This window comes from Rana temporaria, chromosome 3 (genome assembly GCF_905171775.1).
Source record: "Rana temporaria chromosome 3, aRanTem1.1, whole genome shotgun sequence".
Classification (NCBI taxonomy): Eukaryota; Metazoa; Chordata; class Amphibia; order Anura; family Ranidae; genus Rana; species Rana temporaria.
In genome coordinates, this window is record NC_053491.1 from 466,041,534 (window position 1) to 466,179,181 (window position 137,648).

Below are 137,648 nucleotides of genomic sequence, written 5' to 3' on the forward strand. Positions count from 1 at the left end.
GGGGCAGTAGATGTCACCATGCACACAGGGTAGGGGGGGCAGTAGATGTCACCATGCACACAGGGTGGGGGGGGGCAGTAGATGTCACCATGCACACAGGGTGGGGTGGGGGGCAGTAGATGTCACCATGCACACAGGGTGGGGTGGGGGGCAGTAGATGTCACCATGCACACAGGGTGGGGGGGGGGGGGGCAGTAGATGTCACCATGCACACAGGGTGGGGTGGGGGGGCAGTAGATGTCACCATGCACACAGGGTGGGGTGGGGGGCAGTAGATGTCACCATGCACACAGGGTGGGGGGGGGGGGCAGTAGATGTCACCATGCACACAGGGTAGGGGGGGCAGTAGATGTCACCATGCACACAGGGTGGGGTGGGGGGCAGTAGATGTCACCATGCACACAGGGTGGGGTGGGGGGCAGTAGATGTCACCATGCACACAGGGTGGGGGGGGGGGCAGTAGATGTCACCATGCACACAGGGTGGGGTGGGGGGGCAGTAGATGTCACCATGCACACAGGGTGGGGGGGCAGTAGATGTCATCATGCACACAGGGTGGGGTGGGGGGCAGTAGATGTCACCATGCACACAGGGTGGGGGGGGGGGGGCAGTAGATGTCACCATGCACACAGGGTAGGGGGGGCAGTAGATGTCACCATGCACACAGGGTGGGGTGGGGGGCAGTAGATGTCACCATGCACACAGGGTGGGGTGGGGGGCAGTAGATGTCACCATGCACACAGGGTGGGGGGGGGGGGGCAGTAGATGTCACCATGCACACAGGGTGGGGTGGGGGGGCAGTAGATGTCACCATGCACACAGGGTGGGGGGGGGCAGGTCTGGTCATATGTCAGGCAGGAAATGTAGGCACAGGATGTCAGGGAAGAGATGAGGACAGGCTGGGGAAGGGGGGGCTGTCAGGGAGGGGAGGAGGGGGGAGGGATGTGAAAGCGAGGCTGGTGTTCCGGAGGGGGGGGGGGGGTGGAGGAGGAGGGCAGAGACAGATCTGGGGGAGGGGAGCTGAGCTTTCTTTGTTTGAATACAGACTGGAAAAAAAAGAGAGAAAGGCAGACTGAGTGTGAAAGAGAGAGAAAGGAAAAGGGAGATACTGTGCGCCTGACACCCGGACTGTGATCAGGAGAAGGGAGGCACGGGGCACAGGGATTATTCCGGAGAGGAGGATGAGGACGGTTCCCGGGATCAGAGAGGACTGATCATTTCCCCCCCTGCAAGGTACTCGGCGCTGGACTCTTCTCCTCTCTCTTCTTCTCTCCGCACGCTGCCGGCACGCGCCGGTTTAAAGGGACGGAGGGGATTTAAATGGCCATTTAAAGGGACCGGCGCCGGGAGACTCGGGGAGGTGGATCGAGGACAGGCTGGGCGGATTACAATGGGTTGGCTGGCAAGGGGTTAATGCCCGGTGACATGGAGTCAGTGTATGGGGGTGCAATGTGCAGAGAGGGCAGGAGGAGGCATGCAGCGAACAGCTGATAGGCAGTGACCGGGGTGCAGTGTGCGGAGACAGCGGCTGATTGGCTGAGACTTGGATTGCAGTGCTCAGGAGGAAGCATGGGGGGGGGGGGGGGTGCAGTGAGCAGTAATAGGGTGCAGTGCACATGGAAATCAGCTGCTGAGAAATAGGGGTGCAGAGCACAGGGGAATCGGATGAGTGGTAATGGGGGTGCAGTGGGCAATAATGGGGTGCAGTGCACAGGAAAAGCAGCTGAGTAGTAATGGGGGTGCAGTGCAGAGAGAAAGCATCTTGGTAATGGGGGTGCAGTAGGCAGTAATGGGGTGCAGCACACAGAAATCAGCTGCTCAGTAGTAATGGGGGGGTGCAGTGCACAGGGAAAGCAGCTGAGTGGTAATGGGGGGTGCAGTGCACAAAGCATCTTAGTAATGGGGGGTGCAGTGCAGAGAGAAAGCATCTTAGTAATGGGGGTGCAGCACACAGAAATCAGCTGCTGAGTAGTAATGGGGGGAGGGGGTGCAGTGCACAGGGAAAGCAGCCGAGTAGTGATGGGGTGCAGTGCACAGGAAAAAACAGCTGAATGGTAATGGGGATGCAGTGGGCAGTAATGGGGTGCAGCACACAGAAATCAGCTGCTGAGTAGTAATGAGGGGAGGGGGTGCAGTGCACAGGGACAGCTAGTGGGGTGCAGCGCACAGGGAAAGCAGCTGAGTGGTAATGGGGTGCAGCGCACAGATCAGCTGCTGAGTAGTAATGGGGTGCAGCATACATAAATCAGCTGCTGAGTAGTAATGGGGGGGGGGGGATGCAGTGCACAGGGAAAGCAGGCGAAGGAGTAATGGGGTGCAGTGCACAGGAAAATCGGCAGTAATGGGGGGGGGTGTAGTGGGCAGTAATGGGGTGCTGCAGTGCAGAGGGAAAGCAGCAGAGTAGTAATGGGGGTGCAGTGCACAGGGATATCATCTGAGTAATGAGGGTGCAGTGGGCAGTAATGGGGTGCAGTGCACAGATCAGCTGCTGAGTAGTAATGGGGGTGCCGTGCACAGGGAAAGCAGGTGGAGTAATGGGGGGGGTGCACTGCACAGGGAAAGCAGCTGAATAGTAATGGGGTACATGGACAGCTGGTAGGGTGCAGTGCACAGGAAATAAGCTGAGTAGGAATGGGGGTGCAGTAGGCAGTAATGGGGTGCAGTGCACAGGGAAAGCTTGTGAATAGTAATGGGGTGCAGTGCAGATGGAAAGCAGCAGCTGGTGGGGGTGAAATGCACAGGGGAAGCAGCCGATGGGTAATGCAGGGGTGCAGTGCACAAGGACAACAGCTGGTGGGGGTGCAGTGTAGACAGACAGCACCTGATCGGTTAGTAATGAGGTTGCAGTGCACAGAGACAGCAGCTTATAGTCTGTATCTGAATTGCAGCGCTCAAGAGGAAACATGCATTGATTGGGCTGCAGTGCACCGGGTCATCAGTTGATGGGCAGTAATGGGGGGGGGGAAAGGGGGGGTTGCAATGGGCAGTGATGGGGTGCCATGCAAAATTTAAAGCTTCTGATGGACTAAAGTGAGCAGGGACATTGGCTAATGGGCAGTGATGGGGGTGCAGTGTGCAGAGACGGCAGTTAATAGCCTGTAACTGAATTGCAGTGAATTGATTGTTCAGCAGTGCACAGGTGACAGCAGCTGATGGGGTGCAGAAAATAGACTTTTGGGTAGTGATTGGGGTGCAGTGCACATGGACATCAACTGATGGGGTGCAGAGCACAGGGACAGCAGCTAATGGGTGCAATGCACAGGGACAGTGTCTGTCTGGCAGTGCTGGGGGTGCAGTAGCACTAGGTGACTTTCGGCACGTACGCAGTGCTGGCTGGACATCTGAGCGAGTAGCGCGTCTTATCTCTGCACTAATGCAGCCATGTACAGACGGGTGAATCAATACTGGTTGGGATCGAATGTTCCTGTGGGTATTCTGTGTGCTGCATTCACCAGAGCTCTCTAATGTCCTGATATCTGTAAGATTTCTCCTTGTACGGCAGACTCCTGTGGTGTGCCATTGACTGTCTATAAGAGATCTGACTATTGTGCTAGACTAGTACCGCATATGTGTGTATCCAATGTGATAAAGCCGGCGATGAAATGGGTGAAATGTGCCACCATCTCTTGGTCTGTACCCCTCTTTGTTCACCTATGTGCCTCTGTCCTAAATTATCTTCGATAACCAATTCGAGTCGCCAATCGCATGCAGTATGATGGTTTGGTGATTGCATGGGTTGGTAAATTTTGTACAATATTTTTTATTTTTTCTCTGTACGCCTTTGCCGGTTAAGGTAGATATGAAAAGAGAGATGAGAGCCGGCGTCGTAATGCTTCTAATCATAGGAAAGGGCGATCACCTGATATGCACTGATTAGTGAACACGTTGGGCAAAGGCGGGATCCCTTGGTCTTCTAGCCATTCAGCTTTTGAGCAATCCAATCCACGTGTGTATGGCCACATTATCCGAGTCATATCAGGTGCTGTGCTTGCCTTAGGATGTCCAATGTGTAGGAAAAGGTTAATAAACGCTGGGATGAGATCGGGGGTCCGCTTTTTGTAGCGTGTGAATGAGGTGACATTCAGTGTGACGGAACCAGTGAGCTCCTCTATTGGGTTATATTGGCTATTGAGCACCTCGGTTGGGCTGCATTGGCCAGTGAGCGCCTCGGTTGGGTTGCATTGGCCAGTGAGCGCCTCGGTTGGGTTGCATTGGCCAGTGAGCGCCTCGGTTGGGTTGCATTGGCCAGTGAGCGCCTCGGTTGGGCTGCATTGGCCAGTGAGCGCCTCGGTTGGGCTGCATTGGCCAGTGAGCGCCTCGGTTGGGTTGCATTGGCCAGTGAGCGCCTCGGTTGGTCTGCTTTGGCCAGTGAGCGCCTTGGTTGGGTTGCATTGGCCAGTGAGCGCCTCGGTTGGGTTGCGTTGGCCAGTGAGCGCCTCGGTTGGGTTGCGTTGGCCAGTGAGCACCTCGGTTGCGTTGGCCAGTGAGCACCTCGGTTGCGTTGCGTTGGCCAGTGAGCGGTTGGGGTGCATTGGCCAGTGAGCGCCTCGGTTGGGTTGCATTGGCCAGTGAGCGCCTCGGTTGGGCTGCTTTGGCCAGTGAGCGCCTCGGTTGGGCTGCTTTGGCCAGTGAGCGCCTCGGTTGGGCTGCTTTGGCCAGTGAGCGCCTCGGTTGGGCTGCTTTGGCCAGTGAGCGCCTCGGTTGGGCTGCTTTGGCCAGTGAGCGCCTCGGTTGGGCTGCTTTGGCCAGTGAGCGCCTCGGTTGGGCTGCTTTGGCCAGTGAGCGCCTCGGTTGGGCTGCTTTGGCCAGTGAGCGCCTCGGTTGGGCTGCTTTGGCCAGTGAGCGCCTCGGTTGGGCTGCTTTGGCCAGTGAGCACCTCGGTTGGGCTACATTGGCCAGTGAGCGCCTCGGTTGGGCTGCATTGGCCAGTGAGCGCCTCGGTTGGGCTGCATTCTATTGAAAGTTGACTAGGGTGTTGCTTACTAGACTGGTGAGTGTTTTTTATACTGTCATTCTATAAAATGCTTAATGGGTTCTGAAACCGGAATGTTGAGTGCCTTTTACTATGATCGAACTGTTAAAGGGTTAATAAATCTGACAGGAATGGTAAGTGGTGTTGTATAGCGATTTAAGAGGGGTGAAGGTGCTTTGTTATAGGACATGTGAATATTTTATGTGCTTTAGGCTACTAGGTGGTTAAGTTGATTTGTGACCCACTTGGCGATATGTTTATATTATACAATAAGGTAGGTCTTTTTTTTTTTTTTTTTGCTCTTAAAGCGCCATCATTATCTGCAGCGATGTACATCAAATAATAACTCGCTGATTCCAAACAAATGTGTGCGTAAAGAAGACCCAATTGTTGCATGGTTCATGCGAAAGGGGGGTTAACCTGCAAAAACGGACCCAGGAGTGACATAACTGGAGAATATTTGTACGGCGGCGTGTGCGATGATGTAATGTGCAGTGGTGACCCAGAGAGCGATCCGCCACCGCTCACGTTGCGTTACGTTTCTGGGTTAATAGGCTGCCTGAGGTAACCATGAATATAGTGAGAAATGGGGTTAATCCATGGCATTATCAAATGGCGTCCTTCTTCTGATTTGAGAGGAATTGTACCCAATGGGGGGGGGGGTGCAACAAGGAGTAGTAGTTGCGTGGTCTACGAAAGGGTTAAGTGATCAGCATTGGCAGTACAATGGAAAGTCTGCAGTGGGTCAGGATTGCTGGATGACGGGTCTATGAAAAGGCCGAGCTGTAATACTTTGATATATTGGGGGGGGGGGGGGGGTCACTATGCAGGGGTCTTGAACATGCTTGCTGTGCAGGTGGAATGGTACTAGGGAAGGGGTTAAATGACAAGACGTGAGAAATGAAGGTGCTCAGTGACAGGACCAGCTAGTTATGAGTAGAAAGGGTTACTGTGAAGGGTGACAGGACCAGCTATTTGTATACTGTACTCCCAGAAAGGGTTAATGTGCTGGCTGACAGGACCAGCAAGTTATATATTATACTGTACTCCCAGAAAGGGTTAATAGGCTGGGTGACAGGACCAGCTTTTTATGTATTATTATACTGTACTCCCAGAAAGGGTTAATGTGCTGGGTGACAGGACCAGCTATTTAACCCTTTCTGGGAGTACAGTAGAATAAATAGCTGGTCCTGTCACCCAGCACATTAACCCTTTCTCGGAGTACATCATAATATATAATGTGCTGGGTGACGGGACGAGAGATATATATATTTAGTATGTTGTACTCCCAGAAAGGGTTAATGTGCTGGGTGACGGGACGAGAGATATATATATATATATATATATATATATATATATATTTAGTATGTTGTACTCCCAGAAAGGGTTAATGTGCTGGGTGACGGGACGAGAGATATATATATTTAGTATGTTGTACTCCCAGAAAGGGTTAATGTGCTGGGTGACAGGACCAGCTATTTAACCCTTTCTGGGAGTACAGTAGAATAAATAGCTGGTCCTGTCACCCAGCACATTAACCCTTTCTCGGAGTACATCATAATATATAATGTGCTGGGTGACGGGACGAGAGATATATATATTTAGTATGTTGTACTCCCAGAAAGGGTTAATGTGCTGGGTGACGGGACGAGAGATATATATATATTTAGTATGTTGTACTCCCAGAAAGGGTTAATGTGCTGGGTGACGGGACGAGAGATATATATATTTAGTATGTTGTACTCCCAGAAAGGGTTAATGTGCTGGGTGACAGGACCAGCTATTTAACCCTTTCTGGGAGTACAGTAGAATAAATAGCTGGTCCTGTCACCCAGCACATTAACCCTTTCTCGGAGTACATCATAATATATAATGTGCTGGGTGACAGGACAAGCTATTTATATATATATAGTGTGTTGTACTCCCAGAAAGGGTTAATGTGCTGGGTGACGGGACAAGCTATTTAACCCTTTCTGGGAGTATAGTATATAAATAGCTGGTCCTGTCACCCAGCACATTAACCCTTTCTGGGAGTACCGTATAATATATAATGTGCTGGGTGACAGGACAAGCTATACACTGTACTCCCAAAAAGGGGTTAATGTGCTAAGTGACAGGACCAGCTATTTATATACTATACTGCCAGAAAGGGTTAAATAGCTTGTTCCGTCACCCAGCACATTAACCCTTTCTGGGAGTACAACACACTATATATAAATAGCTTGTCCTGTCACCCAGCACATTATATTTTATGATGTACTCCGAGAAAGGGTTAATGTGCTGGGTGACAGGACCAGCCATTTATTCTACTGTACTCCCAGAAATGGTTAAATAGCTGGTCCTATTAACCCTTTCTGGAGTACAGTGTGTGTGTGTGTGTGTATGTGTATATATATATATGTGTGTGTGTGTGTGTGTGTGTGTGTGTGTGTGTATGTATATATATATGTGTGTGTATGTATGTGTGTGTGTGTGTTGTACTCCCAGAAAGGGTTAATGTGCTGGGTGACGGGACGAGATATTTATACACTGTACTCCCAGAAAGGGTTAAATAGCTTGTCCCGTCACCCAGCACATTAACCCTTTCTGGGAGTACAACACACTATATATAAATAGCTTGTCCTGTCACCCAGCACATTATATAATATACTCAGAGAAAGGGTTAATGTGTTGGGTGACAGGACCAGCTATTTATTCTACTGTACTCCCAGAAAGGGTTAAATAGCTGGTCCCGTCACCCACCACATTAACCCTTTCTGGAGTACAGTATAATATATAAAAAGCTGGTCCTGTCACCCAGCCTATTAACCCTTTCTGGGAGATAGAGATATATAGATAGAGATATATATATATATATATATATATCTCTATGTGTATGTGTTGTACTCCCAGAAAGGGTTAATGTGCTGGGTGACGGGACCAGCTATTTATACACTGTACTCCCAGAAAGGGTTAATGTGCGTTGAGACACTACTGGCGGGCAAGATGCTGTACACAGAGTCCTGCGTACGCGGTCGCCCTCCTAGTGGCCAGTGGCACGAGGGGTTAACGGGCGGTGCAGAATGCGCCAAGTGAATATTTATATTCGGCACTGTAAGTTTATTTTTAGGAGTCGGTCGGGGCCGTGTGTGATTTTGTATTTAAAGGGGAAGGCACCCTTCAGCCTTATAAGATTAGCGTTAATCAGATTTAGATAAGTTGAATACGTGGTTATCTTCGGACCAAGCCTCCATTATCCTCAGATAGGGATGGTTATCGTCCCCTGGTTAAAAAAAAAAAAATAATAAAAAAAAAAAAAAAAAATAATAAAAAAAAAAAATAATAATAAAAAAAAACAGGCTGGATGAACTATGCTGGCACCTAGACGGTTTAGTACAGCTCGGCTAAAAAATTTAAAGGGGCTTCGCACAAACTTCAAACTCTGGAACCCGCCCTTAGGTGGGAGAGGCGTTGTATGTACATCCCAGGGCCACACAACCTTAAACACCAGCTGTCTGTGCCCGCCCAGTCCATTGGGGGAGGAGTTTGTTTACATCCCAGGACCACACTTCCTTGAATATGTTGTCTGTGCCCGCCCAGTCTATTTGGGGGGGGAGGAGTTTGTTTACATCCCAGGATCAGACATCTCTAAAGACCAGTAGTCTCTGTGCCCGCCCAGTCCATTTGGGGGAGGAGTTCATTTATGTACAGAGATTCTTGGATACTAACGGTCTGTGCCCACCCAATCCATCGGGGGAGGAGTTAATTTACATCACAGGACCACACTTCCTTGAATATAAGTTGTCTGTGCCCGCCCAGTCTATTTGGGGGGGAGGAGTTTGTTTACATCCCAGGATCAGACATCCCTAAAGACCAGTAGTCTCTGTGCCTGCCCAGTCCATTTGGGGGGGAGGAGTTTGTTTACATCCCAGGACCACACATCACTAAGTATTGGTTGTCTGCGCCCTCCCAGGCTATTGGGGGAGGAGTTAATTTAATTTGAACCACCAGGGATTAGTTCACTGAAAGCTGCAGATATTTCATTTTAACAGTAAATAATTGACTTTTTAAAAACTGAGATTTTAGTTTTTTTGGGATTACATCTATTAAACGATTGCTGTAAAAGTACACATTTAACACATTTCCACCAATTTTAAATAATAAACATGGAAGCATAAAAGAATGCTAGAAAAGTGAAGTTCATTAAATCTAGTGTACTGTAAGATGCCAGTTCAGTCTACCGGCTCTTTAAATTTTGTGCACATCAGTGATCAGATTGGGAGCAAGAGAGGGTCCACACTCCACTCTGGAGGGAGGAGCACAGGGAAGGTGATTGGTACTGCCCGCCAAATACGACTGGGTTTCATTTTTTTTTTTTTTTATATATCTCTGTACATTCCTGAGTGGTTGCATTTCTGTGGGGGTGGTAAAACCACAGTTCAACTACCTGCTTATACCACTACCTGCCTCCCCATGTGAATACTAGGAGAAGACGGTTGTTGGGCGTAAACCTTCCCAATGAAGTTGATGGGGCCAGGAATGCACAATTCTGTTCCAAAGAAGCGCCCAAACTACTTTTTGCATGTCACTGTAGTGGCAGTAGTGTATTTTAGTGTTTGTGTGTGTGTGTGTGTGTGTGTGTATTATATAATATAATATATATATAATATATATAATAAAAAAAAAGGCAGCAGTTCCCTGGTTGAGCTACTGCCCTCCGTAGTTCTCATATTTACTCAAGAGATTGTGGTCCTGCCTACAATAAAAAAAAAAAAATATATATATATATATATATATATATATATATATATATATATATATATATATATATATATATATATATATATATATATATATATATATATATATATATATATATATATATATATATATATATATATATATATATATATATATATATATATATATATATATATATATATATATAATTTTTTTTTTTATTGTAGGCAGGACCACAATCTCTTGAGTAAATATGAGAACTACGGAGGGCAGTAGCTCAACCAGGGAACTGCTGCCTTTTTTTTTTTATTATATATTTTCCAGGCTGAATTTTGGTAATCTATGAACAAATTTGTGATGTGGCAATATACATGATTTAATTAAAAGGCCTAGGCTGGAGAGAAGGGACTCTGGGACCGAATGTCTGGGATGCAAGAGAGCCCCCCCCCCCCCCCCCCCCCCCCCCCCCCCTGGGGCCAATAGTGCCAAAGTAGCTCTTGACTCCTCCTCTATATAATAAGTTATAACTGTTCCCTAGAATGCGAGTGACGACTCCTGGAATTGTTGTTCTCTGTATACCTAAATTGATATGGCCGCCCCTATATATTTTTTTATTTTTTTTTCTCATTTCATTTCCCTTTATATTATTCGGTTTGTTTGTTTTTTTTTGTTTTTTTATATTTAACCCTGAATTGATCTTGTTCAATGCTAAAACGAAATAAAATAAAAGATTATTAAAAATAAAAAAAGCTGAGGTGATGTCATCAGTCTGTTGCAGGCAGGAAGCAGCATTTTTCCAGTCTCTTTCCCCCCCCCCCCCCCCCCCCAGTGATCAGAATAAAAAACACTGTAGCAAGTCTCCCAAGGTAAGAAACTGCAGGAAGGGCTGACCTGGGTTAAACCCTTGTGAACGCAGGCGGCGGGATTTGCGCGATTTTTGTCAGCTCTGACCTGGGACCTCTGTCCAGGAGGTAGATAGTGACCCCAGGTAATGTCTGTCTGAATAAAGATGGCTTCTTTCTTCTGGAGAGAAAAAACGGACAAGGGCATTGCAAGGGGGAGTACTGTGATATGTGGTGAGATGATACATACTGTTTGTTTGTTTTTTTTTTGTTTTTTAATGGATGCATTTACCAAGAAAAAGTAGATTTTGATTGTGCCACTTGGAATTTTTTGTATCACTTAATCGCGCCACAATAGATCGGCGTGAAGTGTGAACTCCAGATCGGCGTTCTTGATCCAAGTCTAAGTAGTTATGCTGACTGATCATTATGGAGGGTGGCAATTAGCATTTTTAGATGGGGAGTGGCAGCTTCCGTATTTACGGTATTTAAATTCAGGTTTTCCTTTTACAGAGAAATCGGCCTGTAAGGAATGGTAGGGTTTGCCCATGCAGGTCCTGGCCCCTTTCTCTGGTCTCCGGGGCCCTTTCTCTGGTCTCCGGGGCCCTTTCTCTGGTCTCCGGGGCCCTTTCTCTGGTCTCCGGGGCCCTTTCTCTGGTCTCCGGGGCCCTTTCTCTGGTCTCCGGGGCCCTTTCTCTGGTCTCCGGGGCCCCTTTCTCTTGTCTCCTGGGCCCCTTTCTCTGGTCTCCTGGGCCCCTTTCTCTGGTCTCCTGGGCCCCTTTCTCTGGTCTCCGGGGCCCCTTTCTCTGGTCTCCGGGGCCCCTTTCTCTGGTCTCCGGGGCCCCTTTCTCTGGTCTCCGGGGCCCCTTTCTCTGGTCTCCGGGGCCCCTTTCTCTGGTCTCCGGGGCCCCTTTCTCTAGTCTCCGGGGCCCCTTTCTCTAGTCTCCGGGGCCCCTTTCTCTGGTCTCCGGGGCCCCTTACTCTGGTCTCTGGACACTTTCCCCGGTTTGTGGTCCCTTTTTATCCCATTAATTTTAAAATTGTGTCTGCTTTAAAGCAATGCACATCAACACAAGCCATAACACATGTTCATGCGCCACAAAGATGTTACTGGTCTCTGGACTTTTCAGGACAGGAGCCCCCAGCTGCACTGCGTACCTGTCTTGGGTCGGTGATTTGCTTTTGTAAAGTACAGATGAAGCTGACCAGGGCCGATCCTAGGGTCACAGACGCCTGGGTGCAGAAATATTTCTGGCGCCCCCACATGGCCATGGTCATCTTGCTAACTCCTCCCCTTTACAAATGTTTCTATGGCTACGACTCAAACACAGAGAGGCTCCCCTGGGAAGTCTTCATTAGTGTCCCCCAGCAGGTGCCCCTCACAGCAGGTGTCCCCCATCAGAGCCCCCCCACAGCAGGTGTCCCCCATCAGAGCCCCCCACAGCAGGTGCCCCCCACAGCAGGTGTCCCCCATCAGAGCCCCCCCACAGCAGGTGTCCCCCATCAGAGCCCCCCACAGCAGGTGTCCCCCATCGGAGCCCCCCACAGCAGGTGTCCCCATAGATCAGTACTTGTCCAATAGATCCCTGTAGCTTGGGCGTGCTGGGAGAAGAAGCACATACGTGCAGGGCATACGTGTCACCTTTGGTTACTTGGAGGGTGGCACTTCTGGGAGTGCATGGGATGATTGGCAGCAGCTCTGGCCAACCCAGAAGCCTCTCATCACACCGCCTATGGGAGAAGAGCCGACACACGCAGAGGGGGCAGGGCAGACAGGAGACTGCTCCATGGACAGAATTAATTGGTGGAGCCTAGTGCCGGTACGTGTTCCGGTACTAGGCTCCGCTGTGGTACCCAGCCCGGATTCCGGGGACAGCAGGAGGTATGCGCTCTTGGCAGTTGCCAGCGGAGAGAGCAAGCGAGATGGGGAACCGCAACACCAGCTAAATGCGCTCCGCCTCTGGACACAGACAAGGAGGAGGGAGGGGAGCACTTTGGAGCTGTGGCGCCCGGGTGCGGAGCACCCCGTGCACCCTGCCTAGGATCGGCCCTGAAGCTGACCGTCTCCGCCTTTTTGTAGCTTCCAAAACATTTTGGCAAGTCTGTGTCTTGCCTAACAAGTGCTGTATAAAGCGACCATCACTATAAAGAGAGTCTGGACAGGGGAGCTGAAACTCCCCTGTCCTAGCACCCGTGCCTCTTCGTTCTCTTGCTGAGCTACACCAGATAAAATCTGACTCTTCCTGGTGTGTTGGATGCTTAGACCCTTTCCCCCCCCCCCCCCCCATTGTGTGCTATAATGGGGCTTGCCCATCCCATGTACATATATATTGGCCAACAAAGCAGCTTACCTACCATAATGGAGCAACTAGGAATGTCTGCGTGGAAGAAACAAGAAGGATATTGTGACGCTACCCCAGGGCTCGGCAAATCCCGGTCGCCATGACGACTAGAAATAGGGTCCTGGCGACTTGCCTTGGAAGGGGGGCAAGTTATTACCACCAGATGTGTAAGCTGGCGCCATCTGGTGGTGGCCGTTGGCATTACAAGCTAAGCATTACAAGTTAAACAGAAATTCTAATGTAATTTTTCACTGCCATCTTCCCTCTAATTAGAACCCCCAAACATTATATATATTTTTTATCCTAACACCCTAGAGAATAAAATGGCAATCGTTGCAATACTTTCTGTCACGTCGTATTTGCGCAGCGGTCTTACAAGCGCACTTTTTTGGGAAAAAAATGCACTTTTTTTAATTAAAAAATAAGACCACAGTAAAGTTATCCCCATTTTTTTTTTTTATATTATGAAAGATAATGTTACGCCGAGTAAATTGATACATAACATGTCGCGCTTCAAAATTGCGTCCGCTCGTGGAATGCCGACAAACTTTTACCCTTTAAAATCTCCATAGGCGACGTTTAAAAAATTCTACAGGTTGCATGTTTTGAGTTACAGAGGAGGTCTAGGGCTAGAATTATTGCTCTCGCTCTACCAATCGCGGCGATGCCTCGCGTGAGGTTTGAACACCTTTTACACATGCGGGCGCTGCTCACGTATGTGCTCGCTTCTGCGCGCAAGCTCGTCGGGACGGGGCGCGTTTTCTGGCTCCTAACTTTTTTAGCTGGCTCCTAGATTCCAAGCAAATTTGTCAACCCCTGCGCTACCCCATGGTGTCGAAACTTTGCCTGTTTAGAATGGGCTAGCACCTCTCGTCGCCTTTCACTGTATAGCTGCTTTCTTTTTGATGGGATCACTTTTTAAAATTCTGAAGGCTGAACGTTTGTAAAGTCACCTGGGGGAAGAAGGGGGAGGGGCCGTCTGACAGTTGTAAAGAACGGTCCCTTGTCCGTGAATGCACTCTTCCCTCCCCTGAGAGAGTGCCTTTTTAAGTTGCAGTCTCTCGCGCTTCCTGTATGTGTATTCCTCGGGCACCGCGCTCTCTCTGTTCTCGTAGACCTTCACTTCCCTTTTTTTAACCGCTTTCTAACGTGTTTTTACAACACCGTCTCGTGCTTCCTTTTCCTTTCCTGTTTCCTCCTTTCATCCTGTGCTCTACTTTTTCCTCTCTTAAAGGGTCCACTTTTTCAATATTTTTTTTTTTTTTCCTTTGAACTTGAGTCCTCAACTCTACCAATTCTCCTATTTAATGGAGGTTCTCGCTCTGTGTAGAAAAGAGCAATCCAGGGCCCTGTGGTGGGTACATTTTGGACGCAGGTATTCCCAGAGATGGGAGAAACGGGTAGTTTGAGGGCTTCCATTGGGAAATAATATTATGTTTTGGTGACTTGACCCTTCAAACTGAGCCTGATGCTTTTAGTTTATTGGCTGTTTGAGTTGTTACTTGTAAGCTGGTAAGTTGGGCTGTGATTACATACCGTGCGTGTCATTGCGCTCCAGAGAATGGACACTCCCGCTGGCAGTTGATCCTCTCTTAGACGGCAGTTTGAGCATTCCAAACTGTAGTTGCGATCTGCAACCTTCAGTAGCAGCAGATCTTGCCTTTTTTTTTTTTCTACCATGTTATCAAACAGAGCGACCTTTGTTTGTGTTTTTAACATGCAAGAGACCCATGTGGATTCATACTGAGAGGTGTGTGTTGTGTGTTTGTTTGTTTTTTTAATCTTTATTTTTATTTTTTTCTGCTGTTCGGTCCACTTTCTTTCCGCCCATGCCCTTGCATCCCTTGCCTTCTCTTTGCCCACGCCGTTGCATTTTCTTGCCTTCTTTTTTGCTCACGCCCTTGCCTTTTTTTTGCTCACGTCCTTGCGTTCCCTTGCCTTTTTTTTTTGCTCACGCCCTTGCATGCCCTTGCCTTCTCGTTGCTCATGCCCTTGCCTTCTCGTTGCTCATGCCCTTGCCTTCTCGTTGCTCATGCCCTTGCCTTCTCGTTGCTCATGCCCTTGCCTTCTCGTTGCTCATGCCCTTGCCTTCTCGTTGCTCATGCCCTTGCCTTCTCGTTGCTCATGCCCTTGCCTTCTCGTTGCTCACGCCTTTGCCTTCCCTTGCCTTCTCGTTGCTCACACCCTTGCATGCCCTTGCATTCCCTTGCCTTCTCGTTGCCCACGCCCTTGCATTCCCTTGCCTTCTCGTTGCCCACGCCCTTGCATTCCCTTGCCTTCTCATTGCTCACACCCTTGCATGCCCTTGCCTTCTTTTTTGCTCACGTCCTTGCATGCCCTTGCCTTCTCGTTGCCCACGCCCTTGCCTTCTCGTTGCCCACGCCCTTGCATTCCCTTGCCTTCTCTTCTATTGTTCCATGCCTTGCATTTCCTGCTTTCTCTTTTTCAATCGTTACTTTCTTCCTGTTTTTTTTTTCCTGTGCTTCTCTGCTGTTTTTTTGGCAAGCTTTCTGTCCCTTCGGTTTTCCATGATTTCCTAACCCTTCTATGTTCCCATGCTTCCCTTGCATTTTTTTTCCTTTCTTTGTTTTCCCTTTGCTTTCCTTCACTGCAGATTTCCCTGGTCTTTTGGTTTCTTTTGCTTTTCTACACTCTGCTTTCCCATACTGAATATAACTGAGTAGTACACTCTGCAATTTATCCCTGTGTTTTATTCCCATACTGAATATAACGGAGTAGTACACTCTTTGCAATTTATCCCTGTGTTTTATTCCCATACTGAGCCCTGTGCACATTGCTTTCCATCTTCAGAGTTTCCTGCTCCCCCCCCCCCCCCATCAGTGGTGTGTGTGTGTGTGTGTGTGTGTGTGTGTGTGTGTGTTTTTTCTTCTATCGGATTGTACAGGAAACTGGGGGTGTATGCAGCACTTGGTTTTTGTGTACAGGGAGCTGCTGGTATGCACAGTGCTGGGCTTGCTTGTGTACAGGGTGCTGATGGTATATGCAATGCTAGGTTTGCCTGTGTACTGGGAGCCAGTGATATACACAGTGCTGGGTTAGCTTGTGTACGGGGGCAGCCAGTGATGTAAGCAGTGCTGGGCTTGCTTGTTTATGGGAAGTCAGTGGTAAACACAGTGCTTGGATGAGTGGGGAGCTGAAGGTAAACTTGATCCTGGGTATGTCTCTACAGGGTAACCGTGGGTCTGCATGGTACTGGACTTGCGTGTGTGTATGGGAAGCCAGTGGTATACACAGTGCTTAGATGTGTGTAGGGAGCTGCAGGTAAACATGGTGCTGGGTATGTCTGTACAGGGTACAAGTGGGATACATGGTACTGGGCTTGCTTGTGCACAGGATGTTGCGCTATAAAGAGCGACCATCTGACCATGAAAAAGCTTCTTGATCCCCTTAAGTCCCTCAACACTCTGGAAACTGCTCTCCTTAGACCCCTTTCACACTGAAGTGTTTTAGCGTTTAAAAATAGTGCTATTAAAACGCTTGCCATGCATCTCAATGGACCTTTTCACACTGAGTCCTGCAAGCAGCAGCTTTTGGGTGCTGAAAAAAACGCTCAAAACGCCCCTCTCCATTGAAATGAATTGAAAGCGCTGTAAAAACGCCTTACCCTTTCACACTGAGGCACTGGAAAAACGCCCTAAAACATTAGGGTCTTAGCGGTCCGTCGTGTGAATGAGGCCTTAAAGTCACAATGGCTAAAACCAGCAGACGCTATTCTGTACTACTTCTTCTACTGGACCGCTCTGCTGCCATTGATACAGTAGATCACCCCGTCCTCATAAAAAAAAAACTCCACTCCTTTTGGTCTACAGTCTTTGGTTCTCATCCTACCTATTCCACCTCTACATCCTCCTCTCCTCTTCCTTTCACCTTCGGGGTTCCCCAAGGTTCTGTTCTTGGACCTCTCCTGTTCCCAATCTACACCACCTCCCTGGGTCAGTTGACTGCCCCCCATTCCTTTCGATTTCATCTCTATGCTGATGACGCCCAAATCGATCTCTCCGCCCCCCAGATCTCTTCATCCGTCTCCTCATGCATCACCAACTTACGAACAGACCCATCATCCTGGATGTTGCATCACTTCCTCAAACTCAACCTATCCAAAACCGAGCTCGTATTTCCTCCCTCACATGCCACTTCCTCCTGATTTCTCTGTCAATGTCAACTTGTCCCCTCACACCAAGGTCCTAGGTGTAATCCTGGACTCCGAACTAACCTTTCGGCGCCACATTCAATCGCTATCCAAAATTTGCCGCTGCAACATCTAAGATGGCCTCTTCCTAACCAATGTCGCCACAAAGCTCGCCGGTCATCTGTTGCCTCGACTACTGCAACTCCCTCCTTACTGGCTTACCTCTAAAGTAGGCTATCCCCACTTCAGTCCATCATGAACGCTGCTGCCAGGCTCATTTACCTTATACCCCCTCTGCCAATCCCTCCATTGGCTGCCACTCAACCAACAAATTTAAATTCAAGATACTAACAATAACTTGCAAAGCCATCTACAACCTGTCCCCCAGCTACATCACTAACCTAGTCTCAAAATACCAACCTAATAGTTTGCTTCGCTCCTCCCAAGACCTCCTGCTCTCTAGCTCCCTTGCCACCTCATCCCATGCTCGCCTTCAGGACTTCTACAGAGTCTCTCCCATCCTCTGGAATGCTCTACCCCAATCTATCTGACTTTCAGACAATCCCTGAAAACTCCTCTTCAGAGAAGCCTATCTGGCCCCCACCTAACAACTGTACATTTCATTCCACCCCGCCCCCCCCCAGTTATTACCTCTTGACCTTCCCTCTTGAATTGTAAGCTCTAAGGAGCAGGGCCCTCTGATTCCTATTGCGTTTGTACTGTCTACCCTCAAGTTGTAAAGCCCTGCGTAAACTGTTGGCACTACAGAAATCCTGTGTGATAAGTGTGTGTACAGGTAGCCAGTGCTATTATATGGTGCTAGTTATTCTGTGTGCAGAGAACCAGTGGTATATACAGTGCTAGCAGGGGTGGACTGACAACTCATGGGGCCCCCGGGCAATAGAAGATTATGGGGCCCCCGGGCTTACAGATGGCCACCACGCCAGGAGGCAGGGCAGCTAAAATCTCAGGATTTTTACATCAAAAGCATGTCGGTTTCAGACATATCAGGGACAGATGTAAAAAAAAAAAAACAGATTTTTACATACTAGTGCCATGGGGCCCTCGGGCAATGCCCGAGAGCCCCAATGGTCAGTCCGCCCCTGAGTGCTAGTTATGTGCAGAGAGCTGGTGAGTATACACCATGCGTGTACGGGGAGCTAGCAGAATACACAGTGCTGGGCTTGCTTATGCACAGAGAGCCAATGGTATACATAGAGATGGGTATTTGGGTACAGAGAAGCCGTGATATACACAGTGCTGGGAATACTTGTATACATGGAGCTTGTAGTATACACAGTGCTGGGTTGTTTGTCTAGAGGGAGCCAGAGCTGTACACAATGCTTTTTTTTTTTTTTTTTTTTTTTTTTAAATGGTACAGGGAGCTGGTAGTGTACTTTATACCTAGTTTCTATGTGTACAGAGTGCTTTTTGTTTACTCTGCCTCAGGGCACGTACAACAGGTAATATCACTTTCCATATTGGCATTCATCTGGTATCGCTCTCCGTACCGCCTTGCCAGTCTGTTTACCAACCTAAATGCCAACCTGCCAGTAGCTCAATAAAAATGATCTATGTGCCATTAAAGGGAGCCAAGGCCTATGATCCAAAATTCAACATGGAGACTGCCAGGTCACATGAAAAAGAAAAGGCCTCCTCTATGCGAAGATGAACATTAAAGTGGAACTAAACCCACTGATTAAACAGTTTCCTAACGGGTACATTCAAAGCATGCCCTGTATGATGGTTGTCAGTTGCTTGTTCTCTCAACTGAACTGTCAAGTTTATTAAATGACTGCTGTCATAGAGGATCACATGTGCAGCACCATAGCAACTGCAGAACAAACAGAAGTAAAGATGACTGCTTCCATGGCTGTAAAGGATTGGAGGGTTTAGTTCCACTTTAATATCGGTGCATGCCTAGCCTTATGCGTAGGGCCGCCTTGCCCCCCTGAGATGCGTAGGGCCGCCTTGCCCCCCGGAGATGGTTTGCGTAGGGCCACCTTGTCCCCCGGAGATGCGTAGGGCCACCTTGCCCCCCAGAATTGCGTAGGGCCACCTTGCCCCCCGGAGATGCGTAGGGCCACCTTGCCCCCCCCCCTGTCGGAGATGCGTAGGGCCACCTTGCCCCCCCCGGAATTGCGTAGGGCCACCTTGCCCCCCGGAGATGCGTAGGGCCACCTTGCCCCCCCCTGTCGGAGATGCGTAGGGCCACCTTGCCCCCCCTTTTGGAGACGCGTAGGGCCACCTTGCCCCCCCCCCCCGGAGATGCGTAGGGCCACCTTGCCCCCCGGAATTGCGTAGGGCCACCTTGCCCCCCGGAGATGCGTAGGGCCACCTTGCCCCCCCCCCCTGTCGGAGATGCGTAGGGCCACCTTGCCCCCCCCGGAATTGCGTAGGGCCACCTTGCCCCCCGGAGACGCGTAGGGCCACCTTGCCCCCCCTTTTGGAGACGCGTAGGGCCACCTTGCCCCCCCCCCCGGAGATGCGTAGGGCCACCTTGCCCCCGGAATTGCGTAGGGCCACCTTGCCCCCCGGAGATGCGTAGGGCCACCTTGCCCCCCCCCCTGTCGGAGATGCGTAGGGCCACCTTGCCCCCCCCGGAATTGCGTAGGGCCACCTTGCCCCCCGGAGATGCGTAGGGCCACCTTGCCCCCCCCTGTCGGAGATGCGTAGGGCCACCTTGCCCCCCCTTTTGGAGACGCGTAGGGCCACCTTGCCCCCCCCCCCCCCCGTCGGAGATGCGTAGGGCCACCCTCGAACCCCCCACCACCCCGGCGGAGATGCGTAGGGCCACCCTTTCCCCCATTGGACAGGTGACGGCAGCACATGGATCTCCATGGCCTGAGTTGGGGGTCGGGTCAGTGGTCTTCAATCTGACCGCCGATACTGTCTGCCACCTCCGAAGTTTACATAACAGAAAAGCTCAGGCATGAAGATTTCTGTTTTTTGGAAGAAGGCCATCAAGTCCAATGTCTCTCGGCGCAGGTTTCCTTTCAAAAGTCCATTTTCTGATTCATCCAGCTGGCAGCCACCCAGAACTGAAATATCACGTTTGAGTGGACCGACCCCTTTCGGTGGCAGATTGTATGTTCGGTGGGGCTGATCACATGGGGGAAAAAAGACAGCTTGCATTGTGTACCGTGACTTGTGGTGCAGGACACAGCCTGCCCTCGGCCCTTTTGAGTCTCGCTGTTCATGAATTACTAAGGGAGTGTACGTAATGCTTGACGTCTCATGTGTCTGCCTCCCTCGCTGCTTTTTTTCCAACGCTCCCTAAGTTGGCTTTCTTTGTCTCTTCGCCCTTACCCCAGCTGACACGGAGTCCTCGCCTCCCCCTCTCAGGACCCTCCCCCTCCTCCCCTTTTCCCAGCCCCCCCCCTCCCTATCTTCGTCCTTTCCATCAGCTGTTCATAAATCATTCATACTCCCTGGCTGCCATCCAAGCTCCCTGCCGCTGGCCCTTTAAACGGCACGCGGTTGTCACAATTGTGTCTTGTGAATATTTAACTTGGGGTGTGTGTGTGGGGTTTTTTTTTTTTTTTTCTTGTCGGGGACCGAGGAAAGAGCATTTAATTTCCCAGCTCTGCAGGGTAATACAGACAGAAGGGATCTACTGGGTAGATTCACAAAGAGTTGGGCTGGCTTATCGGTAGATAAGCCGACCTAACTCAGAATCGACGCCGCCGTATGTTTAAGCGTATGCTCAAACAGCGCCGTCCTATCTTAGATTGCAATTTTTCGGATGGCCGCTAGGTGGCGCTTCCATTGTGGCCGGCGTAGAATATGTAAATTAGTTTCTACGTCGATTCCCGAACGTACGCCCGGCCGCCGCAGTTGCTTTACGCCGTTTCCATAAGGCCTTAGGCGGCCTAAAGTTATTCCACCTATGAGGTGGAATAACAATGTTAAGTATGGCCTCCGTTCCCGCCGCGAGGTTCGAATTTTTTACGTCGTTTGCGTAAGTCGTCCGCGAATCGGGATTTACGTAGTTTACGTCCACGTCTAAATCAATAGGCCCGTACGGCGTACTTAGTCGCAATGCGCACTGGGAAATGTAGGCGCCCGCCGCATGCGCAGTAACAAAAAACGTGAGGTCAAGCCTCATTACCATACAACACGCCCCCCTCCAACCCATTTGAATTGGGCGCCCTTACGCCCGCCGCGTTTACACTACGCCGCCCTAAGTAAGGAGGTAAGTGGCTTGAGAATCATGTACTTGCCTCTCTTACTTAAGGCGGCGTAGTGTAAACACGCTAGGCTACGCCGACCTAGTTTTGCGTGCCCCTACCTGAATCTACCTATATGAGTCTGTCTTCCTCCTGCAGGGTGATAGACAGAAGGGAGCTATGAGTCTGTCCTCCTCCTGCAGGGTGATACAGACAGAAGGGGGCTATGAGTCTGTCCTCCTCCTGCAGGGTGATACAGATAGAAGGAGCTATGAGTCTGTCCTCCTGCAGGGTGATACAGACAGACCCTGCTGGAGGAGGACAGACTCGTACCCCCTTCTGTATGTATCACCCTGCAGGAGGAGAAGGAAGCTATGGGCCTGTCCTCCTCCTGCAGGGTGACACAAACAGAAGGAAGCTAGAAGGCCGTTCCTCCTGCAGGGTGTCGCACAGAACGGAGTTCCGAGTCTGTCCCTACTCCCTCAAGGGTGACACACAAGTAACTAGCCCCATGGCTCTGGCATTAGTGATGCTTCTCCTGCTGCAGCTCGTCTGGTAACCAAACATCTCTGGTACCCCCGGGGGTGGTTTATTAATCACAAACATCCCTTCACACCTGTACCTTACCCTTGGGGAACGCTCTTACATCATGACATTGATCAAGTTGCTGTCTGTTGCATCACGATAGGAGTGCGCTATGTATGTGTGAATTGCATAATATATGTTTGTGTGTGTAGTAGTATGGCTAGGCAGTGTTGAGTCATTAGTGTGTGTTAGAGTTGCGCCGAGGTTATTCCTGTTTTGTCCCTCTGGTTGTTGCAGTGACTGACTGGCTTAGCCAGACGTGCTGTAGCTTCTGCTGCCGGCTTGGGCATATTAATCCTCTGGTGTACTGTAAAGCCCCTGAGTTTTCGTAAATTCAACCGTCTGTGGTTAAGACTGAGCACAGCTGACCCATAATCGCCATTTTCTGAGAGGCTGTAAAGGAGTCGATGGACATTAGATGGCAACCAGCCGGTCATACATGGAAGATCACTGTACAAACGTGAATATTTGCATGGAGCGGGCATGCGTGTTTGTTTCTCTGGAACAAGGAGTGGTCTTATGTAGACCTCCTTTGCCACCTACATTGGGAAAGAGACATTTCGACAGGAAAACCTACCTACTTGGTCTATTCTCTGAAGAAGCCTCTGGTAAGAGATGCCTGCCATGGTCAGGGAGGGCCTACAGACAGCTTATGCCTTGTTTCCACTGAACGGAACGGTTCGGGTCAGTAGATTTGGAACGGTTTAGAATGGACCGGTCTATTCTCGTGAGCGTTTCCACTGCAAATCGGACCGTCGGGACCATACAGGATTTAGAAAAAATGCCTAGTATTGCATCTCTGCCCTAATGGAACCGTTGCATTTTCTATGGCCCCACATCTGAAGCAGGACCCAGAATGGTCCGGTACGGTTCGGTTTTATGGCACACTTTCATAATGGAAACACCCAAAATAGCGTACCGAACCGATCCGCTCGGTGGAAACGAGGCATTCGTTTACTAGTCACGCCATAAATGGCTGAATGAGGGGAATATTCTCATATATCTGTAAGCACGTTTTAACTTTTGTGTTGGGCAAAGCAACAGATTCAGTTCGCTACTACCCTTCCTCACTCAGTGGTGGCTGGTGCTCCCATATTCTTGCTGCCTGCCCAGCCAACCAGCCATACAATTCCCCCCCCCCCAGCCAGCAAACCATACAACCACCTGAACTTGATTAATTACTTAATACCTAAGTATTCGGAGGTATGCCCACATAGTTTTGGCCATTTTAATGTATTTTTTAGTGCTAGAAGGTCTACTGAACTTGTGGCCTTGTCATGCAAACACTTCTTGATGCCTACTCGCATTCCCTGGGTTATCTTCAGAATACCAGGTGCCAACAGTAAGTTGTTCGAATGCCAACAACCTCGTTTTATGGTCTGCCTTCTTCGGCCCTTCTCGCTTTTCTATTGAGACCTAACCCTGCACTTGGTTGCCAGCAGAGAGGATATAGGTCAGGGATGGACACTGAAAAATGATTAATTTCTGCAAAAGGAGTTCCTGGATTTAGGGGCAGGCCTAAAGAATATCTGGAGGTATCCTATCTCTTATGTACCTGCAACCTCTCTCTGATCTGCTTCTGCAGCCCCTTTCAAACGTTTAAGGCCTCCCACCACACTTGGTGGGCAATAGTGGGAGAATTGACCAGGGATGGACAATGGAAGCTGTGATTTGATACAAGCATACGATTTCTGGGGTTTGTGGATATACCAGGACTCTACAAAGAACATCTGGACATGCCCTCTCTATATTCCTGTCTTCACTTGAGAAGGTACAGCGAGCCCGCCGGTTCTAACTGAAGCCCAAGGCCCCCCCAAACTGATCTTTTTGTGGGGACATCAACCAGTGGTTTCTGGAGTCTCTCCTCTTCAGTGGTTTGTGGCGCAATCCCGTCCTACAGAGCTGCTCTATCATAACTGGATTTTCTGGTTTTGCCTTGTAGGCAAAGTCATTCAGTAGAGGGTGACACCATTGCTTGGCCGAAGTCTGAGTAACCAGGCTGGATGTTCAACTATTATCTGTTGTCTGTAGGTAGCTTCAGGCAGTATACATGGGATGTATGGAAGGTTCTATGACTCAACTAGGTTTCTTAAATATTTATGTGACCGGCCCTAAGTGAACAGACGATGGCAACATATTATGTGACCAATGCCATTCTTGCCCCATACCTTGCTTAGTTGCTTACCCATTTGTTTTCAATTTGCAAAGCACCAGATATCTAGTAATTTGCAATTGACATTCGACTTATTGGATTTTTGTCAAATTCCCCCCCAAAAAAATGTTCTGTGCGTGCCTAGCCAAATATATACTTGTATCCACAGAACATATCCTAGATATGTCATCACTGAGTCACTCTGCTGAATCAAACAGCAGTAACGCTTGGCCAACTTTTTAATTTTTTTTGTAAGTCTCTAAATCTTTGGCTTGGTGTCCGAAGCTGGCATGCTGGTTGTAAACACCAGGCTATGTTCCCATTGTAGACAGATGACGCCCCCTCCAGGTGTCTCATCTCTCTCCCTTTCATTGATATCAGCTGCCCACCCCCTAGTTTACCAGCTGCCTCGTGTTTTTGGCCCTGACGGCATGCCCGTATTTCAGCTCCAGGGCTCCAGGAAATTGGAGGATGATCGCATCCTCCTGGAGACAAAATTTCCTGTCTGGGGTTGTCTTTGGCGGCATTCAGCTGTGAAAAAAGTGACGCGTATGGGTGACCTGCCTAATCTGAGCTATTTTTACCCTAAAAATTAAAATACATGATTAATGAAGATTAAGATATTTTATCCAAGTAATTTTTCCTCTGGCCCTTATCGGTTTAAAGAGACCATGTAAATTTTTAAAATTGTGTTCTTTTCAATAATTTGACTTGATTTTAAACATGCCTAAAACGAGGGAGAAAAATATGTATCAAGCTGAAATTTCATGGTTTTTGGTTGCAAGCAGGGACACAAAAACATTGGCGGAATAATGGAAAGACAGATGGGTACCATGAAATAAGTATGCCAAAAATTGGTTTCTCCTTTACCATACTGAAAAACAAACGTGGTTCCAAAGCGAAGAAAAACTATATTTTGCAAGTGGTAAAAATGGTTAGAAAAGATGAATGTGGGGAGATTGCTGGAAAAAGGGTGACCTGTCAAAGAAAGGGAGTTGTGAGTGGTGGGGGGGCGCACTAGGGTTGTATTGGGCATTGTTGTAGAGGTGGCTCTTCAGATCTATGGTATGGCCCTGAAGAAGGTGTAGCCAAGGGAATGAAGACGACAATTGTTTTGTTCGTAACTTCGTATGCAACTTTGTATGTCAAACTTTTTTCTTCAAAAAAATAAAAAATATATGCTGGATTGGTATCGCAAGGTATCAAAATGGAGTGACGCTCTGAACCTCTTTTGGAGCATTTTTGGAGGTCTGAATTAACGTTTTCTAGGTTTGGCAGGTATAACACCTTACATGATATCATTCTGCAGGTTTCCATTCGAAAAGGGGCTAAGTGCCAACAGCACCCCGACCCAGCCTTGAGGAAAAGACATCGATCATCTGCAAGTCTCCTGTCGGGACTTGACAGCATCCCACACCTCTCTCCGAACTGAGCTGAGATCTTTAAATTACTAGTCCCTGCGCTCGCTCCTGCTTTTTTTTTTCCCACACGCGCTCATGAACACTGGTCTGTCAGTGAAAGCACATACACATCTAAAGAGCACACGCTTCTGCAGTTACCTCCATCGGATCGAAAGTTAAAAAAAAAACATTTTATACACCAGAGTTTATCCATTAACACAGCAGCTGCCTGTTTGGTGCAGTCTCCTAGCCGGTAGAGCTTTATGTGTCTAATGCTCTTATCTGGACTATACACAAGGGGGCATACTTTTCAGAGTGGTTAAACTAGCTGGTAAGCCGGGTCATCATAGGAGGTAGGTGTTTCAAAGTGTAGTGGGTGCTTCAAGAAAATCGGAAGAGGGGGTTGTTGACACCTAATGAACATCGAAAGTCAAAGAAACATACAATTTAAGTGCTAGTGAACAAAGTGGACCCAGCAGCCTTCACATGGAAGGGCTTGGATGAATAAGATCCAAGACTGAAATCTTAAGAAAAGTTTGGTTGAAAATCTGGAGGCAATTTTTCAAAAAAAAACATTTTGAAATTTGAAATTTTTCACCTGCAATGTTTCGTGTTCGAATTTATCAAGATTACGTTTTTTTTTTGCAGCGCAAATTTGCAAAAGTTGTCAAAATAAGCAAAAATTTTTCCGTCAACTGATTTTCGTGAATTTCTAATCTCTAATTGAAGTTTTGCCTTACAGGGGGAGTTGGGGTAAATGGATTTATGGCTTACCAAGATGGATTTGGATAAGTTTCAATTCTTACTTCCACTTGGTAGCCATCATGTGGGTCTTAAGCTGGCCATATATACAAGGGCACGTCTTCTGTTGATCCTAAAAACTAATTTGAGACGCTTTGTCTACCTTCACATTCGGAAGGTGCTATATTCTACTGCAACTTTATTCCTGAATGTGCTAAATAAATTTTTAGTAACTTATCAGCGCTTCTTTTGTTGTTGTTAACTACTTCAAATTGGGCTTTATTTTTATGATAAATACAGTATATATGGCCATAAATAGGCAACCTGTCGTCTTCTGGCTGCTGGTGAAATAGTCTCAGCATTCACTACTAACTAGCGGAGACAGATTGCTTATGTAACAAAAATATTACCTATGTATTTTATATGTTTCATTTTAACATGCATATGTTTGTCTTTCTTCTTTGAGCCTAACTCGAGCCAATTGGGGGGAGGGGGGGTTGTAAAATTGGGGAAGAGTTAATATTTCTGTCAGGGTTTGAGGTTGTCACCAAGAATGGAAGCACAGACGACCATACCAAATTGGTTGTATGTTTTAACTCCACCTTCTTCCCGTACTAAACGTGTTTTTGGTTTGGTCTCTTGGAAGGGGAGATTTCCTATTCGAAAACCAGGAATTAAAGAGAAATCTCTCCAATACGGTTACAGATGGCAGTAAATTCATGACGGGAGCATTAACTCTACCCTTATGTATCCAAATCAAAAAATGTTTGGCTGGAGTTAGATTTTAAAGAGTTCTTCAACCAAAACAAACTGTGGCGTTGCTATGAGGCAGGGGAAGGGTCTCCAATTGTTCTTCCCTTTTTAGAAGAGCAGTTCTGTGTGTGTGTTTTTTTTTTTTTTTTTTTTAATAAGATAGGCTTTGCTGATATCTAGCTTGTGGTCCAACCCCAATGACCAGCCTGTGGCTTGTGGTCCAACCCCAATGACCAGCCTGTGGCTGGTGGTCCAACCCCAATGACCAGCTTGTGGCTGGTGGTCCAACCCCAATGACCAGCTTGTGGCTGGTGGTCCAACCCCAATGACCAGCTTGTGGCTGGTGGTCCAACCCCAATGACCAGCTTGTGGCTGGTGGTCCAACCCCAATGACCAGCTTGTGGCTGGTGGTCCAACCCCAATGACCAGCTTGTGGCTGGTAGTCCAACCCCAATGACCAGCCTGTGGCTGGTGGTCCAACCCCATATCCCAATGACCAGCCAGTGAGACAACCTACTTCAACTGACTGTGCAGACCCACTAAGGATAAGGTGGATAGATACCTTCCGAAGAATGATGGGCTGAGAGACCACCACTTCTCCGGGGTATTGGTATCCACTTTTTTCCGCTTGACTGTCCCTGCCCACCCCTTTCATTAAATTGGATTTCAGTTCTTTCAACCATAGAGGCTTGAAGAAAATTGGCCATTCTGAGGTCCAGCTACTGGTCAGAGCCCATGCCCCAATGACCAGCCAGCAAGACGACAAGCTCACTTCACCTAGCAGCGTAACCCCCTTGCAAGTAGGATTGGACTAGCTCTAAATGGATAGATGCCTTCCCAACAATGAGCAGCAAAGAGACCAATCATCTGTAACTTTAGATTCTGGTTCTCTTTCCTGTGTAATTCCCTAATTCGACTTGAGGTAGATATGTAGGGCTAAGAGCTGGATTGGCCAGATGGAACACAATTTCCAACAGGTCAATGTAGTCTTCCATGGCCTGGGCATCTTAAATTTATGTTAACTCTTGGACAGGATCAGACCCTTTTTTTTTTTTATGGCCACCCTAGGGTTTGCATCAAGCATTTACATTTTTTGAGTGGCCTTCCACTGCTTCATAGGAATGCTGACTAATGTGTCGAAGAATCCTTTTATTTTGTTTTTTTAACTCTTGTTTTGGTTCCATGAGATCATTTTTCAGAGCTGATTTCTAATGTTTGCCTATATGTACAGACCCGCACTCAGCAGCACCAATACTCTCTGTACTTTGATCATCTTCTATACTTACCCCCACACACTGCGATGGCATCTTTTCCCACGTTAATCCGGTTTGTGTTGTTTTTAGGGTCGCCTGTGCTCTCAGCTGTGAATCTGGATCTGGCCCCTGGATCCTGGATGACCCAGTAAGTTCTCAGCGCTCCAATATTTCTTTGCAAGGGTAGCTGTAGTCTACTTGCAGTAGATACATGCTATAAGTTATTGAAATGTACAAAAAGTTTATGCATCTCATTTTATGACAAATGTATTTATTTACTTTTTGGTTAACAAAATATTAATACTTTGTTTTTACACAATATTCACACAACTGTCACCCAAGAGTCACATTTGGATTGGTGTTCAATGGAATTGGAAAAATACAAGAAAGCTGTGTGACTCTTGCGGGGAAAAACTCTTAAGGTTTACGCAAGCCAGCAAAGAGAGCTGTTTACCAGGCTAATGGTAACTGCTATGCTGAATAAAACGTATAACTTCATAAGTAAAAAAATTCCACATGACCAAGTTCAACCAAAAGACAAAAATAGATAAAAAAAATCCATTCTCTGAACCCTCAACTTTTGGCTGATCCAGAGGGAAGGCTAACAAGTCAATTTTTATAAAGCCCATTTCTGTGTAATGCATAACTCTATTTCTCCCACTGGCCCCCACGCTGGGGCACTGTAGGTCTCCCTCTGGCCCCCGGTGCCTGCTGGGGCACTGTAGGTCTCCCTTGTGCCCGCTGGGGCACTGTAGGTTTCCCTTTGGCACAGACTCCCAATGGGACACTGTGGGTCTCCCTCTGGCATTGACGCCCGCTGGGGCTCTGTAGGTCTCCCTCTGGCCCCGACGCCCCATGGGACACTATAGGTCTCCAGCTGGCCAGTTTGTGTGTTTTGTGTACTATTTTCTACTTCCACCTACCACTGAAGCTGGGCCTTTTTAAGCCCCTACTGATGAGTCTGCACCCCTCTAAGACTAAAGAATAGTAAACTGGCCATATGGTCACAAAATTCAGAGACACTGGCTTAAACTGTTGTGTAAAATTTGAATTGTCGCCTTACGTTTTGCCTAAAGGTGGCTTGATGATTATTATAATGCATATAGTAACAACAACAACATTGCAGTTGGGAAATGTTTGTACAGACAGGTTAGCATTTTCAAAAGAAAATTTAATAAAGTTTTTTTTGTTTTGCTTTCTGTTTTATAGGTTTGCTGTGTAAATCTTTGGTGATCCTTTTTTTACATATATGTTGGCACTAGAAGTATCTCACTATAGGAGCTTAAAATGTGACTGTCATGAGAAAAACATGGGGATTGCCATTTCTAGCTGTCTTGAAAATGCTAGTTACATGGCTGTCTGACTTCAAACTATTGGGTTACAAACTCTGAACAGGTCTCATCTCTACCCTTGTTCCAGGTAATCGACCCTAGGCCTCACAATGACAACCAGGGAAATTGCTTTTTTAAAGGAAAGGTTAGCAATTGCAGCCCCCATACTTTTCTCATGATATAGTCACCTTTAAGAGTTTAGTACACTATTGTGTGCATTTTTACGAACCCCCCCTTTTTGGAACACGGCAGCAAGGCCAAGAAACTTGACTGTCTTTAAAAAATCCCGACCTCACCCAGAGGGGATCATTTTCAACAAAAGTGGAGTTGAGTTTTAAATAATGGCTTTCTGAACCTTGTTCTGCACCATGTCTCTCCTGGGAGATGTAGGACTTTCTCTGCCTCATGTCATAGCTGTCTCCCTGATAACTGCAGCATGAGAAGGTGGTACAAGCACAGATCCACAGAATGATTTAGGTAGAAGCAGGGAAATCCTTGCACTGCAGGCCCTTTAGGAGCAGCTTCCCCTCCAGCAAGGAGAACAAGAGGACAGCACAGTACAGAGATTCCCAAATCTCACTCCAAATCTAACGTTCAGAGGCAGCATTGCCTTAGAGCTCACACTGCAGGTATACAGCTTTGAGGCTCAAGGCACACGGGTGACTAGACACAGAAAGTTCTTTTCTTTCTTTCTTTCTTTCTTTCTTTCTTTCTTTTTTTCTTTTTCTTTTTTTCTTTCTTTCTTTTTTGTTTCTTTCTTTCTTTCTTTTTTTGTTTCTTTCTTTCTTTCTTTTTCTATTTTAAGACAAAATGTACTTTTTTTTTTTTTTTGGTACTGCAATGAGCATTTCTAGATGTTTTCCTCTAACATAGCAAACCCTTCTGAGTTCAGGTCCAGTTTAAGTGGCACTTGTCTCACCTTTTGCACCCATATTTCGTGGACAAACAACAATTGTGTCCTTTTATTTGTTGTAAAACTGGATGGGTTTGTTTAGACACGCTGTGTGGGTGTTTAAACAGATGCTTATCCATGCACTTCATTGTTCATTTCCAATTCAATGGTGCCTGGGTTGGGGAAGTCATAGTCTTCTTTATACCTAGAAAAAATGCTGATAACCTTTATCAGCATGCTTATAAAAAACGTTTGTATATAAAACTTTATATAAACTTTTGTATACAGAGGGCCGGATTCAGGTAGCCCAGCGTAATGTTCTGCGGGCGTAAACGTATCTCCGATACGTTACGCCGCCGTAAATTAGGGCGCAAGTTCCGTATTCATAAAGAACTTGCGCCCTAAGTTACGGCGGCGTAACGTATGTGGGCCGGCGTAAGCCCGCCTAATTCAAATGGGGATGATGTGGGCGTGTTTTATTTAAATTAATGGTGACCCTGCGTATTTTACGTTTTTTTTAAAAAAAATTTAAGCGGGAACGACGTCCATACTTATCATTGCGTACGCCTCATAAGAGCAGGAGCAACCTTACGCCGAAAAAGCCTAACGTAAACTATGTAAAAAAATAGCGCCAGCCGTGCGTATCTAGGTCATTTGCATATTCCACCTAGCGGCCAGCGGAAGAAATTACACCCTAAGATACGACGGCGCAGGCCGTCGTATCTTAGCTAGGTTTAAGTGCATCTCAGTTTGAGAATCCACTTAAACTTACGACGGGCTTAGATTCCGAGTCAGGTCGGCGTATCTACTGATACGCCGGCGTAACTCTTTGTGAATCCAGCACAGTATATTTTAAATTAAAATATACACTCCCTCACTGTTCACTTTATTAGGTACACCTGTTCAATTGCTTGCTAACACAAATTGCTAATCGGCCAACCGCATGGCAGCAACTCCATGCATTTAGGCATCTAGACGCGGTGAAGGAGACTTGCTGAAGTACAAACTGAGCATCAGAATCAGGGAAAAAAGGGGATTTGGGTGCCTTTTAACGTGGCATGGTTGTTGGTGCCAGACGGGCTGCACTGAGTATTTCAAAAACTGCTTCTCTACTGGGATTTTCATGCACATCCATCTAGTGTTTGCAGAGAATAGTCCACAAAAGAGAAAATATCCAGTGAGTGGAAGTTGTGTGAAGGAAAATGCCTTGTTGATGTCAGATGACAAGCACAAGCTCCCCAAAATAGGATAATAAAATGTTTGAAAAACGTTGTCTGGTCTGAGTCTCGCTTTCAGCTGCGACAGTCTAATGGTAGGTTCAGAATTTGGCGTAAGCATGAAAGGATCCATCCTGCCTTGTATCAACGGATCAGGTTGGTGGTGTAATGAATGGTGTGTTTTTTTTTTTTTTTTCTTGGCACACTTTGGGCCCCTTGGTACCAATTGAGCATCTATAAAACAAATAAAAAGCTGCGCAAAATAATAATATTAATGTTTCTAATGACACAACACAGATAGGGAGTCCTATCTAAACAGTGATCCAATGAGTCCCAAAAAATTATCAAATGAATAATCGGATATTTTCCAGAAAACATCAAATACTGGTAGTCAAAAACTTGAAGGTGTACAGTCCTCCTATAGGTGAGTTGGTGACATCAAACCAGAGCAAACCCAAGAAAAGTGACGTAATAGGAAAGTAATCCTCCACCTTCTAAATGACTGCCTCTTACTGAAGATGAAGATCCCAACTAGAGATCTTCTGTTGGTGTATGGCCTATATCCCAGCCAGGGTGTCTATACGACAAGATATCCCTTTTTCCGGCAATATATCCATCCTCAGCCACTCACAAATGATCACATATAGTCACAGCCAGGTAAGGAAAGAAAAAAGCCAACATGGCATAATCCAGTATACATTTAATAAAAAAAAATAGGGTTTAAAATACACTTGGTGAGAAGATAAAAAAAATTTGCGTGTGAAATTATATAGTCGGCCGGCTAACACAGCCCGTTCCTTCCGGGACTATCGTTGTGTAGTGGTGACGTCAGCACGCCGCTTCTCCCTACGTCGTTTTGTCAAACCTGACATTCGTCCAGGGGCACTACTGATTTAATTGAGCATCGTTTAAATACCACGACCTACCTGAGTATTGTTGCTGATCATGTCCATCCCTTTATGGCTACAGGATAATGCACAAAAGCTCAAATCATCTCACCACTGGATTCTTGAACATGACAATGAGGTCACTGTACTGCTGATGGGCTCCGGTCACCAGATCTCGATCAAATAGAGCACCGTTGAGATGTGGTGGAATGAGAGTTTCGCATCGTGGATGTGCAGTCAACAAATCAGCATTGCGCAGTTGCTGCAATCTTATAACTATGGACTAAAATCTCTGAGAAATGTTTCCAACACCTTGTTGAATCTATGCCTCGAAGAATGAAGGCAGAAGGGGTCCAACCTGGTATTAGCAACGTGAGGGGCAAGTATTTGATCCCCTGCTGATTTTGTACGTTTGCCCACTGGCAAAGAAATGATCAGTTTATAATTTTACTGGTTGATTTTAACCATGAGAGACCAAATAACAAAAATATCCAGAAGAACATTCAAAGTTCTTTCACGCATTAAAATGCAAATCAATTTATGTATTTGATCCCCCTATCAATCAGCAAGATTTCTGGCTCCCAGATGTCTTCTATACAGGTAACAAGCTGAGATTAGGAGCACTCTCTTAAAGGGAGTGCTCCTAATCTCAGCTTTTTACCTGTATAAAAGACACCTGTCCACAGAAGCAATCAATCAATCCGATTCCAATCTCTCCACCATGGCCAAGACCAAAGAGCTGTCCAATGATGTCAGGAACAAGATTGTAGACCTACACGAGGCTGGGATGGGCTACAAGACCATCGCTAATCAGCTTGGTGAGAGGGTGACAACAGTTGATGCGATTATTTGCAAATGGAAGAAACACAAAATAACTATCAATATCCCTCGGTCTGGGGCTCCATACAAGATCTCACCTTGTGGAGTTTCAATGATCATGAGAACGGTGAGGAATCGGCTCAGAACTACACAGGAGAATCTGGTCAATGATCTCAGGGCAGTTGGGACCATAGTCACCAAGAAAACAATTGGTAACACTACGCCGTGAAGGACTGAAATCCTGCACCTTCTGCAAGGCCCCCCTGCTTAAGAAAGCACATGTACAGGCCTATATGAATTGTTCAGATGTTCATTAACTTCAGAGGAGAACTGGGTGAAAGTGTTGTGGTCAGATGAGACCAAAATCAAGCTCTTTGGCATCAACTCAACTCTCCATGTTTGGAGGAGGAGGAATGCTACCTATGACCCAAAGAGCACATCCCCACCGTCATACATGGAGGTGGAAACATTATGCTTTGGGGGTGTTTTTCTGCTAAGGGGACAGAACAACTTCACCGCATCAAAGGGACTATGTACGGGGCTATGTACCATCACATCTTGGGTGACAACCTCCTTCCCTCAGCCAGGGCATTGAAAATTGGGTTGTGGATGGGTATTCCAGCATGACAACGACCGAAAACACATGGCCAAAGCAACAAAGGAGTGGCTCAAGAAGAACATGAAGGTCCTGGAGGGGCTTGGCTAGTCTCCAGACCTTAATCCCATAGAAAATATTTGGGGGGAGCTGAAGGTTCGAGTTCCCAAACATCAGCCTCTAAATCTTAATGACTTGGAGAGGATCTGCAAAGAGAAGTGGGACAAAATCCCTCCTGAGATGTGCAAACCTGATGGCCAACTACAAGAAACGTCTGACCTCTCTGATTGCCAACAAGGGTTTTTTACTCATTTAAAATGGGTTGTGAATGGGTTTTTCTTTACCATAGAGAGGATCATGTGATCATCCACCACTGTTTTCTTCTGTGGACGTCCAGGCCTTTTTATGTTGCTGAGCTCACCAGTGTCTTTCTTTCCTCAGAATGTACCAAACTGTTGATTTGGCCACTCCTAATGTTGCTGCTCTCTGATGGATTTTTGTTTTTTGAAGCCTTGCAATGACCTGTTTCACTTGCATGGACAGCTCCTTTTTGAATGCATGATGTAGGTGGGAGGCTTCAGAACGTTCGGGACGATTGTTTGCCCCGAGTTGGACATTGAACTTGGCCATCCCCATCGGACAACAAGAGACGTCCTGAATCTGTCAAAGTTACTGATTACTGGTGCTGTGTCAAAGAGGAGAGCATAAAATCCTTAATGGGGAACAACCCTAGAAGCCAAACCAGGTTCCTCGTGTGTCTGCCCACCAGCAAGTAGACAAAAGCAAGCCTATGCGGTGCTCCAGTTTTATAGTGAGGGATAGCATGAAAACTTGAACCCCTCAGCACTTATAACCTTTTATCTTTCAGTTGCCAAGGTCGAAGGGAGGCCTGTATAGGTAAAGGGGAACTAGAAAGTAATTGTCAGGAGCTGGTGGCATCTCGGGCGTCTTCCAGCTCGTCACGTACTTGATTCTGAATCTCACGCTTATGTGTGACGTTTCACAGAGAATTGTGGAAGCTGGAGGAGAACTGTTGAGCAACTTTTTTTTTTTTTTTTTTTTTTTTCTGAGAATGCAGAAGTTGGTCCTTATGGGAAATGATATCTAAAGAGAACCTTTCGGTCTTTCAAGTCTTTTGGACATGAAACCATCCAAGAGGGAATTAACATTTCTCTAGAGGAACTCTATCCTTCCCTTCAGTCTTGCACTCGGGCTCCTCTCCTTTACTGAAATGGCTTATTCTAATTTCACTGCACACTGTGAGCTTCTCACAACATACATTATAAGTGGCAGAAAATCTGAGCCCACCTCATTTCCTAGCTGGAGGACATCCAGCATCTTCTGGCTCGTTTCTTAACCTGACTGTCCCCAGCCCGCCCCTTTCATTCATTGGATTTTAGTTTTTAACAAGGGCCTCAACATCCGCTTGGACGGATTCCACTCTGTCTGAAAGGGGTGGAAGAGTTGCCCTCATATTCCATTCCGGTGACCATTTCCCTCACATTGGGGGACACATACTGCATCTGTCCCCTGGCACCTCTACACTGAGAACCGAGCAATCGAACACTGCCAATCACAGCTCTTTTCTCTGCCCCCACCTCGATCACTGGAGCACTGTGCTGCACTGCACTGTGCTGTGGTGGGGTGGGAGCGGCCAGCTCAGGCTCGCTGAGAGGCTGAGCTGGGTGTCGGTCCAGGGATCTAGGCAGATCCTGACTCAATGGTTGTGATGACGCAAAGCCTGGGCCGACTCCGACGTCAGCAGAGTGCACCGCCGACTCTCTGCTAAAAAAATGGGTCACGAGTGTAGAACCAACTGCACTCCTGTGACCCACAGAAGTACAGCCGATCGAGCTTTGGCTGTACTTGTAGATACTTCTTACCTACAGGTAAGCCTTATTATGGGCTAACCTGTAGGTACAAGGTAGAAGTACAGCTTTGGCTGTACTTCTACCTTGTACCTACAGGTTGGCCTATAATCAGACTTTAGAAAAAAGGATTGAGAAAGTAAACTTTCTCAAAGAAAAGGGCAGTCCGTGTATATAAACATAATCTTTATTACAATTATGTTAAAAACGCACATAAAATCACTACAAACACCTGCTACTTAAGAGCCGGTTCACACTCCCGCGGCACGACTTCGGGGACGACTTCAGAGGCGACCAGCAAAACGACTTCTGTATAGAAGTCAATGCAGGACCCCCCAAGCCACCCACTTGCGTCACTCCTATTAGAACGGTTCCATTGCATTGAATGGGACGCGACTCGTCAGGCGGCTGAGCCGCCTGACGAGTCGCCCCAGTGTGAACTGGCTCTAACAGTAGTTCAACAGGTACCAAAGAACAAACATGGAGGCATGGATCCAATCCTAAAGACGTGTAAAGGTCCATCGATGTACAAAAAAAGTATGGATCGAGTTCAAAAGTCAGGTCCATAATGCCTCCATGCGTATTTGTCAACGCGTTTTTCAAAAATTTGTATCCTCAGGACAAAATGGGTAGGTGCTACTGATTTGATCTCAAAGACAGACACCGGACGGGGACAAATCCAGGAGGAAAGGCCTCAACGAGAGACCTAGTAATGCCAGGTGACAAGTGGCGTCAAACCCCCAACACTGGGCCGAAAGAAGACCCACCTCCCAGGCTAGCCAGAAGATATGGCCACTCTATGAGCAAGGACGTAGATGTTCGTTCAAGGGGGAACCAAAAAACGTAAAGCAGGGTGAACTAAACTTCAACTCTAGTTGTCTATACATATAGGGGAGCTCCAAATAGTGGGTGAAAGTAAGATATTTCTAAGGCAAATATAGCTGAATATAAGACTTGCCTGTATGTACAGTAAATATCTCCCAAACGTGCACCGTTCTGGAGACCTTTCCATGTGTAGCTGCCAGTGATGTCACCAGTGCATGTTCAGAGCTGTGCCGCGACTGTGATGTCATCGCAGCTCAGCCATTCAAAGAGAAAGGAAGACCTAATGCAGATGGACGGCCTGTCAGAGGTGACAGCACACTGCTGGAGGGATTTGTTTTTTTTAGGGAAATCGGTCATATTGGAGTGGGAAATGATGAAAACCCCTGCCAGGTTTTCTTTATCCATTAGGGAGGTTTGCCTTCATTTTCTGCCCCTTGGACATAATACCAAGTGAGGGAAATGTCCTCTTAGAATTCTGGAGACCCAGCAGGGAGCACGGGATTCAGTATATCCTGTACCAGAACATAGTCAGACACCTTGGCTCTGGGAATTTGGGCTGAGGTCCCAAATTGCTGTACCAGGATATAGCCAGACGCCTTGGCACTGGGAATTTGGGCTCAGGTCCCAAATTGCTGTACCAGGATATAGCCAGACGCCTTGGAATATAGAATTTTGACTCTGGGTTCTGATTGTTGTACCAGGATATAGCTATATACCTTTTCACTGGGAATTCAGGCTCAGGGCTCTGATTGTTGTACCAGGATATAGCCAGATCCCTTGGCATCAGTAATTTGGGCTCAGGGCTCTAAATGCTGAACTCCTGATACAGTATTATAGCATAGAGAAGAGTCGGGGTTTATAGAGAAGCTCATGGCTACAGGGACTTGCTAGCAGGTTTATTTTATAAATGTGAGAATACAATTAAATCAACATTCTACATTTATATCAAAAGCTATTTATAAACAACGATCTATAGAATACTGGCTATAATGGTGCTCCGTGTACTGCTATCTGGTCACTGAGAATGCTGGGACTTGTAGTTCCCTGTTGTCTGCTTGCTGCTGTCTGAACACTGAGTGAGTGAGAAACTTTTATATAGCGCAGCACATGCGAACTGAATCGCCTCGGGCGCTTGGTATCCATTCCTTACTGTATTTTTTGCCTTCAGAATAGATGGGTTTTGAGTTTATTCCTGAAGGCCTGGTGATTCACCTCCAACCGAATGCTGGTTGGTAGAGCGTTCCACAGTCTAGGTCCTTGGACCGCAAATCTTCTTTCTCCTTTGGACTTGTATTGGGCCTTGGGTATCTGGAGTAGTTTTTGGTTGGTGGATAAGGGAACGCGATGGGGGTTGTGGCATTTTAATTTTTCGCATAGATATTGGGGGGCACTTCCTTGAACACACTTATGCGTCAAAGTGCCTTAAATGTAATTCGGTCTTTTACTGCCAACCAGTGAAGGGATCTCAGCGAGGGCATGATTGATTTCCAGGGTTTTTTCCCAGTCACAAGTCGTGCCGCTGTATTTTGAATGACTTGTAGACAAGCGATTTGGTACTTTGGGAGTCCGAGGTAAAGGATGTGTGCATAGTCGAGTCTGGAATTGATTATTGTTCCCACCACGACAGCAGTGTCTTCTTTCGGGATAAAGGGAACGAGTCGTCTACGTAGTAGGCGCAGCAGATGGTGGGATCCGCTGACTACTGAACTTATTTGTGCATCCATTGTCATGTGGGTGTCAAAGGTGACTCCGACTTTTGACTTTGTTGCTAGGGGTGATGGTTTGTTCCAGAATGGGCGGGGGTGTCCATGTTGTTGCGGGAAGTCTCTTTCGGTTGGCGTGGAGCAGAAGTTCTGTTTTTGAGCCATTGAGTTTAAGGTAACTCTCCGTCATCCAATTTTCTATCAAAGTAAGGCATTTCTCTAGTCCGAGATAATGATCCTTTTTGTTGCTGATGCGAAAGAGTTGGGTATCATCCGCGTAGGAGTGGTAGAGTAACTTCTGGTTACTGATCTTTTCAAAAAGAGGGCGGAGATAGATATTGAATAGTATGGGCGACAAGGGGGATCCCTGAGGGACTCCGCATGACACCTTGCGTTTTTCAGAAGTGAAAGGACCTAGTTTCACTATTTGAGATCGGTTTTCCAAGAACGAGGAGAACCAGGGTAAACCCGAGTCTGTGACTCTAGCTACTTCAGCTAGGCGAGTCAGCAATAATTTGTGGTCTACTGTATCAAATGCTGCGCTTGGGTCCAGCAGTACCAGAAGACAAGATTCTCCTTCGTCTGCTGCTTCGAGAGCCTCATCCCATATTTTGAGGAGTACCGTTTCTGTTCCGTGACCAGAACGGAAACCCAATTTGAAACGGATCGAGTAATTTGTGGGTGTCTAAATGATGTTGTAGCTGTTGTACAACTGCTTTCTCCATTACCTTGGAGAAGATGTTTAGGCCTGTTATGGGTCGACGATGGTTTGGGTCTTTGGGGTCAAGGGTGTTTGTTTTTTTGTTTTTTTTTAGAATTGGTTTGATTATGCCTGGTTTCAGCAAGGTCGGCACCATGCCTTCCTTGAATGATTGCTTTATGAGATGCGTGATAGCTGGTGCCACAATATCGGCACATTCTTTTAACAGTTGGATTTGTTTGCAGTTGCAGGGTGAGGGTTTCCATTAATGGAAGGGAGTTTAGTGACCGAGAGGTGAGTCTTGTAGATCACCGCCAGGCCTCCTCCTCCTCTTTGCCCCACTCGGTTTTCTGTTAGAATGCGATAGTTCTCTGGCACCAGTTCTCCTAGAATGGTGTTACAGTCCGATGTTAGCCAGCTTTCTGTGATGAAGAGGCAGTCAATGTCGTGTTGAATGATGAAATCGTGGATTTCCTGTCGGTGCTTTACTGCGGATCTTGTGTTGATCAAGGCGCATGATGTATGTTTTGCCAGAAGTGTTGGCGTGCAATTTTTGACCGTCGATCGGTTCTTAACAGTTGCTCTTTCCTTAGTGCATTTTTGATGAGGACTGGTAAAGTTGAGGCAGCTATCCTTAGACCCCAAATGGTTTTTGCAGAATATTGCAAATTGACCATTTTGGCGGATGCGCCGAAGATGGCGTAATATGGTTTGTGGTGATCGCGCTGGTGATGAATGACGGTGACCACTTTAGGTGGCCCTGATGAGCGGCGAGGGAGTGGACCCCCAACTAATGCCCCCCGGTTGACCCAGAGGAAGGCGAAAAACCGCCACCGAGCAATGCCAATCGGCTACGGTGGGGGGAAAAAATTCCTTCCTGATCCCTCGAGGGCGATCGGGTAAACCCTGGATCAACTTTCTGTTGCGATCGAAGTATTGGGTCCTTACCTGTTAAGAGATTGATAACGGGGTGCCTGCTTGTCCCACGTTATGTGGCTGATCCTTTAACGGTGTAGTCACAGGCGGAGAGAGGTCCTTGGTTTAGTATGGTGAGGAACAGGGTGATCCCTGTTTCTTGGGTGGAGCAAGGTGGCAGCCGGATGGAGCTAGACCCGATCCGCGGGCTTTCCTGCTGGGGAAGGGGGCCGTGCGGCGCAGGGCATAGGGGAGGTGGACCAGTGAGGCTCCTGTGGCGGGGTTGGGACTAGGAGACTGGGCTATTTTAGTGGATATGGGGGCCAGCGGCGTGCCGCTAGGCCGCAGCCGCGGCTCTTCCTGAAGCGGCCGTCGCGGGCAGGATCACTGGCGATCGGGAGATGGCGGGCTTACCTCGATGAGCCTAATCCTTGGGTCTCTGTGCCTCCAGACTTGCGGGGGGAAGGAGGGGTTGAAAGAGCAGAGAAAGAAGGGGGTTCACTGCAGGCCGCAGCCACGGTCTGTCCTACCAGCCAGGCTTGACAGATGGTGCATGGGAAGCCCTGTGGCTGCAGTCGGCTGCTATTTGGAGATGGGGGAAACCCTGGGGGGGGGGGGGCTGAGATGACTGGGGGAAGATGGGAGACTGTGGAATCCGAAGTGGTTTTACGGTCCTGGACACCATGATGCCGGGTGCTGACTGGCGAGAAACCTGTCTGCCTGGAGCAAGAGCCACACGTCCTACTCCTAGGTACGTGCGCCGATTTGAGCTCCTGTTGCTAACCTTCCTCTGACAGCAGGTGCAACCACCTCACTGCACAAATCCAAAGGTATGTCACACTGGGACTTTTAGTTCCGTATTGGCTGGGTGCTGCTCTCTGGACGCTGGGACTTGCAGTTCTGTGTTGGCTGCATTTTGCTATCTGGACACTGGGACTTTTAGTTCTGTATTGGTTGCTTGCCGCATGGACACTGGGACTTGTAGGTCTGTATTGGTTGCATGCCACATGGGCATTGGGACTTGTAGGCCTGTATTGGTTGCATGCTGCTATCAGAACACTGACTTCTGGGACATGTGGTGCTTCCCTGACATGAGTGTGATTGTTGCTGGAGTCAGTGGTGCACCTGGATTCCTATGTTGTTGAAACTTTTGACTTCTACTTTGTCTATTCTGCCATATTGTTTGCCGATCCCCCTAAATGAAATGTGTTTGGTCCTGTGTCGCTGGCTTCAGATGCTCTATTCTTAGTTCATCAAATTTTTCCTGTGATGGATGCAAAAAAGTTAAGGAAATCCTCTCCTTGGTTGTCACCGAAAGAGGTGTCCCAATTGGAAAGTTCCCCTTGTCCTGGATTTTGGATTCCATTGATTTCTGTCTTGGTGGTGACCAGGACAAACTGTATGTCTCCCCAGTGGGGAACATGGACAGTACTAAAACCTGGCAGAGGTTCTAAACCTTTCCCACTACATCAAAAAGTTGACAGATATATAATCTGTTTTATACATGGACTTTTGTATTTCTGACCTCCCAAAGACTGAGGTTCTCTATCCGTGGAGTGCGGACAGTCTGACGTCCTGTTTGGAATCACGGTTGGCAGTGTGCCCTCTAGTGAGGTGTTGGTGCGGGGTGGTTTGTTTTGATTCTCTAAGATGACACAACTTTTTTGTTTTCGGAGGTCTTTATATGGGCTTGTGCCCTGAAGTGTTAAATGAATGACATCTTGAAGACGCTGGCTGATGACGTGTGTAACTGTCACAGCTAGACGCCCCCTCTGTGTGTGTTTTTGGGATGAAGGGGGCAGAACAGAACATGCAGAACCCCAGAGCAGCTGTATAATATAGAGGGTGACCTCATCTGTAGATACCACACGTCCTACAGCCTGCTGTACTTACTCACCTATCTATACGGAGCGCACTTCATACCCCCCCCCCCCCCTCCTCTAAAATTCTCATCCCCCTTCCTTTCTCGCTCTCCTTCCCTGCGCTCTATTTTTTCCCTCACTCCTCTTCCCCCTCCTTGTTCTCCTCCCTCTCTTCCTTTTTTCTCTTTTTTTTTTTTTTCTCCTCCTTTCGCCTCACTCTCTCCTATTTCCCCCATTTTCTTTATTCTCTTTTTTTTCTCCTAGCCATCCCTCCTCTTCTCCCCTCATTGCCTCTTTCCATTTCTTTCTCCACTTTTTCTATTCACTTCTTTCCATCTCACTTCATCTCTCCTCCCTTTCTCTCCCTCTGTCCTCTTCTCTCTCACTCTGATCTATGCCACAACTCTTTTACTCTTTGCTTTATTCGTTCCTCACCCTTTCCTCTGTCTCTCTCCTCACCCTTTCCTCTGTCTCTCTCCTCACCCTTTCCTCTGTCTCTCTCCTCACCCTTTCCTCTGTCTCTCTCCTCACCCTTTCCTCTGTCTCTCTCCTCACCCTTTCCTCTGTCTCTCTCCTCACCCTTTCCTCTGTCTCTCTCCTCACCCTTTCCTCTGTCTCTCTCCTCACCCTTTCCTCTGTCTGTCTGTGTGTGTCTCTCTCTCTCTCTCTCTCTCTCTCTCTCTCTCTCTCTCTCTCTCTCTCTCTCTTCACCCTTTCCTCTGTCTCTGTCTCTCTCTGTCTCTGTCTCTGTCTCTGTCTCTGTCTCTCTCTGTCTCTCTCCTCACCCTTTCCTCTGTCTGTCTCTGTGTGTCTCTCTCTCTCTCTCTCTCTCTCTCTCTCTCTCTCTCTCTCCTCACCCTTTCCTGTGTGTGTCTCTCTCTCTCTCTCTCTCTCTCTCTCTCTCTCTCTCTCTCTCCCCTCTGTCTGCCTGTCTCTCTCCTCACCCTTTCCTCTGTGTGTGTGTGTGTGTGTGTGTGTGTGTGTCTCTCTCTCCTCACCCTTTGCGCGCTCTCTCTCTCTCTCTCTCTCTCTCTCTCTCTCTCTCTCTTCCCCCCCCCTGTCTGTGTGTCTCTTTTTACCCCTTTCTCTCCTCCTCTCCTCTCTCTCCTCCTTTCACACTTTCTTTCTTTTTTCTCCCACCTTACTCCATCTGCCCTCTGTCTCTCTCCCCCATTCCTTCCTCTCTGCCTCTGATGTCACTTCCTTCCTCCTCTTCAAACTCCTCGAGAGCTGTGTGCTGTCACACTGTATTTCTGGAAGCAACATCCTTCCTATGTCACAAGCCTTCTACGCGTCACACAACATAACAGCAGCTGGCACCCATACAATGGGTGGGCACCATACACCTGTTCCCAACACGGCATTCATTGAGGCAGTGCAGAGGATCAGCAAGTGGGCCTTTTTAAAGGGGAACTCCAGTAGAAGAAGAAGAAAAATCTTGTTTAGAAGCAGTTATACCAACCCTGTGAAAGTATGTGTGTGTTTTTTCTTTGTAGTCGATCCTTTTTGTTCTCAGTCTCCCACATGCTTCATGGTAGCTTACCCTGAAAAGGGTGACTCCCTTAACTACCATTGTGTTTATTTCTAGACTCCACCTCCACTGCTTAGACTCCAAATTCTAAACTGCTACTAGAATATCAGTTCTGAGGGGACAGAGCTTTAAGGCTCCGTTCACATCTAGGCATTTTTGGGTGTTTTTTTTTTCTGCGGTAAGCCTCAGCTCAAAAAATGCCCAACAAGACGAATCCCATTCATTTAAATGACCCATGTTCACATCTGGGCGTTCTGTTGCCTGAAGCAAAACGTTGGTCGCTCAAAGTACAGATTACAGGCATTTTCCTGCTTTTACATTGTTGACCCTTTTAACCTTGAAAATGTATGTACAAATGTTGCAAAACTCTGCAAAAACGCATGTAAAATAGCAATGCCTAGATCAGTGGTTCTCAACCTGGGGGTCGGGGGTCAAATGATGATTTGCCAGGGGTCACCAAATCCTGGGCTCTCCCAGCATTTTTGCGGCCACCCAGCAGGGCTGTCCCTGGAGCCCGCAGCCACCCACTCGGCCTCTTCACAGCCACCCATTCAGTTCACGGCATGGTTGGGGGGCAGAGACTAGAGGTCAGCTGACTGGTGAGGAATGTGAAGTGGGAGGGGCTGGAGGAGACCCTATCTCCCGATTTTCCACATAGGTGTCACTGCTACGAGACACCATAAATTCGGAGACACAGTGAAGCCTGAGACACGGTGAGTAACACCATCTGTGATTAGAGTTGCCATTAAAAGGCCCCACTACAGTTCTCAGATCAGCAGATGACCTTGATCAAGAGAACCTAAGTTGGCTGATCAGAACTCCCCTCAAGCATTTCCACTGATCCCAACCCCCGGCCAGCACTGCCACTCATCCCCCCACCAAGGAGTAAGAGATGGAATAAAAATAGAGAATATATGAAAGGGAGAGGTAAAAGGGGGAGAAACAAAGAAAACGAGGGAGAAAGAACAAGAAAGGCGGCAAGTGAGGGGGGGGGGGGGGAATAAATTGGGATAGAGAGAGGTAAAGGGGAAAGAAAGGAGAACAAAGAGAGAGTGGTACATCCTAAAATGTACCATAAGGGGGTTCAATACTGTATGAGTGTAATGGACTCGGGGAGCGCAAATTACTTGTCTTGCCTTGGGTGCCGACAACCTATGCTAGGAAAATAATTTTACTGTTAGGGGTCCCCACAACTTGGGAAATTTTATCAAGGGGTCACGGCACTAGAGGGTTGAGAACCACTGGCCTAGATGCAAATGGAGCCTTAAGGGTGGATGCGGAAGGGTCCATTTTTAGGTTGGCATGCCAAAGATTGCAAATGTCTTCAATAAGCAGTGATGACAGATTTCAAAAAAAGAAATTGCATCAATTATAAACATCCTAGGCTTTGCCTATGTAGGCTGTATTTGGTGTGGCCCGTTGCGAAATTTTGCTTGCGATTGCTCGGTAAAAGTACAGTGAAGAAATCTTGCAAGGTTAGAGCACCCGAATTAAGAAGGAAGCGATCCTTACTCAGAATTTTCCAGCTTTTAGCACTACTGCACTGATTGCCCTTTGGAATAGGCCTCTCCTAAGGAAGTATCTGGGTTTCAATTGCTGGTTGCCTGGCTTTTTAATGGGCCCACTGGCTTCAGTTTGTCACTGACTTGAAACAAGAATGCAGAGCAGTTCATGAGATACAGCTAGTGGGCAAAGGGCCCCAGTGCAAGACCAATTTCTGGCCCTTGGGGCACTATTTCGCCAACGATGGAGCACCATTCCCCCTACTGACACCATCAAACAATTTTCATTGATATCACCAATGGGGCGTTGGTCCTCCCATTAAAACCAATGATGGGGCACTGATGCCGAGGCGTTTTCTACTCCCACTGGTTACAGTTCAGCCCCCCTAAAGCCTGAAGGACAGTAGACGGGCCCTTTGCTTAGAAAGTTTGGAGACCCCTGGTTGTATAGGATTGGTAATTCAACCAGCCTTGTGTCCAGGCACCCCTGCTGATCCTTGACTCCCATAGCGGTTTAGCAGTAACTTTTCTTGTTGGCATACATTTACGAAGCAGCAGCAGACTGATAAGTCACCCTCTGAACACGCTGATAGAATAGGAGGAGCAGAGTCTGCGTATTTCCTAGTGCAGGCCATCCCTCTTTTAGTCTGCTAACCAGGGTATTGCAGGGGGCCAATAGCCACAAGCTGTGACCCAGACATTCCGACCTACTAAAACGAATTTCAGGGAGGTGGTCATGGTGTTAGGAGTCAGTATGTGCAGGGTTTCTGCTTGAACCAGGTAGTGGGGGGGGGGGGTGTGACGGAGATCGGCGGGGTTAGAGAGGGGCTCGGAGAGATGGGCGGGCTGAGAGAGAGGGGCTCGGAGAGAGGGTGGTGGACGGAGAAGGGGGCTAAGAGGGTGGTTGAGGGAGGGGGCTGACAGGGTGGCTTAGAGAGAAGTGGGGCTGAGAGAAGGGGGGGGGGGCTTACAAAGAGGGAGGGGGGCTGACAGAGGGGGGAGGAGAGAGAGAGAGAGGCCCCAACCCTACCCACAGTCCCTCTGCCCCCCTTATCCCAGTCCTGTATCAATGTATGATGCCCAGTAGCTTCTTGATCCGGGAGTTGCTCTGCTGCTTCTTCCAGCAGCTCCCTGGCAGCCTGCGCCTCCCGTTTGTCCTTTTCCTCCTGGCCTCACTGCTGATGCTGGAGCAGAGCGGGAGGTTGGAGGAGACGTCCAGGCTTTATGACTCGGGTAAAGTGCACCCGCCCAGGATCGGCCCTGCAGCCGGGATATCACTCAGCACTTGCGGGTGTCAGGGAGCCACCTGCTGAAATGTGGTGGTCTCTCGCATACCCCAAATATTATTTCTGTTGTCTGCAATAGCCCCCAGTGGCTGCAATAAAAGAACAGCATTTGTGCCAGCCTCCCGCTCTGGTCAACCGCACCCCCCCCAAGGGCCTTGTGGTCGGTCATCCAGCACTTGCCTCATTTAGGTTCTGGGTGGGCAGCGATGCGTCGAGCAGGCATCTCCTCCTTCTCTGCATCACGGCGGATTCCGCCATGCGTCTCCTCTCCTCCTCCCTCCCTCCCTCCTCCTCCTCGGCATCCAATAGGATCACCTGTCCTTTCAGCCAATTGGGTGACAGGTCTCATGACCCACTTCCTGATTGGCCGGGAGGAGGATCAGTGTGAGAATAGCGAATATTCATTCGCTTTTCTCTCACAACTGGGTGGGCTTGGAGCGCAGTGCTTTGTGTCCCAAGCCCACCCTATTTTGAAGCCTATTAGAGCCCCCCCCCCCATTGGAATCCATGTATCAAGCACCCATGAATGTAGATTAGGGGTCCGGACACATGGATAGGAGAGTGGTCACAGTAATAACCCCCAGCATTGGTGCCAGTGACTGCCATAATAACCCCCAGCATTGGTGCCAGTAACTGCAATAATAACCCCCAGCATTGGTGCCAGTAACTGCCATAATAACCCCCAGCATTGGTGCCAGTAACTGTAAAAATTCCTAGCATTGCTGTTGGTCACGCTGAAGATTGCAATAATGCCCGGCGTTGGTGTCAGTTGCCGGAATAAAAAACCCCAGCAGTGGTTGCAATAATATTATATTATATTATATTGCAGTTTACCAATTGTTAGATGTGATGGCTGCATTCGTTTTTTCTTTCTGCTTTCTTTCATATTACCCTTGCGATTGAGCCTGTGTGTGTGTGGGGGGTTGTTTTTTCAAAAGATAGAGATGAGACAAACCATTTGTGCTTACAATGGTCGGCTTTTATTTATTCATGTAAAGCCTTTATCCCAAAGGGGGGGGGAAACAGTTTGCTGCAACTGCTTATAAAGCTTGAGCATGGAGCTTGAATTTGTTGGTGTATCTAAATCTGCTAGTCCTTTGAATATCCCCCAGACTGACAATGCTGCTGTCCAAAGCTGCCCACTGTGCTCCTTCATCCAGACCTGGGGGCGCTTTAATACAGGAGGTGTGTTATTGGTCAGATCACCATGGGGAAAACTGAGGGATAAGAAGCCAAAAAAGAAAACGAATGCAATGATTGCTAAGCTGCAATATATATTTTTTGGGGGTTTATACTTTGTTTGGCCTTGATCTGGTGTTTCAGTCCTTTAGAAAACAGTTACTTTAAGGGATCCATCTTCGTGTTACTATAAAGAAGCACAGTACAGGCATTTTTTTTTTTTTAAGTCTTATCGATCAGCATTAAAAATTAAAAGTTTCAAGACCAGTCCGCCTTAACTGTCAGCAGCCCCAGTCATTCCACCTTAAGAGAAGAGTAGGCTGGGTGTGGGCGTGGTGTGTGTGGTCAGGGAATCCCAGCGTGGGCGTGTTCTGGGGGTGTAGTGACATCACCAATGTCCCTTTAAACTTGGCTTCCTTGTAGAGATGGCGGAGGTGAGGGGAGGGGTGGAGCCTGACTATAGGGGGGGGTGGGTGGAACAAGAGCGTGAGAGAGAGCCTGCTAGAGCCACACACAGGAGCAACCGGCATCTGCGAGACATGGGCTTGGCGCTGTGAAGTTCTTTTTGTTGCTGCTGTTGATTTCGAGGAGAGCCTTCTGTCACCTAACAGTGTTCTGGGTGGAGTTGGGGGAATAAGGGGGAGAGGGAAAGGATCCAAAGACCCTCCCATGGCAGCTGTCTCTTTGTCCTGGAGGTGAGTGACAGCTTCAATGTTCACCTTTGTTCATACCGGAGAGCTTACAGGGGGTTCGCCTTTAAGTGTGGTCCACCCTGTATTCTAGACTGTCTTTTGTATCCTTCTTTCCTGGATCCTTCTGTCTATACTTTGTGTCCCTCTGTCTATACTTTGTGTCCCCCTCTGTCTATACTTTGTGTCCCCCTCTGTCTATACTTTGTGTCCCCCTCTGTCTATACTTTGTGTCCCCCTCTGTCTATACTTTGTGTCCCCCTCTGTCTATACTTTGTGTCCCCCTCTGTCTATACGTTGTGTCCCTCTGTCTATACGTTGTATCCCTCTGTCTATACGTTGTATCCCTCTGTCTATACTTTGTATCCCTCTGTCTATACTTTGTGTCCCTCTGTCTATACTTTGTGTCCCTCTGTCTATACGTTGTGTCCCTCTGTCTATACGTTGTGTCCCTCTGTCTATACGTTGTGTCCCTCTGTTGTCTATACGTTGTGTCCCTCTGTTGTCTATACGTTGTGTCCCTCTGTTGTCTATACGTTGTGTCCCTCTGTTGTCTATACGTTGTGTCCCTCTGTTGTCTATACGTTGTGTCCCTCTGTTGTCTATACGTTGTGTCCCTCTGTTGTCTATACGTTGTGTCCCTCTTCTGTCTATACGTTGTGTCCCTCTTCTGTCTATACGTTGTGTCCTTCTTCTGTCTATACGTTGTGTCCCTCTTCTGTCTATACTTTGTGTCCTTCTTCTGTCTATACTTTGTGTCCTTCTTCTGTCTATACTTTTGTATCCTTCTCTGTACCTTTTTTGTATCTTTCTGTCTATACTCGTATGCTTCTCTGTGCCTTTTTTTATGCTTTTCATCCTATACTTCTTTCTATTGTTGTTTTCCTTGCTTCCTTTCTGTCTCTGCGTCTCACTATCATATCAGTGTGTGTGTGTTGTGTTGTGTTGTGTTGTGTTTTTTTTTTTTTTTTTGTTTTTTTTCCTCCTAGGTTCTCCTCTTCTTCTTTTTCACACTCTCCTTTCTCCCTTGCTCTCCTTCCTGTCTCAGTCTTTGTGTTCCACCAACTCTCGTGTGTCTCTCTGTCTGTCTGTCACACTCTCTCTCCCCGTCTTCCTCTGCCTTGTGCTCTCGCCGTCCTTTGTTTCTTGTTGTCTCTCTCAGCCCCTCCTTTTTCGATCATACTCCTACTTTACGATCTGTGTCTAAACTGCCTTTTTCCCTTGCCTCTCTCTTTAGTCGCACTTTGTTGTGTGTCTCTTATGGCTTCTTCCCCTTTTTGTCTCTTGCACATGCTCACTCTTCTGTTGGTCGCTTTCCATGCTGCTCTCTTCCTTTTTAGTCTGTCGCACAGTCTCCCTTGCTGTATTTCTATGCCTCTCGTGTTTGTGCGTCTCCGTCTCTCCCCTGTCTTTGTCTTTCACGCTCACGCGCACTCTCTCTTGCGCTCTCCTCCCTCTCCATTACTCTCCCTCTACACCCCTTTTTCACATACTCTTTTTTTATTCCATTTCTCCATCTCGCCACCGTGTAGAGCAAGTCTCTCCAGTGTGTCGCTCTTCTGTGTCGTCTGGTCACGTGACCCGTACAGTTCTGCCTAACCCCTCGCCTGCCAGTTCCCATTCACAACATACACACACTAACCATTTCCCCTCAACTGCCGGCTGCTGACGTAATGGGGAAGCCCCGACGTATTTTGTGTTGTGTAGGTGGAGGGAAGAATCGGGGGAAATTAAGGGAAATATCTGAAAGATGACACGGCTGTGTTTGTATACAGGTCACGGTGTAGCGGTGTCTGGACTGTGTGTATACAGATCATGGTGTAGCGGTGTGTTTACTGGTCACAGTGTAGTGGTGTGTGTGTGTGTGTATACAGGTCACAGTGTAGTGTGTGTGTGTGTGTGTGTGTGTGTGTATACAGGTCACAGTGTAGTGTGTGTGTGTGTGTGTGTGTGTGTGTGTGTGTGTGTGTATACAGGTCAGTGTAGCAGTTTCTGGACAGCGTGTACACTGGTCAGTGTAGTGGTGTGTGTATGTATATACAGGTCACGGTGTAGCGGTGTCTGTACTGTGTGTGTATACAGGTCACGGTGTAGCGGTGTCTGTACTGTGTGTGTATACAGGTCACGGTGTAGCGGTGTCTGTACTGTGTGTGTATACAGGTCACGGTGTAGCGGTGTCTGTACTGTGTGTGTATACAGGTCACGGTGTAGCGGTGTCTGTACTGTGTGTATACAGATCACGTTGTAGCGGTGTCTGTACTGTGTGTATACAGGTAGCGGTGTTTGTACTGTGTGTGTGTGTGGGTGTGTGTGTGTATATACAGATCACGGTGTAGCGGTGTCTGGACTGTGTGTATACTGGTCACTGTGTAGCGGTGTGTATACTGGTCACTGTGTAGCGGTGTGTATACAGGTCACTGTGTAGCGGTGTGTGTGTATACTGGTCACTGTGTAGCGGTGTGTATACTGGTCACTGTGTAGCGGTGTGTATACTGGTCACTGTGTAGCGGTGTGTATACTGGTCACTGTGTAGCGGTGTGTATACTGGTCACTGTGTAGCGGTGTGTATACTGGTCACTGTGTAGCGGTGTGTATACTGGTCACTGTGTAGCGGTGTGTGTGTGTATACTGGTCACTGTGTAGCGGTGTGTGTGTATACTGGTCACTGTGTAGCGGTGTGTGTGTATACTGGTCACTGTGTAGCGGTGTGTGTGTATACTGGTCACTGTGTAGCGGCGTGTGTGTATACTGGTCACTGTGTAGCGGTGTGTGTGTATACTGGTCACTGTGTAGCGGTGTGTGTGTATACTGGTCACTGTGTAGCGGTGTGTATACTGGTCACTGTGTAGCGGTGTGTATACTGGTCACGGTGTAGCGGTGTGTGTATACTGGTCACTGTGTAGCGGTGTGTATACTGGTCACTGTGTAGCGGTGTGTATACTGGTCACTGTGTAGCGGTGTGTGTGTGTATACTGGTCACTGTGTAGCGGTGTGTGTGTATACTGGTCACTGTGTAGCGGTGTGTGTGTATACTGGTCACTGTGTAGCGGTGTGTGTGTATACTGGTCACTGTGTAGCGGTGTGTGTGTATACTGGTCACTGTGTAGCGGTGTGTGTGTATACTGGTCACTGTGTAGCGGTGTGTGTGTATACTGGTCACTGTGTAGCGGGGTGTGTATACTGGTCACTGTGTAGCGGGGTGTGTATACTGGTCACTGTGTAGCGGTGTGTGTATACTGGTCACTGTGTAGCGGTGTGTGTATACTGGTCACTGTGTAGCGGGGTGTGTATACTGGTCACTGTGTAGCGGGGTGTGTATACTGGTCACTGTGTAGCGGGGTGTGTATACTGGTCACTGTGTAGCGGGGTGTGTATACTGGTCACTGTGTAGCGGGGTGTATACTGGTCACAGTGTAGTGGTGTCTGTACTGTGTGTATACAGGTCACGGTGTAGCGGTGTCTGTACTGTGTGTATACAGGTCATGGTGTATTGGTGTAGTTGTTTTTTTTTCTCGGCCTCTGGTTTGGAGACGCGGGGGTGGAAGAGCGTCAGTCAGACGGTGACATTCTAAATAGGGATGTTATAATTGTCTCATTCTCTTCCTACCGCTCGTTCCCGTCACTGTCCTCCTCCCCCCTCCCACACTCTTCTCTCCTTTCCGTCTACTGTGAAATCTCTGACACACACAGGGGTTAAATCGATCGGTCACACGTGGCTGTGTGTAGTTTGTGAGTGGTGGGGTGACACATAGGGGGTGTGTGACTATGTGGTCTGCTGAGTAACACTTTTTCTCTTTGTAAAGGCTGCAAGGGGGATCTGACTCAGCTTGTATGTGTGGGCAATGAGAACATGTCATCAACTCCGCAGACAGACTGCCATGTCTTCTGTGTACAGCACTACGGACAACGTGTATTCGACTACTCCCTACAGGAGGACAGACTCATAGCCCCCTTCTGTCTGTATCACCCTACAGGAGGACAGACTCATAGCCCCCTTCTGTCTGTATCACCATGCAGGAGGAGGACAGACTCATAGCCCCCTTCTGTCTGTATCACCCTGCAGGAGGAGGACAGACTCATAGCCTCCTTCTGTCTGTATCACCCTGCAGGAGGAGGACAGACTCATAGCCCCCTTCTGTCTGTATCACCCTGCAGGAGGAGGACAGACTCATAGCCCCTTCTGTCTGTATCACCCTGCAGGAGGACAGACTCATAGCCCCTTCTGTCTGTATCACCCTGCAGGAGGACAGACTCATAGCTCCCTTCTGTCTGTATCACCCTGCAGGAGGAGGACAGACTCATAGCTCCCTTCTGTCTGTATCACCCTGCAGGAGGAGAACACACTCATAGCTCCCTTCTGTCTGTATCACCCTGCAGGAGGAGGACAGACTCATAGCCCCCTTCTGTCTGTATCACCCTGCAGGAGGAGGACAGACTCATAGCCCCTTCTGTCTGTATCACCCTGCAGGAGGACAGACTCATAGCCCCTTCTGTCTGTATCACCCTGCAGGAGGACAGACTCATAGCTCCCTTCTGTCTGTATCACCCTGCAGGAGGAGGACAGACTCATAGCCCCCTTCTGTCTGTATCACCCTGCAGGAGGACAGACTCATAGCCCCTTCTGTCTGTATCACCCTGCAGGAGGACAGACTCATAGCTCCCTTCTGTCTGTATCACCCTGCAGGAGGAGGACAGACTCATAGCTCCCTTCTGTCTGTATCACCCTGCAGGAGGAGAACACACTCATAGCTCCCTTCTGTCTGTATCACCCAGCAGGAGGAGGACAGACTCATAGCCCCCTTCTGTCTGTATCACCCTGCAGGAGGAGGACAGACTCATAGCCCCTTCTGTCTGTATCACCCTGCAGGAGGACAGACTCATAGCCCCTTCTGTCTGTATCACCCTGCAGGAGGACAGACTCATAGCTCCCTTCTGTCTGTATCACCCTGCAGGAGGAGGACAGACTCATAGCTCCCTTCTGTCTGTATCACCCTGCAGGAGGAGAACACACTCATAGCTCCCTTCTGTCTGTATCACCCTGCAGGAGGAGGACAGACTCATAGCCCCCTTCTGTCTGTATCACCCTGCAGGAGGAGGACAGACTCATAGCCCCTTCTGTCTGTATCACCCTGCAGGAGGACAGACTCATAGCCCCTTCTGTCTGTATCACCCTGCAGGAGGACAGACTCATAGCTCCCTTCTGTCTGTATCACCCTGCAGGAGGAGGACAGACTCATAGCCCCCTTCTGTCTGTATCACCCTGCAGGAGGACAGACTCATAGCCCCTTCTGTCTGTATCACCCTGCAGGAGCAGAACAGACTCGGCTCCCTTCTGTCTGTATCACCCTGCAGGAGGAGGACAGACTCATAGCCCCCTTCTGTCTGCATCACCCTGCAGGAGGAGAACACACTCATAGCTCCCTTCTGTCTGTATCACCCTGCAGGAGGAGGACAGACTCATAGCTCCCTTCTGTCTGTATCACCCTGCAGGAGGACAGACTCATAGCTCCCTTCTGTCTGTATCACCCTACGGGGGGGCAGAAAGACCTTCAGCTCCCGTCTTCCTGAGATAGGTTAAAAATGAGAATAAAAAAACTATTCTGCTTCAAGGCTCTTTTAGATGATCCTTTTGAACACAGTCTAAAGTGTAAAAAAATAAAATCCTAAGCACGTGTGCGCTATAAAAAAAAAAGCTTTTCTGTTTCACCCAAAAAAAAGTGTGTGGTTCTGGTGGTGCCCTCTAGTGGCTTTTTTTAATTTTTTTTTTTTAATTTTTATTTGTCGACATTACATGGTAGCTACAAGAATACATTTTTGCCTCTAAATCAGCCTTTCCCAGCTTAAAACCCCAGAGGAACCCCTAAAATTGGCATTTTTTTGGGGGGCGCCTTGCTAAAACCAATTAACTTGGGACAAATGGCCATTACATTGTCGGTCAGTAGGCAGAATGCAACCCATACAGTGGTGGTCAGAATTAAGCCACATTTTAACGACTGCTAAGAAGGTCGTTGGTATGATGCTGGTGGCTTTTCCAAGTGGTGCTGGTCCTGGAACTATGCAAGCGCCATCAAACAGAGGAGGTCCATCGGCCACAGCTCAAGGAACCCCTAGTAAGCTCTGGAGGAACCTGGGATGAGAATGGATGTTCTAGTCTAAACTGTTGTGTGGTTTTATATTGTTTTATTACTTTTTCTGTATTACCTTGGTGTATTTTCTAATTCCGTTCTTCGTCTTGTGTCTTGCAGACTCGCTGTGTGATTTGAGGACATCATGCTTCCCCGCCTGTCCCTGCATCTGTGAAACCTTGTGACTTGAAACGGTACTTTTTACATCCATAAAGGTGTATGCAGTGAAAGTGAAGTTTGACATGAAGCACCTCCCCCAAATGCATCCCCTTTAGTGGCGGTTCACACTGGGGCAGCGCGACTTGCCATGGCGATTTGCACATGACTTCAGAGGTGACTTGCAAAATGACTTCTGTGTTGAAGTCAATGCAAGTCGTCCAGGAACCTTTTTCGACTTGAGCCGCTCCTATTAGAACGGTTCCATAGTACAGAGCGCAGCGCGACTTGTCAGGCGGCTAAGTCGCCCGATGAGTCACCCCTGTGTGAACCGGGTCTTAAAGTGCTCATTAGAAAACTAAAGCGGACGTTCCCTTGATCTGGGCTGCGACACCGCCTGGTGGTTGATATAAGATTATGCCTGGAGCTCTGCTCAGGCCACAAAGCTGGCCATCCCAGGAACATCTGATCGGAGGCATGTGTTTCTGTGGGCTAAGGAAGATCTTGCATGAAAACGACGTCTGGTTCTTTTGTACCCTCCCATGGTAAAGAAATAACAATTTGAATTTTATTTTTAAGCACTTCAGCCCTGGATAGGGTGACCACGTGTCCCGGATTGCCCGGGACAGTCCCGCATTTTGCAGGTCTGTCCCGGGCACATTTATTCCAGGACAATACAGTGTCCCGGAATGAAACTGACACAGCCACCCCCCCCAGGCCAATCTGATGCCCCCAAAAAAGGCTGCCACATCACCGCTTTACTCACTGATAGTACTTGTCCTGGTCGGGAATGCCTGGAAGAGCACAGTCCCCGCCTCCTGCTTGTGATTGGAGAAATCATAAATCCTGCCTCTTGTGTCCAATCACTGTGCTGTGATTCGTTACAGCACAAGCTGATTTATGGGAAGGGAGGGTGTCCCTGAATGGTAGTTTGGAAATGTGGTCACCCTAGCCCCGGACCATTTCGCTGGCCAAAGACCAGAGCACTTTTTGTGATTGGGCACGGCGTCGCTTAACTGACAATTGCGCAGTCATGCGAAGTGGCTCCAAAATATTTTTTACTTTTTTGCTATAATAAATATCCACAAAAAAAATAAATTCCAGTTTTAGGCCGATACGTATTATTCTACATATTTTTGGTAAACAAAATCACAATAAGCGTATAGATTGGTTTACGCAAAAGTTATAGCGTCTACAAAATAGGCGTAGTTTTATGGCCCTTTTAGTACTTTTTTTACTAGTAATGGCGGCGATCTGCGAATATTTTAAGTTTTTATTGTGACTGCGACCTTATGGCAGACACTTTTGACACATTTTTGGAACCATTGTCATTTTTACAGCGATCAGTGCTAAAAAAAAAGGACTGATTAGTGTGAAAATTACACTGGCAGTGAATGGGGTTAACCACTAGGGGGCGCTGAAGGGGTTAAGTGTGCCCTAGGGAGTGATTTTAACTGTTGGGGGCGTGGCTACGAGTGACACTGATCGCTGTTCCCGATGAGAGGGTACAGACAATCGGTGACAGTGTCACTAGGAAGAACGGGGAGATGTTGTGTTTACACTTGCCTCTCCCCGTTCTGCAGCTCTGTGACCCGATCGCGGGACACCAGCGGACATCTCGTCAGAGGGTCCTGCAGGCACGGACACGCAGCTTGCGGCAGGGGTGCGCGCGCGCTCGCCCCGGGCGGGAATTTCAAAGTAACGTAAATATACGTTGCTTTGTCCAGCCGTGCCATTCTGCCGACGTAAATGTACAGGAGCCGGTTAATTATCACCTTTACGCCCTCGCTTCCTGTAGCTGAGGGTGGCGTCGCCATGGGATCCTAAAAAAAATCGAAGGGGCCAAACTGTGTAGATATAAAGTCGATCCTCCAGCTTTGTGAAGGAGCGGCCTTTTGTGAAGTTGCCCTCTCCCAGAAGAGTTCATCATAAAACATGGTGTTGATTCCCCCCCCATTTTTGATTGGGGGCAACAAAAATGTAGACCTCACATTTTCATGCAAAGACTGCTTTTAAGGGGTGCATTTTGGACCGCTTAGGCCAAATTCCATTTCCACTTTTAGGCGAGCCTGTTCTTTTGGAAATTGCGTGTATATGGCGTTATGTCGCGCACAATAAGGCACTTTGTATGTATGTTTTGGTTTATGTTAATAGGGTTTTGTCATATTCTGAGTGCTGTTGTTTGCATGCAAATACTGACATTTCTCCAGCTGACACGTAAAGTAGAATTCCAGCTTTGCTATGACTGTCGTTTGTTGGGCAGCGCTGGGCCGAAATTTAACCATTTCCTTTTACTGAACAATGCAGCCGCTGTGCACTGTAGTGGCATTAGCAGCTTACACATGATTGGGTTGCATCATTTACTAAGCTCTGGAGCAACTGCACTTGCAAAGTGCCTTTTAGTAAATCAACCCCATTGTGTGCTTTTTAATGTAAACATCCCTTGTAATAGGAATCAGTGTGACAGGTCCTCTTTATGGAGAGATGTGGGGACCCCACATCTCTCCTCCAGGCTTACAAGCATGAAATCGGTGAAAAAAAAATCACAGATCTTATGCCGACAGCCGCAATTGCGGCTTTGTTTTCTGCCAAGGGAGGGGGCGAGCACGACACTCCACACCAGGGAGAAAGACTCACATTACGGTGTGGAGTTACAGACAGAAGAACAGGAAGTGAGGATTTCTCCCTGGTGTGGAGTGTCGTGCTCGCCCCCTCCCTTAGACTACGGGAGAGTCAGGACGCTTTCTACATTGCAGATAGAGAAAGGAGCTGTGTGTTAGTGGGCGTCCTGACTCTCTTGTAGTCCAAGGGAGGGGGCGAGCATGACACTCCACACCGGGGAGAAAGCCTGGCATTACTGTGTGGAGTTACAGACAGAAGAACAGGAAGTGAGGATTTCTCAGAAGAAATAAGGACATTTAAAAGCAAAATGGAAGGATGGGGTAAGTGAAGGAGGACTGCACTAAGGTAAAGGAAGATATTTAGGGAAAAAATTGTACCTTTACAACCCCTTTTAAGGGTGGGCATTACTCGTGTGACATTGGTGTTTATATTCCATAAAGCTGGCAGGAGATTGGGAGGGGGGGGGGGGGAAGAGTGTCGGAGATAGGGGTGTGGTAGGTGTTATGAAATAATTTGCAATGTATGTTAAATGCATTTGGCTGAAAAGGAGTAAAGGAACATTCCCGACTATAATATAAGGGGTTAAAAAGAAAAATTAATTAAAAATCGAGCTCCCAGTCTGTTAGACACTTTGACGCCCTGGTGCCTGGTATTTGCCAAGCTTTGGCTTCTTAATAACTTTTCTCTATCATATTATTTTTTTTTTTTTTTGCAGTCTGGATGTATCGCTCACAGGAACAGTTTGGATCCCGCTTCCCCCGCGACCCCTTCATCGGTGGAATCAACCCAGCCTGGAACTCTCCACCGCACCCCAGAGCATGGGCACCTTCCGGCAGGTGAGACCTCACGTCCCCGGAGCGGTCACCTTTACTTAGACTGCAGCATTTCCCTTCATAGAACGAGTACTGATAGGGTTTGTGTACGCGGGTTTAGTGGACGTGAACAAGGGCGCCCTTCAGGTTTTTTTTTTTGATCTGTTCAGCTTCCCGTATGCCTCCTGATGGGGGTGCGATGAAGCTTGTGTTGTACATGTACCGCTGTGTCAACGCCTCCCCCTGCTTTTTTCCTCTTTTTCTCTCAGATGCTCTTCAAACCTTAACCAGCCTCAGCTGCCCCCTCACTTACCGTCTAGTCATGTGACAAACATTGGTCACCCAAGCAAACCTTATTACCCTATCGGGTAAGTGTCTATGTGAGAGCTCCGCATTGGGGGTTATGTCAACAGTACGCTAACGGGGCCACTTCTTATTGGAACTCTAAAGGGAAACTCTTATTACTGTAAACGTTGTCTTGATGGGCAGGCAGTCCCATTGACAGTATGCTAAATTCTTGTGTTGTCTCTTTGCACCCTGTTTTTGTAGCTCTCCACCCGGGCATCGCTATGGAAAGCTGGAGCGGGTCCATTCGTGCGTGCAAAGCCTCCTGCGGGACGAGCAGCAGCCGCAGATATGGGAGCAGCTGGGTCAGATCTACGAGTCGGAGCAAGAATGGGAGGATGCCGTACGCTGCTACCAGGCCGCCGCGCGCTACCATGGCGGTTATGAGCTCAACACTCACATCTCCCGGCTCCAGCAGGTGAGCAGAACTGTGGATCGGCAGCAGAGGCAGATCCTTGCTCTGTTTTTATTCTTTTTTCGGTGTGCCACTTTGGCGCTCAATATGTTCGACAACCGTTTTCATAAACCCATGATTAAAATGAAAATGATCAAATGATTTTGCATGAACAAATTCCTGAGTTTTTCAGAAAAGCGTCACGTTTTATCCTCTGAAAATCAACACTTTGCACCAGTCTATGGATTTATGCCCAGACAGAGATGATGGGCCAGATTCACATAGAGATATACGACGGTGTATCTCCTGATACGCCGGTGTATCTCTGACTTAGGCCGGTCGTATCTATGCGACTGATTCATAGAATCAGTTGCGCATAGATATGCCTAAGATCCGACAGGTGTAACAGTGTTACACCGTCGGATCTTAACTGCAATTTAAAAATGGCCGCTGGGGGCATTCACGCTGATTTACGCTGAGAAATATTTAAATCGGCGAGATACGCCAATTCACGAACGTACGCGGGCCCGACGCAGTGTTGTTACGACGTTTACGTAAGCGTATTCCCGGCGTATACTTACCCCTGCTTCTATGAGGCACAGCCAATGTTAAGTATAGCCGTCGTTCCCGCGTAAAATTTTTTTTTACGTTGTTTGCGTACGCCGGTTATCAAACGCGCTCGTCGCAAGTTACGCTCACGCCGAAACCAATGATGTCCTAGCGACGTCATTGGGAGCAATGCACCCCGGGAAAATTCGAGGGACGGGGCATGCGCCTGATTTAAATAGTACACTCCCCCTAGCCGCGGAATTTACGATTCGCCACAAGTTTGGAGGTAAGTGTTTTGTGAATTGCCCACTTGCCTCTCAAACTTGCGGCGGATCTTAAATCACATAGGTCACGCGGATCTAAAGATCCGCTGATCTATGTGAATCTAGCCCGATGTTGTCAGTCTGCTGCAGTCAGGAGGAAGCATGTCGTCAGTCTCCTCTCCTCCAGCAATTACACTGCAACATTTTTCAGCAGCTCTTGTAAATCTCCTATCTTTGTCATGTGTTTGTCAAAAGGACCTTGTTCAATAGCCTCTGGGAAAGGCGGAGTAGGGACTTTGTCCAAAGCAACAGGTTCAGGTTGCTTGGCAAAGGGCTTAGCTGTGCTGCCGCCAGGCATCTCGGCCCCCCCCATTTTTGTAGCCGATGATCAACCTACTTTCTGGGGTCCTTGAATTTTTTGGGCATAGGAGAAATGGCCCCAGAAAGGTGCAGTGGTGTGGAGAAACGGCGTAAAGCAGGGGTCTCAAACTAGCGGTTCTCCAGCGTTTGGTAAAACTTCAAGTACCATAATGCTTCTGCCTGTGGGAGTCGGGCTTGTAACTGTCAGCCTTGCAATGCCTCATGGGACTTGTAGTTTTACAACAGCTGGAGGGCCGCCAGTTTGGGCCCCCCGGCATAAAGGGTCTGAGCAGGATCGCAGGTCTCTGATCGTACTCGTAGATTGATGTGCAGGATTTAGTGGCAGTAGCTCAGATTTGCACTTGCAATTGGAGCCTCATTGGTGCCCATCGGTGAAGAAGAAAAATTACTTATTTGCAAAATATTACACAGAATTGCCACCGTTTGGTTTTGAAATTCGACCAACCATGCCTTCAATTTCACCTCCTGTTGCTTCAGAAAATATTTTTTGTGGCTGGGAAGCTTCTTTTCTTTCCGGGAATTTTTTCTTTTCTTGCACGTGCGCATTTCTTTTTTGATTACATTTTCACACACTCTTCTCCCATCATTGATTTAGAAGATCGTTCGTCTTTCATTTTTTTCATAACGTAACTATCTCCTTTTCCTAGACACACTTGTGGAATGTCCACGCAGCACCCCCACACCACCGACCCAAAACCCTGCCGCGCTTACAGCAAGTGTGGGACCTTATGCAGCACGAGGTGAGCCATCTCTTTTGAGTATAGGGTGGTGTTTGTGTTTGTGTGTGTGTATGCTCTTTGAGATGACATCCTATATATTTCCAGCAAAAGAGGCATTTTGGAGTCAAGCGCGGACCCCCACAATTGAAGCGACCGCCTCCCTCCTCTGATTCACTCCAGTCACCCCCCCATAATCCGCACGGAGGAGATGAGCAGCCAATGAAACGGAGGAGGAGTGGAAGTCCTGAACAGGTAAACCATTTTCTATTATATGTGTACTCTGAAACCATTTTCTATTATATGTGTACTCAGCTATGACCGGACAGAAATTGTTTTTTTTTTGTTCTTTCTGGCTTGGCAAATTTTATATTGATTTAAGTTAGATATGTCCTCTTCATAGAGGATAGCTTTCTTCTGGCATGTGTGGGGACATCAGGCAGGGACAGATGGGTCCCCTCAAATTTGGTGAGGAGAAGGTGGCGCCTTTATTTGGTCCTCCTTTAAAACTTCTGCCTGAAGGGTGGTACCTGTTAACGTGGTATCATCAACCATAGACCAAACAACTGGGCAGCAGAAAGACTAAATAGTCTTGGGTCAGACAGTAAAAAAAATTTACTTGGCAAACCAGGTCACCAGCTCGAGAGGACAATGTCTCATTCAGTTCCTCTTCAACTAGGTGTTAGACTATCATTTGGTTTCTTTTCTTTTGCCTTTTAGCAAAGAAGGGGTAACCCTGGCATGCATTCACCTCCGGCTTCAGGGGGCTCTGGAAATCCTTACCATCAGCCAACCACAAAGCCCAACGTCTGGAACCCAATAAACCATGAGCCCTGGGGGGAGCGTAGGGAAAGGCAGGTAAGAAAATGGATGAGGAGGTTCCAAGGGAATTGCACACTTACATTCTTTTATTAAGTAGCCCTGATCTCTTAAATTATTACCTTTTCATCTCTTCCATAGGATTCCCGACCTCCACCCCATGTTCCCTCTTACTCCTCATACTGCCCCACACGTCCACCACCACCACTACACCAGCAGCCCCGTCCTCAAAGTGACCTTAGTGAGGCTCGGTGTCAGAGGTCACCTGCGGAGGTCATTCCAGCGCCACCTCCTCTCCACGTGCCTTACGACCAGAGAAGACCCCGCATCCCACCACATAAGACCTCTAGGACTGATCTATCCCCTGTAAGTGTTTTTCAGTTGATCTCCTACTCTTTCCACATCTACAGTGTTGGCTGTCACTGACATCAGGTGACACCATTTTGTGGGTTTTAAATTTTAAGTTTTGTTTGTTTATTTTTTTCAGCCTTCTGATCGCTTTCCTAGTCCTGTGGACAACACAGCCAGAGTCTGTCGTCCTGCAGAAGAGCCGGAACCTCCAAAATTAATTTGCCCACCACCCCTCCAAGCTCAACCCTCTTCAGCCTCTTCGCTCCAGCAGAGCTGGCTGCCAGCTCCAGTCAAAGAAGAGGTAAAGAGTGAAGATGATTTGGAGGACATTCTATATGGAGAAGGCCATGGGACTGGCAAACGGGAGACCTACTATCCACCCTGCGATAACCCAGTAGGAAGCGGTGTCTTCGACCACCGAACTCAGGACGTCACCACCAGCAATGTCAGGCCAAGGTCTGAAGCCTACCAGGATTCAAACTTGGATCATGTTCTCAAGAGCCTGCAAAAAATGGATGAGTCTGGGTTATTTGCCCCAAAGAAAGAGGATGTGGGACAAGAAATCTGCAAAAGCCCTCAGACCCCAGAGATGGACATGGAAGGCAAGCATTTAAGCCATGGACTCTCTAAGTCCGAGGGCAGCTATTCAGGTGGAAAGAGGTCACCAGCTCGAGATGACAATGCCTCATTCAGTTCCTCTTCAACCACCTACCACAAAGATACCTCAGGAAACCTTCAGGTGCTGGGCTTAGCTGCTTCACCAACAGCGCCCGCTTCAAACCCAACTCCGGAGTCTTTGAGCCCAATTCCAACTTTGGCAGAGAGGAAAGGACGCGAGGACGAGAAGGATGAGCCTGCTGGGTGCAATCGGCTCTTTGACTTTCCAGCAGGGCAGTTAGCAGAGCCCTTTGAGGAAGCCACGGAGTTTGCAAAGATTTTGCCTGATGGGTTGGAGGACATTATGAAAATGTTAGACGAGTCCATTGAAAAGGAAGAAGGGAGCAGCAGCTCAAGAAGGGGCTTTATTCCTGCAGCTTCTTCCACCTGCCCACCAGCAGAGGCCAGAGCAACAACCCAACCTAAAAGTGCACCTCAGTCAACCATCTTGACTAATTCTGCTTCTGGTGGAAAAACCTCAGAAGCAAGGTCTGGCTATTATGGCCCTAAAAAAGCAATACTGGGTCAAGAAGCTGCCAACGAGCCCAAACCAGCTCAGCATGGGGGCAGCAGTGTGCTAAAATCACTGGCTAGCGTTTTGGAGGGACAGAAGTATGCCTACCGTGGTGGGCACAGCCTCAAACCTGGAGGAGGCCCAGGCTATTTCACTGGTGCTACTATAGCAGCCAAGCGTAGTGTTGACCCATACACTGCGCAATCTACCTCACATCGGTCCTGGGAATCTAAGACCAGAGCAGCCCCTACCTCAGACATGTTGGGACAAGGGGTGGCAGCAGCAAGAACCGTAGTCCGCACAGAGACAGACATTTTGGAGGACATAGCACGAGCTTGTGAGACGTTGACGGAAGGCACAAAAGGGTCCAGTTGTAGCCAGTCCGAGAAGGAGGAGAAAGTGGCACAAAGACCCAACGTCATTGTTGAGAAGAAACTTGAGAAACCCTGGGTTGCAGAAAAACAGGACACTGATTCTAAAGCTAAACCTGAAAATATTTGGGGTGCTGATAAGCTAGTAGTAGTAGTAGAGGCCATTAGTGGGAAAAAAACAGAAACCTCCTGGGTAGAGGTTGAGCCAGAAAAGAAAGTGGAAACCAGTCCCGAACCACACTGGGCAATGGCAAAAAAAGCAAGGGATGAGTCTAAACCGCAGACCCCAAGGGATGCTGATAGGACTGAAAGAGCAGCAAGCCACAAAGAGACAGTTGAGGGGATGCTGAAAAAGGCTGTCAAAATATTTGATAAAAAGAGTACTGCCACTAAAACCGAAATCGTTCCAACTGCATCAGTTGGAGCTGACAGTGCAACTACGTCAGAAGGGGCTCCTACGGGGGTGATAGCCAAGGATGAAACGGCTGTTGAGCGATCTGTCCTAGGTGCAGAGCAAAAGTCACCAGAGAAATCGCCAGAAGGGCCGACGCTGCAGGCCCAGGAGAGTAGTTCTCCTGAAACTCTCAACTCCCCAGTGGAAAACAATAGCATCCAGTCCCCAGAAGAGTTGCCCATGGACGTGGCAGATCCAGAAGCGGAGAGCCCAAAGGCAGCCGAGGTGGAAAGGCCACAAGAGAGACTAACGCTGTCCCTTGTCGCACCGACTAGGAGCAAGGATGAGGGCAGGAGAAGAGATAGGAGGCATCGCAAAACTAAGAGGGACAGAAGCAGACGGGCTAAAGACAGGTCTCGTAAGGACAAGGATCGGCAGATCTTGGGTAACCTGGATCTCCAGAGTCAGTCCAGGGACACCCCCAAATGTTCAAAACAAGGGTCAGGTGGAGACCGAAGGAAATCTGAGGGTGGGAGACGGGGAGTAGAAGACCACCACCAGACTTCCTCACCTACAACCCCATCATCTACACCAACCTCTGCTTCCCACGGTACAGCATCCTCAGATTTGTTGAAGATGAGGCCCTTCATGGAGGGCCCGCCCAAGGAGCTGAAGATTCGTCTGATCAAGGTAGAAAGCGGAGACCGGGAAACCTTTATTGCCTCGGAGGTGGAAGAGAAGAGGCTGCAGGCCTGCGATCTGACCGTCAACCATACGGCTGCAGAGATTATCAAAGCTACTAAGTAAGTGTTCAATTATTCTGTGATTTGAAAGGAGATGTACTAAATGGCTTGATTGATGGTAGTGCATTAACTGGCTGTTCTAAAAATCGATCGATTTCCAGTTTTTGAAGTATATTCCAAGTTAAAACGTTCATGTTGAATAAAGTAGAGAACCATCTGTCATGATTCTCCTCACTGCTTGTTCTGTAGACCAGCGGTCATAAACCCTGTCCTCAGGGCCCACTAACAGGCCAGGTTTTATGTATTACCTTGGGGAGATGCAGACTAGAATACTGCAATCACTGAGCAGCAAATGATATCACCTGTGATGTGTTTCAGTTATCTTGTAAACCTGGCATGTTGGTGTTGGCCTGAGGACAGGGTTGATGACCACTGCTATAGACACAACAGGAAGCAAGTGGAAACCTCTTTTTCTGGCCTGGTATGTTCTGACTAGGACCCAAACCCACATGTGCAAGCCTGCCAGGAAACGGTCACCTGTACATGTGCTACAGTAGGCCGGGGGGGGGGTGACCTGGCTGCAGATGATTGGCTCATACAGGTGGGCAGGCTCGCGCGTTTGGGTTCGGATCCTAAAAAAAACATGCCAGAGCTCATCACTTCTACTAAGCAGGGAGAAAGCCAGGGGTTCTAACCCTTTATTCCGTTATATACATTAGTATAACCAAAGTAGTAATAACCCATACTATGGATATGTTCATGTCAAACGGTGAAATAGTAACTAAGGAAAACAGTGATGTGGGGGGAAAAAAATTGGTTGCTGCTGTTATACTGTGTAAAAACAACTAAAGAACAAAAAAAATCCCCACCTACCCTATGGGTAACAGCGCTACCTATGCACTGTAATCAAATCAACATAAAAACATAAATATGTGCAATCATAAATCATATCGCTAATAAAAGTCCAAATGTGATCTCAATCACTGTGAACCAATGTTCTATTTTGAATCTCATAGAATCAGTTACGCATAGATTTATATTAGATCCGACCGGTGTAAGTCTCTTACGCCGTCGGATCTTCACTGCATATTTACGCTGGCCGCTAGGGGCGTGTACGCTGATTTACGCCTAGAAATATGTAAAACAGCTAGATACGGGAATGAACGTACGCCCAGCCGTCGCAGTACAGATACGCTGTTTACGTTAGGCTTTTCCCGGCATTACCCCTGCTATAAGGTGGCGTACCAATGTTAAGTATGGACGTCGTTCCCGCGTCAAATTTTTAATATTTTACGTTGTTTGCGTAAGTCGTCCGTGAATGGGGCTGGACGTCATTTACGTTCACGTCGAAACCAATACGTCCTTGCGGCGTACTTTGGAGCAATGCACAGTGGGATATTCCACGGACGGCGCATGCGTCAATCACGTCGGGTCACATAACATTTACATAAAACAAGCCCCCTGTTCCACATTTGAATTAGGCGGGCTTACGCCGGCCTATTTATGCTACGCCGCCGCAACTTACGGAGCAAGTGCTTTGAGAATACAGCACTTGATCGTCTAAGTTGCGGAGGCGTAGCGTAAATGGGATACGCTACGCCGGAACAAAGATACGCCGATCTACGAGAATCTGGCCCTTAATGTTTGCAGACGTTCCTCGTAATCAAGGTCCTCCGGTCCCCTTATTGGTTTTGATATAAGCAAAGACTGGATGTACAGCCGCACTCCAAAAAAAAAAAAACATAAGGTTGTCTTTATTGTAAAAAATTTATAAAAAATGCACTACAAAACAAGCAGAACACAGGGAAAACGGCCTACGCGTTTCACACTCCGATTAGTGCTCAGCCATGACTAAGCACTAATCGGAGTGTGAAACGCGTAGGCTATTTTCCCTGTGTTCTGCTTGTTTTGTAGTGCATTTTTTACAATAAAGACAACCTTATGGTTTTTTTTTGAGTGCGGCTGTCCATCCCGTCTTTCCTAATATCAATTGCTTTGTGCATTGCCAGCACCCTTGATTTCCTGAACCGTTGCTGATTTTTCCCAACACACCCACCTGGAGCGGTTACTCCCTTCCCTTTATTAGTTTTGTTGCTCTTCTTTGGACTCTCTCCAGCACATCCCTTCTGAGGACTGGAGACCAGAACTGGACGGAATACTTCAGATGTGGCCTAACCAGAGTTTTATAAAGTGGCAGAATTTATAGTTTTATCTCTGTAGTAGATCCCCTTTTTTATGCATGCTAATATTCTGCCGGCTTTGGTAGCTGCAGCTTGACACTGCATGCTATTGCTTAATCTGTCATCTACTAGGATCCCCAGATCTTTCTCCATCCTTGATCGTCCAGCAATAGTTTCCCACCCCCATAATTTTGTTCAGGTCTTTCTGTAAAATTTCTATATCCTGACGTGAAGTTATTGCACTGCTTAATTTAAGTGTCCTCCGCAAAAACTAAGATTGAGCAATTTATCCCATCCCCTATCTCAGTGGTCTCCAAACTGCGGCCTGAGGGTCGGCTGCGGCCCTTTGCTTGCCTTTTTTCCAGCCCTTGGGGCAGTATCCCTCACGCTGATATGAGACACTATTCTGACATCTGACACTGGAGAACTATTTCTCCCACCGACACCACTAATGCGCGCTCTCATTGCGACCAAATGTTCTGCTACCAAGCCTTCAGGCCATGTACTTTGTTTTTAAAATGCCCAGGCTGTTACACTGGCTGGCATGGGCAGCAGAAGATAACTATTAAAGAAAAGTGCTGGGGGGAGGGTGTAGTGAGTTGGTTCGCCTATTTTTTTAGTGAAAAGGTGAACTAACCCTTTAAGCCCTTATTCACACAATGGGGATGATTTACTAAAACTGAAGAGTGCAAAATCTGGTGCAGCGGTGCACGGTAACCAATCGGCTTTTAACTCCAGCGTCTTCAGTTAAACTTTGACGATAAAACCTGGAAGCTGATTGGTCGCTATGCAGTGCTGCGCCAGTTTTTTTTTTTTATATAAACTAATTCCCCAGTGTGCATGTGAACCACCTGTATGGAAATAAGAAAATCCACACGGTTTGCCTATTTTTGTGTGATCAGGAGACGCAGTACACTTTGACTTTATTGCCCGGTATTCATTTCTGTCTCTTCTAATTGCTTAGAAATATGGTGCTGAAAGGAAAATACAAAGAGTCCTATGTTCTTCCTTCCATGTCTGTGAAACCTCCAATTGGAACAGAGCGCAACCTTCCCCGCGAAAAACTTAACCCACCTACGCCTAGTATCTATGTACGTATATTTCTTCTTGTATGATATGTTTGTATATGTTTGTAGGTTATCCTCCTGCAGGGTGATACAAAAAGAAGAGAGCTATGAGTCTGTCCTCCTCCTGCAGGGTGATACAGACAGAAGGGAGCTATGAGTCTGTCCTCCTCCTGCAGGGTGATACAGACAGAAGGAGCTATGAGTCTGTCCTCTTCCTGCAGGGAGATACAGACAGAAGGGAGCTATGAGTCTGTCCTCCTCCTGCAGGGTGATACAGACAGAAGGGGGCTATGAGTCTGTCCTCCTCCTGCAGGGTGATACAGACAGAAGGGAGCTATGAGTCTGTCCTCCTCCTGCAGGGTGATACAGACAGAAGGGGGCTATGAGTCTGTCCTCCTCCTGCAGGGTGATACAGACAGAAGGGGGCTATGAGTCTGTCCTCCTCCTGCAGGGTGATACAGACAGAAAGGGGCTATGAGTCTGTCCTCCTCCTGCAGGGTAAAAAAGACAGAAGGGAGCTACGAGTCTATCCTCCTCCTGCAGGGTGATAAAGACAGAAGGGGGCTATGAGTCTGTCCTCCTCCTGCAGGGTGATACAGACAGAAGGGGGGCTATGAGTCTGTCCTCCTGTAGGGTGATACAGACAGAAGGGGCTATGAGTCTGTCCTCCTGTAGGGTGATACAGACAGAAGGGAGCTATGAGTCTGTCCTCCTGCAGGGTGATACAGACAGAAGGGGGGCTATGAGTCTGTCCTCCTCCTGCAGGGCGATACAGACAGAAGGGGGTATGAGTCTGTTCTCCTGCAGGGTGATACAGACAGAAGGGGGGCTATGAGTCTGTCCTCCTCCTGCAGGGCGATACAGACAGAAGGGGGTATGAGTCTGTCCTCCTGCAGGGTGATACAGACAGAAGGGGGGCTATGAGTCTGTCCTCCTCCTGCAGGGCGATACAGACAGAAGGGGGTATGAGTCTGTTCTCCTGCAGGGCGATACAGACAGAAGGGAGCTATGAGTCTGTCCTCCTCCTGCAGGGTGATACAGACAGAAGGGGGCTATGAGTCTGTCCTCCTCCTGCAGGGTGATACAGACAGAAGGGGGCTATGAGTCTGTCCTCCTCCTGCAGGGTGATACAGACAGAAGGGGCTATGAGTCTGTCCTCCTCCTGCAGGGTGATACAGACAGAAGGGAGCTATGAGTCTGTCCTCCTCCTGCAGGGTGATACAGACAGAAGGGAGCTATGATTCTGTCCTCCTGCAGGGTGATACAGACAGAAGGGAGCTATGAGTCTGTCCTCTTCCTGCAGGGTGATACAGACAGAAGGGAGCTATGAGTCTGTCTTCCTGCAGGGTGATAGACAGAAGGAGCTATGAGTCTGTCCTCCTCCTGCAGGGTGATACAGACAGAAGGGAGCTATGAGTCTGTCCTCCTCCTGCAGGGTGATACAGACAGAAGGGGGCTATGAGTCTGTCCTCCTCCTGCAGGGTGATACAGACAGAAGGGAGCTATGAGTCTGTCCTCCTCCTGCAGGGTGATAGACAGAAGGAGCTATGAGTCTGTCCTCCTCCTGCAGGGTGATACAGACAGAAGGGAGCTATGAGTCTGTCCTCCTTCTGCAGGGTGATACAGACAGAAGAGAGCTATGAGTCTGTCCTCCTCCTGCAGGGTGATACAGACAGAAGAGAGCTATGAGTCTGTCCTCCTCCTGCAGGGTGATACAGACAGAAGGGAGCTATGAGTCTGTCCTCCTCCTGCAGGGTGATACAGACAGAAGGGAGCTATGAGTCTGACCTCCTGCAGGGTGATACAGACAGAAGGGGGCAATGAGTCTGTCCTCCTCCTGCAGGGTGATACAGACAGAAGGGAGCTATGAGTCTGACCTCCTGCAGGGTGATACAGACAGAAGGGGGCAATGAGTCTGTCCTCCTCCTGCAGGGTGATACAGACAGAAGGGAGCTATGAGTCTGTCCTCCTCCTGCAGGGTGATACAGACAGAAGAGAGATATGAGTCTGTCCTCCTGCAGGGTGATACAGACAGAAGAGAGCTATGAGTCTGTCCTCCTCCTGCAGGGTGATACAGACAGAAGGGAGTTATGAGTCTGTCCTCCTGCAAGGTGATACAGACAGAAGGGGGCTATGAGTCTGTCCTCCTCCTGCAGGGTGATACAGACAGAAGGGAGCTATGAGTCTGTCCTCCTCCTGCAGGGTGATACAGACAGAAGGGAGCTATGAGTCTGTCCTCCTCCTGCAGGGTGATACAGACAGAAGGGAGCTATGAGTCTGACCTCCTGCAGGGTGATACAGACAGAAGGGGGCAATGAGTCTGTCCTCCTCCTGCAGGGTGATACAGACAGAAGGGGGCAATGAGTCTGTCCTCTTCCTGCAGGGTGATAAAGGAAAGGTCCCGTTCTGAATTGGTAATATTTATTATGTTTTCTCTTCTAGTTGGAGAGTAAGAGAGATGCATTTTCTCCTGTGTTGCTTCAATTCTGCACTGACCCCAAGAACCCCATCACAGTGATTCGAGGTCTGGCCGGATCCTTGCGGCTAAGTAAGTTGCTTTGATTGTAAAAAGTTTCACAGCTTCTAAATAGGATGCTTGGCACTTAAATGCAAAGGTGGATCTGTTTTGGCTTTCCATGCAAAAGATATACAAGATTGTCTGTCTGAAATCTGTGTCTTACTTGCACCTGGTCATGTGACGAATGCCGAGACATTGCATCATCTTAGGACTCACTCTCATCTCCTTCTTTGACAGATCTGGGCCTCTTCTCCACCAAGACTCTGGTAGACGCTAATGGAGAACACTCTGTAGAGGTCCGTACTCAGGTGCAGCAGCCGTCTGATGAGAACTGGGACCCCTCCGGGACCCGCCAAGTCTGGCACTGCGAGAGCAGCCGCTCCCATACCACCATCGCCAAGTATGCTCAGTACCAGGCTTCATCCTTCCAGGAATCCTTGCAGGTAGGTGCCCATTGTTTTTTGGTTCTTTCAGCTTTCACTTAATGACTCTTTAGAGGGGTTGTTCACTTTAACATACGTTGCCCAACAATTTTTCCTTCCCCCAGCGCAAGGCCCCCTTCACACGGCAAGCCCGCTCGGATCTGCCTGGCCATTTTTCAGGCGGATCCGAGCGGGCCATCCATTGACTCCTATGGGGAGACGTATGTCAGAGGAGATGTGTTCGTTGGAACCCGTCTCCTATCCGTTCTGCAAAAATCGGACGTATGGCAATACGTTCGCCATCCGTCTTATCGGATGAAAATGGACATGCTCTCCCTAGGAATCAGCGGGGTTCTGACAGGCCCCTCCCCGCTCAGTGAGCAGAGCCCGGACCTGTCACCCGCTGTCCCTGCGGAGATCAACGGGGCAATCTCCCGCTGAGCTGGCAGACTCCGCTGAGAGAATCAGCCTCATGTGGAAGAGGCCTTAGAGTTAAAAATACAGTGGAACCTTTGATTACGAGCATAATCTGTTCCAGGAGAATGCTTGTAATTCAAAGCACTCGCATATCAAAGCAACTTTTTATTTTTTTCCAAAACCATAGACGTCAATAAAAACAAAAATAATTTGTCCCACATTGACTTCTTCTATGGCGTGCAATACCGCATGTGGGGTGGGGGGGGGGGGCGCTGGAAAGGCTTGGCTGAAATTGGGAATGGAGTATTTCCAAACGTCTCCGGTGCCCCCCCACCTCTGGCCAAATGGGGTACTGCACACCGCTGTGGCTTGAATGTTGCTCATGTGAGGATTTTCACCAAAAAATTGCTCGTATTGTGAAACGCTCGTTAACCGCGTTACTCGCAGTCCGAGGTTTCACTGTAAAATGGTGCCTTCTCTCCGCTGTTTACTGCTGGCTATGATTTGGTTTGGCACGGTCACCCCCAATTTATGGGAATCCCTATTTCTGTAGTTTTCATGTATGTGCCATTTGCTTTTGTTGTGTTTGGTTGCCGTCTTTTGACTTTCCTGACTCCTAGATCAGACCGCAACATAAATCTGATGGTAGGGGTTGTAACCCATCCGTACTGCATCTCCAAAAAAATAAAATGTCTAGCGATAAACGTTGAGCCTTGAAGGAGGTGCGGGAGTGGAACAAGCTATGACCTCCACCTATAACTGTAAGCAGACCTTCACCGCCAAAAAAAAAGATCTTTGCAGCAGGCTCCAGCCCCCCTCCCACAATTCTATTTTATTTTTATGCTGCAGATCAGCACTTCCTCCTTTCACCCCTAGACGAGAATGGCGTGCACGCAGTACCACACAATGGCAGATGTTTGAAGGGTCTCTGGCGTGTCTTTGGGACCCATCAGAGACCTAAGGACATCTTTTGTAGGTACGGGTTTTCCCCTTGCGCATGCGCAAAGACAGCCCAAGTAAGGAGGTCCCCGGATCCTTGTTTTGATGCGCATGCGCAGATACCTCAGAACTCTGCCGGGTAGAGCCATTTGGCACACCTGCCCACACCCGCTGGACCTTCAAAATATGGTCGGCCCCATTGAAAGTGAACCATTGTCCTTATGCCAAAGAAAAAAAGTTATGTAGAACTGTTTGTTTTCGTCGCTGAGATACCGCTGCCCTCAAATGCACTTTTGATATACGATTGTTCTCCTGGTAATGAAGATAAACCTGGCCAAAAGTCTCAGAAGGAAGTGAGCGAGAAGTTGGATGTTTACAGGACAATAAAAGAAAGTTGGGGGGGGGGGGACCCTTTAAGGTGGCTTGTGTTAGGGCTCCGCATTCCAATAAGGTTTTGTGATGTCTGTAATACACCCACTTTGTACTTCCCGCTTTCCTTCCTGCTTTTATGTTGGTTCTTCCGCCCTTCCCTTCACCTTCTTGTCTTGGCTCTCCCTTTGTGGTATCCGTTCTTTCAGGAGTTTAATATTCTCTCCCCCCCGTTCTCCACCTTTTTTCATAGGAGGATAAAGACAGCGATGAGGAGCCTAATGAGCCCGACAGCACCACAGAAAACCCACCTCCCAGGTAAGTGAGCCTTCGAGGGTGGAGGGGATGGAAATTATGATCCTTGGTTGAGCAGAAGAGACGGGCCATTTTTGGGGTGGAAACGCAGTAGCCCCCACCAGCTGAAGTGAATGCTTGTAGACCATGACATTATTTGTATTATTTATTTTACATTTTGCTAGCAAAATTGTGCCAGTTTGCCACCGCAGTGATGCACCCGTCTATATTCAGCCCATTCACCAGAGCACAGAAGTGCACATTTGTACAGTGGGGGAGAGTGCTAAGGCAGGAGTTGGTGCAAGTGGTAGCGAGCGCATAGGTGGTCCTTGGGAGTGTTGGGGAAAGAATGTGGGTTTAAGTTAGATTTGATCATTAGATCGGGGATTTGTGTTGATGTTTTTGGCACAGGAGATAACGGGTGGTAACAGGATGGGAGCCAACTGCAGTGTTGAGGGCACAGTGATGGTGAAGGGGGTTCCATGAAGGCGCAGTGTTGGGGAGGTTTCAGGCTTAGTGGTGATGGTGAGAAAGGGGAATGCAGTGGTGGCGCAGGGTTGCAGCTTTACCGGTGGTCGGCGCAGGGTTGCAGCTTTACCGGTGGTCGGCGCAGGGTTGCAGCTTTACCGGTGGTCGGCGCAGGGTTGCAGCTTTACCGGTGGTCGGCGCAGGGTTGCAGCTTTACCGGTGGTCGGCGCAGGGTTGCAGGTTTACCGGTGGCGGCGCAGGGTTGCAGATTTACCGGTGGCGGCGTAACTCCAGATACAGTCCTCTCAGCCAGCAGCAGAGGTTGGGCATGGGAGGAAAGGTTGGTGATTCTGTCAGAAATTAAAGTGGAGGTTCACCCGAAAAGTTAATTTTTAACCTTAGATTGATGCTCATTTTGTCAAGGGGAATCGGGTGGTTTTTTTTTAAAATCGAAGCTGTACTTACCGTTTTAGAGAGCGATCTTCTCCGCCGCTTCCGGGTATGGGCTGCGGGACTGGGCGTTCCTATTTGATTGACAGGCTTCCGACGGTCGCATCTATCGCGTCACAATTTTACGAAAGTAGCCGAACGTCGGTGCGCAGGCGCCATATAGAGCTGCACCGACGTTCGGCTTCTTTCGGATACTCGTGACGCGATGTATGCGACCGTCGGAAGCCTGTCAATCAAATAGGAACGTCCAGTCCCGAAGACCATACCCGGAAGTGGCGGAGAAGATCGCTCTCTAAAACGGTAAGTACTGCTTTTTTTTTAAAAAAACTACCCGATTCCCCTAGACAAAATGAGCCTCAATCTAAGGTTTAAAAAATAAAATAATTCGGGTGAACTCCCGCTTTAAGTGAGCCTATAACTTCCTATAGCAAACACAGTCCCTGTGCTGAACTGAATTCCCAGGAAGCATAATAAGCCTGTCTTGTTCTCCTCTTCTAGACTACAGAACCATTGGTTGTCACCTTATAATGTGGCATGTCAGGGGGGTCACCTTCCCTTAAAGCGGAAGTTCCATTTTTGGGTGAAACTCCGCTTTAAAGCTTGGATGAGATTTTGGTCATTTGGGGGTTAAATACATTAAATGCCCCCCTTTCCACCAATACCCATATGTCCTTATTGACTGCTTTCTAGCAAGTTGGACCACAAAATCTTTTCACCGGAAGAACCAGCAGTTCCCAAATTTGCTAGGCTGAAACATCACGCATAGGTGCCAGCGCCTGATAACAGAATTGTATATTCTGTACGTATTTTATATGTATAACTTGCTGGAGATGTTCCTGTACCAGTGTGCTCCTGAGATCATCGTATAATTGGTAGCCTCTCGCTAATGTGGGTTTATTTTTTTATTTTTCAGCACAAACCAGGAGCAGAAAGCTCCACACATCATTAAATTTGGAACCAATATTGACCTCTCTGACCCAAAAAGGTGAGTGTGATCGCGGCGTATGTTGACGTGAATGCCCACTGCCAATGTTAAGCATGCTCTTGATATACCGCTAATCCCCAACTGTACATTTATAAGGAGGGTTCATGTTGTCGTTTCCCCCTCCTTGTTCCTTATGACAAATCATGACCATTGCCACACTTGAGACTCCCACTCTGAGCACTCTGCCTTTTTATAAGCCCACCTTTATATCACCTGTTCCACACATGAGCCGACCGAGAAGGCACACCTAATGAAAGCCTGATTGAGCTTTCAGCTGAGTACAGTGCCTTGAAAAAGTATTCATACCCCTTGGAAACTTCCACATTTTGTCATGTTGCAACCAAAAACATAAATTTCGTACCCAATGATTTCCAACGAGTACCGGTCATATCTGTGTAACTTCAGAGTAGTCGCTGCACTACTTTGGTCTGAATTTTGATGCGACTTTAGGTCCATAGAACGCAAAATTACTGTATATACTCGAGTATAAGCAGAGTTTTTCAGCACATTTTTTTCTGATGCTGAAAAAGCCTCCCTCGGCTTATAGTAGAGTCTCCGGCTGTTCTTAACTGCCATCCACTGTAACAAAGCCCCGCTCCTCCTCGTCCGGGATAGACTGAACACTGATACAATGCTGGGAAACTGAATCGGTGTTCCATCTATCATGGAGGAGGCGGAGATTTGTTACAGTGGCCGCCGACTGCAGCAGCATGGAGAGCAGATGGGCACAGTGAGGCTGCAGATGGGCACAGTGAGGCTGCAGATGGGCATTGTTGACCCTCTTTTCCACTTAGGCTGCTTTCACATTGAGGCGTGCAGCCGCGGTGACGGTATAGCCGCGCTATTTGTAGCGCGGCTATACCGGCTATACAGCCTTCGGGCTTTCACATTGAACACTATAGGGCAGGTTTTTTCATGCGGTATAGCAGCGCTATTTTTAGCGCTGTACCGCATGAAAAACGCCTCAATGTGAAAGGGGCCTAACGGTAGCTGCTGCATTTCCCACCCCAGGCTTATACTCGAGTCAATATGTTTTTTTTTTTGTGGTAAAATTAGGTGCCTCAGCTTATATTCGGGTCGTTTTATGCTTGAGTATATACAGTACACCGGCATTGCTTAAAATCGTTTCAATTTAAGGTCGTACACGTGTGAAAGAGGCCTTTATATAGGCTACCTGTATGTAGCGCCCGCATAAATAGACAACAGGCCTCAGAGCCCCTCATGAATACGATTTAAATGAAAAATGCAACCATGTCAGTACCAAACTTCTGACGCTGTCCCAGCTGCCCGCCTTGTATCTATGTAGACTTCTGCATTTTTGCTTGCGTGCACCTTAATTAAAGCGATTGTAAACACCGCTTTATTTTTACCTACAGGTAAGCCTACCTTACCTTTTTCAAGGCTTACCGGTAGGTAAAATATCCTAATCCTGCACCGTTTAGGAGATATTCACCCTGCATGCAGGCGCTGACGTCGGCGGCACATGTGCTCTGAAATTCCAGCATACCGTGCCAGACGTTTAGCGCTTCTTGCCAGAACTGAGGGCTAAGGTGAGTATTTCATAATGTGCTAGTATGCATTGTGCCATTGTTTTGCAAGTTTTTTTTGGGGGGGGGGTTACTACCGCTTTAAGGCCAAAGTTGGAAGACTATACAGTGGGTTTGTAAGGATCAGCTTTAGAGCTTGTAGATTGTCGGAATGACGCAATGTCTGTTTTTTTTCCAGGTGGAAGCCCCAGTTACAAGAGCTTCTGAAGTTGCCTTCCTTTATGCGGGTTTCATCCAATGCAAATATGTTAAGCCACGTGGGCCATACCATCCTGGGCATGAACACGGTGCAGCTGTACATGAAAGTCCCAGGCAGTCGTACACCAGGTGGGCACCACCAGTCTGCCATTCTCTCTTCCTCCCTCCATCCCCCATCTCCTCTACTGCTGTCATCCTTCCCTCTCCCTGAGGTTAGCAACCCATAAATCGCGATCTACCTGCCGATCGTGGGCAGGTGACAGGTAAAACGCGATTCTTCCTTGCCGTCCCCCAGAATCTGGACAGGAGGGACAGTGGGGGTGGAATTTAGTGCAACCAATCTATAGTTTTCTCCTGCAGCAGCTGAAAGTAGGCTTCTCCTCCTTTCCCTCTCCCCAACATTCAGCTGCCACAGGAGCAAAATACAGGGGATTGATACCAATATATGCCCCCCCTGTCCATCTTCTTTCTGCTGCCCCGGTCCCCCTTGCAGATAAGAGTTGAAGGTCCCGGGAGATGTACATGAGAACAAGGTCTGCTGTGTGTAGACAAGTGGCAGTCTCAACCTGGACCCTTGCCAGGCCACGCTATGCCACGGGGGGGGGGGGGGGGGGGGGTGAGACTGCCATTTGTCTACATGCAGCAGTTCTTGATCTGATGTGCATCTCCCATAGCCTTCTGCTCTTATCTGTCATCACCTCCGTCATAGTCAGGGGAGGCATGTGAAGGAATTGCTCCCAGAAGCTGCGCTCTTACCGCATGTCGCAGCTGTACATTTTAGGCAGGCTAAGCCTCTACGATTAAAATAACTCCTCTATGGACTATAGGACCCCTCCCCCTATATTGTGAAATGAGGGCGGTGCCTTTTTGTTACTCACTGTAATCTCTGGTCCTTCTGCAGGTCACCAGGAGAACAACAACTTCTGCTCAGTTAACATAAACATCGGCCCCGGGGACTGTGAGTGGTTCGCCGTCCATGAGAATTACTGGGAAAAGATCAGCGCCTTCTGTGACAGGTGAGAGGGGCTGCATTACCACTTTGTGCCAGCGGAGGGCATAATATGGTCATAAATTCCGCAAACCACCGGTGGATGGCACGAACCTTCACAAGCGGCTACCTGGTTGGCACTATTGCATTGCAGGGACTTGGCTCATTCAAGTTTAAAGTGTAAGTCCACCCCAACACTAAAATCCCTGCATCTACAGACATACACGATCTAACGCTAACCTATCTAGCCCTGTAAAGAGGAAATCGGTATGCATGCATACATCTTCTTCTTTTTTTTTTTTTTTTTTTTTTAAGCTGATCCGACTCGATCCCACGCTGAGCTGTCGGCTGTGGCTTCCCTGTGGTGGTGGTGCAGAGGACACAGCCGACAACAGATAAGTCACTCTATGGGTGACGTCACTACACATTAATTTCACAGTTGGCTGTGTCCTCTGTAGAGCTTCTGCCGCTGGAGACTGGATTGGATAGCGATTTTTCTTCTTTACAGGGCTAGATAAGTTAGTGTTACATCGTGGATGTCTGTAGATGCAGGGATTTTAGTTTTGGGGTGGACTTGCACTTTAAAGGGGAGGTTCACCCTAAAAAACACTTTCTCTAATTACACTGGCCCCCCACATTACAATACGATTATGCCTGTTATGTTTTTTTTGATGCTGTACATACCTTCGTACAGCTATTCACCCGTGGCTTCGGGGTTGCGAGTCCCGCGGGAGTGGGCATTTCTCACATGCTGGTGATTGACGTTTTGACAAAAAACCAGCTCCCCCGTCGCGTAAGCTGCGTCACGACTGGCGAAAGGAGCCGAACGGCGAGTCGGCGCTATACTGCGCCTGCGCATCGCCGTTCGGCTCCTTTCGCCAATCGTGACGGGGGGAGCTGTTTTTTTGTCAAAACGTCAATCACCAGCATGTGAGGAACGCCCACTCCCGCGGGACTCGCAACCCCGAAGCCACGGGTGAATAGCTGTACGAAGGTATGTACAGCATCAAAAAAAACATAACAGGCATAATCGTATTGTAATGTGGGGGGCCAGTGTAATTAGAGAAAGTGTTTTTTAGGGTGAACCTCCCCTTTAAATGTCCTTTGTCAACCTATAACTGTGCCGCTGTGCTTTATTTATTATTATTATACAGGATTTATATAGCGCCAACAGTTTGCACAGCACTTTACAACATTAGGGCAGACAATACACTTACAATACAACGCAATACAGGAGGGATCAGAGGGCCCTGCTCGTTGGAGCTTACAATCTGATATGGATATGTGCCTTTTATTTATTTTTTAGCTTATTTTGAGGCCTTTCATAGAAGTCAAGTGTCTTATCTAAAGTCTGACCTGTTGATTGCCTGCTATTAACACTGGCTGTCTCCCAGCACCTGAGTGTTCAGATCTGTACAAAATGGAGCCCTGTCAATAAGACCATTGTAAACAACTGTGGGGCTCATTTATTTGATGTTAAGCACAATCAAAGCTGGGAGACAACGGTTTTATTTGTCTAAGGCAGGGGTCTCCAAACTGCGGCCGGGGGGCCAGATGCGGCCCTTTGCTAGCCTTTATCCGGCCCTCAGGACTTTATTCCTCCCACTGATATGAGGCACTATTCTTCCCACTGACTCCCAACAAGGGGGCACTTTTTCTTCCACTGATATCAATGATGAGATACAATTACTCCTACTAATAGGGGCACTACACCTTATCCTACTGATCGCAAACTATGAGGCCATGTTTATTCTCACCAATGCTGGGCCCGGGGCTTTTTCTGCCCCCGCTGGCCACAATCCAGCCCTCCTAAAGGCTAAAGAACAATAAACTGGCCCTTTGTTTGAAAAGTTTGGAGACCCCTGGTCTGAGGTTAGGCATCGGATAGATCCGCAAATGCTAGTTCTCAGTAGGGACCTCCCCAGCTTTCCTCCAAGAGTCATCCCCAGGTGTAGTTAAATAAGGTGACAAATATTATAAACGCGCATATTCATGATATTAAGGGCTCTTTCACACGGAGCGGATCCTTAATTGATCCGCTCCGTTAGCCCGTTTGGCTCAGCGGGGATTCCTCCGTTAATCCCCGCTGAGCTGTCGGCGGACAGGGCGGTCCCCGCACACAGTGCAGAGACCGCCTTGTTTCTCCTCCGCTCTCCCCTATGGGGAATCGGATGAATCCGGACCGTGTGTCCGTATTCATCCGATCCGTTCCGCCGGACGGAAGAAAAATAGGGTTTTCTGCCGTCCGCAAAAGCGGATCTTTGCGGACACGGATGGTTGCGGACATTAGCGGATGCATCACCTGCTAACGTCTGCAATCCCATAGGGATACATTACAAGTCCGTAAGCGGACTTGTAATAAACGGACCGTTTGTCCATGCGTGTGAAAGGGCCCTTATTCATAAGCAAAATTAAAAATTTGCATTTTTTAAGTAATGTATAATAAAGTGATTGTAAACGATTACCTTGTAAAACAACTGGTATATACAAAAAAGCCACAAAAAAAAAAGACAACTTTTGAAAAAGGGAAAAAAAAACAACGTTTTGCTATAAAACACATCCAATTATAAATGTAAAAAAAATCGAATGTCTTCATCAGCTTATGCCAAAATTAGTATTATGCTACACATTTTTGCAAAAAAAAAAAAAATCCCTATAAGTGTATATATTGATTTGTGCTGTCTACAAACTATGGGGTATTTTTTTTTTTTTTTTTTAATACTAGTAATGGTGGTGATCAGCGACTTATAGCGGGACTGCGATATTGTTGCAGACAATCTGACACTTTTTTGGGGACCAGTGACCCCAATAACGGTGATCAGTGCTAAAAAAAATATATACACTGTCACTGTACTAATGACACTGGCTCTCCCCCCCCCCCCCCCCCGGCACCTCTTCATGTCAGCCACCAGCATTGGGGTCCATGCACACTGGCTCCCCCCGGCACCTCTTCATGTCAGCCACCAGCATTGGGGTCCATGCACACTGGCTTGGAAAAAAAAGCAGTTTAGTATTTTGCCTGTAGAAGCAGCTCCATGCCAGTGTCCATGCACATTGTAAAGTTTTTAGAGGCAGGAAAAAAAAAACTTTTGTGTGTTGCATTTTTTAAAGCAGTTTTCTGACAGAAAAAAATGCTTCAAAACGCCTGTACAAAAACGCTGTGAGCATTTTTTTTTTGTTTTTCTGTCAAAAATACTGGTGTTTTATTTAAGCCCAGTGTGCATGGACCTCACTGATGAATTTTACTTATTAATTTTTTCAGGCACAACCTGGATTACCTGACTGGGTCATGGTGGCCAGTCCTGGAGGACCTGTACCGAGCGGACATCCCCGTCTATCGGTTTGTGCAGCGCCCCGGAGACCTGGTCTGGATTAACGCTGGAACCGTGCACTGGGTGCAGGCCATCGGGTGGTGCAACAACATAGCCTGGAATGTGGGGCCTCTAACACGTAAGTTGCACATCAGTCGGACTCCTCTACAATGGAACTTGCTGGCAGTAACCTTAAAGTGTTTCTAAACCCACAACAGTAAAATCAGTCTGTATATGCAGTAAAGCATGCTTGTTATACTCACTATGGGACCTAAGGGGTTAATCCTGCGCATTATGGCCCAGATTCTCAAAGGAGATACGACGGCGTATCTCCAGATCTCTGAGTCTGAGCGGTCGTATCTATGCGCCTGATTCTTAGAATCAGTTAGTTATCAGGAGATACGCCGTCATATCTCTTTTCCGAATCCGGCCCAGAGCCTGATACTTCAATCTGCTGGAAAACCGCACTCCCCCCCCCCCCCCCCCCCATCCAGCGGTGGACTGTTCCTGATGTTCTCATTCCCAGGGCTGGGCGTGAAGACGTCCAGAACAGTCCAACTAACACGACCGCTGCACCGGGGGGGGGGGTTGGGGGCAGTGACTGGAGCTGAACTGGGAAGATCGGAGGATTCGGTGAGTATATCTCCGTTCTCCAAACCCCTGGACAAAAACAAGCGGTTACCCCACAGCACCACTGCATGGGGGAAGAATAAAGAATTACGCTTGAATAAGGAGTGCTGTTTGGATTTATGGCCTTGAGTGTGCCTACTGGCTCACAGCAGTGTCACACTAGGCTTCCAAACATTGAGAGGCTCGCATCGCTGGCCAGCTTTTGTCTGGGCCGGGTATGAAGGTCTATTTGCCGTCTTCATGGCTCATTGTATATATCCATGGTTTTTCTGCATCCACCATAGTGTTTTTATGACATGCTGATTCTTGTCTCCTCGCAGCATATCAGTACCAACTGGCCCTGGAGCGCTTTGAGTGGAACGAGGTGAAGAACGTCAAGTCCATCGTACCCATGATCCATGTCTCCTGGAACGTATCGCGAACTGTGAAGATCACAGATCCAGATTTGTACGGCATGATCAAGTAAGAGCCCAGCCTTTGTTTTTGTACATTTTTTTTTTTTTTTTTTTTTTTTGGTGGCTTGTCGTCATTTATTCATTTTATCTGTAGCTGCCTTTTTTTTAACCCCTTTATTGAATATTTTTGTTAAGCGTTAAATCACATAAGTATCAAAACGCTACCCGGCGACGGGACCAAGTGCCTTCCCTCCTCACTCATCATTTCCTTTTTAAAATACATTAATGGTTTGCCAATGCAGAGCAACAGGGTTACTTTAGTGGTGGCCTAACCAGTAGCTCGCGTCAACCTATCCTTCTCTTCCCTCCATTGAGATTCCCATTCTGTTTATCCACCAAGAAGAATGCCCAGTACTTCCATGTATGAAGAGCATGCGACTTCCTCCCCTTCCTTCCACATGACCGCGCTGCCATATTGGTCATAGGCCGGGAGTCCTCTGCCTTGTGTATGCTCCAAGACGCCACTCCCATACTGAACAGGGCTTCATTTATTTTCACTTCCAACTGGAGCTGCATGGTAGTAAAGAGAAGGTTATTTAGGGGCAACTGTTGAAGCTGGCATTTAAGTGTACCTGTTATATTGCACAACTAGTCATCTGTTGCCTGGTGGATGGCCCTGGGGAGTACCGCTGCGGAGCCCGTGAGCGCCGCGCTCGCGTGGCCTCCCTCCCCGCAACAGGCGATTCATTCGCTTCTCTCCCGTGCAGGAGGAGCGGCTCCAGCATTGTCTGCAGCCACCCCTCACCGCGCCGCTCGGCCTCCGTGCAACTTCCCTTTTAAGCATGGTATCCCCTTGTTCTGTTTTTACATCTAAAGGCCCATACACACGATCAGACTTTATGACCGTCTGTATGCTCCATCAGACAGTTGTTGGGTTTTTCAACGGACAAATGTTCGCTGTGCATGCTCTTAAACTTTTTGACAACAAATGTCCAATGGAGGATAATCCGATCATGTGTACACAAGTCCATCGGACTAAAGTCCAAAGTAGAAACACGCATTCTCCGAACCAATGCTAAACATCAGACAACAATAGCAGAAGTTGCCCAAAGGGTGGCGGTAAAGAGCTGAAAAAACACGTGATTTGGTGAATGTTGGCTGATGACGTTCTGTCGTGTGTATGCAGAACACGTTTGCGGCCAACGCCCATTCGGACCAAAAACCACGGAAAAGTCAGATCGTATGTATGAGGCTTAAGCCTAGTCTCTCCTTCCTTTACTCGAGTTTCTCTGTTTATGTTTGTGTTCATTGGACCACCTTGACTTTCTCTTCGATCTGCTCAGTTATAATCCTATATTTCTTTCTTTTGTGTCTCGTATACTGCCAGCATAGTGCCAGATTGTCCATGTTCTGCTCTGCCGTCTCCTTGCCCTACCTCCATCCTCCATTATTGTATCCAGGGTCCAATATCACCATTATCCATGCCCATTTCTGGTCTCCATTCAGTGCAAAATTGGCCAACTTTTTTCTCCTTTTTATAAATTATATATAATAATAAAAAAAAAATATATATATATATATATATATATATATATATATATATATATATATATATATATATATATATATATATATATATATATATATATATATATAATATATATATATAGTGGTTATAAGATGGACAACCCATATTAAAAAAAAAAAAAAAACATGGACATTGTTGGCCAAGAAGAAAAAGTATGCAAGTATAGTCAATAAGACTAATTGGGCCAACATCCCCAATTAAATGAAAAATACAAGGACAACCCCCTAGTGGGACTTTAGTGGCCCATGCTGCTTAATCAAAAACACAATGGGGCAGATTCACATACAATTGGACAGGCGCAGCGTATCAGAGATCCGCTACGCCGCCGTATCTTACCTGGCTTAAATTCGAATCCAGGAAGAATTTGCGCCGTAAGTTACGGCGGCGTAGTGTATTTCTGGCCGCGTATTTCAAATTGGGCGGGTTGGGTTTCATTTAAATGAAGCGCGTCCCCACGCCGAATGAAATGCGCATGCGTCGGTCCTAAATTTCCCGCCGTGCATTGCGCTAAATGACGTCGCAACGACGTTGTTTTTTTTTAATTTAGACGTGACTTACGTCCATCCCTATTCACGGACGCCTTGCGCAAAAAAAAAAAATTCAAATTTCGACGCGGGAACGACGGCCATACTTTAACATGGCAAGTCTATCTATACGCCACAAAATAGCAGCTTTAACTATACGCCGGAAAAAGCCGACTAGAGACGACGTAAGAGAATGCGACGACCGCGCGTACGTTCGTGGATCGTCGGAAAAAAATCATTTGCATACCCAACGTGGAAAACTACGCAAACTCCACCCAGCGGACGCCAAAGTATTGCATCTGCGATCCTTCGTACGCCTGTCGGATCTTACCCAGATGCCGTCGTATCTTGGTTTGAGGATTCAAACTAAATATACGACGCGGGAAATTTGAAAGTACGCCGGCGTACTTGCTATGTGAATCTGCCCCAATATGATCTACATTTCCAGAACAATATTTGTAAAAAAAAATACAAATTTTTATAGAAAAAAATGGTTGAGGGCTGGTGTACAGTCAGGCCAACATGGTACGAGTTTACATAAGTGCATACAGTTCTACAGAATCCAGGGACTGCCTTGATGAGTCCCATGGCCAAACATACATGGTGGACACCCAACACGTTTCAGAATTACATTTTTATCAGGGGGTGTATGTTTAAATAGATACGGATTAGGGTCGCCCCTTGAACCGCCCAGGGTGGTTCTCCACTCGTGGCAATACCAGAGCCCGAACCGCGCTGTGCTTGGATAACTGAGGAGGGTAGGCGAGCCATCCACCCTACTCAAGAATAACCTTCTTATGCTTTACTTGTTTTGGCTACCTTCGGATATTTCTTTGTGTTTTCTTTGTTTTAATGGAAAAATGTACGTCACTGTTACGAACGAGTGTCGCTAAACTGTAAGATGTGACTGAACTCAATCAAATAAGTTTTACAAAAAAATAAATAGATACGGATAATGTCTATAATGAAGCAAAAAAGATTATAAACCCCATAATAATCATATAACCGTGAAAAAGGTTGTTATTATTTATTCCCTTGGTTATAAATTGTACTTTAAATGTTGACAACCATCGGAACTTTCGATTCATCAGCCAGAAGAATTAAAAACAATGATGACCATTGCATTGCCCAGGGAGGGAGATGGCTTTGGTAGTATCAACACCTGAATGAGGTCCAGCAAGACCTGCTAGAATACACATATCGGAGGAGGGAGAAGCATGGCGATGGAAAGGCAATCCAATAAAAAGAGAAAAAGGGGGGGGGCGTGTGTGTGTGTGTGTGTGTGTGTGTTGATAAATGGAGAGTTAAAGAATATATGCATACAAATATGTGTATTGCTGTGGACTGTACTAACATTACATAAAGTACTAACCCATAAAACGAGAAGTATATTATTACTTGGGGAAAGTATACAGTGGAACCTTGGTTTACGAGTAACGCTGTTTATCAGCTTTTTGAAAGACGAGCAACTTTTTTTTTTTTAAACTACTTGCTTACTGGGCACATATACCCCCTTCCTGCCCAGGCGAAATTTCAACTTTCGGCACTGCATCGCTTTAACTGACAATTGCGCGGTCTTGCGGCATGGCTCCCAAACAAAATTGACGTCCTTTTTTCCCACAAATAGAGCTTTCTTTTGGTGGTATTTATTCATCTCTGCGTTTTTTATGCTATAAACAAAGAGCGACCATTTTGAAAAACACAATATTTTTTTACTATAATAAATATCCCATAATTTTTATTATTTTTTTCTCAGTTTAGGCCGACGCGTATTCTACATATTTTTGGTAAAAAAATAAATTGCAATAAGCGTATAGTGATTGGTTTACGCAAAAGTTATAGCGCCTACAAAATAGGGGACAGAATTATGTCATTATTTTTTATTTTTTTACTAGTAATGGTGGCGATCTGTGACATTATGGCGGAAACATCGGACACTTTTGACACCCTTCACATTTATACAGCGAACAGTGCTATAAATATGCACTGATTACTGTATAAATGTAACTGGCAGGGAAGGGGTTAACACTGGGGGGCGAGGAAGGGGTTAAATGTGTTCCCTAGGAGTGATTCTTACTGTGGGGGGAGGGGACTGACTGGGGGAGGTGACCGATCGGTGTCCCTATGTACAAGGGACACAGCATCGGTCTCCTCTCCCTGACAGGACGTGGATCTGTGTGTTTACACACACAGATCCATGTCCTTGGCTGTGTAACGGCCAATCGCGGGTACCTGGCGGACATCGCGGCCGACAAGCACGCGCATCGGCACCTCAGTGACGTGGTGGGCACGCGCGGCTCTCGCCCCCCAGTGGCCGGAGGAGCCGACGACGTCAATGGACGTCCTCCCGGCATTGTAGAGCCACCGTGTGGCCGTCAAAGTGCAATAGCCCGGGATGGGAAGTGGTTAATCCTGACTCTGTTTGCAAAACAAGCAGGATTCAACCCTCTGCGGTACTTCATTTGGCCAGGGGTGCAGGGGCGCCGGTGACACTCAGACCGGTTCGGAAACACTCGAATACTCCATTCCCGAGTTCAGCTGAGCTGTCTGAGTATTTTCAAGCCTCTCCGGTGCCCCCCCCACCTCTGGCCACATGCAATATTGCATGCAATAGAAGTCAATGTGGAACGAATTCTTCGTTTCCATTGACTTCTATGGGGAAACTCTTTGATATGCGAATGCTTTGGATTACAAGCTTTCCCCTGGAATGGATTATGCTCGTAATTCAGAAAGATAAAAGGGGGGGGGGTCTGGTGTCACCAGTGACACACCTCCATCCCTGCAATAAGCGTCAAAAGAAAAAGGTTTGCTCTTGGGACTTTAAGTGAGGTGAGCAGTATAAAGCCAGTAAAAATGGCAGAAATAATTACGGTGTATATTTAATTCAAGTAAAAAGTCGTAATTCAAGGTTCCACTGTACATGGGGGGTAAATGTTAATGTCCGACCACAAGGAAGCCAAGAATGGGGGAGTCCACATGTTCATGTTATCTATACTCCCATCTCTGGTTTTCTCTCGTCTTATCTCCAGATTTTTGGTCTCCGCTATTACTTGTATTCACCTCTCCTCTTGGCTGTCTCATCTTGCAGGTACTGCCTCTTACAGTCCATTAAGCGTTGCCAGGTACAGAGAGACAGCCTGATTCGCGGCGGAAAGAAGTTGGCCTATCAGGCAAGAGTGAAGGATGAACCAGCGTATTACTGCAATGAGTGTGATGTGAGTACCGGTCTACAGTGGTTAATTTTGAAGGAAGGGGTTACCCATGGATATGGTTTCTAACGGTTGTATGACTTTTCTGTCTGATAGGTGGAGGTTTTCAACATCCTGTTCGTCACCAGTGAGAGTGGGGGGAAAAACACCTACCTGGTCCACTGTGAAAGCTGTGCCCGCCAGGTCAACGGCAACATGAATGGAGTCGTCATCCTAGAGCAGTACAAAATGGAGGAGCTTATGCATATTTATGACACTTTTCATCTGGTAAGAATCTGGGGTGGGGCAAAATGAAGAAGGTATTCATGTGCCTGTGTGCTCAGTGGAATTCTTAGTATCTATTCTTATCCTCAATGCACAGTACCACTCGGTGGTGGCTGGTGCTCAAATTTTTTTGGGGGTGCGCAAACAAACTGAAAACAAAAACATCAAGCGCCGCTACTGTGCCCCATCAATTGCCGCCAGTGTGCGCACACTTACCTGTCTCTGCGCTGTCCTCCACGCTCCTCCTCCTCCGTGTCTTCTCCTGTCCTCGTCCTGTCATCTCTGCTATGATTGGACGCCTGATGGGTGTCCAATCACAGCGCCTTACTTCATATTCCCATCGCACACGTTCCTGGATCCGCTCTTGGGTTTGGATACTGGTACACGTTATCACATCGCCTGTCGCTTCAGCCAATCAGGTGACAGGTAACCAGACCCGGTGCGCCTGATTGGCTGAGAGGCAGGTCAGTGTTAGGAAAGCGATTTATTCGCTTCTCCAACACAACACTGTGTAAACACTGTGTAAACAGTGAACGCCTAGCATTGCGCCCGCTGTTTACCAATCAGGATGCCGATTAGAGCCGACGGCTCTAATCAGGCACTTCCAAAAAAACACAGCTGTAATTCAGGTGCCCGGCGCCTGACAAGGGGAATAGGGTGCGGCAGCGGCGACAATATATAGATTCATGCATTGCATGAATCTATCTATTGGTGATAGAGGGGTGACAGGAGAGAGGAGGCAGCGCTCCCGCGCCCTCTATGGACGCACCGCCGCTGGTACCACTTCTCCTGTATGCTGGGTGTAATTCTCAGTAGATGTTCTTATTCTGTATGTCGCTCAGTGTTTTTTGTAACTTTATCAGGTCCTTAAAACAAAACAATAAAAAAAAAAGGAGAAACCCACTCCTCTTCGCTCTGCCATTTTACAAAGTCTAGCAGTACTGGTTTCTTCCAGGTATTTGGAACATGGGAAAGACTGGCAGCACATCTGTAAGCTGTGGAAGTTTAATTTTCTTCGTTGTCCAGTGAGGGGCACCGGAATTCAGAAACAGCCAAGTTATATTGCCACCACAGACAGTATATCCAGACTGTTCTTGAATTGTCCCTTGTCCCTCAATGGATTCAAATAAATGGTTATTATGGTACACAATCTAATTTGTCTTCGGAACAGATTGTATAAATATGTCAAAATGATTTACGTTTTTCTTATTTTTTTTATTTTTTTTTACAGTACAGGACTGAGATCTTTAGTCATAACCAAGAAATATAGGCAACTAGCCTCCGAAATTGGACCCAAGCTGCAGGGACATCCCCTCTAACACGTCCCACTCCCACCTAGCCTCAGTTTTTGCTAGTGTCCTTATGTGATGGACGATCTCTCTCCTGAGTGAACCTGCTTCCCCCTTTTTGCTTTGGTTTTTGTTCTGCAAGATGCTTAAATCAAAAAATGTCTGCTCCTCAGTCGCTGAAGGTTTCTGCATCTGTTTACTCCTTGGCTCAGCCTTGGAGGCCAGGAAGAAGATGCCAGCCTGTAATGTTGCTTCAGGCACTGGATCATGTTTGGGCACTCACCATGGCACAATGTGTAACAGGTTAGGCACAGGGTGCTATACAGGCCCATGGCTGTTTGAGTCCTATCTTTGAAGGCCACTTCTGAAGTATGCTCATCCAGGTGGGCAAAGCCAGGATGTAGGCTTGTTCTCTGCTACCATGCCTCTTTGGAGGCTGTTAATCTCATGGGATGCAAATGAGAATCTTTGGCCTCCTCTTCAGGGTTGGTCTCTATATCCATTGAGGCCACTTCACTGCCTGAGAAGGGGGGCCAAGGAATATGTAGGCGAGGAGTCTTTTGCTTCTGCAGACTAAGACTCAAGAGGCATTCTCTACTGAGATCTCCAAAATGAAAGGAAACCCTTTCAGTCCTTGTTAAATCAGACTGTGTTGGACCACCCTGGATCTCTAGCAATGGCTCACTGAAACTGCCCAGACTGCCTATGACGTGTTCACGTGCTTTTAGAACCAGTATTATACAGTTACAACCTCTGTGGGGCCATTCAACCAAAATTCAGCTGAACAATGCCACAGCAGTAGCCTACATCAAACCACCAGGGAGGCTCCAGAAGTCACACCACTCAAAGGGAAGCGGATTCTGTTTTGGGCAAAACATTATGTTCTGCCCTATTTACTGTTCATATTCCAGGTGTGGAAAATTGGCAGATGGACTTCCTCAGCAATCAACACCTGAATCGGAGGAATGCTCTCCCCACCCTGAGGTGTTCCAAACTCTTTACCCCAAGTGAGGGACACTGGATCTTCTGGCATCCGGGTTCAACCACAAACTGGACAGACTTCTCACCAGGTCCAGTGACCCTCGTGCCTTCACAGAGTATGCTCTGGTGTTTCCGTGACATCAGTCCATCTGATTTATGTATTTTTCTCCTACAGCTCCATCCTCCTCACCTCTGCAGGTTCAAGATGGGAGGGCATTGCAGTGATTCTCGTACATGACTAGACCAGGAGAACTTGGTGTTCAAACATTCTCAGACTTGGACATTCTCAGACTCCTGGCAGACACTCTGTGGGCTCTCCCGGATTACCCAGGAATGTTGTTCCAAGGGCTGATCTACCATCCTTCCTCTTGATTGTTAGCTTTTACGGTGTAGCTGTTTAAACCCAAGTCCTAAGAGGGATAGGTCCCACTCCTTCTTGCAGATCCTCTCCAAGTCATTAAGGTTTTGAGTCTGTTTGGTAACTCGAAGCTTCAGCTTCCTCCACATATTTTCTATGGGAATAAGGTTTGGAGACTGGCTAGGCCACTCCTGGAGCTTAATGTGCTTCTTCTTGAGCCACTCCTTTGCTGCCTTGGCCATGTGTTTTGGGGTCATTGTCATGCTGGAATACCCATCCACTGCCCATTTTTAATGCCCTAGCTGAGGGAAGGAGGTTTTTACCCAAGATTTTGACAGTACATGGCACCGTTTTTAGTCTCTTTTTGATCCAATGAAGTTGTTCTGTCCTCTTGGCAGAAAAACACCTCCAAAGCATAATTTTTCTACCTTGTTTGATGGTGGGGATGGTGTTTTTTGGGCCATAGGCAGCATTCCCTTCCTCCTCCTCCAAACGCGGCTAGTTGAGTTGATGCCAAAGAGCTAGATTTTGGTCTCGTATGACCACAACACTTTCACCCAGTTCTCCTCTGAATCATTCAGATATTTTACCCCACAGGCCAGTAAATGTACTTTCTTGAGCAGGGGGACCTTGCGGGTGCAGCAGGATTTCAGTCCTTCACGGCATAGTGTTACCAATTGTTCTCTTGGTGACTATGGTCCCAGCTGCCTTGATCATTGACAAGATTCTCCAGTGTAGTTCTGAGCTGATTCCTCACCGTTCTCATGTTCATTGAAACTCCACAAGGTGAGATCTTGCATGGAGCCCGAGATTGACAGTTATTTTGTGTTTCTTTCATTTGCGAATAATCGCATCAATTGTTGTCAACCTCTCACCAAGCTGCTTGGCGATGGTCTTGTAGCCCATTCCAGTCTTGGGTAGGTCTACAATCTTGTCCCCGACATCCTTGGAGAGCTCTTTGGTCTTATAAGAGATTACAAGACCAAGGGAGTGCTCCTAATCTCAGCTCGTTACCTGTATAGAAGACACCTGGGAGCCAGAAATGTTTCTGCTAGGGGATCAAATACTTATTTCACTCATTAAAATGCAAATCAATTTATAACTGTTATGAAATGCGTTTTTCTGGATATTTTTGTTCGTCTGTCTCTCGCTGTTAAAATAAACCTACCATTAAAATAATAGACTGATCATTTCTTTGTCAGTGGGCAAACGTACAAAATCAAACTTATTTTCCCTCACTGTATTTCTCCACTGTTTGGATTTAGCATGTGCCGTGAGGGTCTACCTGCCAACTACGACCTACTTTAGGCAATTTGATACCTTTTTTGTCCTTCCTAAGGGTTCCTTCAGGGGGCTTTATGGGCTTTTAAGCATCAGGCACCTGTTTTTCCAGATCATCAAGGCTGGCACTGATCTTCTGCTCTTACTTTGGATTTTTTGCTGGGTTCAGGCCTCCTTTGCCAGTTTCAAATGTAAGGAACCATAAGCTGTTCTGAGCACTGGCAAGTTTCTTTTTATCTTATTGCATGAGCATGGTATAATAATTTTTGCTGTGCTGCCCACCCTCCAGTTGGATTATTCTGGGACGTCACATGTAGGATGGGACTCTAAATAAAGCGCACTGTGTAAATTGTAAATCAACATTGGTAGTATAGTCCCATTGGTGATAAAAACGTGAATCCATTAGTATATATTGATGGGAAGAAATCCCAGGAGTGTAGGACTAAAGGAGTCGCCGCCATGTGTCCATCCACCACCCAGGGGAGGAGATTAAATATGCTTACCAGAAGGTGGCATCAATCAGGCATGTGATATCAAAGCTCTGGATCGCGAGTGGTGCAATTCCTCCTCCTTTTAGCTGAGCCACCTCGGGCAACTTCGACCCGGCATGTGAGAATATGGATCAGGATGGCAATGTCCCAGATGTCTTCCACCACAGAACCGTTTTGGTAGGTTTATGGTTGGCCGCATCCATGAAAAACGATATGGTTAAGGGTTTATTTGGAATAAAAAGGCTTCGCTTGGATTCCAAGATGTGTTGCATCAAGTAAAAAATCTCCTGTAATCACAAAAGCATAAAATTCAAAAAGGCACAGTGGCATGGAAAGGACTCGTCAAACCCGACGTCTTTTATCTACAAAGACGAAACGCGTCGGGTTTGATGAGTCCTTTCCATGCCATCGCACCTTTTTGAATTTTATGCTTTTGTGACTTCAATGCAAATATGCCCCGTCCCCCCCTGATTTCAATGTAAAAACTCCAGCCTCATTGAATACGTTTTAAACAAGTGTTTTTAAAACTCTATTCCGATTTTCGGTCAAGTGCATCCTGAATTTTTGGTTTCGGCACCGAAAAAAGCCTTTACTGTACAATTGAGAGAACAGGATTTTAGAATTACCTGTAAATCCTTTTCTTTGAGTACAGTACAGGACATCAGTCCCATCTCTCGGTTTATATTCCCTCCCACTCCCAGTAGCCTTAGTTTTGCAGCAAGCAATAGGGAGATCATAGAGTTTGCCACCATCCATTCCCCTGACGGTAGCTGCCTATAATCCATGGTTATAACTAAACATCCTGTGTTCTGCATTGTGCTTCAATAAAAAATATTTTACAGGTAAATAAACAATTTATATATTGTATATATTTTATTTATTTTTGTCCAAAATAATGTCTTTTTTTTTTTTTTTTTTTTCTCCCCTTAGAACCCTCCTCCAAGCACACGGTGATCTTCTCCCTGCTTTTCTACGACAGTCTCTCTCCCCCCCCACCCCTTTCTCCACCCACCACGAGCCAGCCAATCAAAACTCTTCCCCCTTCTTCCCAGGACCTAGGGAGGAGAGGGGCGGTGCTAATCAACCAGCCAAACAGATGTGACCGAGAGAGAGAGCCACGGAATGAGGAGGTGGGAGGGAGAGGAGCCACTTTTTTTTTTTTTTATAATTTTTTTCGTCTTTTTAGACCGAATGGCAGCTCCATATTTTTCACTCTCTCCAGCCAATCACAAGCCTTGTTTACACAGATCCCGGCCCCCCTTGCGGGAACAGCCAGTCAGGATGCAGGATTCTACATGTCTTTGTCAATAATTTTATTATTATTTTCCTTCTTTGTTTCATTATTTTTTTTGTAATTTTATCAGGAATATTTATTCTGAAATCTTGAATTTGTGATTTTTTTTTTTTAAGGGGGGGTGTTTTATTTTTGTGGGGGGGGGGGGGGTTGTATTTGTCGGGTGCTTTTAGGACTGTTTAATTCCTAAGATCGGGGGCACAGTGCTTTTTTAATTTTTTTAAATGCAAAAAATAAAAAATTAAGTTCAGAGTGGTGCTCCGGTATTGGAAGTAGGGTGTGGACTACAGGGCCTTCGGCGGGAGGGCAGTTTGATAAACAGATGTGGTGTTTGATGGATTTTTTGTGGGGAGGGGGGTAGAACTATCTTTTTTTGGGTTGATTCGGGGAGCAACTGTAAGCTCCATAGGCGATGCTGTCATTTTTAAGAGTGTCGGTCGCGCTGAAACTGTCCGTTTTTTTTTTTATGTGGGTCAGACCAAAACTTTATGAAAAATGTGACCGATCACCCACCTCCGAAAACCTCTTCTAGCAAAAACTGATGGGCAGCAAAAACTGCCTCGCCTGTCAAAATGGCCGCCTCGCAGTGAAAGTGTACACTTTACAAACTCTGATCGGTCAGGACTGAAACGTAAGGCTGTCACTCACGACTCCAGCGCAAGGTTCAAGGTCAAGCATGAGAACACTGTCGAGATGGGAAGCCGGAGGCCCAACTGCCACCCTCTTCTTGTTCATTTTTTACGTAAGGAGAAAAAAAAATTGTAAACGTTTTTCCTAATGAAAGAAAAATGGCACCCTTACCACTGCGATAGAAAAAGACCTCTCTCAGCGATGTTTTAAAATAGAAAGAGAGAGATTACGGGTTTTTATAAAAATATATATAGAGAGAGAGAGAGAGAGATGAATATCTATTCACCCAGTTTTTTTTTTTTTTTTCCTTTTTAACCATTTTCCTGGACATTTTTTCACTCCCCCTTTTTTTTTTCCCCCTCCTTGTTTTTCCTCTGTAAAATAGAAATTTTATAAATAAATATAAGTATATAAATATATATAGAGAGATTTGGTTTAACTTGCCTATGGAAAGTTCCCATCTGCTGGTTATTTTTGCTTGTCTATAAATTGGTCATCTTGCTTGTGTTTGTTTTTAGCTTGTGCTTTTTTTTTATTATAATTTTTCTTTATTTGCAAAGGTTTTGCGCACACCTAATTTCTGTCCCTTTTCTGCCTGCCTTTGTTTCTTCTTATTCTTGCGCCTCCTAAGGGAGTGCATGTTTAGAGCTTGACTAACTTTCCTGTTGGTCTTTCTCGTTTTTTGTCTGGAGCTAACCCAAATTCTTGATCATCCGTTAAAGGTGTTCACACATTTGCAACCGAATTAAACTGATTATGACTGTTTTTTTCATAAAACATGGAGCCAAGGACTTGGCAATCTGTTTGTACTTTTGTTGAGTTTGAGACAAAAGTCATTTTCGACACATCTGGACTATATGGACAAAAGTTTGTGAGCGCTTGACCATCACAATGGTACACGGACAAAAGTGGACACCACACTAAATTGAGTTTAGGTTTTAAGTGAATGCTAAAAACCTTTTAAATGGCAACCTTTGAGGCCCCTTTTCCTTAGCATGACTGTGCCCCTGTGCACAAAGCCAGCTCCTGGTTTGATTAGTTTGGTATGGAGAAACTTAAGTGGCCTGGCCTGAACTCAACCCTACAGAAGGATGAATTGGAAAGCCAATTGTGAGCCAGGTCTTCTCATCCAACCTGAACTCCTCATATGCTACTTTGGCTAAACAGGCACAAATTCCCACAGACACTCTCCCAAATTCATGTGACAAGCCTTCCCAGAAGAGTGGAGGATATCATAGCCTCAAAAGGTGGCCAATTGCATATGGATGTCCTATGATTTTGGAATGGGATTTCAAAAGCTCATGTTGTTGTGATGGTCAGGTGTCCACAAACCGATGTTCAAGACTGGAATAGCCTTGAAGGAGGCCAACTTGATATTAACGTCCATGGTTTTGGAATAGAATACCCAGCAAGCCCCTTTAGGTGTCCACACACACTTGGCCAAATTGTTAACTTTTTAGATATCCACACACACATTTGGCCATATTTTGTTAATTTAAAGAGTCCGAATGCCCATGTGTTTTGAAAAACCTATAAGATGTGAACACCATAGTAATCTAAGTCATAGTGGTCGATCTTGGATATCCATTTTGTGCTTTGACATCACAAAAACCATATTGGGGGGCATCTAGTGATGTCCGCGCACTGGATCTCCATTTAACGGAGCATGCATTCGTAGAGAAAACAGTGTTCCCATTTTGAAAATGTCACAGAATCATGGTGGTAGCCATATTGGCTAGCTGAGCAGCCATATATCATGCACAGATTAATAAAGACGCATCAGTTCTCCATTTTGTTAGTGTTCCTGGATTTTAACATCATAGAGAGAGGGATAGCCCTATTATATACAGACGATGAATCGATGTTTGTGTGGTAGTCCTTTTATTTGGCCATTTTGGAGCCTCTAGGGATACAAACTGTATAAAATAGCCAGCTGTTCACGCAACCACTACAGCTGGATCCCTAAATAAAGAATATATTTATATAGCGCTGTGCTGTATATCGATATATAAAAAAAAGATATACAAGTGATATTACAGATGTCTTGTATAGCCCAACTGTTATTCCCACCGCACGGCCTGTTCGTCGTAGCGAACATTTAGAATATATAACAGGGCCGGCTTGTATAAATAAAATTTATTTTTATTATTAAAATATTAAATAGTTAAAAAAAAGTCTAGTAGGGGGAAAAAAAATGTATATAGCTGTAATTATTATTCGAGGGGGGGTTAAATGAATTGCTCAATTTTACATTGGGGATATTCAGAGGAAAAGTTTATTGATGTGTGCTGTAAATGGAAAAATGGATGACGTTGTATAGACCAAAACATTGCATTGTCCGACTCGTGTTACCCATAATTCCTATTCCTGTTGCTATCATTGTCTAATCTGTGGCAGATATTTTTAATCATTTTATTTTTGTTTGCTTTGCTGATATCTGAAAAGCACATTTTGGGCTTTTGTCTGGACTTGCATTAATGACTTATTCCGGCCGAAAGACAGACTGATGAGTTTGGCCGTCACGGTGAAGATTTCAGTTTTTATTGGACCTTATGGGTGATGCACACTGATAAAATACCCTTTAAAAAAATAAATACAGGGAAACCATACCCATGCTGAAAAATGTCTTGCGTGCAAGCAGTGGGAACTGTACCATTGTTAAGAAAATGATCCTTTCACCAAGCGTTTAACACTACAGAATCCTATTATTAATTAAATTAAATCCAGTAGAAAAACCTTAACGCGTGGTGCAAAATGCATCATGGATTCTTCTTTTATGTCTGTTCACTTGTGCATGTTTTTGTGCCGCTTTTACAATAGGCCAAAGACTAGAGTTAAACTAGTGGTGTCCATTTACTGGACTTTGTTGGATATGCCAGGACCAGGCGTGGTAAAGCCAGCTCACTTGTGGGGTGCCTATTGCCTAATACAAAATTCCCCTCCTGGCCTGAAATGTATTAAAAGTATTTGCTAGGAACAATCCCATGCGTTTCCGGGTGCAGAACTCCTCCCTACTTTAGGGCTCGGGCAATGATTGTCGAAATGACCAGGATGGTCATTTTGACAATCATTGCCCGAGCCCTAAAAAGGAGGGAGTTCTGTCCCAATAAACACATTGGCTTTTATCACTTGTTCCTATTCAATAAAGATTTGGATTTCAAGCGAGATGGGAACTTTGTACTAGGGCCTAGTACAAAGTTCCCATCTCGCTTGAGATCCAAATCTTTATTGAATAGGAACAACTGATAAAAATAACTAGGCGATCCAAACCACACACTCCCAGACGTTTTGTTAATCAGTTGAGTGATTTGGCCATTGTGACCAGAGAGCCAACAGCCTAGTAGTGCCCAAAACTTGGTCCATACCTCTACCATAAACTAAGCTCTGGCTTAGAAAATGTGTTTCATCTCCACTAAACCCTACTCACAACGGTCAAGTGTTATCCTACACCCACCAGACGTTCTCCGTTTGGTGGCAACAGTTGCATGTGGTTCATTTAAAAAGACAGAATCCCAAATCTAAGGATACGAAAAAAATTAAGAGAAATATTAACGGTAAAATCTATAGGGTGTACATAGAGAATTTATTTCCTTAAAACTGTGTCTACAGTGGCATTTTTAAAGGAAAATTTAATTTTTGTTTCCATTAAGCATACATTTTGCATTTTAACTGTGATAATTGATTTTACTTTTTGACTTGACATGCATTTTTCTGTATTTTAAGCATTGCACCTTCCTCTGGTGGAGTTGTGTGTATCAGTCCTGTATGAGGACTGTCAATTTTTATTTTGCAAATAAAGTTTATGTGAAAAAAATACTGAATACCTTTTAAAATGCTATTTTGAAGACACTCCAAAAAAAAATAAGTACCTAAACAATAAAGAATTTTATAAACCCTCAAAGTCAACAAAGCAAAAACATTTGACAGATCAGATCAAAAGATGCAATAGCAATTGACACCTGCAAGGGGCGTAATTTTTCCAATCTAACTTTTTTTTATTAAACTGCACCATTCTCACACGGTGAAGGGATAAATTTCTTTACAAAGCTTTCACTGCTTTTGCAAACTTAATGGCAGAAATTTTCTGGCCAGTTGTAAAATTTTGGTAAATGTTGCTTCAAATCCTTGTTGGTCGCTGACTCTGTGTCTACCCTATACCAAATGGTCAACGTAAAATTAAAATACATTTTTACATCAAATATTTAAAATAAAACTTACATTGACAAAAAATAAAAAAATTGTGTGCATCGAATTATAAAGGTCTTTTTTTGGTGCTATCCAACTTTTTCACCCAAGGACAATAAAAATTGTTGCATTTCTTTTTTTGATTTGGTACATAAAAATGGATGAAATGACGCCACGATTTGATTGAATCATCCAATGAAAGCGTTGTTGGGGAGAATCCCAGAAAATTGATATATATTTGAACACCCAGACTCTGTTTTTCAGATATTGGTCACTAATGTTTGCGTTGCCTATAACCAGTAAATGGGTAATACAAATAAGATTTATTGCGGACACCGGGTGCGAAGTGTGCACCCCGGGATGTTGATACTGCAGTCTAAACCGTTTTTTCTCTAGTAACCACTACACCGTTTCACGGCCACGGTCAGTCGGTTGCCTTGCACGGCACGCTACCAGGCACCGCAAAAGGGGGAGGGGAGATCCAGCTAATGACCTTCTACTTTTTTATTTTTGTTTATGCTTTATTTATTGTTCCTTGCAATTTTTTTCCCTCCTCACAAGCCTCAAGTGAGTTTTTTGTGTGCTTTTGAGAAAAAAAAAATTTGTTACCTTAATTTTTTTTCCATTTTGTAGGGTAAATCTTTTCAATGGTGCTATGGTTCCTAAACTTGTTGTACATTTTTTTTTTCCAAAACGGTGGTGGGTGTAGCTGTTTTTAAATGGGGTGTTTTTCATTGTTTTATTTTAAATTTGTTTTGTTTTTCCACAGGGAGGGGGGAATATAGGCGAGAAAAGTCTGACTTGCTGGTGGGAGAGGGTTTCAAGTTGATGTTCTACAGTTGACAGTGGTGGGATGGATGTTTTTTTTAAAGAATGTCGGCAGCTAGCCGAAATAAGTGAGACTGGGGTGGAATGGAAACGACAACACTTCAGGAAGAGAGGGGGGTTACAGTGTTACACTGCAGCGCCATTGCCATTCAGGGGCTTTGGGGCAAATGCAGCTGTCTTTTTTTTGTAGGGGGGGTGAGATTTGAAAGTGTTAATGCTCTGCAGGTCTTAGGTGCTAATGACCCCCTCATGTTATCCCAGGTCTGCAGAGTAGTTAAGCTCTTAACTGATCATCTGGTGCTAATTACCTACCATGTATGGGTTTTTTTGTTTTTTAAACCCGATTTTAATATTGTTTGTGTGTAAAAACGAGGGCTGATGGGAGGTGGGGGGGCTTGGTCTGGTAGGACCTTTCAAAGCCGTGCATGCCCTTTTCATGTCACATGGCTGGATCCGCTAAACACAACACAGATCGTATCTAAAGCACAGCACTGAATTGTCAAACGCGGAGTTCCAGCCAATAATAGGCAATGGCCTTGATGGGAAATGTTTGATTTGAATTTTTTTCCATTTGTGTCTTATGCATTGTTGGGCAGTGCACTTCACCCTACCAGGAAGCCAACAAGGCAAGACCTCTACCCCCACTCCCCAGGTTTTAATGTATGTCTGTAACCCCCCCCCTTCCTTCTCCTCAAGACCATCACTCAAGACTTATTGTTTTTTTTTAACTGAGCCAGCGAAATTTTTCTTTTTTGCCTTTTTTTTTGTGAATTTGTGATATTAATAAATCTGATACAAAAATAAAGATTTTGATAAAAAAAAATTACTTGTCGCATATTAACTTGCCAAATTATGTTTTGTTTGTTACAGGAAACTCAACCAGACTAAAAAATGTATTTTGTTTTAAAACTCCAGCAAAAGTTTCGTTTTTGTTTTTAGTTATTTTTTTTAAATTTTAAAGAATTTTACGATGAGTACAAAAATTCAATTTTTGGGTATAGAATTGGGGAATTCGGATAGTGTGGTGAGGGTTTTGAACCTCCTGTTAGGTCATTTATTGCGAACTTGTGCCCTCGCTAGGGATGTCTCCCTTTACTTCATGTGCAGTCACCAAGAACAGGGAGTAAAGCTGGTCATACGCCAGTTGAAAGTTGATTGCAAATTTTCATTTTTTTGGAAATGTTCAATTTTGTAACAGTTAATGAGGTCCTTTTTGACCGTAGTGACAATAAGTATTGAAAGAGCAAGCTGGACAATGTGTCTAGAACAGGGGTAGGCAACCTTTTGCGCACAGTGTGCTAAATATTTTCAAAAAAATTGAAAGTGACGATTTTATAACAAAAAATTTCAACATCACACTCTCAATCGCAAAAAGGATTTTTTATAAAGTAAATGCTGTAAACTACTTTAGTAGTGAGAAACTAACATCCTGCACTCACGCCTCAGATCAGCCCCAATTCATGCACCTTCACACCTCAGATCACTGTCCCCCCTGCAATTCTGTTTCACCACTGTACCACCCTGCTCATCTGCCCCACTACTGTAACCCCCCCGATCTTCTGTACCACCCTGATCTTCTGTACCACCCTGATCTTCTGTCCCACCACTGTACCACCCTGATCTACTGTACCACCCTGATCTTCTGTCCCACCACTGTACCACCCTGATCTTCTGTCCCACCACTGTACCACCCTGATCTTCTGTCCCACCACTGTACCACCCTGATCTGTCCCACCACTGTACCACCCTGATCTTCTGTCCCACCACTGTACCACCCTGATCTTCTGTACCACCCTGATCTTCAGTCCCACCACTGTACCACCCTGCTCTTCTGTCCCACGACTGTACCACCCTGCTCTTCTGTCCCACCACTGTAGCCCCCTGCTCTTCTGTCCCATCACTGTAGCCCCCTGCTCTTCTGTCCCATCACTGTAGCCCCCTGCTTTTCTGTCCCACCACTGTAGCCCCCTGCTCTTCTGTCCCACCACTGTAGCCCCCTGCTCTTCTGTCCCACCACTGTAGCCCCCTGCTCTTCTGTCCCACCACTGTAGCCCCCTGCTCTTCTGTCCCATCACTGTAGCCCCCTGCTCTTCTGTCCCACCACTGTAGCCCCCTGCTCTTCTGTCCCACCACTGTAGCCCCCTGCTCTTCTGTCCCACCACTGTAGCCCCCTGCTCTTCTGTCCCACCACTGTAGCCCCCTGCTCTTCTGTCCCACCACTGTAGCCCCCTGCTCTTCTGTAGCCCCCTGCTCTTCTGTCCCACCACTGTTGCCCCCTGCTCTTCTGTCCCACCACTGTAGCCCCCTACTCTTCTGTCCCACCACTGTTGCCCCCTGCTCTTCTGTCCCACCACTGTAGCCCCCTGCTCATCTGCCTCACCACTGAACTATCTTCTCATCTGTCCCACCACTGCAATCCCCTTTCTCATCTGCCTCACCACTGTACCTCCTGCACATCTGTTCCATCTCTGTTCCCCCTGCTCATCTGTCCCACCAATCCCTTTTCTCCTCTACCCTGCCACTGTATCCTCCTGTGCATCTGCCCCACCTCTGTACCCCCTGCACTTCTGCCCAGCCACTGTAACCCCCTGCTCATCTGTCCTACCAATGCACCTCCTTTCACATCTGCCCCACCGCTGTACCCCCCTGCTCTTTTGTCCCACTGCTGAACCCCCTTTTCATCAGCCCCCACACTGAACCCCTCCTGCGCATCATTCCCACCACTGTAACCCCCTTCTCATCTGGCCCAAGACTTAACCCACCCCCCTGCTCATTTGGCCCAACACTGAACTCCCCCTGCTCATCTGCCCCATCTCTGTACCCCCCTACGCTTCTGTCCTGCTGAAGCCCCCTCTCATCTCTTCCACTACTGTACCACCCTGCACATCTGACCCACCGCTGTACCTCCTGCTCTTCTGTCCCACCTCTCAACCCCTTCTGCTCATTTTCTACACCGTTGTACCCTCCTGCTCATCTGCTCCACCGCTGTACCCTCTTATCTGTGAAATGGAGAGTGGTGAAAGGAAGCAGAGATGAGACACCTGTCCTGGCACACTCCTCCTGCTGATCCACCTCTCGCATCCAGCCCTTGTGCTTTTATGAGATGTATGTGATGTCGCATACAAGCATCTGGAATATATGCGCAATGATGAGGCATTTTCTGAAAGCAGTGGGCCTGTGTGAAGGATCATAAGTTGGGCCCCAGCCGCTGAGAAAAAGTGTGGCGCTCTGCACGTCAGGAAAAGTTGGGTGTAATTTTCATTGCGCTGAATACTGGCTGTGGCTTAAAGGGACACAGAGTGCCGGGGGTTCAGTAGTAAGTGACACAAAGGTCCAGGAATAATTTCAACAAAGTTCCCAGAAGCTCAACAGTAATTCCACCTACAGTCACCCGACTGTGTTTTTTCTCAATCACAATGAAATCCCTTCTTTCTGAGATTGGTAGTGGCAACCAAGTGAGTCATCTTCCTCCCAGATGGTGGACGGGGCTAGCAGGACTGGGATTGGCTTTAGCAGTGGCCAATGATAGTCCTCCTCCTCCTGGAAACAGGGAATGCCCCCCCTAGCAGAACTACACCCAATCTCTTCCCCCATTGGGGGCACAGTGCCTCTCCTTCAGTGCAGGTGCAGCGTGGGGAATTCTAAAATTGGCATGCATTAGTGTCACACTGACACTTCCCTGCGCTGCTCTGCCGATGGGGAAGAAGTCGAGTTCCGGCAAAAGAGGCTTTGTGTGCTGCTTGTGGTACCAGTGCCAGGAGTTGCCTACCCTTGGTCTAGAACTAACACGATTCTAACAGTGTATGTGGTTTTCATTAGGAAATTCCAATAATTTGAATGTTAAAAGCAAATGAAGATTTGAAGTTCTGCTTGTAATAGGATTATGGAATGTATGGAGGAGATTTTTTTTTTCATACTAAAGATTGTACGTGTAGCAAAGTCCCAGGGTGTCTCTAGGCCTAATAGGGACCTCCAGGGTTAGGGACAGCTGACATCCTTTGGTGTAGAGTGCATTACACCCACCATGCCTTGTGACCCAAAGTAGATTGATGGGCGCCAGACACTTCTTGAATGCAAAGAGATTTGTCTCTTAGAACTGTGGGAGAGAGGGCCCCCCTAAGTAGATACAATGTCAATTGGCAGACTCCGACTTCTATAGACCATTCAGGGAAAGGTTTCTAGCAAGATACCACATCTGCATGAGTAGGGGTCTCCTATGGCAACCGTTTCTAACAAAGGCTGCAATAAACTCTCACGTCTACAATCTCCTATTGTGGAACTTCACTTCCACTGAGCCCTCAGTCTTTCACTAGACTTATTGATCCACTACCCCTGGATCCCCTGAGCTTTTCCAATCTAACACTCAGTATCTTCCTCAAGCTTCACCGCTGGGTCCCTGGCTTGGCACTCAGATACTCCTCAAGCTTCACCCTTGCTGACATGTTGGGTCCCTGGCTTGGCACTCCACAAGCGTCACCTCTGCTGTCTCGCTGGGTTCCTGACTTGACACTTGCTGAAGTTTTCCCACTTCTTCACCATCCCCGGCTGGCGAGAAGTCTGCTCTGGTACTGGCCTCCGCTTGCTCACAGTGGTCTCCAGTAACAAGGTGGATGGTTCCTTTTAGTGGCGAAAGCTTTCCTTCTACCTTCAACTACAACTGGTTCCCCCGGCTATCGGAATTGTTGTTTTTGGTTGGACTGCAAGCCGCAGTCCCAACCCTATGCTGCTCTCTTGCTTCTGGATAGGCCCTCAAACAGCGTAGCAGCCAGATGTCCCAGGGATAGGCCCAAGGCTTATGGCCGAGCAACCTGGGGCATTGCAACACATGTCCACTCAGACAGCTGTCCAGGTGGCACAGAACCCTGATCACCCAAATAGGCTCTCCCAGCAGGCCAAGGGACCCAAGAAAATCCTTGCCCATTGGCTGAGACACCACATTCATTCCTAATCTGTCCTTTCAATACCCTTGTCTTATCTAATGCCAACATATACCTGGACATCTAGTGATAGAAGAGAGAAGTGCAGCAATTCCAAAATTGGGTCAATTGATTTTGCCCCATCAATTGGCCAAGGCAACTATCACTTAGCAGATACATTTAATAGCCACCCTGCCGAAACATCAGGGTGTTACATATGAAAATCCTACTAGTGTATGGCCAGCTTAAGGGAGATCCCAGAAGCGGGACACAGAGGGATGACGTTTTCAGGAACTGCCTATAAAGGCTGCAAATTATGTGTGAGAGGTTCAAGGAGCTGCACATACAGGGGTCCAGACGTTACATAGAAGGGAAACCTAGAGCTGTATACAGAGAAGAGGGGTGAGAGGTTCCTTGGACTTTACACATAGAACAAGAGCCAGATGTCAAATTAGAAGTATACAGGAGAGGGGTAGGCCTTCATAGGTACTACACATGGAAGAAGGGTTCCTAGAGATGTACACCAAGGACATCATCATTATATGATATATATATATATATATATATATATATATATATATATATATATATATATAGTCCCTGGAACGGTGCACAAAGGAGAGGTTTCTGGATCCGTACACAGAAGAAGGGTGAAATGTCCCTGAAGCTGTATACAAAGAGGGATGAGAGGGTACATAGGAGCTGTACGCAGGGAAACAGGGAAAAAACTTGAGGTTCCCAGTGAAATACACAGTAAATAGGGGCAAGTGGCCCCTGGAGCTGTACAAAGTGGAGAGGTGTTCTACACTGTAGAGAGGAGTGAGAGGTGCCTAGTAGGGATGAGCCGAACACCCCCCCCTCCCCCGTTTGGTTCGCACCAGAACCTTCAAACGGACCGACGGTTCGCGCAAACATTTACAACCCCATTGACGTCTATGGGACTCGAACGTTCGAATTCAAAAGTGCTCATTTTAAAGCCTAATATGCAAGTTATTGTCGTAAAACGTCTTTGAGAACCCGGGTGTTGCCCCAGGAAAAATGAATCAATGGAAAAAAAGTTTAAAAACTATCGTTTTTTTCTAGAGCCGTGATTTTAATGCTTCTTATTTAAAAAAAAAAAAAAAAAAAAAAAAAAAAATATATATATATATATATAATGAAACATTCCTTTAAATATCGTACCTGCTGGGTGTCTATAGTATGCCTGTGAAGTGGCACCTGTTTAGAACTGTCCCTGCACAAAATTAGATTACTATAAGAAAAAAGTAATTTAAAACTGCTTGCGGCTTTAATGTAATGTCTGGTCCCTGTAATATGGATGAAAATCATTGAGAAAAATAGCACAGACACAGACAGTACACACACTACGTAGCTTTAGGTGCAAACTGCAGAGGACACGGGCAGCACACACCAAGTAGCTTTAGGTGCAAACTACAGAGGACAAAGGCAGTACACACGCCACGTAGCTTTATGGTGCACACCGCAGAGGACACAGGCAATACACCACGTGAGAATACTGCAGCTAGCACAATTACCTGCCTGCCAGTAAATTAGGTAGAGCTGATCTAGCTAAACTATACAGTGTATAAATATATGTACAACACCTGGGATGTATATATATCCTCTACACACTGTGGGCCAGATTCACAGTCATCAGCGTAAATGTGGGCGGGCGTAGCGTATCGTAGTTGCACTACGCCGCCGCAACTTAGAGAGGCAAGTGCTGTATTCACAAAGCACATGCGTCTAAAGTTACGGCGGCGTAGCGTAAATGTGCCGGCGTAAGCGCGCCTAAATCAACTGAGGAACAGGGGGGCGTGTTTTATGTAAACTAATCATGACCCCACGTAAATGACGCTTTTTTCGAACGGCGCATGCTCAGTATCACGTCGAATTTTCAAATTAAATTACGCCCGCTCAAAGTCGACATGAACGTAACTTACGTCCAGCCCCATTTACGGACGACTTGCGCAAACGACATAAAACACGACGCTGTTCCGACATCCATACCTAACATGACTTACCCCTGCTTTATGAGGGGTAACTTTACGCCGGCGTATGTCTTACGTAAACTATGTATCTTGCTACGCCAGGCGCACGTACGTTCGTGAATCGGCGTATCTAGCTCATTAGCATATTCAATGCGAAATCTACGGAAGCGCCACCTAGTGGCCAGCGTAAATATGCACCCTAACATACAACGGTGTAAGAGACTTACGCCGCTCGTATCTTAGCCGAATTAATGCGTAACTGATTCTAAGAATCAGATGCATAGATACGACGGCTCTCATTCGGACTTACGACGGCGTACATGGCGCTACGCCGTCGTAAGTCCTTTGAGAATCTGGGCCTGTAACTTTAACTGACTAGCCTGCCTGCCTGCTCTATCTACCTACTAAAAATTACACTCTCTCTCTCTGTCTTCTCTCTTTTAACCACCGCAACACACTACACAAGGCCGACCTGTAGGCGACCTTTTATAGTGTGGGGCGTGTACTAAACCGCCTGAGCCATAATTGGCCAAAGCCAACCTGGCTTTGGCCAATTATGGCTCTCCGTTTTTTGCAAGCTGTGATTGGCCAAGCATGCGGGTCATAGTGCATGCTTGGCCAATCATCAGCCAGCAATGCACTGCGATGCCGCAGTGAATTATGGGCTGTGAAACAGAACTCGAATTTGGTGCGAACGGCCCAAAACTTTCGTAATTCAACGAACGATCGAACATACGATGTTCGAGTCGAATACAAAGCTCATCTCTAGTGCCTAGAGATGTACAAAGAGGAGAGGGATGAGAGGTCCCAGGAGATGTACAGAGGAGAGGGATGAGAAGTCTCTAGAGATGTACAAAGAGGAGAGGGATGAGAGGTCCCTGGAGATGTACAGAGGAGAGGGATGAGAAGTCTATAGAGATGTACAAAGAGGAGAGGGATGAGAAGTCTCTAGAGATGTACAAAGAGGAGAGGGGGGGGGAAGAAGTTCCAGGAACTGTACCAAGAGGAATGAGGTTAAAGGTCCCATGGGCTACACACAGAAGAAAGATCCCTGGAGCTGTACACCAAGGACCGATATGAGGAGTATGAGGTCCTTGAAACTGTACACAGACCAGAAGAGATAAGGTTCTAGGAGCTGTACACAGAGGGATGAAAGGTCCCTGGATCTGTACATAGAGGAGAGGTCACTTGACATGTACACAGAGAAGATGTAATAAGGTTCTAGGAGCTGTAGAGGGGTGAGTGGTTACTGGACATGTACACAGAGAAGAGGTAATAAGGTTCTAGGAGCTGTAGAGGGGTGAGTGGTTACTGGACATGTACACAGAGAAGAGGTAATAAGGTTCTAGGAGCTGTAGAGGGGTGAGTGGTTACTGGACATGTACACAGAGAAGAGGTAATAAGGTTCTAGGAGCTGTAGAGGGGTGAGTGGTTACTGGACATGTACACAGAGAAGATGTAATAAGGTTCTAGGAGCTGTAGAGGGGTGAGTGGGTACTGGATATGTACACAGAGAAGAATGAGGGGTGAGGTTCTGGGAGCTTTACACAGAGGAGAAGGGTCGGAAGGAGGTCCCCCCCTCCTCTTGCATTGTGCCCCCCTGTGGAGGAGGGAGAAGGGCTAAATGTGTTCCACTTTAAGAACAAATAAGGGCTTGTTCTTACGGGCAGCCAGGGGGAGATAAAAGCAGGCAGTTGAGCTGTGGTTTTACCACCCGCAACCACTCACCTAAACAGACGACTCAGGGCTGTACACAAAATGAAACCCTCTTGTGTTCGGAAAAGCATTACCACCACAGAATGCAACCCATTCAAGTGGGGCTGAGCCACCACCACCCTGCAACCATATGAAATGCATATGGTTGTGGAGTAGTGGGCAGGGATGGACTGGCCATTGGGACTACAGGGAGTTTCCCGGTGGGCCGATGGCTCAGTGGGCCGGCCTTAGTGACAGTGGACCACCTCCCCCTCCGCTCCTCTGTCTCTCCCTCCCCGCAGCGCTCACCTCCTCTCCCTCCCCACAGCACTCACCTGGGGGGAACAAAGAAGCAGGGGGGACGACAGAGGAGCATTAGAGATGACTCAACAGCTATGGCCTGGGAGTTTCTCACTTCTGCCTAATCTTGTCCCATAAGGGGGGACGCCAAACTGATTCTTTGTCCCGGGTGAAATAATGTCTAGCTTACATACTGGTACTGCCTAAGGGAGTACCAGTACCAGCCGTTCTACTCTAATAAATAGAACGGCTAGTGGCTAGTGAAGGGGGAGAGGGGGCTTGGGTGGCCGGGGGGTGCGGGAGTTGTCCGGCTGCCATGGGAGAGACCTGTCAAAGTGGGCCAGTCTGGATGAAGTCCAGGGCCAAATTTCTGTCCCAGTCCAGCCCTGGTAGTGGGGAGGGGGATATTATTTCCTCACCACCTGTCAAACACCCTCAGAAAAGCGATCTGCCACAGATCACATTTCAGTGGGGCAGAAATAATGGCCACACGTGTGGTTGAGTCCTAAGAATTGTACACAGGATACATCAGATGCCTCCTGTATATACAGTAGAAGAAATAAATACACTATGAACAGAGGGAGTTATGATTCCAACAAGGGCCCTTTGTGAACAGCGATGTCCTGAGACTATTACTACCAGGCACGAGGCTCTGTAAAGTTTGCCAAATTTGATTTGCTCTCCTTATGATAATAAAACCGATCAAATTGGCAACGCGCCAATGATTTCAGCGTTTCAATAAAGCTTTGTTGTTCTCGATAACATGCACCTCGAAGTAGTGCCTGAAAATCTCCCAGCTCTGATCTGATTTACCCAACGAAGAGATGAGAGCTATTTACACAGCCAATACACATTCTGGCCCAGATTCACAAAGCACTTACGCCGACGTATAACAAGTTACGCCGACGTAAGTACAATTGTGCGCCGTTGTATCTGTGCGCCAGACCCACAAAAAGACATGCGCCTAAAACCAGGCTACACCCCGCCGACGTAGCTTGGTCACGCCGGCGTAGGGTGGGCGCACATTTAGGCTGGGCGCATGGTGCCGCTCCCATTGTTTAGCCATTCAAATATGCAAATGAGGGAAATACGGCGATTCACGAACGTGCGTGTGGCCCGGCGCATGCTACGCGAGATGCGCGTAAGTTTTACATCCGGCGTAAAGTTATTCCCCATAAAGGAGGTGCAACCCGGCAACAGACATGCACAGGTCTGCACCAGCGAACACAAGCCGGCGTATTGTGCGTTAGACGTGTGTCTGGCTGGGCGTACGTTATGTTCACGGCGTACGCAGTGATCCGGCGTAGCTTAGGCAGTTTTGCCGGCATGGTTGTGAACAGGCGCATGGGGGTGCGTCCACGTCACGGCGCATCATTTGCATGGGGTCACGCCCACTTCCACCTACGCCGACGTGCGCTTTGGAAACCCACGCCACGCTGGCGCAGCGTTGGGAGCACTGGCTTGCTGAATGCAATGCTTGCCTCTCTGCGCTGCGTTGGCATAGCGTACGGTGGCGTAATGTGCGCCTTGCTCTTTGTGAATCTGGGCCAATGTTGCTTAAATCCTAAAGCAATACAAATAAGTCAAATTAAAATGTATGCTGTTTTAGATCTGCTCAACAAAGAGAACTGATGATCTCCTTCGAGATGGGTATCTATCTTTTCTACAACCTGTACCCTAAACTTTTCAGTGATGGATCCGTGTCTATGAACAAAATGTTCTGCCATGTTGGTATTCTAACGCCGCGTACACACGGTCGGAATTTCCGACAACAAATGTTCGATGTGAGCTTTTGGTCGGATATTCCGACCGTGTGTATGCTCCATCGGACATTTTCTGTCGTAATTTCCGACAACAAACGTTTGAGAGCTGGTTCTCAATTTTTCCGACAGAAATTCAAATCGTCTGTATGCAATTCCGATGCACAAAAATTCTACGCATGCTCAGAATTCTTGAACTTTATCTCGGCTTGTCGTAGTGTTGTACGTGACCACGTTCTTGACGTTCGTAATTTCCGACAACATTTGTGTGACCGTGTGTATGCAACACAAGTTTGAGCCAACATTCCATTGGAAAAAAAAATTGTTGTCAGAATGTCTGATCGTGTGTACGTGGCATTATTGGTCCTAATGTTGGACAGATGTAGGTAGATTCAGAAAGAGTTAGGCCGGCTTATCTACAGATAAGCCAACCTAACTCTGAATCTGCGCCGACCTATGTTTAAGTGTATTCTCTAACAGAGATACACTTAAACATATCTAAGATACGACGGCTCGCGCCGTCCTATCTTAGATTGCAATGTTGCTGATGGGCGCTAGATGGCGCTTCCATTGCGGCCGGCGTAGATTATGTAAATGAGGGGATACGCCGATTCACGAACGAACGCCAGGCCGACGCAGTACTTTTACGCCGTTTACGTAAGAGATAGGCCACCTAAAGTTAGAGCTAGGCTCTAGTGGAATAGTAATGTTAAGTATGGCCGCCGTTCCCGCCGCGAAATTCAAAATTTTTACGTCGTTTGCGTAAGTCGTCCACGAATCGGGATTTACGTCGTTTACGTCCACGTCTAAATCAATAGGCCCGTACGGCGTACTTAGCCGCAATGCGCACTGGGAAATGTAGTCGCCCGGCGCATGCGCAGTGACAAAAAACGTCGAAAACGTGAGGTCAAGCCTCATTACCATGATACACGCCCCCCCTCCAAGTCATTTGAATTAGGCGCCCTTACGCCCGCTCGTTTGAGGCTACGCCGCCATAAATTAGCAGGTAAGTTGGTTTAGAATCATTACTAGCCTAGCTAATTTACGGCGGCGTAGCCTAAACAGGCTAAGCTACGCCGCCGCATCTTTAGGCTCACATACCTGAATCTACCTAATGGTCTCCAGAACAATGTCTGGTCTTCCTACCCACACTGCACATGACACGACAGCCATGAATAACTGAGGTTGAAGGAACCATTAGCAAATGACTGAACAACATGAGCATTACCCATGTAGGCCTGGATCAATGGGCAGAACCACAATAAGTCCTCCCTCGAGATATTCTGTTTCAGTCTTTTTGTTGAGATTTCAAATAAAAATAAAAACATTATAAAGGAGCAATATCAAGTACTATAAGGAATCAACGTCCCATAAATATTCATCAATAAATATTAGCAACTGCCAAGGTGGTCAACTATTAGGAAAAAGGGGTGATGATTGGCACAAGATGGGCACTTAGCTTTGCAAACACTGTCCAAGTTTAAAAGGAACCAGTTCATAAACAATATATATGTGGCAAGCTGTAAACAGAATGGCTCATAGAACAAAGTCCTTTAATTATAAAAGTCCATAGAGGCATAGCTCCCAACTGTCCCTGATTTGAAGCAAAGTCCCTCTGTCCCTCTTTCCTCCTCATTTGTCCCTCATTTTGGTCTGATCTATATACAAGGTGGGCCATTTATATGGATACACCTTAATAAAATGGGAATGGTTGGTGATATTAACTTCCTGTTTGTGGCACATTAGTATATGTGAGGGGGGAAACTTTTCAAGATGGGTGGTGACCATGGCGGCCATTTTGAATCCAACTTTTGTTTTTTCAATAGGAAGAGGGTCATGTGACACATCAAACTTATTCACAAGAAAAACAATGGTGTGCTTGGTTTTAACGTAATTTTATTCTTTCATGAGTTATTTACAAGTTTCTGACCACTTATAAAATGTGCTCAATGTGCTCTCCAGTGACATGTGGCGAGTGCTACGCTGTGGGCTCTTGCTGAATGAAGCTAGGACAGCCACTGATGTTTCTTCATTAGACCCCTTTCACACTGGATACGCCTATAGCGATGCGTTAAAATCGGGGTAAAACACTGCTATTTTACCGCGATTTTAACGCTCCGCTATAGGTGTATCCAGTGTGAAAGGGGTCTAATGAAGAAACATCAGTGGCTGTCCTAGCTTCATTCAGCAAGAGCCCACAGCGTAGCACTCGCCGCATGTCACTGGAGAGCACATTGAACACATTTTATAAGTTGTCAGAAACTTGTAAATAACTCATGAAAGAATAAAGTTACGTTAAAACCAAGCACACCATTGTTTGTCTTGTGAAATTCCCAATAAGTTTGATGTGTCACATGCCCTCTTCCTATTGAAAAAACAAAAGTTGGATTCAAAATGACCGCCTTCAAAATGTCCGCCATGGTCACCACCCATCTTGAAAAGTTTCCCCCCTCACATTTACTAATGTGCCACAAACAGGAAGTTAATATCAACCAACCATTCCAATTTTATTAATGTGTATCCATATAAATGGCCCACCCTGTAGTTGTATATAAAATGCACTTTTTATCCATCAAAAAGTGTTTCCCAGAGCTAAACCTTTCATCCAATTTCTAAATTGCTGCATTTGTAAATTGTATAAGCGAATATAAAGGAATAGTAGTGGTAAAAAAAAGTCCTTGTGGATTTAATTATCTTTTTTGGGTTAATTCTCCTTTAAGGGGTTGTGGCAGGGGGCGTGTCCTATTCCTACATACGTTTGTTAGTAGGTGTCCCTCATTCCCATCTCAAAATGTTGGGAGGTGTGATAGAGGTCCGGGGGCAGCTTCATGTAGAAGCAAGAAGTGGCTCTGGGGGAAACAGAAGGAGAAGCACAGGCGCCTTCTAAAGCCTCGTACACACGATCGGATTTTCCGCAGACAAAGCGTAGGACTTTTGTCCAAAGGGCGTTGGGCAGGAATTTGTCTTGCAAACAAACGGCACACAATTTTCGGCGAATAAACACAAAACGATGTGTTTTTTCAGCTCTTTAGCGCCACCCTTTGGGCACCTTCTGCTAATGTTGTGTTTGGTGAGCATTGATTCTGAGCATGCGTGTTTACTTTGGACATTTGTCTGAAGGGCTTGTGTACACACGATCGGAGAAAATCAGACAACAGACAAATGTTTGTGGAAAATTTTAAAGCATGCCATCCAACATTTGTCCACGGAAAATCCGACAATTGTCCGATGGAGCGTACAAATGGTCGGCTTTCCGCCAACAGCCTGTCATCATACAATTCCCGTCGGAAAATCCGATTGTGTGTACGAGGCTTTACACTTTAAATTGTAAAGCACACAAATATCTACAAAATTCATATTATCATCACCAGTATTCCTAAGGCTGGGTTCACACTGGTACGCTCCGACACTGGAAGCTCATGTCGCATGACATGTGAAAATCCCTAAGGGAGCCGTCATCACTGGTCCAACACAAGTCAGTCCGACTTTGAAAATGCTCCCTGTACTACTTTGGTCCGACTTTGATCCTACTTCAGCCCATTCAATATCATTGAAGTCGGATCAAAGTAGGATCCTTGGGCCAGATCCACAGAAGGGATACGCAGGCGTATCTGCCGATACGCCGTCGTATCTCTGTTTCTATCTATGCGGCTGATTCATAGAATCAGTTACGCATAGATTTTCCTAAGATCCGGCAGGTGTAATAGTTTTACACTGCCGGATCTTAAGATGCATTACGGCGACCGCCGCTGGGGGCATTCATCGTCGAAATTGCGCGTCGGGTATGCAAATGAGGAGTTACGTCGATCCTCAAAGATTTTTCGCGTTCGCTACGTCGCCGCTACGTTAGTTTCCCGTCGCTTAGTTAAACTTTTGTGAGGCAGCCCTACTTTTACACAGCAGGCGTACTGCTGTGTAAAGTATGGCCGTCCTTCCCGCGTTGAATTTTTAAATTTTACGTCGATTGCGTAAGCCGTACGGGAATACAGAAATACGCTACGCGCCGCACCGTTCAAAAAATGGCGTCACGTCGCGCAAAGCACGTCGGGAAATTTGCGTCACAAGCATGCGCAGTACGTTCGGCGCGGGAGCGCGCCTAATTTAAATGGGACTCGCCCCATTAGATTAGGAACGCCTTGCGCCGGACGGATTTGAGTTACACCGCCGCAAATTTCCAGGTAAGTGTGTTGTGGATCGATACCTAACTTAGGAAATTTGCGGCAGTGTAACTTAAATCTCTTAAGTTACGTTGCGCTGCGGGGCTGTGGATCTGGCCCCTTGTCCTTACCATCCGACATTTGACATCTGACATGTGATTACAGCAGCAGTAAAAGGAACTTATCTTACACTGGAATTGTTTTGATTGGTCAAAAGACAAGTCAGACTATCACAAAGTTGGATCAAAGTAGTATCCTGTTCATTCAAGTCGGATGGATGTAGTACTGACGTCGAAAAAGCAAAGTAGGATGAAAGTCGTATGAAGCCTCGTACACACGATCAGTCCATGCGATGAGAACGGTCTGAAGGACCGTTGTCCTAGGTTAACCGATGAAGCTGACTGATGGTCCATCGCACCTACACACCATCGGTTAAAAAACCGATCGTGTCAGAACGCGGTGACGCAGGGCTGGACTGGGACAAAGATTTGTCCCTGGACTTCATCCAGACTGGCCCACTATGACAGGTCTCTCCCATGGCGGCCGGACAAATCCCGCACCCCCCCCACCCAAGCCCCCTCTCCCCCTTCACTAGCCACTAACCGTTCTACTTTATTAGAGTAGAACAGCTGGTACTGGTACTCTTATAGGCAGTACCAGTGGGGAAGCTAGACATTATTTCACCCGGGGCAAAGAATCAGTTCGGTGTTCCCCCCCCATGGGACAAGATTAGGCAGAAGTGAGAAACTCCCAGGCAATAGCTGTTGAGTCAGATGTCTGTCCCCTCCCCCATGCTCCTCTGGTCCTCCCCCTGCTACTTTGTCCCCCCAGGTGATGGAGAGGAGGTGAGTGCTGCGGGAAGGGAGAGACAGAGGAACAGAGGGGGGGGGCGGCGGTCTGCTGTCACTGAAGCCAGCCCACTGAGCCATCGGCCCACCGGGAAACTCCCTGTAGTCCCAATGGCCAGTCCATCCCTGCGGTGACGTAAAACACAACGACGTGCTGAATAAAACAAAGTTCAATGCTTCCAAGCATGCGTCGACTTGATTCTGAGCATGCGTGGTTTTTTAACCGATGGTCGTGCCTACTAACGATCGGTTTTGACTTATCAGTTAGGAATCCATCGGTTAAGTTTAAAGCAAGTTGGCTTTTTTTAACCTATGGATAAATAACCTATGGGGCCCACACGCAATCGGTTTTGACCGATGAAAACGGTCCATCAGACCGTTGTCCTCTGGTAAACCTATCGTGTGTACGAGGCCAGAATGTCGTGTAGTATCAGTGTGAACCCAGCCTCAAGGCCCATACACACGATCTGACTTTTTGACAACAAACTTACGGCGGACCTGTTTGATCGGACAATCCGACCATGTGTACGCTCTATCGGACAAACTTTTTCATCGGACAAATGTTCGCTGTGAGAACAGACAAACTTTCTGGCAACAAATGTCCGATGGAGCAAAATCCTATCGTGTGTACTAGGGTTGTCCCGATACCACTTTTTTAGGACTGAGTACAAGTACCAATACTCGCCGATACCGAAAACCGATACTTTTTTTTAAATGTGTCCCCAAATGCAGCCATGTCCCCCCACAAATGCAGCCATGTCCCCCCATAAATGCAGCCATGTCCCCCCACAGATGCAGCCATGTCCCCCCACAGATGCAGCCATGTCCCCCCACAGATGCAGCCATGTCCCCCCACAGATGCAGCCATGTCCCCCCCATATGCAGCCATGTCCCCCCCATATGCAGCCATGTCCCCCCCATATCCAGCCATGTCCCCCATATGCAGCCATGTCCCCCCCATATGCAGCCATGTCCCCCCATATGCAGCCATGTCCCCCACATATGCAGCCATGTCCCCCCCATATGCAGCCATGTCCCCCCATATGCAGCCATGTCCCCCCATATGCAGCCATGTCCCCCCCCCATATGCAGCCATGTCCCCCCATATGCAGCCATGTCCCCCCATATCCAGCCATGTCCCCCCCATATCCAGCCATGTCCCCCCCATATCCAGCCATGTCCCCCCCATATGCAGCCATGTCCCCCCATATGCAGCCATGTCCCCCCCCCATATCCAGCCATGTCCCCTCCATATGCAGCCATGTCCCCCCCATATGCAGCAATGTCTCCCCCATACTTAGCCATGTCCCCCCCATATCCAGCCATGTCCCCCCCATATCCAGCCATGTCCCCCCCATATCCAGCCATGTCCCCCCATATGCAGCCATGTCCCCCCCATATCCAGCCATGTCCCCCCCATATATGCAGCCATGTCCCCCCATATCCATCCATGTCCCCCCATATCCCCCCATATGCAGCCATGTCCCCCTTACCTACATGCTGCCGTGCCGCGCCGCTTGGGTAATACGGGCGGGGAACATTACAGCTTTCATTTGAATAGCTGTAATCTTTCACGCAGCGCTGCGTATAGACACTCCCCCTTGCTAGGGATTGGACAGTTCACCCGAGCAAGGGTGAGTGTCTATACGCGGCGCTGCGGGAAACACTACAGCTATTCAAATGAAAGCTGTAATGTTCCCCGCCCGTATTACCCAAGCAGCGGCGGAGGCAGCGGGGATGCGGCGGGATGAGGCGTAGCGGCGGCGGGGGAAGTATTCTATTTAGGTATCGGGGGTATTTGCGGGAGTACAAGTACTCCCGCAAATACTCGGAATCGGCCCCGATACCGATACTAGTATCGGTATCGGGACAACCCTAGTGTGTACACAAGTCCAACGGACAAAATGCGCATGCTTAGAACTAATGCTAAAGATCAGCCAACAATAGCAGAAGTTGCCCACAGGGCGGCAGTAAAGAGCTGACAAACCACGTGATTTGGTGAAAGTTGGCTGAAAAAGTCCTGTCGTCTGTATGCAGAACAAGTTCACGGGCAACACCCTTCGAGGGGAAAATCCACAGAAAAGTCAGTTGGAAGTCGGATCGTGTGTATGAGGCTTAACACCGAGTAAAGCAACCGTATTTGGGCCGACTAGAACATCTTGGGCAGGTTGTGTCACAATTTTTAATGCTCCGTGGACCGTGGTGCCTTCACCTAAATGTTTCTTAAGAGTGAGCTTCCTAGTAAAATGCTTTACATCTGCTAATGTGGCAAATAAACCAAAATTACCCAAACTCAAACTTTAAGAAAAAACCTGAACCTGCTGAATGGGAATAATACAAACAATCGGTGATGAGTGAATCAAGTGAAAAATCTTTTATCCTTCTTTTTCTCTCCCCTCCATCTCAATCATTTCCTTTTTGTTTTCTGTGTTTGTGCTTTTGATGTATAGAGTGTTTTTTTTTTTTGTCTCTTTCTGTTCCACGTCATCTAAAGAGGTGTCCATCAATTTCCTTTTCTTATCCCCGATTTCCAAATGTGATCCAGATGAGAATGCTGACAAAGAAGAAGAATCTCCTTCAGTATCTGAAGAGCTGACTCTTTTGTTGGAATGAATTGGGAGTGGAATTCGATCACAAAATTGGGCCCTTATGACCATCTAAGTCAGGGGTCCTCAAACTACGGCCCGTGGGCCACATGCGGACCGCGGAGGACTTTTAACCGGCCCACCCGACCCTGACAGGCAACGCCGGTTACACGGCCGGTTGTAACACAGCGATCCTGCTGTGTCACGGAGATCACAGTGTTACCAGTTCGGGCGCGCTGTGATAAATGTCCCGCCATCCTCCTCCTAGACTAGCTCGTGTGATAAAGCCAGTGTTCTGTCTATCACACGAGCTGGTCTAGGAGGAGGAGGGCGGGACATTTATCACAGTGCACCCGAAATGTTATTAACACTGTGAGCTTTGTGACACATCGGGATCGTGACACAGCGGGACCGTGACAGCAGTTTGGCACAGTAAGGAGAAAGGCTGTGAGGGGCTTACGATGGTGAGGACAGGGGGGGGGGGGGGGCTTGGGATGGTAAGGGGGGCTGATGATGATGAAATGATGATGTAATGATGATGATGGTGGTGGTGGGGGGGGGGGGCTGATGATGATGATGAAATGATGATGTAATGATGATGGTGGTGGGGGGGGGGGGGGGGCTGATGATGATGATGAAATGATGATGTAATGATGATGATGATGGGGGGGGGGGGGGGGCTGATGATGATGATGAAATGATGATGTAATGATGATGATGATGGTGGGGGGGGGGGGGGGCTGATGATGATGAAATGATGATGGTGCATAAAAATACAAATTTTCATGACACCTTAAAAGCCCTTACAGTTTATTAAGGGGAAAGAGGCGGGGCTCTTTTAACCACTTAACAACTATGCTATACCCGAATGGCGGCTACAGCGTACCCAGTCAGTTCTGAAAGGGCGTCATATGACATCCTCCCGTGATCGTGCCCTCCACTTACCCGCTGCAGTGCGCAGGTGGCGTGCTCTGTGATCGCTGATCGGGATAAAGAATTAGCAGCTTTTTACCATGTGATCAGCTGTGTCCAATCACAGTTGATCACAATGGCCCGGATTCAGGTACGACTTGCGCATTATTTGCGGAGGCACAGGGCAACGATTTTGCCCTACGCCCCCGCAAATAATTTGCGCTGCCCTCGATTCACGGAGCAGTAGCTCCGTAAATTGCGAGGGCGCGCCGGCAAAATTGCCCGGCGTAAGCGCGCGCAATGTAAATGATCCCGCCGGGGGCGGGAATCATTTAAATTAGGCGCGCTCCCGCGCCGAGCGTACAGCGCATGCTCCGTCGGGAAACTTTCCCGACGTGCATTGCGGCAAATGACGTCGCAAGGACGTCATTTGCTTCAAAGTGAACGTGAATGGCGTCCAGCGCCATTCACGATTCACTTACGCAAACGACGTAAAATTCAAACGTTGCGACGCGGGAACGCCGGTTATCCTATAGCATTGGCTGCGCCTGCTATTAGGATGTGTAACGTTACGCGAAACCCGACGTACGCAAACTACGTAATTTGCGTACGCAGGGCTCGCGCAACGTTGTGAATCGGTGTTAGTATGCAATTTGCATACTATACACTGGGCACAATGGGAGCGCCCCCTAGCGGTCATCGCTAGAATGCAGCCTAAAATCTGCGTGGCATAAGAGCCCCACGCGTAACGAGTTCTCTGAATCAGGAGAACTCATTACGCCGGCGCAAGTCAGCAATTGCGCTGCGTAACTATGGCTACCTGAATCTGGGCCAATGTAAACACAAGCCAGTTATTGCCATTCCTTTCCTCGTGCTGACAGTTTAAGGAGAGGAGAGCCTGTAATCGGCTTGCATGGATTTAGGTCACTGGTTATCAGTGTCCTGATTATCAATGCAGTCCCAATAGTGTCCACCAGTGCTGCCAATCTGTGTCCACCAGTGCTGTCAATCTGTTCACCAGTGCTGCCAATCCGTTCCGCCTCATCGGTGTCACCTATCAGTTCTGCTTATCTGTGCCCATCATTGCAGCCTCATCAGTGTCAACTATCATGCTGCTTATCAGTGCCACCTACAAGTGCCCATCAGTGCCACCTATCAGTGCAGCCTCATCAGTGCCTGAAAGGGGCCTGTAGGGTTGCCACATCATCCCTTTAATCCAGGACACACATTAATTACAGGTTGTGTGACTGATTAAGGTGGTAATTAAACTCACTTGGTGCCTTATCTGCAATAAATTAGCCTCAGAACCTGTGTAATTAATATGTGTCCTGGATTAAAGGGATAATGAGGCAACCCTAGGGGCCGGTAGGGTGACCACATTTCCAAACTACCATTCAGGGACACCCTCCCTTCCCAAAAATCAGCTTGTGGTGTAACGAATCACAGCACAGTGATTGGACACAAGAGGCGGGATTTATGATTTCTCCAATCACAAGCAGGGGGCGGGATTGTGCTCCTCCAGGCATTCCCGGCCAGGACAAGTACTGTCAGTGAGTAAAGCGGTGATGTGGCGGCCTTTTTTGGGAACATCAGAGTGGCCGGGGGGTGGCTGTGTTAGTTTCATTCCGGGACACTGTATTGTCCTGGAATGAATGTGCCCGGGACAGACCTGCAAAATGCGGGACTGTCCCGGGCAATTCGGGACACGTGGTCACCCCGGGTCGGGGACATGGATATGGGGGACGGCGCCCGTGTGCCCACGATGGATGGGCCACCACTGGCCATAAGCCTAGTCACTGTGATAGCAATTACTGCTATACATCTTGTGACATAATCATAATCTATATGTGCAAAACCCATCAGTATTTACATAACTTTATTCATTTTTTTCCAGAATCTAAAATGGCCGTCTATCTTTAGAGCTTCTACCTCACAGCATGCGTTTTGCCCACACCAAACATGGCGGCGTCTGACGCTTAAACATAATATAACGTTTTATTTCATAAAAAAAATAATAATAATTTTTCCCACTTGTAGAAAGTATCTTTGACGTAACAAAAAAGGGGAATACAAATGAAAAACTAAGCACTGTTTCTTTTCTACCCACAACCAACATGGCTTCAGCTGCTTCCATTATGGCGGACACTCTATCACTTTGCTATGTCTCGCAGTGTGCAGCAGCTGCCGAATTATAACTGCAAAATCTGACTTTTTATTCACAATGTATGAATCCAGCGTGAAAAAGAAGTCAGGTTTTGGTTAAAAAAATAAATAAAACAAAGCGCTCCTCACGGCTTTTGCCCATACCTGACATGGCTGCCGCCCTTCTCTAACATGTCCGCCTCCCCGCCTCTCTCTCCCTCTCTGAAGTGACGTTGTACAGTCTCAGCAGCCCCGCCTCCCGGCCACTGCTCCGCACACCTCCTGTGTCACCTTGGGGGTCTCTCCGGTCAGTCGGTGGCAAGATGGCGGAAAGGAAGAGCTCCCCCAAATCTATCAAGTTCCTCTTCGGGGGGCTGGCCGGGTAATGTCCTTCCCTGTGTGTGTGTGTGTAACCCCCCCCCCCCCCAACCACCTCTAGGATGTATGAGGGTCATGTGTGCTGCAGGGGGATTAGAACCCCCTTATTATTATTATACTTTATATACAAAACTCAGAGAGAGTCTAATATATATATAAAATCATAACATGTAATATATTTATAATATATGTAATATAATATATAGATTACTTATATCTACTATGAAATAATAATATTATATGTATTATTATTATAATAGTAATAATTCTTATTCAATCATAACGGGTATGAGCAATCTATGAATAATAATAATTATTATTGTAATAATGTTTATATATATTACAGAGTATGTTACTTTGTTTGTGTATGTATATATGTATGTATGTGTATATATATATATATATATATATATATATATATATATATATATATATATACATATACATACACACGCGCGCATATGTTCTGAAGGGGGAGATAATAAATGATAATATAAAAAATATATATATATATATGTATGTGTGTGTGTGTGTATATATATATATATATATATATATATATATATATATATATATATATATATATATATATATATATATATATATATATATATATATATTTTTTTATATTATAATTTATTATCTCCCCCTTCAGAACATACGCGTGTATATATGTGTTTATATATATATATATATATAACGTATTATCACTTTTTTTATCACTTTCTTATATTTATTATTATTATTAGCATATATTTTTTTTTATTATTTTTGTACAGTTCAAGAATAAAAAAATACATATATATTCTCTCACATAAGTGAGTACACCTCTCGCAGTGCGGAAATAGTGCAGGAAGCTTTTTTTCAAAGTTGCTGCAACTTGCGTCGTAGCACTTTCAATAGTTCTTTTGCCACAAATGGGGTGCGACTTGTCATGTGACTTTGAATGTTAAGTCGCACTGGTGTGAACTAGGGCTTAAAGCAGGGGGGTTCACCCTAGAAACAATTTTCTAACATTACATCCAGCATACTAGCGACATTTACAGTATGCAGGTCTTTTTTTTTGCCGTACATACCGTTATATTGTGATTTTCTCCCCGGCTTACGGGTTCTGATTCTCGCGGGACTGGGCGTTCCTATCCCTGGGTTAGATGATTGACGTCTGGTGAAACAGTTCCCATGTCGCACAAGGCGCGTCACCAGATTTCCGTAAATAGTTGAGCTGCGAGTCAGCGCTATACGGCACCTGCGCCCGCCGTGTAGAGCTGACTGCGCAGGCGCCGACTCCCAGCTCGGCTATTTACAGAAATCTGGTGACGCGCCTTGTGCGACATGGGAACTGTTTCACCAGACGTCAATCATCTAACCCAGGGATAGGAACGCCCAGTCCCGCGGGAATCGGAACCCGGGAGCCGGGGAGAAAATCACAATATAACGGTATGTACGGCAAAAAAAAAAAAAAAAGACCTGCATACTGTACATGTTGTTAGTATCCTGGATGTAATGTTAGAATTTTTTTTTTATGGTGAACCCCCGCTTTAAACCTAGAAGCTGATTGGTTACTAGGCACAGCTGCACCAGATTCTGTGTGCAGTGGTTTTAGTCAAGTAGTGCCCCATGGTTGGTGTCAGTGGGAGGGGTAGTGCCCTATGGTTCAGTGAAAAGGGTAGTGCCCCATGGTTGGTGTCAGTGGGAAGGCTAGTGTCCTATGGTTCAGTGGAAAGGGTAGGGCCCCATGGTTGGTGTCTGTGGGAGGGGTAGTGCCCCATGCTTGGTGCCAGTGGGAGGCGTAGTGCCCCATTGGTGGGAGGGGTGGTGCCCCATGGTTGGTGTCTGGGAGGGGTAGTGCCCCATGCTTGGTGCCAGTGGGAGGCGTAGTGCCCCATTGGTGGGAGTGGGTAGTGCCCCATGGTTGGTGTCTGTGGGAGGGGTAGTGCCCCATGGTTGGTGTCTGTGGGAGGGGTAGTGCCCCATGGTTGGTGCCAGTGGGAGGGGTAGTGTCCCATTGGTGGGAGTGGGTGGTGCCCCATGGTTGGTGTCTGTGGGAGGGGTAGTGCCCCATGGTTGGTGTCTGTGGGAGGGGTAGTGCCCCATGGTTGGCGTCTGTGGGAGGGGTAGTACCCCAAGGGTCAGATAAGACAAGAAAAGGGCCACATCTGGTCTGCAGGCCACAGTTTGGAGACCACTGGAACAGAAGAACAGGGGGGGTTTCCACCACTTTGGCGCCACCTGTCTTGTTCTTGGACAATCAGCATCTACCGTCACACATTCCATGGTGATCGTATTAAAGTGCTGGTTGCTACATATCTCATTACAAAGGTTAAGGGTATCGTCTTGCCATTTTTTAGAACTGAAGAAGTGGCTTTGAGAAGATACAAAATGTCTTCAACATTACAGAAGAAGTCCAGGTGAATGTGACCAACTTCTACTAGATCTACCATGACCTGGAGAAAATGGGCCCCTTCTCAGGCGGGAACGTTTAGGCTCCATTCACATCTAGGCGTTTTCACGCTAGACGCCCGACGCTCGTGAAGCTGGAGGGGAGATTTCACATTGGTGTCTATGGAGATGGTTCACATCTCACGCCGAAACGCCGTACGCCTGAAAAAAAGTCCAGGACCCTTTTTTTCAGGCGGCATTGGCGTTCGGCCATAGACAACAATGTGTTGTCAAAAAAAAAAAAGACCCGTTTTGTCGCGGCAAATCGTGGGTTAAATACGCCGCAATTTGTCGCGGCAAAATACGCCGCGTTACAGTGTGAATGCATGTTGAAGATATTGGTTGTTGGTCGTATTCGCCTCTCCTGGACTTCTTCTGTAATGCTGAAGACGTTTCGTAACTTCTCCAAGCCACTTCTTCAGTTCTGATGAGTGTCGTGAACATACTCTAGTATTTTTACCAACACCGTTGGCACGCACATCTTAATCCAGTGATGGTGAACCTTGGCACCCCAGAGATGTTTTGGAACTACATTTCCCATGATTCTCATGCACTCTGCAGTGTAGTTGAGCATCATGGGAAATGTAGTTCCAAAACATCTGGGGTGCCAAGGTTCACCATCACTGCCTTAATCCAATCATCATGGGATGTGTCGAGGGAGATTTTGGTTGTCCAAGAACAGGATGAGAGTTGGGAAAACCTTGTTCTGGTTACATCATGCCATCTTTGGTGTCAGGAGGTCTGAATAGGGGTGACTTCCTCGACTTGCATAGGTAAAGGTATGAAATGTTGGCAGGGTGGAGATAAAGAGTAACAATCCCTCAACAGGGGTGGTGCCACCATCTGCCTTACATATACCTTCCACACATAATGCCGTTTTAACCTCTCTAAGCCGGTGGCTTGTCTGACACCAAGGATGGCATGATGTATCTAGAACGGGGGGTTCCGTTCCGTGACTTTCAGATCTCCTATCCTGTTCTTGGACAATCAACATCTCCACCTACCATGGTGATCAGATGAAGGTATTGGTGCTACCTATTTGGTTACAAATGTTAAAGGGGGTTGTAATGGTAAATGTTTTTTTCACCTTAATGCATCCTATGCATTAAGGTGAAAAAACATCCGTTGGTAACGAACCCCCGTTTTACTTACCTGACCCCTCGAAAGTCCCGCGCGCGTCCATGTGATCGTCTTCGGTTCCAAGCCTGGCCGTTGATTGGCTAGGCTGGACAGATTGATAGCAGCGCAGCCATTGGCTGGCGCTGCTGTCAATCACAGCGGATGACGCTTTGCGCCGGGGGAGCGGGGCCGAGTGATACAGTCGGCGGCTATGCCCGCCGCTGTATCACGGGAGCGCGCTCGCAAAAGCTTTCCACCGAGCTCGCATGAAGGTAGAAAGCTTTTGCGAGGAGGAGCCGAGACAGCCGCCGAGGGACCCCAGAAGACAGGATTCGGGGACACTGTGCAAAACGAGCTGCACAGTGGAGGTAAGTATAACATGTTTGTTATTTAAAAAAAAAAAAACGTTGCCTTTAGTGACCCTTTAAGTTATGGTTTTACCACTCAGCGGTATTGCATGCCATTGAAGTCAACGCGGAACAAATTATTTTAGTTTCCATTGACTTCAGTGGGGAAACTCGCTTTGATATGCGAGTACTTTGGATTACGAGCATTCTCCTGGAACAGTTTATGCTCGTAATCCGAGGTTCCACTGCACAACTTTCCTAAAGCTGGAGTCTTTTTTTTATTTTTATTATTACTTTTTTATTTATTTTTTACTTTCGGCCAGTCTTGACCTCCGTCTCTTTTTTGTTGGCACGGCACAACGTTTTGGGTAAATTGGGGAAGACGCGTGAGAAATTTAGAGCCGAAGAAAGGAGAAGGAAGTAAAGCAATTATCTTCTAGAATTGGGAGTGAAAGTGATCCTCTATCGTATTCTCTTTGTTTTGAGTTTCAAGGCCAGATAATGCGTTCTGTTTTTAGTGAGACTTTTTCCGGTGAAAGTTTTGTGACTGTAAACTCTACAACCTTTCTTCCTGGAGATGTGAGGTTAAAGAACCTTATCAGTAGCGAGGAGAAGTGGTGTAACAGGCCCTACAGAGCTCTATTGGCAGAGCGTTTTTAACCACTTAAGCCTTGGACCATTTGGCTGCATGACTGCGACATTATGGCGGACACATCGGACACTTTTGACACCATTTTGGGACCATTGTCATTTTTCAGTGGTCAGTGCTATAAAAATGCACTGATTACTGTGAAAATGACACTGCAGTGAAGGAGTTAACCACTAGGTGGCGCTGAAGGGGTTAAGTGTGTCCTAGGGAGTGATTCTAACTGTTAGGGGCCATGGCTACGAGTGACACTGTCACTGATCGTTGTTCCCGATGAGAGGGAGTAGCTGATCAGTGACAGTGTCACTATAAAGAACGGGGGAGATGATTGTTTACACTTGCCTCTCCCTGTTCTGCAGCTCTGTGTCCCGATCGCGGGACACCGGTGGACATCGAGTCCGCGGGACCTGCGGGCACAGTGACAAAACTTGCGTCAGGGGCGCCCGCACGTCAGGAATTTTAAAGTAACATAAATATACGTTGCTCTGCCAAGCTGTGCCATTCTGCCAATGTATATGTACAGGAGCCGGTCGTTAACCGGTTAAAGAGTCATCTCACCTGCCCATTCAGAATAAAGTGAGTGTCTTCTGAGGGTCTGCTCATCGATCCACTTTCCCTCGCTACCTCCCTGTTGCAGGGGTCCACCCTGGGTAAGCTCTGGTGATGGAAGTAACCTGGGTAAATTTCATCACTGCACACTGACATGCCAGGCCTGGCAATTGGCCACTCAGACCCAAGCACTGTAACCTTGAGAAGGTCATGTGCTTCTTCATACCTGGAAACCCTCACTTCCGGGGTCGGCAAAGAAGTGAAGGTTTTTGAGTGTAGATTCCTGATGGGAGGCCCTTTAATTATTGGTCACCAAAACCGTTGTCCCTATTGAAGGATTTCCCCCTCACCCTCTGTTCTGGTGACAAGCTGTAGAATTTCTTGAAAATCCCTAGAACTGCCTAGTTATTGTCAACTTACGGAAAATAGATGATCTCATATGTGGCCCCTGAAAGCAGCAAAGGGCTTCTCATAATATTCAGTATATTTATTACAGAATATTGCTAGACAGCTGACATTTTACAGGAATTGGTCAGAGACTGCAGACATGATGGAGGAAATGGTCAAAGACTGCTATTATGAAAGAAGAGGTGGTCGGCGTCTGGCGGCGCGCGATCCTGGAGAGGGTCAGCGTCTGGTGACGCGCGATCTTGGAGAGGGTCGGCGTCTGGCGATCTTGGAGAGGGTCGGCGTCTGGCGATCTAGGAGAGGGTCGGCGTCTGGCGCGGTCTCGGGGTGGGTCGGCGTCTGGCGCGGTCTCGGGGTGGGTCGGCGTCTGGCGGGGTCTCGGGGTGGGTCGGCGTCTGGCGCGGTCTCGGGGTGGGTCGGCGTCTGGCGCGGTCTCGGGGTGGGTCTGCGTCTGGCGCGGTCTCGGGGTGGGTCGGCTGCCGGCGCGGTCCCGGAGCCGGCGAGCCGCTGCCGGCGCTGGTCCCGGAGACGGCCACAGACTGGAAACCTGCTGCAGCAGACAGTGACTTGGAACTTGTAATGTGAGATTGTTAGAGGTCACTGCCATTATAGCCCCTCTACAAAGCAATGCTTTCATTCCCTCTACTGGTATCTGCCAAGGGAAGCATAGCGTGTACCAAAGGCCTAAAATTAACTGCTTTGACGCACACGTTACTTAAGGAATTAAGACGTCCAGCCATATGTGGCCAAAAGGTTCCTGAGTGCTACTTGCTCAATATCTTGTTCTGAGAGCCAACCAAGGCCCTACCCATTACCCAGTGACCCCTTGACACTTGACCGTTGTCTTGTAAATTGCACACCTTGTACTCCATGAATATACATTTCAGCCAGTTACACAATATTAGAAGACAAGTGGTCATTAAGAAAATTCTTACAAGTTAATCATTTTGACAAGGTAATGGGTTGTAATTTTTAAGTGGCTTTTCAGGTTTGTGTACACAGGTCAAAGTATATCGCTTTGAAGATAAGAAATAATTATCGCCATGTTATTAGGATTATACTTTAATCTGTACTTTCTCCTATGTTGTTGTTACCCGAAGTATCCCTCTAGAGCTGACCATAGAGTTAAAGTGACCCTGTCATGGTGTCAACAAAGATTACACGGGTACTACACTAAAGCCTCATATACACGATCAAACTTTACCGTGGATTTTGGCCCGAAGGGGCGTTGGCCGTGAACATGTTCTGCATACACACGGCGGAACATTTTCAGCCAACTGTCACCAAATCGCATGTTTTTTCAGCTCTTTATCGCCACCCTTTGGGCAACTTCTGCTATTGTTGTCTGATCTTTAGCATTGGTTTTGAGCATGCGTGTTTGTACTTTGGACTTTAGTACACACGATCGGATGAGCCGACGTAGGACATTTGTTGCCGAAAAGTTTGAGAGCATTCACAGCGAACATTTGTCCGATTTGAAAAAGTGAAAACAATTGTCCGATAGAGCGGTCGGATTGTCCGATCAAACAGGTTCGTCGGATATTTGTTGTCAAAAAGTCAGATTGTGTGTGTGGGCCTTTAGAAGAAAGCAGCTTTGTACTTTGCTGTCCATTGGCCAGTTTGCAAAAACTCACCAGCAGAGCTTTTGGTGCCAATCCAACTCCTCTGGCTGGTCAGATAGCAGGTTCCCCTGTTGTGGTTTATTTTTCAGACCCCCTAGGCAGGACACGATAGTGACTCAATGGTTGGCTGGAGGAACCACAGTGGTCTACAGAGAACGTGCGATTTCTCAAACCCAAGATCGTGGAATTGGATTTGTGTTGGCAGCTTTGCTACAGAGTGATTTATCAAATGGGCCGATGGACAAGTATTTGTAATACCACTTTCTTCACAATAAGTGGCAGAGTCACACTTAAGATTTACCAGTTTGCCCAGCTTTGGTAACATTTGTGGCCAGCAGCAGATAATATAATAGAGATCCCGGGGCAAATCTTATCCAACAACTTATTTTTTTTCCTGGGAGCAGGCCGGAGTTCCATCCCCGGTCTTCCCAACACTGATAAGGCGGCACTGGTGGGCACTGATAAGGCGGCGCTGGTGGGCACTGATAAGGTGGCACTGGTGGGTGACGCTGGTGGGCACTAGTAGGAGGCACTGTTGTGCACTGGTAGGTGGCACAGATGAGCAGGCGGCTGCTCTCCTTGATCGGGACCGATGTCCCTCTAACAGCCGCCAGTGATCGGCTTCTTTTTTCTTTTTCCTCACGCTATGAGCGTGAGGAGAAAAAATAGACGATTACCGGCTCTGTTTACATTACATGATCAGCTGTCATTGGCTGACAGCTGATCACACGGTAAGGGGTCGGGATCGACCCCTTACACCAGGGGTAGGCAACCTTGGCCCTCCAGCTGTGGTAAAACTACAAGTACCATGAGACATTGCAGGACCCTGACAATCGCAGACATGACGCCTAGAGACAGAGGCATGATGGGATTTATGGTTTCACCACAACTGGAGAGCCGAGTTTGTCTACCCCTGCCTTACACCGATCTGTGATCAGCCGAGTCTCATTGACTTGCTGATCACAGAGCGCACCATGCACGTCCGAAAAAGGGAGGACGTCCATGGACACCCTCCCGGCAATGTAGGTCCGCGCTGTAGCCGTCTTTTGGCTATAGCGCGGATATAAAGTAGTTAAAAGCACATGTGGAAGTGTTTGCCAGAATGATAGAAGAATTGTGTTGTGCCTGAACCTCACTTTTACCTGCAAAATCGGGCAACCTTTAACTTTTTTTGACAGACAAGGTTCAAGAATGTATAAAAATCTGCAGCTTCGAGCTAATTCACACTTGTGTGGCTTGTCATGTGACTTTGGGCATCATCGTCGTACCTCATGTTTTCCACTGATAGCCACATGCACTACTGGTCCGACTTCCATGCAACTTGAGGGCCATAGACTTCAACCTTCAAAAGCTGCATGAAAGTCGTACCTGAATGTTTTACCTGTAAAAGTGGGTCCACCAACTTTTGCAACAAGAGACAACAAGTCGCACCCGTTCAAAGTTGGACCTCAAAATCGTGCAACTTTTAGAGTCCTACAGATGTGAATGGAACCTGATTCTGACAACTGCAGATCCACCTGCTCACATCTAAAAATTGAATAAATGGGCAAGCTGAAAATAGTCACATTAAACTGGACTTGTCTTTTATGTTGAATGGCAGAAGTCAGGATGGAAATTGGGGTGAGGAGCCCATTTATTTAGTCTGTGAACGTTCTCGTTAATCCGGGTCATGGTATACCTAGTAGTAGTAGTTGGTGACATTCAACTGGACTTGTTTGGCATTGTTGAAGACATTTTGTAGTTTTATCCAGGCCATTTCTTCAGTTCCAGTAATTGTCAAGAAAAAATCGTTGTTAAAGACCCAACCAGGAGAGGGGCTTTTAGAGGGGACTGCAGGCGAGACTCTTACCGACTGACTATGGGCCCTGACATTTGAGGGAGCTACAAGGATTTAGGAAGATGTCCTGTTATACAATGCAAGAGGATATTATTACATTTAACAATTAAGGAAGCCGCGATGGTCTCTGTCAACTTCAAACTCAATAATTTTTGTGCGTAGCTACGTATCTGAAATGTGAAATACGTGTGACCCCTGTGTCCTGATTTATTTTCATGTTTCTGATCATGCGTGGTGTTTGTCTATCGATTTTTAGCGGACGCATACTGTACTGATTAAACAATTGTCGCACGATGGGCTGTCGTCCGAGCAAAGTTTTCGTGTTTGTCCCTTTGGATTTTGTCTGACGGACTGTCGTGATCGTCTGTCGAAAACTGTGTACTAAAAATCAGGTTATCTAACGATTAATCCAAAATCGATTTTATCATCCGATAATCGGAAAGTGTGTGCAAGGTTTCAGCTCTAACTAGTTATCAAAACCGTTGTGTGATGTTTTGGGTAAATAAGTGGTTTTATTCATGTGGTGGCTGACCTACCTTTTTGAAGTGTATAACAACTTGTAGTTCTGTTCAGTAGTCATTCCTTTACCTCAACACCTTGTTTGTGTACCATGATTGGAGTAAAATGCTGGTATTTGCTCTAGAAGCGCAGGAGGCACTGTTTGGCAGAACTAAGCACCCAATGAGAGTGCCAAGCTTTTTCCGTCACAATCATCATGTGTATCCTCTCATGTAGCATTGAGACCGTGATGTAATTACCATGGGATGTGCCAAGTCAAATGTTGATTGCCCAAAAAACACTCAACCTGTTATTGGACATCCAACAACAATAGCAGAAGTTGCCCAAAGGGTGGCGGTAAAGAGCAGAACAACCGTGTGGAATGTCTATTACGTTCATGTTTGTTGGCTGAAAAAGTCCTGCCGTGTGTATGCATACCGAGTTCACGGCCAACGACCATTCGGAGCAAAATCCACAGTAAAGTCCGTCGGAAGTCCAATCGCGTGTATGAGGCTTAACTATGACTAGATATACGATGACCTGGATAAATGAGCGCCTTCACAAACGAATAAATGGGCTACATCTCACCTCTCAGCCCAGATTCTGTTCATCTGCTCTGGCACTTACTGTCCTCTTTTCTCCAGCTTTTGAGATTGAGATCAAGGACATGTTGGAAAATCACCATGTACAGTGAAAAGTGCTTCCAACGGTTGGAAATGCTCATTATTGCCCTATATTGAAAGCAAAGCACAGCCCCATTGTCCCAAGCAATGTTTGATTTGTTGTGATGGGCCTCTATACGGCCTCTTGCATTCCTCTGCTCTGACAAAAGAGGCTACTGACCTTACAATGGATGTTGTAAAATATGTCCTTACTTGATGTCGGCCAGATTTCACAGGCCGTTGTCCAGAGCGCTCAACAAAGAGCCTCTCAGAGGAATATTGTACAGTGCCGTAATGAAGACATTGTTCTTTTGGCAGTAGAACAGAGAACTGTTAATGATTTGCGGACCAGTTTGGTGAACAGTCCAGTAAAGGGCTGTTGGGCTCTAATTGGCAAATGTAGCAAAGCCTCCTAAAATTCCTCCAGGTCCAAGACTCTAACCATACAGCCGTATGCCGAAAATTGGCCACGTGTCTTTTTCAACTACAAAAGAAAGAAAAGTTAATCCGAATGATGAATCCCCTTTGATCTGTTAAATGTATCGATGGATGCTTTTTGTTTTATCTGCTCAAGCATTGCTTTGCATCTTTTTAAGGTTCTTTGTGGCATAAGGAAGACAACTTGGACCTCTGTAGTGTATTAATATGCTTTTATTAAGCAGAAATGCTGTACATACAAATTATTAGAAATATAGGAAAACGGTACAAGACTGGAGGATATACATACAAAATATGCCTACAACATATCTCCTTCCTAGCAAATAATCACGTACAATAAATGTGATAGGCATAGACTCAAGTCAAGTAAAGCCTCGTACACACGATAGGTTAACCAGAGGACAACGGTCTGAAGGTTAACCGATGAAGCTGACTGATGATCCGTCAAGCCTACACACCATAGGTTAAATAACCGATCGTGTCAGAACACGGTGACGTAAAACACAACGACGTGCTGAAAAAAAACTAAGTTCAATGCTTCCAAGCATGCGTCGACTTGATTCTGAGCATGCGTGGATTTTTAACCGATGGTCGTGCCTAAGAACGATCGGTTTTGACCTATCGGTTAGGAATCCATAGGTTAATTTTAAAGCAAGTTGACTTTTTTTTAACCTATGGTTAAATAACCTATTGGGCCCACACACGATCGGTTTTGACCGATGAAAACGGTCCTTCAGACCGTTGTCCTCTGGTTAACCTATCGTGTGTACGAGGCCTAACTGTTTAGTGTTTCTTTGTGATGGAGTCATCTTCCAGGATCTCTTTCCAGACCGTTTTTTTTGCTTTTTTTTAAGTCCTCCAAACACCATTTTTTTTTTTTTGTCTTTTATGACATGGTTGTTCAAGTTCTCCCCACTTCCTGTATATCATTTCCTGTCCTGAGCTTCGCAAACCAGTTCAACAGGTTAATTTGCATATGAATGGGAGAGGCCTAGCTTCCAAAAAAACATGTAACTGAAATCTTACAATTAATTTATATCTCGGCTATCAAAAAAAATCACTAAAATATACATAGCAACACAGTACTTTCTGGACTCCTTTTCGTTAGAATTATTTTCAGCTCTTTCTGAAAACCTCTTTCATGAGATGAGGTGCTCTGTAGTCCTAACAATGCAGATCTGAGCTGCACTCCTATAGGTAGATTCACAAAGAGTTAGGCCGGCTTATCAGTAGATAAGCCGACCCAACTCTGAATCTACGCCGGCGTTTGTTTAAGTGTATTCTCTAACAGAGATACACTTAAATATATCTAAGATAGGACGGCTTGCGCCGTCCTATCTTAGATTGCAATGTTTTGGCTGACCGCTAGGTGGCGCTTCCATTGCGGCCGGCGTAGATTATGTAAATGAGCTTTTACGACGATTCCCGAACGACCGCGAGCCCGCCGCAGTCGATGTAACGTTGTTTCCGTAAGGCCTTAGGCGGCCTAAAGTTATTCCACCTATGAGGTGGAATAACAATGTTAAAGTATGGCCGCCGTTTCGGCCGCGAGGTTCGAATTTTTTACGTCGTTTGCGTAAGTCGTCCGCGAATCGGGAGTTACGTCGTTTACGTATGCGTCGAAATCAATAGGCCCGTACAGCCTACTTAGCCGCAATGCGCACTGGGAAATGTAGTCGCCCGGCGCATGCGCACTGTCAAAAAACGTTAGGTCAAGCCTCATTTCCATACAACACGCCCCCCTCCAAGTCATTTGAATTAGGCACCCTTACGCCCGCTCGTTTTAGGCTACACCGCCGTAGATTAGCAGGTAAGTAGATTGTGAATCACTACTAGCCTAACTAATTTACGGCGGTGTAGCCTAAAAAAGTTAGGCTAGGCCGCCCTAAATTTAGGCCAATGTGTGTGAATCTACCTACTAGAACCAGCCAATGCAGCAGGAGGGTGCTTGTTGTTCCTGCAACAGATGGTACCATGGAAAATCAAGTTAAAAGGAAAAGGAGTGATCAGCGGCAGCGCACTTGAAATTCTCCTACATTTATTTGTGGAATGTCTGTTGACTTTTGGGACTTGGGGTCCTTTCCTTGAGTGTCTTCTTGATGTAGGGATCCTACAAGGCTGTAAAACATAAACATATGCAAGGTTCCACTTAGATGGGAGAATTTCATTGGAGTTATGGTGACTTCCTGCCTTTAACCGACACACTTCCTGTCCCAGAGTGACCACGCTGCGCTTCCATAGATGCAGTACAGCGGGTGAACATTGTCACACTAGGATAGAAAGGGGTTAGTTTGCTAAAACTGGAGAGTGCAACATTTTGGTGAATCTCTACATAGAAACCAATCAGCTTCCAGGTTTTTTTTTTCTTTTTTTCAAAGCTTAATTGAAGTGTGATTGGCTATCGTGAACATTTGCCCCAGATTTTGCACTCTCCAGTTTTAGTAAATCAACTCAAAAGTGTGCTGGGGGGGGGGGGGGATGCTTAAACCACATCAAAGGATTGTTACGCTGCAATATATTACATTTTTGGGTTTATTTTTATTTTTAGATGCAGTGGGGAAAGATTGCAACTACTACAAAGTTTAAGGAAAGTCATCCCCGTTGGAAGATTTACTCTCACCTCCAATTCTAGTGACAACTTTTTTTTTTTTACTTGGCAGCCTCTATCTTTTCTCCAAATGTAGGCAACAAAGTTTAATCTAAAATTTTACAGCTAGGTCAAAATGCATGAGTGACGGGTAATGGTAAACAGTTAATGATTAATGGGAACCCTACTGGATGCTGACCATTGATGCTACTCGGGCTGTAGATGAGAGGACATGGGTCATGCACCTGTTGTAGGTCACAGGTTGTGGATCACATATCCGCTGTAGGTCAGAGGATGTTGGTCATGCACCTGTTGTAGGTTAGAGGGTATGGGTCATGCACCCAAAATGACACTTTGCACAGTCACAGGAGAATCGTCGTAGAAAAAAGTCTGGATGCTTTAAATCTCAGGGGGCTGTACTGGGCACTAACTGACTGGGTGCTCGTTGCATTTTGCAGGAAAAAAATTTATTACATTTTGTTCCATTCTAAGGCTCTTTTTTTCATTTCTATTTTTTTTCAGAAAGTTAAAAAGCATGTTTTATAACTGTCAGCAAATATTAATGCTTATATGTTGCTGTTGTCTCTCTTTTAAGGATGGGGGCCACAGTTTTCGTACAGCCACTGGATTTGGTGAAAAATCGGATGCAGTTGAGTGGAGAAGGAGCCAAAACCAAGGAATACAAAACCAGTTTCCATGCTGTTGGCAGTATCCTGAAAAACGAAGGCTTGGGAGGCATCTATACAGGGTGAGAATTGGTTATCAGTGTTCTTAATCTGTCACCCTGCAGGAGGACTACAGACTCGTATCACCCTGCAGGAGGACAGACTCGTATCTCCCTTCCGTCTGTATCACCCTGCAGGAGGAGGACAGACTCATAGCTCCCTTCTGTCTGTATCACCCCACAGGAGGAGGACAGACTCTTAGCCCCCTTCTGTCTGTATCACCCTGCAGGAGGAGGACAGACTCCTAGCCCCTTCTGTCTGTATCACCCTGCAGGAGGAGGACAGACTCGTAGCCCCCTTCGGTCTGTATCACCCTGCAGGAGGAGGACAGACTCCTAGCCCCCTTCTGTCTGTATCCCCCTGCAGGAGAAGGATAGACTCCTAGCCCCCTTCTGTCTGTATCCCCCTGCAGGAGGATAGACTCCTAGCTCCCTTCTGTCTGTATCACCCTGCAGGAGGAGGACAGACTCATAGCCCCCTTCTGTCTGTATCACCCTGCAGGAGGAGGACAGACTCATAGCTCCCTTCCGTCTGTATCACCCTGCAGGAGGAGGACAGACTCCTAGCTCCCTTCTGTCTGTATCACCCTGCAGGAGGAGGACAGACTCGTAGCCCCCTTCGGTCTGTATCACCCTGCAGGAGGAGGACAGACTCCTAGCCCCCTTCTGTCTGTATCCCCCTGCAGGAGGAGGACAGACTCCTAGCTCCCTTCTGTCTGTATCACCCTGCAGGAGGAGGACAGACTCATAGCTCCCTTCTGTCTGTATCACCCTGCAGGAGGAGAACAGACTCCTAGCTCCCTTCTGTCTGTATCACCCTGCAGGAGGAGGACAGACTCGTAGCCCCCTTCGGTCTGTATCACCCTGCAGGAGGAGGACAGACTCCTAGCTCCCTTCTGTCTGTATCACCCTGCAGGAGGAGGGCAGACTCATAGCTCCCTTCTGTCTGTATCACCCTGCAGGAGGAGGACAGACTCGTAGCCCCCTTCGGTCTGTATCACCCTGCAGGAGGAGGACAGACTCCTAGCTCCCTTCTGTCTGTATCACCCTGCAGGAGGACAGACTCATAGCCCCCTTCTGTCTGTATCACCCTGCAGGAGGAGGACAGACTCACAGCCCCCTTTCTTGAGTTATTTTTGATCAAGGAATGTGTACCCTCTTCTTTAATCTGTGTTCTGTATTTCACAGGTTATCAGCTGGTCTTCTGCGCCAGGCCACCTATACCACTACACGTCTTGGTATTTACACCATCTTGTTCGAGAAGCTGACGAAGGCTGATGGCACACCACCTAACTTCTTAATGAAAGCTGCTATTGGGATGACGGCAGGGGCTACCGGAGCCTTTGTAGGGACACCAGCAGAAGTGGCTCTTATTAGAATGACCGCAGATGGAAGGTAAGATATAGACAGTGCATGGTACGTAATCGCTTATGGGATGACAAAAATGTGAGGATTTTGCAGAATGACAAGGCACACTGCAGTACTACACATTTTCTGTTACCTTTTGGGGCTGGTGTACAGAACCTGAAGCCAAAGAAATCTCCTATGGGAGAAGTACACCAGTCTCCCATAGTACTCACCAAAAAATAGTTGACCCTCTAAGGTTATGCCCAGGAAGGTCAAATGACACTCTTTAGCTCTGATTCATTATGCACGCTCCACTAGCCAAAAATACTCTGGGCCAGATTCAGGTAGAATCGCCTATCTTTAGGCGGGTGTAGCGTAGCTCAGATACACTACGCCGCCGTAAGTTTGAGCAGCAAGTTGTGTATTCACAAAGAACTTGCGCTTTAACTTACGGCGGCGCAGTGTAACTGGGCCGGCGTAAGCCCCCCTAATTCAAAATGGGCTGGTTGGGGGCGTGTACTATGTAAAATAGTAGTGACCCCACGTTTTCGAAGCTTTTAACGAACGGCGCATGCGCCGTCCGTGGACATATCCCAGTGCGCATGCTCCAAATGACGTTGGCAAATCGTCATGCTTTCGACGTGAACGTAAATTACGTCCAGCCCTATTCGCGAACGACTTACGCAAACGACGTAAAAAATTCAAATTTTGTTGAGGGAACGACGCCCACACTTAACATTGGCTGCGCCTCATAGACCCAGGGGTAACTTTACGCCGGAAAAAGCCTAACGTAAACAAAATGCGCCGGGCGGACGTACTTTTGTGAATCGGCGTATCTACCTAATTTGCATATTCCTCGCTGAAATCGACGGAAGCGCCACCTAGCGGCCAGCGTAAATATGCAGCCTAAGATACGGCGGTGTAAGATACTTACGCCGGTCGGATCTTAGGGAAATCTATGCGTAACTGACTCTAAGAATCAGGCGCATTGATACAACAGCGCACAATCGGACTTACGACGGCGTATCTGGAGATACGCCATCGTAAGTCTCTGTGAATCTGGCCCTCTGTGTCTAATAGTGTTCATCAACGAGAAGAAACCAGATTTGATACCATAGTGCAGTATTTTTTTTTCAATTGCTCCAAATATTAAATACAAATTAAATTAAATACAAATATGCACTCATAAGCTATGCTCCACCCAATTATCCCCAATTTTAATTTGCAGCAATTGCCGATTGACATTCATTATAGAGTTTACAGCAAAATCGGTCATAACACTATAGGATTATATTATCGGCCCCTACCCTGTCCACCTTTAGGAGATCCCTGAAAACTCATTTATTAAGGGAAGCCTATCCCACACCCACCTAACAACTGTTCCCGAACCACCCCCATCAAATCATTCTCTGCAGCTATTACCTTTTGTACCACCACCCCCTCCCTTTAGAATGTAAGCTCTACGAGCCGGGCCCTCCTGTACCTTCTGTATTGAATTGTACTGCAATATTGTTGTCCCCCCTATACATTGTAAGGCACTGCGTAAACTGTTGGCGCTATATAAATAGTGTATAATAATATTATCCAATGGCTACCCGGTGGCCGATTGCGTACCACACGGCCAAAGCCATACCTCCAGATGATGTCCAGGAAGTGACGAAACACTTAGGTGCGGGGACTCCTGGTTATGCAGTCTCCGCCAGTTGAAACGCACACTGGCGCCTGATCAGACCAGAGCAGCGTCGCTTCTAGGAACAAGTCTTCCAGATGCTGGGGGGTTGGGGGGGGGGGGCAGCACCATATTCTGTGAGTGCATATTTGTATTAACTATTTGGAACAATTTTAAGGGAAGGTAAAGGCTAGAGGTCAGATATCATCAATGTAGATTGCGGAACAACAACACTTATTTGTAATTTTCTCCCGTCGTCTTCCAGGACAGCTTACTTGAGAGATGATTAGCCCCGCCCTCTGCAGGGCCCTCCCCTCCTTTGTACCTCAGTTGTGTTGTTTTACTGCATAGCCAAAACTTTTTTTATTTTTGGATTAAAAAAAAAGTAGAAAAGCATTACAACCACTGTTTTTGCTGATTGTGTGTTGGGGAGATTTCCCTTCACTTCCTGTCCCAGAGTTTCTACAGGAAGTAAGAAGAAATATCTACACCTCGGTGTGAGCCGTCACAGATGCCTGAAGGATTTTCTGACATGACTGATTTAGCTGGAGAGCAAGACAGACGAGTTAATCTTTAAAAGACATAGTAACATTAGACGATAATCTCACTACTGAATATAATTGCGAGCCAAAGCCTGCAATATTACAGGGCTAAATAGTACAATTAAAGAGTTTATGTATAACTAAATGTTTCATTACTGACCGTTTACATGGCTGTAGAAGAAGATTCTGCCCCCTCCCTTGCTTACCAGGCTATTTTTTGCGATACGGCACTGCGTTACTTTACTGACAATTGTGCGGTCGTGCAACGCTGTACATAAAAAAAAAAAAAATGATGTCATTTTTTTCCCCATAAATAGAGCTTTCTTTTGGTGGTATTTT

At 47.0% G+C, this 137,648-nt stretch overlaps 2 protein-coding genes across 9 annotated transcripts in view; both read left to right on the forward strand.

Moving 5' to 3' along the window:
* Positions 1-1,008: 1,008 nt before the first annotated feature.
* On the forward strand, positions 1,009-92,670 carry KDM6B (lysine demethylase 6B). Of its 8 annotated transcripts, none has more exons than XM_040346838.1 (23): positions 1,009-1,233; positions 25,241-28,226; positions 54,125-54,198; positions 57,498-57,618; positions 57,864-57,962; positions 58,144-58,357; positions 60,174-60,266; positions 60,351-60,497; positions 60,963-61,100; positions 61,203-61,427; positions 61,549-64,151; positions 67,236-67,362; positions 69,781-69,886; positions 70,094-70,299; positions 72,257-72,321; positions 74,129-74,200; positions 75,926-76,074; positions 76,847-76,961; positions 80,196-80,383; positions 81,195-81,336; positions 86,470-86,596; positions 86,687-86,857; positions 92,185-92,670. In XM_040346838.1, the coding sequence occupies exons 4-23, from the start codon at positions 57,503-57,505 to the stop codon at positions 92,206-92,208; spliced, it is 5,127 nt and encodes a 1,708-aa protein (XP_040202772.1). In that variant the 5' UTR covers positions 1,009-1,233; positions 25,241-28,226; positions 54,125-54,198; positions 57,498-57,502; the 3' UTR covers positions 92,209-92,670. The 8 variants fall into 8 exon arrangements, 7 of the variants coding, with proteins under 7 accessions (XP_040202772.1, XP_040202768.1, XP_040202770.1 ...); XM_040346834.1 differs by lacking the exon at positions 92,185-92,670 and adding an exon at positions 88,086-89,645; XM_040346836.1 differs by lacking the exon at positions 92,185-92,670 and adding an exon at positions 88,086-89,645 and having other exon boundaries at positions 28,169-28,226.
* A 27,058-nt stretch (positions 92,671-119,728) lies between these two features.
* Positions 119,729-137,648, forward strand: part of SLC25A11 (solute carrier family 25 member 11) — a 34,187-nt gene continuing 16,267 nt past the window's right edge. Inside the window, exons 1-3 of the mRNA XM_040346841.1 lie at positions 119,729-119,879; positions 133,623-133,775; positions 134,940-135,146. Of these exons, the coding sequence (XP_040202775.1) occupies positions 119,821-119,879; positions 133,623-133,775; positions 134,940-135,146 (419 nt within the window). The 5' untranslated portion in view covers positions 119,729-119,820. The remainder of the gene's footprint in view (positions 119,880-133,622; positions 133,776-134,939; positions 135,147-137,648) is intronic.

Bases quoted from the DNA above. Each gene is read 5' to 3' on its own strand.
- KDM6B (XM_040346834.1), top strand. From the start codon at position 57,503: ATGTATCGCTCACAGGAACAGTTTGGATCCCGCTTCCCCCGCGACCCC. The intron at 64,152-67,235 runs GTAAGTGTTCAA...CTAATTGCTTAG, and splicing joins GAGATTATCAAAGCTACTAA to AAATATGGTGCTGAAAGGAA. The intron at 86,597-86,686 runs GTGAGTACCGGT...TCTGTCTGATAG, and splicing joins ATTACTGCAATGAGTGTGAT to GTGGAGGTTTTCAACATCCT.